Here is a 144,179-nt window from a genome sequence, read left to right as displayed (position 1 = left end):
GTGCAAAGTTTACTTTTTTGAGCTTCGCATTATAGTATAATGTCATTCCCTTATCAAAAGTCAAAAGTTTAAGTTGTTGATATATACAAATATATACAACATTTTCATTATGTGGTATGAATAACGTAACTAAACACATCAAATATTAACCAACATTTTTGATGTGTACTGATGATTCCTAATGATGGCACTTGACACATTTTAATGTCTGTTATTGATTTTCACAACTACAAGATGTGTTTATGATGTTTATTTTACGTTTTCACAATGTAAAGCACTTTGAGCTTCCATGTTGCTGAAATGTGATACACAAATAAACTTCACTGATTGATAAAATGACCCCACATGCCTGGACAACACATAATACCGTCCCTTTAACAACACATTGATGGGGTTAAACTGAGTCTTTAGTTGTAGAGTGTTAAAGAAATAAATCAGAAAATTTTGCTTATGTTTCTGTATTTCCTGGGTTACTCTTCTTACGCCACAACTTTCAGTCCTCTGTGGGGAGTTCACTAACTTGTCATGTGCTAATTTATTATGATTGCTTTTGCAGTGGTATGTCTGTTTGTGGCCATCGCCAGCAATAAATGTAATTGGTGTCCTCAAACAAAGGCGCAGGGCCAGTGGGGCCTGTCTGACCCGTTTGTCCCCTGGGCCTTTGCCCAGTAGGCCCGGGCACCGATCCCTAAATGCTTCACCCCACAGCCACTCTGAATGTTTAATCCCAGTGAATCCAACATACTACTGTGCTCTTCCATTACACCTTTCTTGTACAAAACATTTTGAGAATTAAATGGGACCGAGACACAAAAGAGTCAACAGGCTTTATGCTACAATACATTTTAATTATGATAAAAGTAGGATATTGTATCAACAGTGCCTTGCAAAAGTATGCAAACCTTTTGAAACCCTAAAATGAGCATTTCACCGTTAATTCACCCAAAGGGGCTCAGGTTAGCAAATCGGAGGTACAGTTTTCAAACTTTCTCTTCGCTTTTTGCTAATATCTTTCTTTTTTTATGAATAAATTTTTTTTGTTTTCTGAGTGCAGTTAAATTGACTTCATTTCTTGTCAATGACAATATGTAACCAAGAGGGTGAGAACGTGTTGTCCTGTGAAGGTGGGTGATGAAAAACTAAAGTCCTTCCTCTAGTCTCAGCATTTGGTATTATGTTCACGTCTTGGTAGAAAAGGCTGGATCGAGCTGGATGACAGTTTCTCTTTGAAGCCCTTCACACCCGGAGGAGAGGGGGGATTCACTCATCTTCACACAGACAGAGCTCCAACCAAAGTCAACCGACTTTCCTTGCATTTTGTGAAAGAAAGGTCTTAGGATTAGGAATTATAATAATAAAAAGACATTGCGAAAACTTTACCAAATGAAAACATCTGGAGTCCTACCAGCTTTCTTATCGTATTAAGATCCAGGGACAACAGATGTGCTCTGTAACATGATGCAATAGGAGCGAACTGGTTTCATAGCAACATCTCCTGATAGCATCTCAGCTCTGAGATATATAAGACATCTGTTTTATGGAAACACATACTGTGTTAGAGAAAGCGGATGAGTAGGACTGACTGTCGGTCCTCATCATAACGAAAAGAAACCAAATGATCACAACTTTCCCGTCAAAAGTTGATTAGTTCCTCTCATCGTCACAACATTCATTGCTCCTCTATTAATCTTTTTACACTCATAGTAAAAAATAAAAATTAAAGCTCCGTTTTGTTGCATTGGGAGACCCTGCAGGCGGCTGGAGTTCTGTCTCTCACAGTAACATGTCGAGCTTCCCTCCACAGATGTATATAATGTATTCACCCACACTATGTGCTGCATGCTGACTGGGGTTACATAACACAGAAGACAGGAGTGGATGACGGCTGAACTTTCCAGTTTCTTTTAGCATATCAGGAAACTAGAGTTTGAAGTTTACAACAGGAGCCTTCTGTCGCTTGAGACCAATGTCACATATTTTGGATACATGTTAATTAATTCATTATTTGTTAGACACTAATAATGCACATTTGAGCATTTAAAGCAGATTTTAATTGTCCGAAGTACACAGGTAGGCACTGGGAGGTGCTAGAGAGCCTGCCTTATTTCCTCTGGACAGAAAAAGTGCTCTTAGAAAATCTTTTTTTTTTTTTTTTTTTTTTTTTTAGCAAAAAAAAAAAAAAAAAAAAAAAGAGTCCAAGGTAGAGTCCAAGATGCCACCTTGGACTTTTGTGGTCCAAAGTGGCAACATAGTTTTGTTATCGGTTCGCAGAACTTGCACTATTTAATCTAAATGTAAAAAAAATAATTCCTGTCAGCCATGTGCCGCACAAGGTGCCATTTTTTTTTCTCCCACTTGAGCAAAATGTTTTTGCGTGCCTCTGCTTACACCAGTCCATATCTCCATAGTCAAATATTCAGAGAGAGAGAACTTGGGAGAACACATCAATATTTAAGAATCTTAACAAATAAACTTTTAATTTTGATGTAGTCTTCAAATTATGTTTGCTGACAAGGAGAGTTACCTTATGAAGTGAGAGAATTAGCTCTTTTTTTTTTTTTACCATGCTGCATCACTAAAAACATCTGAGTATAAACCCAAACCCTGGGCCAAACATGGATCAATCCAGCCTAATGTCCCATTACAAGTTGGTTTATAGGTTTGATGTAATATACTGCATTAGAAAAAGAGGAGTGATTCAGGGTTGGGGAGCGCTGTTCTCCTGTGGTCACAGAGAGACACAGGAAAGCATTAAGGAGCTCTGTTTATACAATGTATGTCAATTTTAGGTTTCAACTACATAAACTCTAACAGTGGCATAAAGCTTCAACGTTTATTTCACAATTTTTGCAAACATGAGTGCTATTTTCTTTACCATTCAGTGCACAAACTATAAATATTTTTGTTTCAGGAGAAAAAAAAAAAGCTGTTCTAGGCACTGAAACAACACAGTCTGGAGGTACCTGCGGGAGTCGGGGCCCGCTGAGCCCTGCACATGCGCTTGCTGGGTGGGAGGCGTTTCTGTGGAGAGCTGGCAGACTCACGGGTGCAGCGATCTGGCAGAGAAAACCATAGTGGGTTTAGTCACCTGCGGCTGGTGGGATTATGCTCTGATGTATGTCTGGCAGTCAAGTTGATTAACTAGAGTCACAAGGTTAAAAAGCTCCGGTTAATCCGACTGACTTCGATGGGATTAGCTAGGATCTAGTCACTTCAGGAAGGGGGAAAATGATGGATGGTTTTCCTATCACTTCCAGATGTGTATGAGAACCTTTGGGTTGCTCTGGAGAAAGTTATTCAGCGAGAATGTCTTTTAGGCAAATCTTTTCCATCTGAGACGAAGTTATAGAGGGGAAGTATTATGTGTCTTTCAAGCACTTACTGCCATTTCATAGCAAAAATGATATATATATATATATATATATATATATATATATATATATATATATATATATATATATATATATATATATATAACATATATAACATATATAACAATCAAACATGACTTAAATTAAATTTGACTTCATAATTTAACGCCTTGAATTTGGGTCTCTGTCTCTTTAAAAACTCCTGCTCCTTCTGAAACTCCACCTTCCTTCGACATCACTGCTTTATGAACCCTTTAATAAAGTTTTAACCAGCGTTTCACTTACAAGTAGCTCGTATAATGAGCACAGCAGAGGTTTGTTAATTGCTGCCACTAGTCTGAAGGAGCAGAGTGGGGCAATGGCAGCTACTGAGCTACTGTAAGGGTCAGCAGCTTAGAAGCTGCAGCTGTGGGGAGGAGCTTTGTCCTCAAAGGCGGGGCTATGTCCAACCAGTCGTTTTACAAAGCTGAATGTTTGCTATGGGAGATTAAAGGATTTCTCAAATATGCATAAAAGAATCAAGTCAACTCTCCAGGCATGTTTTTGATGAGGGTATATCATTATAATGTGATGTAAAGCTAAAAAGCAAGTCCCATTTTCACAATACTGCCCCTTTAATTACTCATTTTGAGGTGAACAACTGTGACAAAAGTCAGACTTTGAAGACCCAACATTCACACTTTTAAGTCTAAGAAATGTAAACTGTTGTTTTGGTTGGAAACAGATCATTACACACTTTATGCCACATTGTTTCTAATGAGTGATGCGAAATCATGTAAGCAACACTGTTAAAAAAAACATTAAGTGGTAAAACAAACCTACATGGTGAATTTGTATTACTGATGGGAATGCATTGAAGCTCTTTAGAGAAGAAAGAAAATGCGTGAGAATATTTTGACTGAGAAATTGTTTTCTAAGTCAGAGACTAAGATCAATAATGGAGCTCAAATGTTGCTGTAGCTAATTGACTGTCTTCTGGCTTGAGGGGGGAAAAAAATAAAAGTAAAGCTTTAGAAAAGCTCTGAGGTTTTCAGAACTTGGCAAGGATTCTGTATGGCAGCCTGCAGGGCCCAAAACCTTTGATATGGTGATTAACATTTGCCCATGAAAGACCAAGGCAGCTGCTTAATTCAGAACTGAACTACAGTTCTTTCACAAATCAAGACCAAATATTAAACAAGTGTTATGGTGCCAGTACCTCTACAAATATCTTGCAATGCCAGAAAAGTGTTGATATCATATTTTGGGTATGGTAGACTCCCAGCCATGCTAGCTAGATTTTAGTTAGCTAGCTAACAACATGCCAAAGATTTACACCCAAGTGCATCATTAGTTTAAAAATTGTTCAAAAATATTTTGGTTGTAAAGGGGAAAAAAACTTTTTGAGTCAGACAACATAGGAACAGAGGAAAATGTATTAGTGTGGCAGAAATAATTGAACATTTTCAGAAGATTTCTACCATGATTCGTCTTCAAAGCAAGAAGAAACTACATTGCCCAGTTGGTTAAAGGTTCAATGCTAACACACCTACCTGTTATCAGCTTATTTACAAAACAAAATTAGCCAGGTCAATGTTCATGTTGGCTATCTTTCACTAATGACTATCTGCTTATGGAAATCTATAACTCGTAGCAAAATTTATATGTTACTTCTCACTCTCAACGTTAATTTTTAACTCCTAAAATAGTCGGTATGAACACAGTTTGGGAGTCGGAGCTCCTGTGCTGGTTTGATTCCAGAGAACGGTAAAATAAGTGACTGGGATTTATGGTGAATAACATACTGCTGGCATTTATCTGCAGTTTTAAGCTCATAATTATATATTTATGTCCAGCATCATAGAGTTACTCTGTGACAAAGGGAGAAGATATTAAAGACATCAGTCTCTTTTCTGTGCAGAGCCTGGCCACCTGGGAGTCAGAGAACAAGATTTACTGTCAGCAGACTCTGGTGGATGGAGACGGCCCAAAGACCTACTGGACCCGAGAGCTGAACGGGAACGAACTCACGCTGGTGAGTACGCATCCATGAGTCGTGGCTGTAGGGAGAGCCTCGTGATGATTAGGCTTATAATGGTACGATATCTTAATGATAACTGGGCCCTAAGGCAAAATACCTCACCTGAACAAGGTTGATGAGAGCTTGCTCCTCCAACTACCCCTAGCAGGGAGTAAGCTTGTAGACTGACTGGTGGTCAAGTCTTCCCCCAAGAGGTGAAGTTCAGTCACCAAAAGCCAGAGCATTGTCTCAGGAGGACAAACATTTCCTCCTGGTGATCAAACTCTGCCTTCTGGAGCATTTGGTCAGAACCTAAGGTACTGGAAAGTCTTCTTCATGTGGATCTCTACCCAACAGATGGTAGACCTGCTATAAAGACATCATTGATATGATGCATCTGGCTTTCTCTATGGGTCTTTTCTGGTATCTTAACAAAAGGACTTTAAATTCTAGGAAGGGTATGACTAAAGACTCAAGCACCTTTAAAACTTTTGTTTTTTCTTTATTTACCTGTACCTTGATACGGGTAAGCTACTCATTATAAATAGATTAACAGTGGTTTTGGTTTTACAAAGCCAAACAACAAATCTTTCTCCAGTATTATCAAATGTACAAGGAAAGTGTGCTCTAGTGTGACTCTGGCGTTTGCTCCTTGACGACCACTAAGCCATCAGATGCCTCGAGATGAGATTTTCATCCGGCCTAGTCCGCTCCTGTTTGACAAACGATTAATGAAGTCAGGCAGGTGGTGTCTGAAGTCACCCTGGAGATTCAACTGCGGAGGAAATGGGGCCCGTTTCCCAAGAATGTGAGCCTTCATCTTCCCCATAGAGACGTGAAAGGAGAACAAGAGGAGCTGCTATGCTGACGTACCAGCAGCCCCCTGCCTGTATTCACCCAGATTTACATCTGCAGAAGTCAGCGGGTCTAAAACCCCTCGAAGCGTCTCTGGGGGGATTCCACAGATACAGTTCTCAGGGTCTCAACGGCTACAACCGGCTCTACATTTAGTGCTCCCACAGTCTGCTCTGTTGTTGCAGGATTTTTCTAAGAGAGAGAAAAAACCTAAACCAACAACGTGTAAGGTTCAGATGCTGAAAACTCTTATAACCGGATGTTTGATCAGCTTTCTGTTATAGCCCAGGGGCAAGTAAGGATATGAGGAGGGGGGTGAATCTTAATTAATGTTGGGAGTTCGAGGTTCCTCATTGTTCACGCTGACAAGCTGTGAGGGCAGAGCGTATGAACTCCTCTGTGATGAGTGGGTGATAAAAGCAGAATGTGGTTAAAGCCCCTCTGCCCCGCCGGTGACACTGGCCAGCCGCCCTGCAGGAGCCGAAGCATTCACGCACTGATGGAGGTTGATGTGGCCGAGCCATGACATTAGCAGAGGCTCTTTGTTTCTCGGCCCGTCTCTCCTTGGACCCAACGGCTCAAAGTTCTCGATAGCAGTTGCAACAAAACCTCCATAAACCTCGTATTTATCCTCATTACTGACGAATTTAAAGATTGGTTTCTTTTTAATGGAGCTTTAGTTTAGCTGCCATGGCAACACTAACAGGTAAACCATGTCATTATTCACTTGGGACTGTTGTTCTGCCGTTGATGCTACAGCAGCTTGACATTGTCCATGTGAGCATGAAGGACAACAGAAATAACCCTGCAAAGCAGAGAAATTATTTAATTTTTAAGCAGATAATATTACTTCATGCAATAAGTAATATTTCTTTTCACTTCTATTCCTTATCAGTCACGACTTTGCAAAACTATTCATATCATATCATCATTTTGACATGAACTTCTGTTGTTTTTTTTAAGTGGGATTTTATGTCACCAACATGGTGGAGCAGTTTGTGCCTGTCAGAAGAGAAACAAATGAGGGGCAAATTTTTCAAAGCCATATTCTCACCATGTTCATTCGTTCATTAATAAATGTCACGATTTCAAGTTAAATATTAAATTAGCAAGCTAAATATTTAGATTGAAGCTAAAGTTTGTAAGCTCTTTAGTTTACAAACTAAATATTTTCTAATTAAATATTTAGTTAGCAATATTGAGCTAGAAAATAAGTATTTGCTAACTAAATATTTAGTTAGCAAGTTAACTCATATTAGCTTTCTAACTAACAAGCTAACTAATTGGTTGTTATTAGCTAACTAATAGCTTGTTATTGCTAAATATTGCTAACTAAATATTTAGTTTGAAGCTAAATATTTGATTTACAAACTACATCTTTAGCTTGAAACTAAATATTTTGCTTGATAACTAAATATTTCATTTCAAGCTAAGTAGTTTAACTAAATATTTAACTCAGAGGTGAATGCTTAAATTGCAAACTAAATGTGTAGTTTGTAAACCAAATATTCAACTTACTAATAAAATATTTAGTTTGGACATAAAAATGCAGGTTTAGGCTAAATATTTATATTCAAACTATATATTTATCCTGCTAGTTAAATATTTAGTTCATTCAAACGGTACTACACGCACAGACCAATGCAAAGTAAACCACAATTAAGAGTAAGGAAAATTACTATAAGTTTTTGGAATGAAGCCTAAAGAATGACAGACATCAGTGAATACTTTGTAACACTGTAGCATAAAGTGCAGTGTGAGAAAAGTAAGGGTTGCTTCAAGATGTAAGTCCAAATCGAAACCAAATCAAATCAAATCATAATGTTCAGAAAAAAGACGTGAGAAAGTGTCGCACATTCACATGTATTCAAGATGTTTAGAACCATCAACAAGCATCGTTTAACGGTTTCCGAAGACAACCTCAACAAGTGGGAATGAACGGTCTCTTCGGGCAAGGGACCAGTCAGTTCAATTATTCTTCACTTAACAGCATGTGACAGCCTGCTGGGAATCAGCTCCTGAATGTCCTTCAAACGTCTGGGAATGTCTGACCGTCAGAGAGTCTGCATGTTTTTCAAACCACAAGAAGGAAAATTGTCGGATCGTACCACATTCCCACCGTTAGTGGGTTTCCAATCTGAACGATGGGCGCTCTAAACAATGCCAGCATCACTTGTTTTTCTGAAAAGGAAGACAAAAACAATATACATCCACTAACCGGAGATTGACCTAGAATCTGCTAGTGGTTCAATATGGATTTATGATCATTAAAATCTTGGAAAGTGTTTGAATTTTTCTGGAAAACAAACAAACAAACAACAAAAAAAAGAAAATCAGTCGCAGACGCAGAGAAAGCCGGATGGTTCAGCCTGAGACCTGCATTCAGAACAGCGATAACAACGCGACGGTCTCATTGTGTGTGCCAGTTCATGCTGTAAGTGGGGCACATTTCCATAGGATCTGCATAATGTGTGTAATTGGTTTAGTCTGGAAGCAGTTTAAGAGGAAAGAGGGGCAGGATTTCTATTGAGCAGCATCAGCCTGAAATGAAACTGATTTTCATGCAGGCGAGAAGCAGGCTGCAGCTTAGACAATACTTGAAAGTTTCACTCCAGCAGGTACCTAAAAATCTCATCCATTCTGAATCAAAGTGATATACAAAGTTTTCTTTTACACTTAGAGGTATTTGGCCAAAGTTCTTCCTCCCCGTATGGAGGATAGAGTGACAAATCTATCGTCTATACCCAGTTGTCCTCCTAGCATTTTGGGAGGGCTGGTTCCTACAAATTATGCAACATTATGTAAGATTGTATACATTTTTATCTATCTGCCTGTCAATCTTAAAATGAGCGTCGACAGAAAATGTCAAAGTTTAAGCTAATATTAGCGTCATTATTGACTAAAGCTTTGCTAGCTTATGTATTCTCGCGTTCTTCTGACCTTCTTCTTCTTCTTTTGTACTCTTTTCAGTACAACTCAAGAACAACTTCACAATAGGAGTATAAAACGTAAATAGAACAAAGGGTAGAGCTTCAACGCTAACACAACTACATTAGCTTACCCTTACTTCACCGTGTGAAAACAGAAGAACAGAACCTACCGTCTGAAAGTTTCAACATGTTGCCACTGAACCTAATTGAAGGGTTTTATTTCATCTAAAATATTTTAGAAAAAAATAAAAAGATTTTTCGAAATTCACGTGCTTCCATTTAGAAAATGTAACTTCAATTTGTGAAGTTTTACGGCTAATGGAAACGTAGCTACGTTTGTGCTAATCTGTTTTTTGAGACAATAGCAGACGAACACTGAGGTACAAAGGTAGTCATAATGGAAAACAGCAAGGGCTAATCAATATAAATGATTGAAAAGCAACCCCTAACCCACTTTTTCTGTTTTCCTGCAGACGTTTGGTGCAGACGATGTGGTGTGTACGAGGATCTACGTACGGGAGTGAGGCCGCGCGACCTTCACCTGGACAAAGCTCATGCCAACCTGCCCCGCTTGACTCAATAACAATTTTCGCCAAGTTTCCTGTGCAACCTAACCTCTCTGCATCAAGCATAACAGTCTCCACACATGCAACAGCAAAGTGTCGATATATTGTTTGTTTGTAGTTAACATTGTACAGTAGCTAGCCCTCTCTCTGTGTCCATGCCTACAACCCAGGTGATGATAACGTAGGATTTAGTCTTCGGCTGCGTCAATCAAGTGTTCATGTTTGATGAAAGGAAGCAATAAAACATACATGGAACAAATTACAGCTGAGAATCTCATTAATCGTCATGGGTTAGTGGAAGAAAAACTTACTATTTACTACTGTTTGTGTTTTTATTTTATTCATTTTATTTTATTTTTTCAAATTGATCATCTAAGAAGTAGTCAATAGTTTATGGTATACTGTTATAATGTTTTAGTCTAATCTATTATCCTTCTTCTGACCATTCCTTGTTCACATGGAGAAGGTTTGGAGTGTAATCTTAGTAGATTGCCGTTTTCTAAAATCTCCAAACCAACAACCAAGTCACTGAAATCCCATTGTTTCCCTCATTCTGATTTAGTTTTAACTTTCAGCAAATCATCTCCATGTGTAAATAGCTATTAAAATGCATTGAGATGGTGCCAAATGATTGGTTTATTTAAAATTGGTCACACGAAGCAGCTGAACAAATGTACCTAGTAACATGTCTGATGAGGGTGTATGGTGGAAAATGTAATAAAAAAAAGTTTGGACATACTCCAAAGGAGAACCGGTGACCATTCTTCTTCTTACAATCTGTTTGGTCATCTATAGTCCCAGGCTCTCCTTTATGTTCTTGATGTTTTCACACAAGTCTTAGATCTCCCGACTTTGGTGGCTTTGCAAGATGGCTGACTTTGTGTCTGGTCATTTCATTTCAGTTTCCCTGAAATTTGAATCAGTGATGATCCTGGAGTATAAAACGAAGGTATTACATTTAGCAAATGACTTTTCTTTGAGTCTTTATACTTAAATTAGTGATTAATCGATTACTGAATTAGTTGGCGATTATTTCAATAAATGATTAATCGATTACTGAATTAATTGGCGATTATTTCAATAAATGATTCATCACGATTAATTGCGCAGACGGGTTCGACCGCAGTTTAAACCCGGAACCTTCTTGCTGCAAGGCAGCAGTGCTAACTCCACCTTCCAACAAAACTTTAGAAACATAAACCTTGAAAGAAAATCTTTCCAAAAGGTTAAACTCTTAACTTTCCTCTATATTCTCGACTTTACCTTTCTGCTCTCACTGTTCATAAAAAAACAGACCAAAAAATGCTGCGTCTGAAAAATGATGACTTGATGTTGCATCAGCACCGAAAGATAAAAGTCTTTGTGTTTCCTTCAGGAACGTCACAGTGAAGCCCCTTTTCGCTTTATCAGCTCCAACTCCGCCCGAACTGAGCGGAGAGCATCCGCTGCGCCTCAGGCTGAGGCAACAGCGTGCAAGACGCGATCAGACCATTAAAACCAGTCAGCCCAGTCCAACTGCGCCCCATTCACTCACATTGGACTCATACGGAAGATTAGATGTTAACGCAATCAATAAAGTTTCATTTACACAGCAGATCTGAGCAACAGCTATGTTTTGAAAATGTGTTTTGGGACATGAAGAAAGGTAGAAAAGTGGAAAGCGCTGGTCACGTGACCCGCCCTCTGCCTCTGGCCTTATCATGTGAGGATGGAGATATTAGGAATAACAGACGCGGAAGCGCTGCGGCTTCTTGATCTGTCTGACCTCTTTTGCTTCACCAGGCTTTCTCTATCCGTGACGCTTTTTGTTTTAACAACAAGGCGACCGGATGAAGTCAGAGAGGAGCATATTTTATCTGAATGCCAAAAAAAGGCAAGGAAATATAATTTGAAAATAATGAGGAGTTTCAGAGCTTATTCCAAATGTTAGCTTATGCAGCTAGCATGTAAAAATGAATGTAAAGGAACTTGTTTTCTGAGTGTTATGTTACACTTGCCATTGAATTATCTTTAAGCCAATTTATGTATTAGAAACAACAGATAAAATAAGGACATCACCTGATCGAGGTCACAAGGTTTGTAGATGGAGACAACAAATACAAAAAAATTAGGACATTCCATTTGATACTTACCCGTAGTTCTTTGTTGAGAAATGCTCACAAATTGATGTCTATTTTTTTAGTATTATTATTATTTATATGCGGAAAGAAGTGATTAAGTTACACCTGAGACCAAAATAATTGACCTAGTTTTACACGTTTAACAAAGACCTGATCTGAAGACGTGAACCTTGACTTGGTCTAGGACAGGAGTCTCCAAAGCCGTTCAAATTATTTTGTTTGGCCCCTGACCACAAGTCAAGAATCATAAAAACTCGACTAACTAAATAGAAAAGAACTGATGACTCGAAAAATGTGGAAATTCTCAGCTTTTCTTTTAATACACAGCAATAGTCTGAAGCTCTTTTTATGTTTTTGGTCTTTATTACTACAAGTTTTATTTAATTAAATAATTTTTGCATTTTTGAAGCTTGAGGCAAAGAGAATTGTCTCTCTGGTGAAAATGAAGCAATTCAACACTGGAAATAATTTGACTTGAATGATTTGTAATCTCCAAGTTGAGCCCCAGGCAAGGCAATTCAAGTGTATCTTTATAGCTACATTCACACACAAGACCAAGTATTTCAGATGACATTAAAGGAAAGACGTGAAGCAAATAACACAGCATAAGCATAAAAACATCACATAAAAGAAAAAGATGGTGTAATACAAATACTAAGTACCTAAAGGAAACAAATGTTTCAAGCCGTTTATTAGTCTGATTGTTTGATCAAAAGCTGCAATAAAGCAAAAATGTTCTCAGACCTGATTTAAAGAAGCCAAACATTTTGCTGGTTTTGGTTAGAGCCCTGGTAACTACCTGATTGAAACTTTTTACAGAAACTTGTAAAGACTGTTGCAGATGCACCTATTGAAGGTAAAAGCATGCAGCAGATTTTCTATGTCCTGTTTTGACGTGGAGATACTTTAGTCTGGCCATGTTTTTGGGATGAAGTAAGCTGATTCGATAACAAAACTTTTTGCAGATATCAAAATTTAGAGCAGAGTCCAAAACCAAACACGGCTTCCTCGCATGCTCTGTGGTTCTTAAGCCTCATTGAGTCCAGTTGAGCCCTGAGAGCAATCGTCACATTCCTGTGGGATCAAAAATGCTTGTTTTCGTCTTATCTGCAATAAGCTGGAGGAAATTCTGACCCATCCGCTCAATGATATTATGGAAACACTGACTAAGAGAGTCTAGGGTCCCATTGTGATATGGAGAATTAAAGCTATATTGTAGATAATGCTATAGTGCTCTATAATCTGAGCCAGTGGAGTAAAATAGATGTTAGCTAAAAGTGGTCCGAGAATGGAGGCTTGAGGAACTCCACAACTCGTTTTGGTCCACCTGGATTTATAATGGCCAAAAGATCTAGACCAGTTTACCAGAAAACTCTGCCCATTTTTCAACAGCAACACTAAAATGAATGAAAAGTGGTTCTTGGTGTAGCGCCACCACCATAACCTTTGAGAACGCCACCACCATGTTCCAAAGGTTCTCAAAGGGTTTGGTTTATTTGACTCATTGCAGAGTAAAAGTGAAATGGAGCAGCTGAAAATGAAACCAGTGTTGCAACTTTGGTCCCCAACTGAACCGAGTCTCCCGGACTATCCGGTGTGAAAACGCCCTTAAATGTCTTTGGAGCTATTGCAACCTCACACCCATTTGCTACAGCCTTTCTCCGAGCCTCGCCTACGCACAGAAGCATTGGCACTGTCAGCCATTGGGATGAAAATGGCGAGAAAGTGGCACGACATCAGAAAACAAAAAGCAAATCTGTCTCTGTCCTCTATGGCTGCCAGGGATTAAAAGGTTTTCCTTTCAACGCCCCGCTTCACGAGGACTACCGCAGCAGCACGGCAAGCGTTCCCATTCCTCGACGCCAAGACCTCGGGACGAGGCCGCGCCAGCTCTGCTTTTTGACCTGGTATCCCATGAAAGAATGAGTTTCCTCCTGAGTGCACTACAATGCTCCAAGAAGCAATGGCCAGGGCGCGCGCCTGCTGTGATGTTAATTTAATGACGAGCTGCTGTTCAGATGGCAGATCCGAATGGCTGAATAAAGGGGTTGTTGTCTTTTTGGGGTTTTTTTTGCTGCGTTTGAGCAGAGAAGAGGGCCCCATTGCCCACCCTGGTGCTCCACTCTGGGTCGCCAAACAGTAAAGCCTCTGTGAGTACAGTGGAGTACGGCTTAGATTTCTAATTAAATAAACAATAATTTAGCTCCTCTCAGGACTTGAGTAGGTCCAAGCTGGGTGAAAACGATTTGTCAAACGTTCTAAACAAAAAGACATCAGACTAATTACTGCACACTTGAAGGTAGGTCCCATTTTCCAGCAGCCAATGGCCGATTGGCCCCGTTCCAGTCAATAACACAAGACTACAGTGAAACTAGTAACAAACAGCAATGATTATGTTAAGTCTGGTGAGGCAACAAAACTCTTCTATGAGCAAATATCATCCAGTTACATTTGCTGCAGATCGGGTTCCTGGTGCAATGGCTATATGAGCTGTAGACTTGTCAAAGTTACGTAACGCTGTAGATCATTAGTTCTTATGACACTGACTTAGAGATGTAGGGTGAGCTGGTCTTCATAATAAGGTCTTCAAAGCTTCTAGTCATTATCATTGTCTTAAATGCAGTGGTCTTCACCTCCTGTTATCCCAGCATCAAAAAAGGTGTGCCACAAGGGTTTGTACGAGAGCCCATGATTGTTTTACCATCATTGGTACTTTGGTATGCAGATAGTACAATCTACTTATTAAACCCTAAATATGGTGCACTGATGAACTCTGACCTGAAGCTTCAGAGCCACATAAAATGAGTTACAAAGTCGGCCTTCAATCACCTGAAGAACATTTCCAGGATAAGAGGACTAATGTCTCAGCGAAATCTAGAGAAACTCGTACATGTGTTTATCTTTAGTCTCACTGATAACTGCTCTGCATCCCAAGAACCAGAACCAGACAGGAAAAAGCAGCAACAAGTAGGTATGGTCTATTGGAACAAACTTCCAGAAAACTGCACAAATGCTGAAACACTGAGTCCCTTTAAATCAAGCCTAAAAACACATTTGTTTAGAGTCGACTTATATTCAGAATAACTGAAAAATAGATCAATTCATTACTGCCCTTCATTACTGCCACTGTAATGTAAAGCTTCTTTTGTTTAACTTCAGCATGCTTTTTTCATTGAAAGCGCTTTGAACTGTCATGTTGCTGAAATATGCCACTCAATAAAACTTAACTTGACTCACCTGAGCAGCTGACCTGACCATCGAACACTGCAACTTCACAAATGGTGTATGGGACTATCAAAGTGTGTGACGGTGGTCTGGTCAGGAGTTTATTAGTTGTATTTCAATTTCAAGATGACAAGAACCTGCCGATCAGAGCTCCTGTATTTAACCCAGGCAGCTGACACCGACTGACCTTCCACTCAGACGCTGACCCTGCTCCACGTTAACCTTCATGTTTTGCTCTGGAGCACCATGGGAGATTGGAAAAGGTCAGGTTCTGCCAAGCATGTGTGTGTGTGTATGTGTGTGTGCATGGTTGGTTGGGTGAATGTTGTCACATTAAATTACCAAGAGTGCTTTGTGCCTGTGACATCTCCCGAGAGTTTCATCCTGTGATATATTTAGTCACGCTTAAGTCTCAATAAATGGCCTCCTCAGCAGGAGAGACACATTTTTCAGACTGCTCTGTCGGGCTACAAACACGGGTAAATATTTGCTCAGAGCAAGGAAGAATTTTAACTGGGTGTCAAAAGAGATTGCGGATAAACCATGACGTTTCTGGCAACTAAAAAGACATATTCATCCAAAGAACAGTATGTCCCCACGGAGGATGGAATGCTCTTACTGACCAAGAAACATTCATAAAACTTTTTGCCGGAATTTTTTTAATTTCTCTCCAGGCATCTGCTGGTTTTGGTTGGTTTTGGAAACGCAATCCCAACCAACACATACAATCTCAATTCTAACGACTTACATCCGTTCACGTGAACTTTGTGTTTGAGTTGAAACCAAACCGCACTATCCCTTTACGACTGAAGTGAGTTTGTTAAGAGGTTACGCAGAGCTATTAGTTACGTTTCTTGCCGCCAATCATGCTACTCACACCCTGTGAATGCAAACAAGTAGATAAATGCTATTAGCTACTGCAGGACAACAAAAACAGAATAATTTCACCTTCTTAAAACAACTTTAGACCCCAAAAAGTCAACCTGTGAACGCTGTTCCAAAAACCTTTAAACCACCATCATATTTAAACATGATTTGTAAAATATCACTTAGTCATATCTGATCAGCAAGAACGTCTGACAGGAAGGTAATGTTGTTGTACAAACCAAATATATATGTTTGTGTTTCAAACACAAGTTTCTCTGGTTGGACCTGCTTGTTCCTTTATGCAACCCAACTTTTAAATGGAGAACCATTCTTATGTATGGTCACTCTGTGCAAACATACTGTTGGTTTAAACATGCAGAAAATAGAGAAAATGGTTTTTGAATAAACTGGTGACATTGTTTTATATTGCAGTTGTTTTAAGATGTTGCAAATTGGCATTAATGCCACAACATTGGCACTAAAACTATTTTTTAGACACAAGAACAGAACTGAAGTTTGGTTTAAAATAAAACCTAATGCGTTACTTTGAAAAGTGATTGTACTGTGACCTAAAGTGCATTGACTAAATTGTGAAGATATTAATTTAATCACATTTCAAAATCTTGACTCGTCCAGACGGAAATTAATTTGAAGAAAAGTGAGTGGATGGATGGATGGATGAGATTAAACGAGGAAGAAAACAAGCTGGATGAATCAACAGACGGACAGATGGATGGATGATTGATTGATCGATGGATCAAATCGAAGGATGGATGAACAAATGAATGGATGGAAGGATGATCAGACCTATGGATGGACAGACGGATCAAATGATCAATACATGAACATATGGATGATGATTGATTGAAGGATGGATGGATGAACAAAAAGATGGATGGATGGATGAATGGATGGATTACATTTTTTCAGGGTTCCTCGTGTGAAATCGTCAACCCAACCAACAAGCTGCTGAGCTCACCGGCTTTCAGAGGTTATGTAAGAGTGCCAGACTTTGCTAATCGTGTTATGGGGGGGGATGGTATCCAGCAGCACGTTCCCATTATGAAGACAGATCAGCTTATAAAGCAGCATGAAGCAGTGCTGCTTCCTCTGTCTCAAAAAAAAAAAAATAATAATCCTCCCGGAAATAGAAAAAGATGTGGCAGGAAGAAAACGCATTGACAATTCAAGAGACAATGGGAAGCATTGAGTCTCTGTGTTATTAAAAGCAACTGTCAGTCTTGGTTTAAACCCAAAAACCTGAAAGTCCCACACCATGACAAACACTTTACCTCCGATTGCTCTGGTAAAGCACAATGACGCACCATCTTTTATCTTTTATAAGCTCTGTGGCTCTCTTGAGCGACCGAATTCTGAAAAATGCAACAAACAAGATTAACAGGAAATCTGCAGGGTCACTCTTAGGGTTAATTGCCTGGCGTTGCGAGTGCCAAGGCTTTTTGAGCCGGACAGACAAAAAGCAAACTGTGTAGTTTTGACAATAGATTCACTCTCTGACTCAGAAGCTGCGGAAGTCCCGACATGGGGCAGCTGAAAGTTGTTAAAAGTCCAGAAGTGTGCACTCCAAGGAAGTAATCACGCAGAAGAGCTTTTTTGGGGGGTGAAGGGAGGGTAAAACCTCAATTCCTGCTTGCTGCCTTTGAGGAAGTCACGGTTAGCGCTGCCAGTGGGAGGCCTGGGAGGTTCTGCTGTCAAGTGTCAGCCTTGCTCCTCATTAGGGTTTAGGCACCACACTGGGTCAACATGGCATGTTTGTGTGAATTTATCCAAACAAGCTTTTTGTCATCAGTGTTAGATAGTAAATAGCCAATAAGCAATCTCTTCAAACCGCAGTGTAGTTTAACTCCTATAAGGTTTAGAGTGCATGGTCTAGGAAAGGCTTTTTGTTGTTGGGGTTTCTGAGGACAATCGCAATCGTCCTCAATGTTGACAACGATCTCTCTCATTGGTGAATCAAAGGGAACAGTTTGGGAATGCCAACATATTCTCCAAGATCGACTGGCAGAAAGAGATCCAGAAAAATAAGGTGAGCAAGTCCAAGATGCAACGAGCCTGGTGTCTGCGTGGACAGTGTTAGAGCGCCCTCTGCAGGATTTAAATAGAATGACAGTCTTGGTAAGGATAGAAGACAGCTCATCAGTGAAACCACTGAATTTTAGCACATTTTCTAAAATTATTTTTAAGACATCTCACCTGTATCACTTCATTAGACTATAAAGGCACTTACTAAAAAAAGCATCAATTCCAGCTTGGACTATCACTTTAGAAGTGATCTGCTTTTTATTTTAGACTTTGCAGACGTTTGTCAAACTTTATACAGTAATATTTCCCACCTTAGTCAAAATGAAAGTCAGTGAGAAACTTCAGTTTAAATTGCTGCCGATTTTGGAAGACCTTCCATCTGTCCGTCCATCCATTTTCAGGAGGGGTGTTGGTGCCTGTCTCCAGCGAACGTTTCAGGCGAGAGAGGCAGGGTCACCCTGGACAGGTCGCCAGTCTGTCGCAGGGCATTTGGAAGACCACACAACTTTATGATACAAAATCAATAGGTAGGGATTGATGAATTTGGGGGCATCTCAGCTTAAATTCAAGTAAAAATTGATTGATTAGTCACAGTTTCAGGTTTTCCTGTATGCCTCGGTGTGTTGAATATATTGACTTTGACCTAAGACTCGTTGAGTCTGCACTTTATATCCAGTCAACATCCGAATAACTTTTAATCCTTAAGCATAGATTCGACTTTTCATGTTGTAGACTGGTCGACCTGTCGTCCATCTGGAGAGGCATGGCGTTCCACTCTTCTTGAAGGTTTGCCCTTTGGTCATTGAGGTTCGACTGCAGCAGTTCACTGGGGTTATACACACAGACATTTCTGTTTCAGTAATAATAGCCAGACTGTAGATTCTTACCTTAACTGGGCGACATCAGGAATCCTGTCAAATCTAGTAGATTCCATAAAAGAAATAAACACAGCTGCATTGGGGTACTATGTTCAACCTTCCTGTTATCTGCCGAAAATCTCCCTCTCTCATAGTCTTAATGAACCGGACGTGTTTTAACATGTCATAGAAAGTTTCTTCTTCATTTTTAACTTCACATATTCAAAATGTCACCATGAATTTTTGGTCCAGTGAAAACATTTTAGTACACTTGAAATAAGACTAAACTAAACTAAACTAATTCTCAAGTAACTTTTCAGCAAGAAGTAGGAACTTCTCTTAAGTCTGCACTGGCAGACATTTTTACAAAAATATTTTCATAATCAAAACTAAGGACTTTGGTAACACTTTATTTGAAGGGGGGTGAATAAGACTGTCATGAACATGAATAAGCCTTCATGAATATTTATGACTGTTGTCATAAAGTGTAATTCGGTAAATTATGACACTTTTAATACAAAGTTGAGATTATTCAAAATGTCTTTGTTATGACAACTTGACATTAACCAGGAAATCATTACTGTTTAAACTTTACCTTTAATAACATAAAGTTACCTAATTTTTAAAGTGCAATCAGTAATACTTTTATAACAAATTTATATCAGTAATGATTTCTTGGTTAATGTCAAGTTGTCATAACAACGACATTTTGAATAATGTCAACTTTGTATTAAAAGTGTCATAATTTACCGAATGACGTTTTATGACAACAGTCATAAATATTAATTAAGGCTTATTCATGTTCATGACAGGTGTTATGTCATGTTTATGACAGTGTCATGTCAGTCTTACTCACCCCTTTCAAATAAAGTGTTACCAGGACTTTTTAAATTAAAACAAGCTCCTATATCTTACTGAAAAGTTATCTGTTGTGTTTTTTTTTGGGTTTTTTCCAAGCGTACCAAGACATTTGCACTAGAAAGTGGGCCAAAACTCCCAGGTAAAACTGTGTGTTCCTACAGTGTTTGCCTTAAGAAACATCTCGTTATATTTTATTTGGATTCAACCTGATGGCACAAAAAAGTGCTTTCATTTTCAACTGTGAATCACCAACAAGAGTTGGAAGATAAGAGATTTAAAAATATCAGTAACTCAAAATTGGCCAAAGAAAACCAAAACCATTGCTTGTAATGAAGTAGGGAACGACACGAAAACAATTAAAAAAATCTCCACAAGGGTTTTTCATAGGCTACAAATGTCATTTTTTATTATTACTTTAAATAAGGTCTAAATAAAGGGACTAAAGACATGCTCATGTCACTTCTTACATTATCAAAAATACGGTGCGGGTTGCAGAAAACGACCCAGGGAGAAGGAAGCGTGCCGAGGGGTTCGCTCTTTGAGATACGGCTCACCAGTAACCTTGGACGGCGTTGTCAAACGGAGGCAGTGATTTTTGACCAAAGAGCTGTCACGGTCAAGAGAACAAAACAAACAAGAAACAAAACAAAAACTGAAAGACCTGGATTCATATGAACTTCCCTCTCCCCTCCAGATGTCCTTACGACAGAAATTAAAAAGCAAAGACGGAAAATAAAAACACACAAAGGCGGGGGGGCAGAAAAGAAGAACAAAAAAAAAATCATAAGTGTTTCATTAACAACTCCCTTTGGTAAAAATGGTAATAAATGGGCTCGCATTTGTCTGTCTCATGTACATCCTAACTTTAGCCGTTAATCACTAAAGTCCACAGTAAGATTGGAAAGACTAGCACAACAACACGGATCCGTCATAAAAAGTCTGAGATTATTTACAGAGTATTTACAACATGAGCGGGATGAGGACAGTCCTCCAGAATGAGTCGAGTGAGTGTGTGTGTGTGTGTGTGTGTGCGTGCGTGCGTTCGGTGAGCGAGCTGGTGTATTGGCAGAGGGCGTCTTTAAAAGGTCGACTTCCAGGGCGGCGAGGATCTTGTGTGTTAATAGAACTATATATAATATATATACACAACACATACACTGGAATACATGTCAGGATCTGACATTCACAAGCTATACAATTTTACAGTTGGAGGAACAAACAGTGTTGTGATTTTTTTTTTTTTTTTTTTTTTTACTTTTTGTCGCTTTTATTAGATGAAACGAAACAGTGCTTTCCTGCGGTAACCAGACAGCACCGCGTAGGGCTCAGGCACAGTCTGTAATAATGCTGCCGTGTGTTTCGGAAAAAGAAACGTGAACCCAGACCCCCCCAACCCCCCCGAACCTCCCGCTTTCCACCCGGTGACGACGCGTGATCTGGATTCTGTCGTGAACGCGGGAATGTCGTGTCGGAACCAGACCCTCCAAACCCCTTCCTCCTTCTGGATAAGTGCACTTTGCTTCATCTCATTGTTTTTCCCATAAATAACGCCTCAGGTAGGAAGATGGGAGCTCCGATGGCTTCTGACTGGAGGAGCGGCTGGCGGCGAGCCGAAGCGAAGCTCGGTTCGGAGGAAAGTCCAGAAAGCACCACTCGCCGTTTCGCTGCCACCTGTCGGAAACCGGCTCAAGGAAGAAAATGTTTGTGCCGTGGCTCTGAGTGCTGGTTGGAGCTCAGGAACGTGAGCACTCCTAAGTTTTGGCACCAAAAGGCCCTGTGGGAAAAAAGAAAAAAAAAAAAAAAAAAAAAAAGAGCTTTGTCCAGCTAAAAACGCTGGTAAAACAACGAAACGAACAGAAAACCTGTCATCCTGCCGCCCTGGATGTAACACATGAGGGAGCGAATATCAGCGTTGCTCCCATGTTGGCCTTTAAAAATAATAATAATAATAAAAAAAAAATCACAATATTAATCCCTACCTCTACATTGTGGCCTCAGACCACACCTCCCCCCAGGAGTCCACTATGTCTCCTCCCTTCCCCCCCCCGCCGCCGTCAGCTACGGCGCCTTGCTCGGCGTGCTGTATTTCACGCGGTACTTGTTGATGTTCATGAAGTGGAGGACCTCCGGGTGGCGCGTGGTGGAGCAGGGCAGCAGGCCGTCGCGCCCTTCGCCCATCAGCCACTTGGTGGTGTCGGCGCTCATGTCGCGGGTGACGTGCTCTTTGACCCAGGCATCCACCCAGGCCTGGAAGCGCTTGTGCAGCCGCGTGCTCACCCTCTCGTGTGACTGAGGGGGGACAAACAGGAAGGGATGTAATATTTGTATGTCTTTTAAACAGCACAGAGCAGCAAAGTCAGAGTCAGACTTTAACTTGGTGGAAAAAGTTTTGGTGAGTACCTGGTGAGCCCTCATCAGGGCGGTGCGTCGATACATGTAGTCCTCAGACTTAAAGACGTAGACCATTTTGTAGGAGTTTAGTTTGAACATGCACTCCATCTTCTCCTTCTCCAAGGATTTCTTCCCTCCTTCGCAGGCCTCCTTGTCCATCTGCTCCCTGCCCTTCTGGTACTTCCGGATCCGTCTTAGGTTCCTGGTAGGGAGAACGGGACATAATATCCTGAGGTTAAACGTGTCGGAACAAATTCGTCAGCCTTAAATTAATCAAACAAGAACTCATATCTGAGTATCACATCTATCATATGATAGATGTGATACTGAAAGCATTTAAGCAAGCATTAGCTTTTTAGCTAATTTTGACTTGAACCAAAATTAGCTTACTTAAATTTAATTAAGTAAATTTGGCTAATATTAGTTTACTTTAGCTAAAATTGCTAAGTATAGCTCTTGTAAGTCATAAATCATTAAGCTAACATTTCCTTTTTAGCTAATTTTGACCTAACTTACGTAATGTATTAAGCTAATGTTACCCAATGTGCTAGCAAAAGCCAACATTTAAGCAAACATACCTTTGTTAATAATTTTGACTTGGACAAAGATTAGCGTACCGAATTGATTAAGTTAAAGTTGCTAAGCATGTTAGCGTGAGCCAACATGATAATGACAGCATTTGAGCTAACGTTAGCTTTTTAACTTCTAATTTTGACTTGCGTCCAGAGGTTAATCGTGTCGGGACTTAAATGATTCTAACAAGGACTCACATTTGAACCATCACATCTGTCACTAAGTGTCAGAAATTTGACACATGAGGAAGAAGAACAAAAGAGAGTACCTGGGAAGAAACACGGGCTTCTGGGCGAGGTGCTCCCTCAGCTCCGGAGTGGTGGAGTCCGGGTTTAGGTAACGTCCAATGTAGTCGGACCAACGCTGCAAACACAAAACAGGGTTCGTTCACTTTTCCCACAGTAAAATTCAAGAATCTTTCAAGCATTTCCAAGGTAAGTTTTCCAAACTTTTCCAACACCACACTTTGGAAATTAAAGCAATACAAATTAACAATAAAAAAAGACTATTTCAATTCACTGTAACTTGAGATAATTTATTATCGTTATTAAAAATGTCTTGTGATAGTATTCTATGTACAACAGCAGGGACGAGGTAAACTAAAATGTAATGTTTTGAAATGTCTCACTCACAAACAGCCTGTACACCTGACTGATCCAAGAACAAAACAGAAATTTAACAAAAAATCCCACAAATTCAATTACGTGGTTTAACGTATAAAATATAAGCTGCGCTTTTTTCAGTTAACTTATTGAGCCATTAGGAATAATAGATATCCATAAAATTGAAACAATCTCAAGAAATCTTGTGAAGGTAAATTGCCTTCCTGCTTAAAATAAACATTTAAAGACAATAATATACAAAAAGTTACAAAAAAATATTCTCAATAAATTTTCTGCAGCTTAGCAAATGGAAATAATTTTGGAAATTGGAAACTGACCTAAAACAAGGAAAAATTTGTCTGATTTCACTTCAGAAATAATGTTTATGTGTTTTTATTAGGCGTATGAAAGTACCTTTTTCAGCTGTAAATAACATTTTCCAAATTTAGTCTTTTAATAAAACGTTGGATTACACTTTATTCCAAAACTGCAGTGTGAAAATCAAGCACTTTACACAGAAATCGAGAATTCGCCAAGCCTTGGAACCACCTGGGTGAAATTCAAACATTTTCAAGGATCTGAAGCAGACAGCTGAATGTTCAGAGCCAACACGCGTCAGGTGAGCGACCTCTGACCTCAGTCTCCAAAGGCTCGTCAGAGTTCTCCTCCTCCGTGTCGAGCAGCTCCACTGTCAGCTGCACTTGCCTTCTGCTTTTCAAAAACATCACCTGAGGGAGCGAGAAGAGGGAGAAGAAGTCAAACCACTGAAAATAACCAAAAGTTGGAATCATAATCACAGAAAAAGAGTCGGTGAAGACTGGATGTTCCTCCCAGCAGTAACGCTCATCTAAACTCCATTTTAATGGAGAAAAACAAAAATCACTTTAGAAAAACAAAACCTAAAAATTTTGGATCGCTTTAGTAAATAAATCAAACACCAATCCTAAGAAACCTTGCAACCAGCTGCAACAGTGACTTTTTCTTTCTCAGTGTCTGAGCCAAATGAATAGTAGAAATGAAAAGAATAATTATAAACAACAGGAAATTAAAAGAATAAGACGACTAATGCCCTTTAATTTGGTAAAGCTGAATGCTCACCTTGAAGCAGTTCTCGTCAGACATGAGCTGCTCGGCTTTACGCTGGTAGGCCGCCTCGGCCGGGCTCCTCGACGGCTGCGCGGACGTGGTGCCCCCGGTGGCACCATTCCCACTCTCGGCCAGGTACAGGTCAGTCACCTGGACGCAGATCTCGTCGCTCACTATGTGCTGCAGCTACAGAGGGAGGAGAGGAGAAAGTGAGGGGGGTTGCAGGAGGTCAGACTTGCGGCGCCAACAGAGAACGCGGCTCTGAGCGAGCGGGGCCCGTTACCTGCCGGACGATGCTCTGGATGAGCTTGTCCATGGTGAAGGCGATGTAAGCGTGGATGGTGAACATTTCCCTCAGGGAGTCCTCGTACTGAGACGCCTCCATGTTCCCGTCAAGCAAATTCCGAACCATCTCCAGGAAGGCCGAGTAGTAATCCTCCACTTCGATGTCCACTGGAGAGCAGAGGCGCTATGAACGTTATGCTTTTCACAATTCTTACAGTACTGCATTCTATCAATTAAAACAAAATGATAAAAGAGTTAAAATCAAATTTTTGATTTGTATTTTAGCGATTAGCTTAGCCAACATGTATTCCCCATATCTTTAATAGTTTTATCAGAAATTTGAGGTTATTTTCACTTTTCTAAAATGAAGTATGTTCAATAACAAAAATCTAAAAAAAAAAAAATAAAAAAAAAAACTCTCAGCGTGTTTATCTGTGAAGTTCACTCACTGGGCTCTTTGAGTCGCAGCTGGACGGCGGGGTTGTCGTTCTTCTCCTTCTTCAGCCCCAGCACCTCCCTCTCCCAGTCCCGCTCGCGGACGTCGTCGTCGATCTGCCGCTCCGCCTGCTCGTACAGCCTCAGCAGCCGCGAGCACAGCGTCTGGTGCAGCCGCAGGAAGATGTACCAGTTGTTGTTGACGAAGAAGAGGTTGTAGGCGTCGTCCTCGCACGAGTGCTGCCTCTGCGCCGCCGTGTTGCCGAACAGCAGCTTGGACTTGGTGGGGCTCCCGCTGTCTGGGACGCCGTTGTGCTTCTTGGACGCGCCCGCCTCGTCCGGCTCGCCGTCCTCTTCCTCCTCCTCCTCCTCCAGGTCCGACAGCTCGCCGCGCTGCGCGAACAGCATGTCGGGGATGAAGTGGTAGATGATCTGCTTGATCTTGTACTTGTCCTCCTTCTGAATGCTAGTCTGCCGCTTCACGTGGTGAATGATGAGCGCCGCCGCGTCCTCCAGGATCTGGCTGTCCTCGTACCCCAGCGTCAGATGGGGGCCCGTGGGGGTCGCGGCGTTCTCCTCCGACACCTGCTCCTGCCGCTGGAAGTCAAGACGTAGCTTTACAGACATCAGATTCTCCCTACAGCGCAGCAGATAACTGAGTATTTCAGCAAAATCTCTCACGTGCGGATGAACCTAGATTGGCCATTGACTTCCTGCGCTTTCTCCCATTCACTTTGATTACTCCGTTAAAATTTCAACCGGGCCAATCAGCAAACAGAAGGAGAAGTTGTGGCGTTGATTTTCTGCGCTGCTATGTAATTCTAATCTACCTTCAGATTTAGAAATGGCAGTGGAGGAAGTGAACAAAGCCGTTCACTTTGTCTGCGTTAGCCACATTTCCAAATATTGACTTAGCATTACATAAGTCACAGGCAAACGTGCTGACATTTAAGACCTCAACAGAGCCCACGACTCCAGGAAGCCCAGTCCTTCTGAACAAAGCAGCGCATAGCAAAAGGGGCTAGCAAGGCTAACAAGAACCTAACACAGATGTTTCTAGGGGTAGTTTTCTAAAAAATTTTTTAGCCACTTAAAAATTAGAGCCACAGGCCATTTTTCAAAATGGCCACCGTACTCGTCAAGGAAAAAATTCTTTGCACTAAATTTGGCAATATTTATCACAACTTAATATTTTTGGTGTCAAATCCTACATAACTGGATCCACAGAAATTATACTTCCTGATAGCTTTCTTTTTTATTTTTCAAGATGGTCGCCATGGTCGTTAGAAAATATTTGCATTAAATTGGCCAATTAGATTAAAGTGTTGGGCAGAGCTACCCGAAAGGTTAAGTTCACTAACCACTAATTTGTTCAAAAAGAAGCCTCGCGCCGCTAACGCCAAGTCATTAAAAGCATAGAAAAATGAGTGGAAGCTAACGCTAAAAATTAAGACGCTCAATCTGTGTCACCAGTTGACGACTGGTGGGAGACGTGCAAACAGTAACATGCTCGGTTTTTGATTTTGCTGGATATTATTGAAAGTTGTATGAATAGGAAGATCATAGCTGTTGATGCGACACAAAGTTAATCAAAGTCATGAAAATCTGTAATGTCTTAGGACAATATCTGGCTTAAACAGCTCAGAAACAGCAGCCATATTGGAAATGGCTCTCATCTTGAAATTAAAGTGGAAAATATGAAAAACATACAACACAAGGGGTGAACATGCAATTTTTCATGCTTGTATCCACACTTGAAAGCTTTTCACAGTAATATTCTGCACTATCATAAACACTGGAGATGAACAAGAAAGACGAAACGCGGAAATTCGTTACCTCATCATAGATGCTTTCGATTTCATTCAGCAAAGACTTGGATCGAAGCACTTTGGTGTCGTTCTGTTTGAAGTTGATGCCTTGGTGGTCCAGAGACTTGAGGTAATACTTCTCATTCTGCTCCCTCCAGATCTTGTTGAAGCCTCGCTGGGCTTCCCGCCACTCCTCTTCCTTTGTCTTTAACCTGGCCGCAACAGAAGACAAAGTCAAGTGAAGTCAAGCGAAAACTCCGCATCCCCAAGAGGCGTCTTTTAAGGTTGAAACCCTGAACTTTTACACGCTTTGGTATCGAATCTGACAAAACAGGAAGTCTTTGGTTCAGCAGATACCTTTTCAGCACGATGGGAACAGAAACGGCCGGGTTCTTCTTCAGGCCATCGAGGATGTCGGGAGCTTTGTCTCCGTATATCCTCTGGATGGCCTTGCGGTGAATGACCTCCGAGGAGCCGCCCAGCGTGTTGTCCAGCCGAAACTTGGCCTGCTCCTCGGCGGACATGCGGGACAGCTTCCGCTGCACCGTCTCCAGCACTCTGATGGTGGTCAGGTTGGTCTCGAGGACCACGTCCAGCTGTGTCGAGACAAGAACTGTTAAAAAAGTGTCCGCTCATGACGGATGGGGGGCAACCAAACCAAAAATGCTCGCTACGGGAATAAAAACCATGTAGAAGAGAAAGCTGAGAATGTTCCTGCTCACCTCGAAGCGTTCGTCCTCACACCTGTAGATGTGCTCCTCGTACTGAGTTTTCTTGGAGCTGACAAACGTGGAGTCCTCGGACCACGAGGGAAAGGAGACCCAGGTGTCATTCAGGACCTGGACGCGGGGCAGGAAAGACTCAAACAATGTCCACAGACGGGATGGAAACGAAGCATTTCGCTCCAACTGCATATTTTAAACTTGAGACCAAAAGTGACGTTTGAACCGCATTGCATTCTAAACAATAAAATGTTTTTTTTTTCATTAAAAATAGAAACTGAATTGTTTTTACTAGCATTTTCTCTTCCATAAATTATTTTACTAGCTTAAGCGGCTATGACAAAATGGAACAATTTTTTTATTTGATTACTTGATCACTAAAATACGGAGCCCCCCAGGGGACATGGGGAATTTTTTTTCTTTTGCGTTCCCTCGCAAAACTTTTGCGTTCCCTCGCAAAACTTTTGCGTTCCCTCGCAAAAGGTTTTGCGTTCCCTCGCAATACTTTTGCGTTCCCTCGCAAAACTTTTGCGTTCCCTCGCAATACTTTTGCGTTCCCTCGCAAAACTTTTGCGTTCCCTCGCAAAAGGTTTTGCGTTCCCTCGCAATACTTTTGCGTTCCCTCGCAAAACTTTTGCGTTCCCTCGCAATACTTTTGCGTTCCCTCGCAAAACTTTTGCGTTCCCTCGCAAAAGGTTTTGCGTTCCCTCGCAATACTTTTGCGTTCCCTCGCAAAACTTTTGCGTTCCCTCGCAAAAGGTTTTGCGTTCCCTCGCAAAACTTTTGCGTTCCCTCGCAATAATCTACTGATCAGTTCATGCGGCATAATTGATATTATAAGCCTTTTTTACGGTGGAAGCCGTACTTTCTGCTTTAATACAAGCTTATAAGGTTTTTCCATGGACTATTGAGTTATTATCGCGGGGTAATAAGTCATCTGATTGTGTCTCCATTGTGTTCGTGTCTGAATGGTTTAAAGGGCTGCTTTCTGTGCCGTTCCATCTGAGCCTTAACAGACATAAACATGCAGTAAATAAATCGATTTTCAATCAGTTTTTTGCACCAAAGCGTTAATAATAATAAACACGTTTTCACTGAGGCTCTATAAGAGCAATATGAATGAAATAAGTAATTATTGATATGACAGGAGCAGCGGCTTTGACACCTGGTGGTGGGCGTGTCGATGTGGGAGTGACTGTCATGAAGTATGAATGGGAAGGTGACGCTGCTGGCTCTGTGTGTGAGGCAGTGGGTGAGCTGGGGGGTCAGTCCTCGCAAAGTTTGGAGCATAATAAAAATTAAATAAATCGATAATTGTGACAGAACAAAGAAGAGGTTAGGAGTTGATTGATACACGGCCAGATGAGATTCCCCGAGTTAATGCAGTGAGGCCGTCTACCACCATTAGTTTGCTGTGTTTTATAATAATAAAACGTGTTTATTATTATTAACGCTTTGGTGCAAAAAACTGATTGAAAATCGATTTATTTACTGCATGTTTATGTCTGTTAAGGCTCAGATGGAACGGCACAGAAAGCAGCCCTTTAAACCATTCAGACACGAACACAACAGAGACACAATCAGATGACTTATTACCCCGCGATAATAACTCAATAGTCCATGGAAAAACCTTATAAGCTTGTATTAAAGCAGAAAGTACGGCTTCCACCGTAAGAAAGGCTTATAGTATCAATTATGCCGCATGAACTGATCAGTAGATTATTGCGAGGGAACGCAAAAGTTTTGCAAGGGAACGCAAAAGTATTGCGAGGGAACGCAAAACCTTTTGCGAGGGAACGCAAAAGTTTTGCGAGGGAACGCAAAAGTATTGCGAGGGAACGCAAAACCTTTTGCGAGGGAACGCAAAAGTTTTGCGAGGGAACGCAAAAGTTTTGCGAGGGAACGCAAAAGTATTGCGAGGGAACGCAAAAGTTTTGCGAGGGAACGCAAAAGTATTGCGAGGGAACGCAAAACCTTTTGCGAGGGAACGCAAAAGTTTTGCGAGGGAACGCAAAAGTATTGCGAGGGAACGCAAAACCTTTTGCGAGGGAACGCAAAAGTTTTGCGAGGGAACGCAAAAGTTTTGCGAGGGAACGCAAAAGTATTGCGAGGGAACGCAAAAGTTTTGCGAGGGAACGCAAAAGAAAAAAAATTCCCCATGTCCCCTGGGGGGCTCCGTACTAAAATATTTACAACAATCTTAGGTGCCACTTCAAAAAGTGGATCCTTAATAACCAGGGACAATAATTATGTAAAAAAAAACAACAAAAAAAAAACATTATATGACACCACTCAACTCTCTAATTTTCAAGTTTTTTTTTCAAATATATATATAAGGGTAAAACATAAAGTTCTATAACAAGAAAAATACCTGTTTTTCCATATAAAAGTTTAAACTTTTTCTTTATTTCTCAGTCAAATAAAGAAATACTTGATATTTTGACTTTACAATAACCAAGTTTTATGTTTTATATTAGCAAACTTAGATCAAATTTGCAAAGGTTAAAAAGCTTTTGTGGGTCTAGAAAAACGTATTTTGTTGCCGCAAGAGCAATTGTTTCACAAGTAGCGCAAGTCCTACTTATTAGCATATATTATTAATTGCTAGTACAAAATGCTAAAAAAGATGTCTAAAATGTCTCCATCAACAATCAGTAACTGACTTCTAGTTCTGTTTGGTGACTCTCTAAACATTCTTAGGAACCCAATGTCATTGATCTTATAACCCAACCGTAACAGAAATGAAACGTACGACTCTTAACGTGCCTCACCTCCTTACAAAGCGGAGTTCTGCCGGTGCACTTGGGTTGCTGGTAGCTTTTGGGCAAAGCTCTGTAGCTGGAACCCAGCCTCTTACAGGAAGCGTAATCGATCTCCATAGCGATGCCCTCGGTGGCGCGTTCCTTGGGGTACGTCTCAATGTGGGACATTTCGCGATAGCCCAGGAAGTTCTTGAACCAGTTGAACAGCTCTGGAAATTTCCTGTGAATCAGAATTAGGCAAAAAAAAAAAAAGCACAAAAACACTAAGAGACAAGGGCTGTTTAAATAGTTTTTAGATCACATGACGGGTTTACGTACCCCAAAAAGGGCAGCACCAGCTGCACCAGTTCAGCCCTGGAGATCACCTCCTGGTTAAAGATGATCAGGCAGCGTAAGAAGCTGTCGTAAGCCTCGGCACTCCGCAAGGCTTTGCGGACCTACGTAGGACAATGTCAGGGGTTATAATGTGCAAACACGCAAATGTGACTGTCCAAAAACAGAAAACTCCCAGTTTTCAACCAGTTCACCCTTAATGATACCTTTAACTTCACTGGAGAGTAGAAAAATTAGGGATGCACCAATTCTGATTTTGACCGATACTGAATTTTTTGCCTGAAAAGTCACTAAATAAAGCAACAAAGTCGCTAAGACGTTAACAGTTGGGTGACTATTGTTAACCATGCAGTCATCCGTGTCTAGTGGCTGAGCAAAACGGGACAGTGTTTGATTTTTAGGCCTATACAGAGGTAGATGATATCACTGGATAAGTAAATATAGTCTGTCGAGCTTCCAAAACTAAGAAATTTAGGGACAATTTGTCAGGGCATTCCATTGTTTCATTTTCAAACAACAATAAGCCAAACTTACCTTTTCAAAGAACAGAGACTCTGTGCCGACTCCGTGTTTGCTGGGATCGGCCACCGGAGAGTCCTTCAGATTCAGTAACTTGGGCTTTTTCTGCAGAGAGAACAAGTACACATATAGGAAGGCCCATTAACAATAAACCAGAGATGAAGGCGAAAACAAAAACAGAGAAGGGATAAAGCTTCAGCGGAATGTGTGTGCAAACCTTGACGGGTGGCGTGGGCCCCGGAGTCGGGTGGCGTCGGATCTGACAGCCGTTCTGATTGGGCCTCTGTTTGTTGTTGAGCACCACCTTTTTGGTGGTGAGGCCGTGGTCGTTCTTTACAGACTCAGCCTTCTCTGCGTTGGTCTTACTTAGCATCTGGTGGGAAAGACACAACAGTGACTGAGATACGTCTCACGCCATTTTTTAGATAAAGTTGTGGAGAAGATGGGGTTAGGTTGCTCTGTTCAATCTATCATCTAAAATTGGAAAGAGGATAGCTAAACTCCAAACCTACCAAGATGTACCATGACAGGCTGGACAAGAAGAACCTTCACCAGAAGAACTTCAGAGTAACTTTTTGGAGGAGCTCCAAAGAGTCACAGCTCTAACTGGAGAAGCTGCTGGTGAGTGATGAAGTGGATCACATTTCTAAGCGTCCCTGGTAATTCCTCTGTTCCAGAGAAATGTGGCTGCAGGATATTTGAGAATTAGACTGAAGAGGATCAGTGTGGTTTGCCTCCTGGTTGTAGAACAGTGGACCAGCCCTACGCCCTCAGCAGTTTCCTGGAGAATGGACAGGAGTTCGTCCAACCAGTCTGCAGGTCTTTTGTAGACTTGGACAAGGCGTTCAGTTGCGTCGCTCTAAGAGTCCCGTTGGGGGTACTTCAGGAATATGGAGCACCATACCCTTGATATGGGCTGTCAGGTCCCAGAATGACCAATTTAACAGCTTGGTTCACATTGCTGGGGGTAAGTCAGGCTTGTTTCTGATGAAAGACGTTCTCTATCAAAGTTGCCCTTTGTCACAGATTCTGCTCCTTCTAGGCACAGCCAAGGTATTGAGGGGATCTGTTTTGTTGGCCTAAGAATCGGGTCTCTGCTTTTTGCAGACAATGCGGACCTGTTGGTTTCAGGAAAGTGATCTCCAGCTTTTACTGGAGAAGTTCTGGGCCAAGACCAAAGTCTTGAGTTGGAACAGCTAGAGTACCCTTGCCGGGCTTCAGACAAATTCATGCCTCAAGTCGAGGAGTCTAAGTAATCCCACCAATCAAGGACAACTTGATAGGTATATTGATACTGCGTCTGCAGTGATGCAAGCGCTGTAGTGGTCTGTTGTTGTGAAGACAGAGCTAAGCCAAATGGCGATGCTTTTCATTTACCGGTCGATCTACGTTCTTCTCTCATCATCATGAGTTTGGGTAATGACTGAAAGAATGAGATTGTGGATACAAGCGCTCCCAATGAGTTTCCTCCGCAGGGTGTCTCGGCTCAGAGTTAGAGACATGGTGAGAAACTTAGTCAGAGGGACTCCACATCAAGAGGAGCCAGCTGAAGTGGCTCAGGTATCTGGCTATGAAGCCTCCCAGGTGAGGTATTCTGATTCCTAAGGGTAATTTAGAGAGACCATTGAACCTAATAAACATCTAATAGTCATGTTCTTGGATGGGTCTCCAGAAAGAACTCACTGTATGGAGAACAAGCAGACTCTGTACAACAACATCCCAAGCTGGGCTATGAGCAGGATGTGGACTATGAGTCCAGCGTGGACCAACTTGCTCCAAGGCCACAACAACTCAACAACAACAGGTCCACTGTGCATTCACTGGAAGACTAAACGAGAGAGTCACAGTTCGAAGAAAGATATAGGAATTCAAATCAAAGGTTCCCTCAAGTCAAATAGTGCACACGGCAAACATGTGGAAGAAGGTGGTCTTGTCAGATGGGACTGACCAGCTGACCAATTCACATTACCATGAACTTTGTTGACTTTTCTTCACCAAAACACAAACAAAGGAGGGGGCTCACCTCAAACACACACCATACTTTCAAATAAAACACACTGAAGTTTGAGATTATGAAGCAGAAACAATGTGGAAAAAGTCTTACTGCTGAACTATTGGCATCAGGGAGAAACTGTCCAAACTCCGATAGCAGATCCTCCTGGTTCTTGAAGAGTCTGGCCACCTGAGCATAGACCTCCTGCTCTGTCAGAGCCGGCGTATAGTTATCTCCAGCCTCTTTAGCATTACGCTGCTCCTTCTACGGTGCAGAAACAAAGAAAAAGTTACATTTTGTAACAACTCAGATTAATTAGAGCACACTCCAAGCTTTCTGCTTTCATCCAGACAGACCTGGTACGTGTGGAGAATCTCCAGAAAGGCTTTATAGATGTCTGGCTGGCCCTGGAAGCGGTTCTTGATCTTGTTGACGTAGTTGATGGCGTGGTTGAACTCCACGGGCTGGTTGTTCTGCATAGGCGGGCCAGCGGGGGTCCCACTAAGGGCCGGGTGGAGCTGCACGGGTGGAGAGCGGGGGGAGGTGTATGCGGGGATGGACGGATTGGTCTGGCCGGTTGGTGTCAGCGGCTGTGGCTGAGGAGGCTTAAACAGAAAAAGTGCTATGTTAAAATGCGATGCATGCGCACAACAACGCTGTAGAGTTCCCTCCAGCTCACCTTGCCCATCTTGGCTGGGGATGGCTGCGTCAGAAGAGGCGGAGCGGCTGTGGCGGCAGTGGTTGTCGCAGCAGCTGGGAGCTGGGGCGGGTGCTGGGTGGCTGCTCCCGTTATGGGGATGTTCTGGACCGAGATGCCGTGCGGCGTTATGTGGTGGATCTGACCTGGCGTCGTTACGTTGACCAGGTCGTTGGTCTGGACCTCGATCTTGTAGCCCGGGGGGAGGAAAGTGTTGAACCCCATGATGAGGTCGGGGTGACCTTTGAAGAGCTGCGACACCCTGCTGATGACCCCGGGAGTATCGATGCTGATGAACACACACACACACACAATGCAGCGGTGATGAGCTTAGGAGCTGGAATAAGCTACTGTTACCTGATTTGTGAGACCTACATCTGGCTGTCTCACCTTTGCGACTTGAACTCTTTCATTATATCTAAAAAGTCATTGTAGACCTGAGGCTGGTTCCCAAACTGGAGCTTCACTTGATCCAAATACGACAAAGCGTCTTCCACCTAACAGACATGGAGGGCAAGGCAGACATGATCATATTCACGTTCTACAGATGCAACACTCTTGATTGACGACTAAGGGAATCAGAGGCAGACGCTTGGACTGACTTACCTTAAGCCTCTGGAACTGCTGGTGACCTTGTGCCGAGGATGGAGGGGCCGCTGTGTGCCCGTGCCCTGACATCACCGAGGGCCCGTGGGACTGAACGGCGGGACTGTGATGGTGGGGCCCAGTGTGGACCGCTGGACTCGGGGCGTGACTGTGACCGCCGCTGTTCTGGGCCACGGTAGGGACCTGAGGAAGGAGAGACACTTTTAATAAGAAGGATTTCGCTGAACAGAGTGAGGACACAGTATTTCACTGACTTACTACTTATTATTTACACCCCATGAAATTATCCATATATTCATGTTACAACCACAATGTTCTAATTCATGGCACAGCCCCAATTTTCCATGAACATTACTATAATTATAACTATGGGACAGAGCAACACAAAGTAGTGTGTAACTGAAAAGTCGTCCACCTAATTGCCAAGTTCACCCGACAAGATTTCTATGTTGATTTTTGTTCCGATTTCCCCATCATTCAATCTTAGGATAACCTGATAAGAGAGATTGGTCTTAAGGCAGTGGTTCCCAAACTTTTTCTTCTGCGCCCCCCCAGTGGTTTCCAAACATTTTCTGCGCCCCCCCTATGGATTACAAATGGCTGTCTGGTTGAAACGATGCGTGTGACGGTGGTGGGAGGGCATCGACTTTTTTGGGGGCAAAATGAATGTACGTAGCTGAAAATAGACACCAACATCGGTAGCCTACAAGGTACTTGTTAAGCTTAAGGTTCTGTACTGATATTAGCTAGTCATCTTTTAGCTAATATTACCTGCATCCAACAGCTTTACTCAACTCAGTCGGTTAGTTTGGAGGGAAAAACTGTGAAAAGTTCTTTGCGTTTTGCTGCCGTGATTCTAACACAAACCTACGTAGCTCTGCACAGCAGCAGCAGATCTCATTCACAGGTGTAAACCCAGTGCAAGCATTGTAGCGCTCATGTTGCGTTTAAAGGCGGCTCGGAAAAACAGGTTACAACATGTTAACAACGGATTAAACAGTTTTAATTGCTGATAACAGTGACAGAGGACACAAATATGGGAAGTGTGGAAGCCTCTACTGTATCAAATTGACATAGGAATAACAGAGAGTTGGCCATTCTAAGGTAAAAAACCCAGCGCATACAGTGTTCATGTTTTGTTTTTTTTTTTCATCCAGACGGCGCCCCCCCTGCAATGACACGGCGCCCCCACAAGGAGGCGCGCTCCACAGTTTGGGAACCTCTGTCTTAAGGTAATATTGAATGACATTCCTGCCATGTGTGAAAGCGATCTAAAATTGGGGATATTCACTTGTCTTAGCCCAATATCAGATGTGGTGTGACAAACGAGAACGTAGTTTCTCGACTGTGATGTTTAGCCAATCAGAAAGCGAGGTGATAGGAGCATGGAGGGGTTTCCAAAATGCATAGAAGACAAAACAACTACCATGGTGTAACAGCAAGCAGAAGTTGTAAATGTCCTTGGATTGTTTTTCTCTGCTAAACATAGCTCACAAACTATCGCCATTGCTTTTTCCCAGTCGGCCATGTTTGTTTCTCTGAAATTACGTTTGGTCTCGAGAGGTTTTACAAGAATTGGTGAGTAAAACCGTTTCGTGTGTGGTGTGTTGCTCCACAAATGAAAAGTTGGTGGAGACACAACTGCAAATGACATGCAGTTATAATTGCAGTGAAATGTGGTTCTGCAAAGTACTGACTCAAGAAGGCTGGATAAAAGTGCACCCCACACTTTTCAGATTTTTTTAAGTAACAATTTTGCAAACCATAGATATGCATATGTCTGTGTTTAGTCCATCACATGAAATCCCAGTGAAATACACTGCTGTTTGTTGCTCCAATATGACTAAACATATTAAAATTAAAGATAGAATAACTTTGCAAAGTACCATAGATGACAATTGTTTTTAGAGCCTTATGAGCTAAATTTTTGTTACCTGGTATCCCTGGGGGACGGAGTACTGGACGCCAGCTGTGGGTTGCATGTTGTCGGTCACGGCTTCATACACGGCTGGAGCAGCGGGGGCGGGGGCCAGGATGCGATGCTGGAAAGGCTCCGGGTTGCCAGTGAGCCTCCGCTGCTGCGACGCAAAAACCGTGTCCTGATCCTCCAGACGGCGCTTCATTATGAACTCATGCTTGTGAGAGCTGCGAGACCTGGGAATGCAGGGACAGCAGGTCAGCTTTCTCAATCGAGCCGTCAAACCCCTGCGTTGAATTGATCTACTCTCTTCTAATTACCTTATGTCTTTGGTTTTATCTCTACTGTAAATTTACGAAGAAGACGCACGGAGTGGCAACAATTCGGCAGATTTGCCGAAGTGGAAAATGACTAAAAATCACTTCAGACCGAAGACATTCATAGCTTTTAGCAACAAGATCAAGCTGGGAGTCAATACCGAGGACCGTATTGATTTATTACCAAGTGATCATGCATGCCTGACTTTGTTATTGCACAAACTTACACAGAACAAGTATGTGGCCTGTGTTATGAAATAGTTTTAGACAGCTCAGACTTTTTGATGTGAGGTTCAAGTAAAACGTCATAAGCAGTCATGTTCAGTAAAGTGAATCACTAAATAGCACCTTACTAGTCATAGCGACTCCTTGCACCAGAGCCACATTCATACACTGATACGCAGGTCAGTGTTAAGTGTCCTGCCCCTGAACACAACATGTGGCAGAACATATGGAATCAAACCACAACCTTAGGACTGCAAGACAGCTACACTTCCCACTGCTGCACAGTTGGGTTAACTCCATATTAGTTGGTTCAGCAGGCTAAAGCTAACAAATAGCCTCTGGAGCCAACTAATTTGGATTTTTACTAAATAAAAACATAGAAAGATTTATCTACTGCCAGTAATTTATTAACTCAGTATAGTTAGGCATATAAGGTGGGATGAGATTCTTACGGTATTCAAACAAAAATGAAAAACAAACGTGTATAATGGGACCTCACTGCTTTTATTCAGAACAAAGCAAATATTTTTTTGTGCTGCCGCTAAAATGAGGGTTATAATTAGAGGGAAACATATAGCAAAAAAATAAAAATAAAAAAAATATTAGGAATACATTTGAAACAGCAACTTTTTACAACCTTGGTAACCTTTGGTACAGGTAATAATGTTATGGCTACTGTTAACCTTTTAACAGAAAGTCACCTAAAAAGTTCTGAATTAAGTGTCTGGTCACATTTTATTTAAACTTTCTGATGTTTTTGTGAGTTTGTATGAATTGGTCACCTTCAACCCACTGTAGCTGCTTGTGTATAAATACATAGCAGTACTAACTGTGTCTAATTTAGCAAGAAAAATTGGTTAATGTGGAAAAATGTAAACAGTTGTACAATTTAGACTAGATAAGTGTATCTAGCTACATTTAGATAACTTTGTTTAGTTTTAGCTTATATCTGTTCGAGAGTTTAATGTTAAAGCTGTAATTTCCTTTTAATTATAGTCTAATTCAACCTGTAACAGAAAAGCAACAGCGTGTGTATCTACTTTCGTTCAAATAGCATGTACTGAATGTGCAGCTCGCGCTCTCCGTAGCCAATGAAAACACGAGAAGCCTACGTCAGCGATGCAACAAACAGGTGCTGTGGAAACGTGGGAGTCCGTCTGCCATTCACAACTTCCTCTAGGCACCAGCCGCTTCTGTCCACTTGAATGTACGGCTTTTTATAATGTCGAAGCTTCGCGAATTATAATAAAGTGTTTCAAAACGCCCAAGTCAAAGTGACACAGAGACAACACTGAAGCGAAGCTCCGGAGCTAGCCGCTTTCTGTCCAGCGGTTGAGCTCCGCTGAGCCGTTCACGGTCGCACTGAAAGCAGCCGCGGAATGCTAAGCTAATGCATTTGGGAGCGTCAACGACTCCACTCGTAATGGCATTTTCGTCGCCCTTGAATGCTGCTGTCACTATTACATCGCAACGCTAGACAAAACCAATTCAGCGTCACGTTTACATGGCCTAGCAAACACAAGCACCGACCTCAAGTTACCAGCTCGATGCTCTCCACACGCCCGCCATTTAGCGTGGCGAAGAAGTTCGGGAAATTACACACTATTTCTATCAGGTAAGCAAAAAACTGACCAAGCCCATCAACAGTCTCATAGAATACTCATGTTAAAGCATATTATACATTTTATTTTTATGACTTTCCAGGAAATGTGTCTTCTTGCCTGCGGTACCGAGCCGCCAGCTAGCTGCTAGCTAATGTAAACAACATGGGTAGCCCGAACAGAAGACCGTCCTGGGCTCGGAGGGAAACGCATGCAGATAACCGTTAGCGATCAGTCTGGTTTACACGGTAAATGTTTACAAAACGTCAGTAATTAACAACCGGATTTATATACGGCACGTTTTAGGTTTATCTCTGATAGAGTGACATGCATGGAGATGCGGATGATCCCGTTTGGTGTACTTAAACCGTAGGCTAACTAGCTGGCTCCATTAGCTTACTGAATGAATACTGTTGAACTCACCACTCTCCCAAACAGCGCGCAGAAGTTTGCAGGCGATTATATGACGATCCGTTATATTTGGACCCACCACCGCACCTCTGGTTTAAAAACAGAAGAGTGTGAAAAGCAACTTGTCGGCGGCGTGTGACTTAAAATAAACAATTCGGGCAGTGAGCAGCAAAGTGAAAATCTCCCCGAGAGGAAAACAATCTCCGTTCGGTTAGCTAGAGAGGTGGGCGGAGCTGGCAGACGAAACCCCGCGCCAGAATACACGCGATTGGTCGGTTCATTCAGAGGAGACACAGGAGGGGCGGGGCCTCTGTTAATGTTTTGAATTTGGGCTGTCAATCAGAAATTTATGGCACAGTTACCAAACACACCCCTCTGGACTTGACGTGCAGAGGCTAAGTTGAGTAAATCAGACAGGTTCGCAGTGTTTATCTTTGAAATTTTTTCTTCAGACACAACTGCAAAAGACATTTTGTGGTGTAAATGTACTTTTTTTAATACATAATTTTATCATTTAAAAATGCAATTATGCTATAGCATCAGTCTTTTTAATACATTTTCCTAAGACGTGATGTTGATATAGGTTCATTTTGTTGGTTTTGGCATTTTTGTATGAATAACTGAGTATGCTAACCTTTTTCAGCAATTTAATAAGAAAAGGTAAACACCTCTTACATTGATTCATTACCTATAGAGTTACTTATTGCATGTGTCTGTTCATTTTTATGATTGTAGCTTACCCTAAATAAATAAATACACACCCATACAGCTTTTCAGAAATAGACGCTTCTTAAAAGTATGGTCATGTTGGGTGCTGTGGTGGCGCAAGGGTAAAGCGTGACCCATTTGTGGAGGCCCCAGTCCTTGATGACTTTGAGTCCCAACCCAGTGACCTTTACTGCATGTCTTCTCCCTCCCTTAAAATCCACCTTCCTGTCTGACCACTCTCAAGTAAAGGTTGCTCGTGGTGATAAAACCTTTTTTAAAGTAAAAAAAAAAAAAGTACGGTCACTCATTTGTCTTGAGAAGATCACAGTGTTTTGGTAAAGTTGGGTCTTTGGCCAATCTTACGCCGTGTGTTCCCCATGGTCTCTGAAGCAGGTATTGACCGTTTTGGTAGTGTGGGCAGTTGCTAGGTCATCTTACAAAGTGATGACTAATCTGGCAACTTCATACTGAATCTCTAGCTAGCTTATTTCTCACTCAAGGGAAGTTGATTTCCCACTGCAAATCCAAAAATATACTTTTATTTAAACCACTACCAGGTAAGACACTTTTGATGTCTCTGGGTCAGCCATTGTTTTCACATGGGGAATAATACAGTTGTAGTGCATGTCCTGGATATGTATGCAAGTGGTGGCTCATAAAGCATTGATTCCACACCTTGTGGTTCACTCCCAAACTCCTGAATGGAGTGCGTTTCATAATCCTCTCAAGGCTGCAGTCACCCGGCATGTTTCCACTAAGCTTTTTGCACAGCACCCTGATCAGTCAGTGATGAAAGGTGTCCATGGCTGACTGTTGGATTATGTTAAATGCTAAACACAGAGGCCCAAATTTAGGTCTGTGCAGAGGTCTACTTGTTTGTAGGCAGAAACGACGCATGTTTGCAGATAAGAGATGAAAAATGACAACTTCAGACACATTTTACTTTCATGTGTCTTTCAATCCATTCGATACCCGGTTGGGTCTTTTGTGTTTCAGCAGCCTTTATTTTGACATTCCAGTCGCAACCCTACAATTTCCCATTCGGATCCATCAGGTGATCTTTCCGTCCATCTACATTACGGACTACTTCCTGGACTCAAATGACACGTGACTTTGTAAAGAACGGGGGTCTATTCCTTCTGCACGATCAGGCTCCGCCCATTTCATATTCTAGAGCCAATCGCTGCGTGGTAAACGTCACATCAAGTACCCTCCTACAAAAGGTGGAACTTCCAAAATAAACCATCGCCCACGACAGGCGGAGCTCCAGTAGTACTAGCCCGGGATTCCTTCTACCCGTCCAGGGTGGGGGAGTCAGAAGCAGCCGTCCGATGGCTGCACCAGACGCTCACCAACTCTCATCCACACCGAAAACAGCACAAAACACCTGGGGCAAACTCTTCAGGTGCAAAGAATAAACGAATATATGTCGACTGCTGTGCATTGTTTGTCTTTACAAGTTTGTGCAGAAAGGCATGTAACAAAAACGCACTGCGGGCTGCGGAAACACCCCCCCACCAACACGGAGCAAGCGGCAGCCCCGCGCCGTGTGCGTCGGCCGACTTTTCTGCACACTCCAAACAAAAGGATCCACAACGCTAAAGCCGCCCGTTCTGCCTCTAGAATCCGTCCCCCCGCCCTCCTTCCACATCCACCTTTCCACAGTGGACGCAGAGAACAGGGGCGGGGGGGCGGCTCGGCGGCGAGCACCGAATGTTTTCTGGGCGACATGAGCCGATCAATTTGCCCTTACTGAACAATGCCAAAGTCAAACGGAACGGGAACTGCTGCGCCGTCGCCGCCGCCGCACAGACACAACGGCGCGCGACGAAGACCCGCCATTCCCCCCGTCGCGCGACATGAGCAAAACCCGTTCCTCTGTCCCGCAGGGGGAGGACCGACGCGTTATATTCTTTGTTTACCGCGATTCGCCGGGGTTAAAATGTCTAAGCTGCCACAACAACTCCCTCCCTTCTCCTCCTCCGTCTCCCCCACCCCTCCCCACCTACACCGATCCATTCGGAAACGAGCCGTCCGCTCACAAACGCTGCAGACAGGGGGACGCCTCGGACGGTCACCGTACACCCCGCCACCCCAATCCCACCTCTGGAGATTGTTTACCAGCCGACATAATGCTGCAGATTTACCCCCGCTCTGTTATGTTTTCCGAGCCTTCTAGAACAGATAAAAGCCGCGCGATACAATTCATTTACGAGCAACAAAAGAGGCGCCTCGCGACAAATAACAGCTTTCGGATCCTCGTTCGTCGTCGCTCAGCAGTTCGAGCATTGCTAGTTTTAATAGCGTTAAGTTTAAACAGCTGTTACATACCCAGGAAAAAGGCTCCTTTACTCCGGAATTGTGTTTGTAACAGAATAGTTGGAGACGCCCCCCTCTGCTGGCATTGGCGCGTAGCGCGAGACGCGTCACTTTGTTTTGAATATCGCCCGCTAAAAGCGAGGCACCGACACCGTCCACTGTAATCTGAGACACAGTGGATGATGTCGGCTCTTTGTTTTCACCTCACCTTCACCAGGCCATCTGTTAAGAGATGAATTACAGCTTAAAATATGTGACGGACAAACATTTAGTCTGGTATTATACATGAATAACAACAGACCGCAGTTCAGTTTGTTTAAATAGCGACATTTCAATCCAAATGCCATTACAAGACCAATCTCCGAAAATGTACAACTGAAAACCCAGAGGCGAGGGCGGCTAAGTACTTTCTGAGGTGTATGCAGACACATTATAGGTTCACCCCTCCATGCATCAACAGCTGTTTAATTCAGGAAATGCAGACTTGGAATAATTTTTCCGCCATAGTTTTGGCGCCCCCTGAGGCATGGCACTCCTATGCAAAGCAAATGGTGGATACCAACTTTTGGGGACTGGTTGAAACCAGATATTTATGCACAAAAGCCTTTTTTCCTTAATGACATTAAATCAGACAAAACATTCCCTTATCACGACATTAGCAGAACTAAAACTGAAATTGCTGTTTCTTTACGTATATTTTTGTGACTCTCTTTAATTTTCTCTATTCCCTTATATGCCGTTTTGTTTGTCAAATATTGTGGGTACCTTTTATAACTAGAATGATTTTCTGGATGTTTCTTGTGGCAGGTAGGTAGGCCACCCTTGCGCATCCATAAACCTTTAGCTCTGGCCACAATTTTCTTTTTGGTGCTTGGATAAAGGTTTCAGGATTGCTTTGTTATCTTATGTTTGACTTAGCTGTCTTTAAGATGCTTCCCAACTAATATGGTTCTATGCTTAGGGTCATTGCCCATTTAGAAAACCTCTTTACACCCAGAGTTTCTTTCTGGTTGACATCTTTAGATTTTGCATCAATATATCCATGTGAAGTCCCTTTCTCATCATGCAGCAAAAACACCCCAAACTGTGATGCTGTCACCCTCATATTTTACTGTAAGCATGGTGTTCTCAGGTTTCCTACAACTGTGATGTTTTTTTTTTGTTTTTTTTGCCAGCCACTTCAGTTTTATCACCAGACCGTCCTTCAGCTCCTCTGCATTTTTGGTTCTGGTGTCTCTCATCTTCCTCTTGACCATACTCCATAGATAAAGTACCAGCAGAGGTAGCAGAGGACCACAGCCTCTACCACAAAATCACAGCATAGAAAGAATGCATCTCACCTCAGTGCCGCGGTGTTTTACCAGGACTGTCCTTCAGCTAGTTTCCGCAGCGTTCGTCTTCGTTTTTGTGGTTTGCCACACCTTTCTAAACTCAACAGCCGAGGGGTGCATGCAGCACTTTTCAGGAAACCCGAGAGTATTTTTAGGAGCAAAGTAGGGCTTTTAGAGACTGAGCCATCAACCGAAGGGATAAGTAAAGAACTGTGGTTAGATTCAGAGGATTATATGACACAAATGATTTTGTTTTTATGATAATGAGCTTTTCTTGAGTTGGTTTATGCTCATTCATAATCTGGTTGGTTCCATGGCCCCCCTCAAAATTAGTGGGAAGACTATTTTTAGCTGCACACATGCAGACGTAACCTGGTCAATCAGCTCTCTCTCCCGGCAGAGCAAAAGGAGACAGCGGCCATTTTTCAGACCTTTGTTTAGGTAGACAAGATTGGTGGATAAGATTGGTTTCTCATGTAATTATTGTCCAATCATCAATTTCCCAATATTAAGGAAATCGGGGATGATTTATTGGTGGATTCCTACAAAAAAAAAAAAATCAAATGTACCTTAAGTGTACCTTAAAAGGAATAACATGAAATCAGTTAAACCAAAAGACATAGCGCACCACTGACAACCACGCTGACATAGTTTGTGTTTATTACAGTATAGCATGAATCAATGCACAATGAAATACAATACAAAGTGAAAACATAATGTTATAACAGAACAAATACAAAATTAATGGTAATTGCATATTTGTATGAAAACAGTAGCTGAATATAATAGAAAAATAAAGCGGCACATCTCGTGTCCGTCATTGCAAGAAGAACTAATTCTAAAGATCAGAGTAGGTGGAAATTCCAGGCTTTTAAAAAAAATGCTTCACTACCAGCAAATTCAATATGAACTCTGGAGTAAAGAACGTAAGACAAACAACACACACACACACACACACACACACAAAAAAAACACAACTTTTGTACATGTACTATAATAATAATAATAATAATAATAATAACAACAATGGCAATATACTGGGACACGACGAAAGCACTAGACTATTCTTGATTCTCGAGTGTCCGAGGAGGACTTGTAGGCTGCAGTCGGCACGCTTTTGTGCTTACTTACGTCGTCGTTGCTGTCCGGTCCGTCTCATTAGTCCCAATAAAGCTCTACGCAGATGATAACAGTAAATATCTCTGTGTTTTACAGCTACAGCATCACTAAATATATAACAATCAACGAATCCCAGCATCACACTTAGACTTATACAGTCATCTAACGTTAAATTTGTCCTCTCAATGCCACGCTGAAACGCCAGAACACATTGGGATTTTTATTTTTTATTTATTTATTTTTTAAAATTTTGTAAAAAGTGCTAAGACACGATTTATGCATAAAAAAAGTATTGCACTACTTGTGAGGTCTTACACCGATTTACCCTTCTGTGACAGGCACCGCCTTAAAACAGATGTCTGTGCAGTACAACGCTAACACAGCTAAGGCAGCTAAAAGCTCTTAATATATTAGGTGAGGTGGAAGCTTGTGGGGTTTTTTTTTTTACCACTTTAATATTGTAGAAAAGAAAACTAAAAAGAGGTCCGAGTGGATTGAAACTTCAGGAGCATTCATTCAAAATATGTAGCAGCCATTTGGGGAGTCGTCAGCTTTTCAAACGATGGATGTGCTTTTGCTCTGTTCACTTCGAACGACGGTGTGCACTTTACGATAAACGTGGCGCTTGGCAGCAAATTTGTGGCCTGACCTCCACTGGAACATCCACAACTCCGTGTGACATTCACTGTGGGTTGAAGACGCATTGTGCTGAATGTTTTCCTTAATGAGACACCGAGAGGGGCGACAAAAAAACAAAAAAAAGTTCAAATCGGACTGGTTTAAAGGAATATTTCACCCCGAAAATGCCTGTACATTTCAGCAATACGAAACTACCTTGGACTAAAGGAATTTTAATTGGATGTTGAACTACACGATCGATAGTTAAGCAGCGCTAAGAGGAAAGGCTCGAGCAGGATTGTAATGTCGTGTCATGATGCTTAACAGTTTAAGGGAGCAGCAGACACTTTTTCTGAGGTGAATTAACCCTTCAAAGTCCTTAACAGTGAAGTGAACATTATTTTTTTATTAGTAATTAGATGAAGTGAGGCCTCACAGTGTGTTGCAAAAATAATTAATACCCTTGGAAGATTTTATTATTTCTGACAACGGATGTTATTTGGATTTTGTAAAACGGACCAACAAAAAGTAGCAATTGCAAAATGGAAATGAAATCTAAATTTAAATTTTCTTTGTAAATATGTTTAGTAAAAAAAAAACAAAACAAAACATGGGTGCATATATCTGGAGGTTTTTTTTGTGTTGACTTGGTTTTGCTCTTAGTTTTATTTAAATGTTTTTTCCCCTATTGCTGAAGAAAATACAAACTTGTGCATTGTATGGCTTTTTGATGCACTATTTTGTCATTATTATATTAGTGTGTCAATAAGTGCGTATGTTCAATAAGAATTATGTATTAATTGTAATCTGGTTGACTGGCTCTAATAAAAGTCATTGATTAACCCCCTTTACTCTGATACCTGTAAATAAAATTGTCTTCAGAGATCACAGCTCTGAACTGAGTCCAATTGTGGGTAATTGAATCTCAGGTGTTTTGTGAAGATCTCAGACGTTTTTTGGAGATCATTGGGCGTAGCCATACAGACTTGCGTCTCTAAATGCGATGGGAACTGGTCCTACAAAGCACTGACTCTTCTTTTTAGAACAAAGTTGAAAATCATGTACAAGTTTCCTTTCACTAGTTTGTGTTGGTCTATCAACTGAAATGCCAAACGCACTGAAGATGGGACAAGTGACAAAACGAGAAACGATCGAAGAGTACGGAAACCTTTCCAAGACGTTGTATTACCTCCTAAGCTTATCGGTCCGCTCACTCTGCTGCATCATTCTGCATGTTTTCAACAAACCTTTTAAAACATCACATTGTTGACAGCCACAGTATCATCACACATCATCAGCAATCAAGGCTTTGAATCTTTAATGCGTTTACTTGGTTTGCCAACGGCTTATGGCGACGTGTCAGAAAGCTTGTCTTCGGTCGGGAGTTGACTTTACTTCCTCCGGTCGGCCGATCACCCAGCCTGGCTGCGGGGTCAGCAGGCTGACAGCAGAAAAGTCGTGGCTCGTCCTTGTCGTCGTTCGGGGGCCTTACTGATTAGACGGGAGCAGGCCCTGTCTCTGGGCGTGTTCCAATATAGCGTTGTAGCAGAAGTAGTACTGCTCCGGTGTCTGAATGCTGAAGGCCCGCTGCGTTCTCATGCGACGCACCGTCTGAAACACGTTGAGGGAGCCCACGTCCTGGAGCTGGGACAGACAGATGTCCAGGGCGCAGAAGGTACCTGCCGAGAACAGGGACAAGTCAGACTCGTGCCTATATCAAACGTCTTGAAATTGTTCCAGCTTTTACATTTGTATCGCTCCGACCACTTAAAAGTCCTGTCCCACTAGATTTGTGTTGTGTTTCAGTGCTGCGGAAAGACGCAGCTTTAGGGAAACACCACTTCAGCATTGCCTTCCCATGCAATTAACACTACGTCGTACAAAATTTGACTGACCATAAGGTTGCGCAAATTGAAATGGAAGCGCAGCACTTTTGAAGAAAAACCTCTCATTTTCCGATATGTGTGTGTGTTTTATTTTATTTATTTATTTTTTGCGCTAGCATGTGCTGTTTTTGGTGTACTTTGCAAAACTGCAACAGAAATGCCTTTTTTTGCATTTCCACAAGTCACATGAGCAACAGGTAGATGTTAATACTGGCGGAAAAGACGAAGAAGACAACAGGAAGTGGTAGGAGGATGATGGCACGGCATGTGATTAAGTGACTTATCGCATAAACAAACACCACAAATGTAAAATTGTGGTTTTTCTTTCTTTTTTTTTTTTTACATTAGCAAAATATTGACAAAGATTTGCAAACATTTGTTATGGAAGTGCAGACGCAATAAATTTGGGTAATGGTGACAATCTCTTTTTAAAGAGATTGACCTAAACTTCATTTTTGTTGGTAAGAACAGACCAAAACTTAGGCTAGAAAGATGAAAAACACCACCAAAATATTTCCACAGTAGAAACTTCTCTAATAAAGGAAACATGCAAAACTATATTCAAATATTTGATCTCGTCATACAAAATACGGACTCCTTTATTATTTTATCACATCATTAGTTTACTATATTGCATGATATGTTGTATTTGAAAAAACAAAAAAGATTCCATCTGTAGGTACTTTTGATTGGAAGATTTTGCAACACTTCAAAATGTGAAAGGATGTAATGTTGCAAAATTTACTACATCTTCCTCACGTTTAAACCATGCAGGATGTGTTTTTGATCTGTCACTACACATGGCGTGATAAAATAAAGGGTGACTGCAGCTAAAATAATTTCGGATCACAACCTTATCAATATGTCTGAAAGCACAATAATGTGATATTGTGAGAAAACCCCCCATCCCCGCAGTCTTCTGGTCTTACCTGTTCTCCCAATCCCTGCACTGCAGTGGACCACCATCGGCGGTCCCAGTGAGTGGCCGGTCCAATGAGGCCCCAAAGCCTTCACCATTTTCCTTTGTTGCCTCTTCACAGCTCCCAGGAAGTCGATGAGAGTCACCGCTGACGTAGGCACGCCGTAGTCTGGCCAGCTGAGGTACTGGAAGTGACTCACGTGTCTCTGCTCACACGTCTGGACAGGTGAACAAAAACACATTGAAATGCTTTGGTTACACACTGGGCTTGTAGAATTCAAGGTACTGTGTGACGTGTGCTTGAATCATCGGTTTTTATGCTCAATTTGAAGTATTGCATTAGAAAAGGTTGAAGGAAATGGAAAAATTCTAAAAAAACATCCATAATTTTGCAATTGTGCGTAACCTAGTCGAAACCAGTGGATGGAAACTCACCTGATTTACATTTTATTTTATTTTTTGTCATTTTAAAAGTTTGCTAAAAATTTGCATGACAATTGGATTGAAACCTAGCTATTGTTGGTATTTTTTTATGGATTTAAGTAAATACACTATAACAATGCAGCATGTTGCCAGTAGCAAAGTGCATAAAGATCCAACTTAAAACTGGAACTTTGCAAAGTCATCTATAAAGTGTCTACAGGTCAGAGTTAAGTTGTCCAATCAAAATAAAACTACATCAGAAAATTTCATAGTACTGGACGTAAATTGGCGTAAACAGCAGCCAAACCTTGACAGACATCCAAAAAGCCCAAGGACTGTTTTTTTCCCCCTGACAAAGATTTCAATAATTGGAGAAACACCTGGCTCAAGAAAGGCCAAGATCCTGGTGCAAAGTAATTGTTTTAAAAAGCTTACATATCACACACTCTTTAAAATCTTCTATTTTTAATTCTAAATCAGAAAAGCTCTCTTTATCTGTGAAAACGAGAGCAAGCTATGCATCGTACGACATTTTCCCACCTGAAAGCTCAGTACGTAACACCTTTCAAGTTATAAGAAGTGTTGAGAATTTTTCAGGGATGTATTTGTGCTTCATTTAGTTAAATCCTAAACCCAGAGAAGAAGTGTATACCTCTGTGTTGTGCAGCTCCAGAGTGGTGTGGTTGTAGTGGGTGTGGTGGTCCACCCTCTGGTTCACCACTGCTATGTGGCCGTAGACCTCCTGCCCGCCTTCCTCCAGGGGCCAGTACTGTCCACACTTCCTCCGACTGCCCTCGTCCGTCCTGCAGCACCGAGACGTGTCAAGAAAACCAAACCTGACCAAGATTATGAAAACAGGAGTGCCCGGGAGGGTTACCTTGTTGTCATGACAATCAGAAGCACGTTTTGATCCCAGACCATTCTCCAGAAATCCCCGTAGGTCCTGTCCAGTGGTCCTGTGACATACAGGGGAGCTTACAGCATGTCTCGTGGAGACAAGTCCACTTGCATGAAGTAGACTTCAATAAGAAGAAGAACTTTAATTCAAAGTGTCTAGCAGTCCTACCTTGAGTACCAATGTACGCATTCTTCTGTTTGTAGCCATCCATGAAGCTTGCGTTGATGTAATCCGATCTCTGAAAGAACAGCAAAGCTCAAAGTTTGGGGTATTGATTGCACAATGTGACCATACCGGCCGATGTAGGGCTTTTATTTTTACATATCAGTCAGATTTGTTAAAAAAACTGGGCTGATATTTATTTCCATGTTGTTATTTTTGAGGTGTGTGCCATTTATTGACAAGATTGTGTGATGTTTAACTGAAGTAAAGACGTAATGAGCATTGGGGACACAAGATGTTTAGCATTGAGATGCTATTTTAGGCATGGATAGATTTGGCTAACTCCACTTAGGACAACTTGAACAACAGTCTGGTCCACCGTCCCATCAGATTAACCCCCAGTGGGCCGAGTGAGGCAGTTTTGTCATACATTGTTATTTTTTGCGGAGACAGCGAGTGCGTCAGATTTTTGGGTGCAGCAGAAACCTGCAAATGCAAACTTAAAATGTCATTAATTAATCAAAATTAACATGTTAAAATCCCAACCCTGATATGTACGACGTAATGGTAAATCTTGGTTATCTTCCTTGTAATAATATTGGTTATTGATATCGGCCCAGATTTTCACATTGGTGCATTCCTAGACTGAATCAATTCCTACAGAGCTGAACATACACATCAGTTCAGAAGACATCCGGTCAGCTGAGCGAGAGCAGCAGTCTGCTTTCTGTTTGTTTGTTTTTAAGTCCGACCTTACCTCGTTTCTGCGGGGCTTTAGACGAACTCTAGTTTGGTCAAGGCACAGCACATCGCCATAGCGATTCTTCTCCTGATTGTAGGCCGACCTGTGGAACCAAAACAACACCAAAGCTCACTACTGACACCTGCTGCTCCTCACTGGTATAGATAAATACCATTGAACTATTATGAAGTTACACTGAGCAGGTCTCCATTTTCTTCAACAAATAAAACTCTAAAAAGTGCTTTTACTTAAAAAAAAACAAACAAAAAAAACAAACAACCTGATTAAATACATTTACGTTTGTGAATGTAATGAGAAAAAAATAAAAATAAAAATAAAAATAAGAGGGGAAAAAAAAACAGAAAAAAGGGTCCAAACAGCAGAAGTGTTTTTACCTGATGTCATCTAACCTCTGCATCACTGAATTCATCTCATTCATAGCTGCATATGAATTATTCACACTGAGCCAGATATCATTACACCAATTAAATAAGTTGTAATGTGATCTATTTGCAGCTAAATGCTTAATATGTCCCTATCAGGAGCAGAGGACTGTATTACTGTATCATAAGGTCTTTTTAATGTCCACATTCATCTAAATGATAGAATATCTTTAAATAACCAATCCCATAGTAATATCTGTATCAGTGCCGATATTGTGGGAAAAAAAACTAGATAGAGTATTGTAACAATGTGCCCGATCCGTAAAGGCAGATCTAGTCGGTCTAATTCTACGCTTTGTACTCTGAGCAACATCATTCTTTATTACTTATTTTACTTTATATTTAGAATTTCTGAAAGGTTTGTTGCAGTACATTTTTGTCAGTTTCAGTTTCTCTACTATTAATTTTACACTGGCTGTTATAATCCCAGTTTCACTGACCGAACCATTCAAAGTTGTTTTTTTTCATGTTTGACCAAACTTGTGAAGCTGTTGGTGAATTAAAGAGTGTTGTGATGGTGCAGCGTTGTCAGATACATTTGTAATTATACCTAGCTGTCTTTTTAAAATGGATGAATTGGAGAACAGTTTGTGCTGAAACTGTAAGAGTCATGAAGACACTGTCACTCATGCAGCACGGGCCTGTCCATTAGAGCTGCCTTTTCAGCAAAACAATGGAAAAACGGCAAAACAATGGAAAACCCAAAATTCCCAGGGTTATTATTTGTTAGTGGAAAAGTCATAGGGAGTATAGAGAATGGATAAAAACCATCACAGATTGAACCTTTTCAATTGTTGACAGCCAAATTACATGATCGACAGGAATCCTATAGGATTGTTTGGAATAAGTTTTTTTTTATTTTTGTGGAGTTTATAATTACCTTAATTTTGTTGTGAATATTTAATATGTATAAGCTCTTCGGCCTAGTCTGAGCTCTTATGAGTAGTTTATGTTTGTTCTGTTCTGTTTTATTTTTTACTTTTAAATCTACATATTCAAATATCAACAAAATATTGAAATTCAGTACATTTATGTCGGCGTTTAAAAAAACAAAACAAAATAATCTTTTAAGCACTTCCTGAATCAAATCTGTATCAGCTAATACGAAACCTCAGATATCGGTATCGGTGCGTTCCTATTCTGCACGTGTAGTTGCTATACTTTTCAACTTTTCAGACAAAAAACACAAAAAGTAAGTTAAAAAAAGAAATGGAGTCGGCAGGTCAGGCTTGATAAAGACCGTCGATCAGCTGGAAAACTGTTTCCCATGAAGCGGAGTGAAAGCAGACGTAGCTTCAGGTCGACTCACTGTGAGCAGTGGAAGGTTCCGGGAGGCGCCTCCCTGCGCAGCTCCTCGTATTCCTGGTAGACGCCTGAGCGCTGCAGCCGGCCCAGGTGCGCCAGCAGCTCCTGCGGCCGCATGGCCTCGGACCCCGGCACATGGATGGACGAGTCCTCCAGGGGGATTCCCACCAGCTCGTCCACGGGGTCCACCCGGCCGTTCTGACCCGCCAGCAGCTGCTGGTTCCAGCCCGAAGCGTCCAGTGGAAGCAGGCCGCCCAGGTGCTGGGGCAGGCAGTCTCTGGGGAGGTGCTGACGCAGCTCGGCCATTTTCACCATCTGAACCTGGAGTCGGAGGGGGACACCGGGGATTCGATGATCCAGAAGCTAAAAATCCTTCATGCTTTTAGTATGAAGGATGATTTACCCTCTCCCTCAGTTTCTCCTTCAGCAGCAGGCTGAGCAGATTGTAGGGGACTCGAAACCACACAGGGGCCCCCACGATCAACACCTTTTTTAGCCTGGCAGGGAACGCCCCCTGGTGGACAGAGACAGAACACTTCATATTAAAACTATAGATTTTCTAAACACAGATTTTCATCTTCAGAAGCTAATTTTTGTGGACAAACCCGAATAAAATCTAGTGAATTATTGCTCTAATGTTATTATTATTGTTACTTTAGTGCAAAAAAAATCTATACTTTTTATTTCAAATACTACAGTTGCCATCAGTATTGTCAATAATGTCTTCTAATAACATAATCACCCAAAGATAATTTATAATGTCCTGCCAACTTGTAACATTTTTCAATATGCCCCACTGGGCTTAGCAAGTTTTCTGAGACAAACAATAAAATGTATTGAAATATGGCAAATAAATAACATTCACATCCCTGAGTTTATAGATTAAATTAGTTTGTTGTGTAGTTTGTTTTCATTTGCCATTTGGAAAAGCTTTTATTACCTGGAACCAACTAATGGACGACCCTTGTAGTACTTTATTTTAAGCTTTAGTTTGTCTAATTGGGAGGCATTTGTAACACTTCCTAATTAACTAGTGACCTTCCAGTCACAAAATCAAAAATCGGATATTTTTTCCAATCAGTAAATTCAACCGTATCGGGTGGGGATTAATTTTCAGATAGGGCGCTGTAACTAGGGAAACAACACAAAAAACCCAATGAACACTATATCAGAGGAAACACAAATATGAAAGAAGCTGCTAAACATTTTGAGAAATTGTTCAGGCTGCAGGAGAGCGAGAGAGAGCAAGACTTTCAGGAGGTAGAAAAATACATCTGAAGACCATTTAGATGGTAATATCTTTTCATAAGAAAAATCAGAAACAACTGGAATCTCTGTCATCCGCAAGAACTGGACATCAAAAATTGGTTGCCAAATTCTGACTGTTGCCTCCCGAACAAAACAGATTTGACCTAATTTTTTGCACTGTAGCTGTTCGATTTAAACCAGTGAATCAGCGATTCCAACCTTGAGCAGGTTAAGGATCTTCTTGCTCAGGTCCAGCTCGAAGTTGGTGTAGTTGGAGCCCGCCATGTCATAGATGAACACCAAGCCATTCCTCTGGGTCTCAAAGCTGAAGACAGTAAAAAGAAATCTGCATGTTTTCACACGGTACACCGAAAAGGTTCAGCCATCCGTGTTTGAAAAATGTAAATGTGCACCTTTTTTTTTTTGTCAAAACACAATTTTAGAAGTGAAGGGAAAAATCAGAAATCTGTCTCTTTGATCAAAAAAGATTCTGCAATCTATAATCAGAATTCCTGGTGGTCACCTTTCTACGGCCCGGTCCAAAAGGTAGAAGAGAGCCTGGAGCACAACGTGGTTGCCTGTCTTGTTGGGATGATGAAGCTTAGCTGTGTACAAAGCGATGGAGGCTCCTGTCGGGTCCCGGACACTCTGAAAACGGAGAATATCAACAAATAAGAAGCTTTTCATCTAATCTGGATCACAGATTTTGGATTTGTATTTATTCAGCCGCTCCGTGTCGATACTTTGTAGAACCAACTTTCGCTTCAATTACAGCCAGCAGCTGTTTTTGTGGGGAATCTCTACCAGCTTTGCTCATCTAGAGACTGACATTTATCCTCATTCTTCTTTGCAAAAATAAATTACAAGAATTAAGTCATAATATTATGACAATAAATTCATATTAGCAGGATAAAGACACACTTTTACCAGAGGGAAGTTGTAAAATTGATAGAAAAAGTTGCAAAGCTTTGATAATATAATCAAGATGAGACGTGAGCAGCTTGTCTTGTCTGTGGTTCGTTCATCGAAACAGACGCAGCCGTTTGCAAAGATCGTTTCAAAGTCCTGCTTCTGATAATAATTTGGTGCTGATGTGTTAAAGAGATTATGTTTATTTGTAAAACCGATACCAAAATATAACTTGACAAGATGCTTCACTTTCTTCATTTTAAGTTCTTATTTTTTGTGTGGAAGTTATCATAAAATTACTACTTCATTTTACTAATATTACAACTTCATTCTGGTAAGATGAGTTTCTCTTCACGATATCACTGCTGTTTCATCTTTAATGTCATACAAATGATTTCTCGTGTCCTTATGACTTTATTCTCGTAACATTACAGCTTTTTTTTCTCGCATTATTGCGACTTTATTCTTCTATTATGATTTTCAACTTACTGTCTTTTGACTTTCAGTAATATTGTGACTGTTCCCGTGTCATTTATGTCTTGTATTATCTCGACTTACAATTGTACAACTTTTATCGTAATATGACTATTCTTGTATTATTACAACTTTTCTCTTGTATTAGTACTACTTTATTCTCATAATATGAGTTTATTCTCGTATTATTTCTACTTACTGACATACGACTTTATCATCATAATATGATGGCTTTATTCTCATATTACTACAACTATTTCTCTTATTACAACTTTCTCATTATTTTCAACTTACTATCATACAGCACATAGAACTATTAACATAAAGGTTTATCATTATGCCTCTTTTGTGTTATTATGACTTTTTAAAGTATTATTACTACTTTATTTTCGTATCATTTCGACTTATTGTTGCACTGCTTTGTTCTTATCCTGTGATGGTGCCTCTGTGGTCAGTTCCTCTCCGTGCTCAGCCGTCTTTTAGACGATGGACTGAACATTACTCAGAGATGTAGCTGTCACAGAAAATGCAGGTGTAAAAACGTTTGCAAGGCTCATCAGCAGCTGAACCACGATTTGGATTTTCTGCCAAAAGCTTGTGCTTTGTATTTCTCGTCAACAACACGAAACGTGGCGACAGGTGTTGCTTTGTTTTGTTTCAACCAGACCAACACCCTAGATCAAAGTGACCACTGGGGGGCAGTATGGTTCACAGAGTGTGTGTGTGGGGGAAGGTGGGGAGAAAGGGCGGTCAACAACAATCACCATCAATATATAAAGATCCTTTAGGTAGCACACCTCCATCTTAGTTTTTTTCCACTTCGCGCCCCTAACGGCGCAGACCAGAGCGCTCCTTTCTGTAGGTGAATTATCTTAACTTAGCCCATGTTCTCTCTTTGGCACAGGGGCTAAAAATACATCAGACAGGATATGAATCCTGCTGCTGAGGCTGGAGGACTCAGACGTCAGACCAGAGGATGTGCAACATCAACCCCGCTGTGGAGCGTCAGAGAGGGGAAGGAAGAAAAGGAAGGCAGGAAAAGTAGTGGGAGGGAAGGCTTTTCTTTCTCTTTCTTTGTTGTTTTTTTGTTTGGTTTGTGTCTGCGGGCCACATGACGACTGACAGGATAAACTTATCTGGCAGTTTAAAGCTGGTTAAGACCTGTGGAAGCATTATGTGCATCATAAATTCAGCAGCTGAGATGCTCCATAAAGAACATTGTGTGATAAGGTTCCATCCTCCATATTGCATATCACACAGGGATTCATAAACCCTGCAATAAACATGCTGCTGGGTTTCACCTGGCAGCTGTCGGTGGTGGTTAGAGCTCTCTGGGATGTGCGCTGTGAAATATTCACACCCTTCTGATTTCAGGTCACAACTGTGAACTCCACCACATTTTTTAGAGGTGAATATTTTCTGATCTACCTAAAAACTATTTGAACTTAATAGTAAGCAGGTATCTGATGTTTGTTAGGGAACATTAGTCGCTCCAGTTTTTTCGCAGATTGTGGAAATTTACGCAAAATTTGTATTTTGCACTATAAATTTTCCCCCAAAAAAATGCTCAAAAACATTTGTGTTTAAGTTACAGCGACCTCCCACCTGCAGGTGGCAGTATTTTCTATTCGTACAACGCTGCTGCCTCAGCCTCACTTGATGTCATCTTGCAGCTACGCAACATATCGATCTTGGATACGGTGTGTAACAAAAAGTCACGTTTAAAGTCATAAGTAAGCACAAATATTGCTAAATTCTTTCCATATATCTCTGAATATTTCTCAAGTGAGACCAAGGTGTAACTTTTTAGCCTGAATGGAAAACCCTATTTACGACGGCTCTTGATAATTTAGCTTAAAAAAAGTGTTGAAACAACAATTGAAAAATATTTAGCTGTTTACTTAATTGTTTGTTGTTGTTTTTTTAATGGAATAAATATATTCCACACAAAAATCTGAGGTTGCATTTCCCTTGACCACATAATTGCACAATTTGAGATTTTGAAAATTAATTTGCTTGGTGGAGACACTGCAATTTATTATTTTCACTGAAAAGTTTTGACGTCAGGATGAGGTGGGTGTTTTTTTGGCTGCATCAAAATCAGCTTGTTTCACAAAATTGCAATGGAAAAACTTTTTTCACATCACGTGGGTTACAGGGCCAACAACGGGATGTTGCCACTGGCGCAAACCATGAAGAAGAAGACAGGAAGTAGTTTGGAGGAGGATTTTTAATGGTTTGCTGCGTGGACAGACGTATTCACGTGTGACATTAATTGCATTTCTTATCTAATCAACACAATTCCGAAATTGTATTTTTTCAACTTTAGTGGAATATGGACAAAGTTTGGCGCACATTTGTAACGTTCCTAGTCATATTTATTGTTGTCTCGTCATCATGTTGGAAACTAAGTGCTTTTTTTGTTCACATTATTTTAAGACAAAACATTTTTTTAGCAACCCTCTTTTTGTAAATGTTTTATATTTTCCTTTGCTTTTAAAACCTAAAACCAGACATAAAATGGCGGTTCTTTAAAAATGACCACAAATTTCCTAATGGACATTTTTATTCCAATTTTTCTTTTTGCCTTTTCACAAAACTTCATGCAACATTTATGGCTCTAAGTGAGTACAAAAACATCTCTTTGGTTTGTGAAAGTTGTCTGAGCAATATTATAAAGAGAAATCTGACTTATGTCAGCTAATAAAGGAAAACAAAAACATTCTTACCAACACTGTGAATTTTCCACTGAGCAGCTCGGAGCGCAGCGGCTCTTCCTGAGGCTGCAGTCTGACGATCCCTTCTTTAAGACGCGTTTCCTGAAGACAAACGGATCAAAAGGGAGCAATGTGAAGTCAGCCTGCTGGGAGGCCAGAGGAGCTGAATTCCTCTGAGTGAACAATAGAGCCGCCCCAGGAAGACCCGTGTTATTTCGAGCTGGATTCTAGGAAACCCTGGAGTGATCACAAGGAGGTTCCTTCAACCTGATCTGTAGGTGCATGGACTAGGTCGTTGAAATCTACCTCGGGTTTTACGTTTAAATAGATGAAAACAAAGATTAGGGACTCTCATCTTGGTTTCTGCAGACTAAAATGACACAATGATGACGATATTATTAACAACTTTTATTCTCTTTATGCACTCCTCAATCTGACAAGACACAAACTTAGACAATAACATGGACTGAAATAAATACGATCAAAGGTTGAATTAGTTTTTTTATAGAGTGGGACACAAAGCATTATCAAATATGAAACGTAAAATCATGACGTATAGAAAGTTTGATTTTATTCTGCTTACCAAAAGGAGAAAAAAACATGTCGGTCTCAACACTAACCTAACTCTCATCCATTCTCTATAAATTCACACAAACTGATCTTCAGCTGGTTCCCAAATTATTTTAATCGAACCTTTAAGTGTCCAGAAATCACAAAGATGAACCACCGAGACATTTTCATAAAACAGATAAAATCCTAGATTTAAAAAGAAGCATAAAATACATTAAAAAACTATCGTTCAAATTCAAAAATACTTCATCTCAAAGGGAAATTTTGATGTCGTCATGCATAATTTCATCATCAGCGGACAGCAAGCTCTTCTCACGCGCATCAATGCTTTTGTCGCTTCATTAAATTTCTGTCTGGAATTTTTTTTTCTTTTCAATTTCTCTGGGAAATTGAGGTATGAGGTTCAGGTATTATTTGATGTTTTGAGATTCTAATCAGCTGCTCCAAGTTGTAGGAGGGGGAGAAAATCCTCTGTTGCTATGGTTACACATCATAACAACAATGCTTAGACCTGATCCACATCCAAAACCAGAGGGAATGACTCAACAAAATATTTATGAACAAAAGTCTACAAAAAGTACCAAATCAGAACCGATGTAACAGAACATTTAGGTCTCATGGTTTCAGGCTGGCTAATCCTGAGACATATTTGGTAACAATTGGTGTTCAATGCTCTGCAAAAAAAAGAAGAAAGAAGTAAAGTCATTAAGAAACTACAACATTAGTGTAGTTTCTTAATTGTGCTTCATTGTGCCAATGAAGCACAATGAAGTTGTGCTTCATTGGCACAACTTCATTGTGCCAATGAAGTTGCTTCATTGGTACAAACTTCACAGTTTTAAATAAAACCTCCTAGCTGAGATGTTAACACTGAAATCCATTTTTTTTCTAGTTGGATAGACTGATGTTCGCTTGTTCAGACTGATTTGTCGGCCCATGACTTGGTACAAGTGCTGCGTTAAAGGAACTGCGGTGTTGAGGTGACAGATTAATCCTTCCTAAAAGGTCAAAGTTTTTATGATTGCGCCTGTCAGGTCTGGAAACTGTCTGAGCTGCAGAGCCTCTCTGCATTTTGTCACATCATAGCCACAAACTTTCAGGGGGGGTGTTTCTTAGAGGTTTATGTGATAGACCAAAAGCAAATTAGCACTTCAACACGAGGTGGAAAGAACTAATAACAAATAAGAATCTTTGAAATCTTTAAAATTCTTATTTGTGAATTTGTGTTCAGGCCTCACTGAGTGAATACTATTTAGAACAGTTACAGCTACAGGCCTGTAGGGGGTGTGTTAACCAGCTTATTGGGTGTAAATGCTGATTTTTTTACCCTCCATTCTGTTTTTCAAAATAGCTCAAGTTGAGTTAGATTGGATGGAGACTGTGACCAAGTCCATCTAATTGGAGTTCAGTATGGACTTTGACTGGGTCATTTCAATGCTTGAATAAGGTTGAAGCTAAATGTTTACTTTTTTGTATATGTGCACCATTTTGGTTGTAAAAAAAAAAAAAAAAAAGATTCATATGGGAAGAGGATATTTTTTTACAAGTCTGCTATCTAATGTAATCGTTTGTGACAAACTGTCAATGGGGCAATTTCTCTTCTTCTTGCCTGTCTACAGTAACGGAGCTGAAACATGCTCTCACCAGAACCAAATATAGACGAGCACTGTTTATTTTCTACTCTCTACTAATCTGGAACAAACTTCCACAAAAGTAAAAAACTGTCGAAACGCTGAGTTTCAAAGCTAAAAACCCACCTGTATAGAGTTCTCTTTGATTAATAATGACTTGAACATTGATTATTATATTTGATGTATATTTCCTTGATTTTGATTATGCATTTGACAAAATATGTTTGTTTTATAATTCGTTACCATAGTACATGCTTTTCACATGTAATATGCTAAGCAAGTCAAATTCAAGACTTTATTAGACCTTTTTCAGACCATTGTGAATGAAATTTAAGACCTGTACCACTGCAGAATATGCAAAAGAAAATTGCATATTTTATGTAGTAGTAGTACAGTTTTTTGCACAGAAGTGAGCCAGTGGCAAAGAAAAATGACCAATGATAGACACAAAAAAACTAGCTAGCTAGCAAGCGTTAGGCTACCACTAGCCTAACGCTAGTGGTAGCATTAGGCTACCACTAACGTTAGCGGTAGCCTCGTTAGTGGTAGTCTGCATGTGACTCAAACTTTTGCCTAACAGAAATGTTCCCCAGAAAAAGTAAATTAGAATATTAAATAGTCCTGCCATGACAACATTTAAGACCTGTAGTTAATGTATTCAAGGCCAACTTAGGCTACATACCTTGTAATACATTTAAGACATTTTAAGGCCACAATTTTAGGTACATGAATTTAAGACTTTTCAAGGACTCCCTGGTATGCTGTTTTATGGTCTAAAGCCCTTTGAACTGCCTTGTTGATGAAATGTGCCATACAAATAAAACTGCCTCGACTTCTGTTGGGCATTCAAAACTTCTCCACAACTTTTTCTCCCTGACATGTCTGCTATTCACTTGACTTATTTTTGGGGACTGAACACAAATGCCACACTTTTAATATCTTTATTGGTGTACTTATATTTTTCACTTTTCCGTTCGGACCCTATTAACCTTCCACCAATATTATGCATCTCAAGCAGTGTTTCTCAACCCTGGTCCTCAGCGCCCCCCTGTCCTGCATGTTTTAGGTATTTCCCTTTGAAACACACCTGAATTGTATCTCTAAGTGATTAATAGCCTTCTGCAGCACTTGATGGTCATGCAATAATTTAAATAAGCTGTTCTGGACTAGAGGCACATCTAAAATATGCAGAGCAGGGGGGCGCTGAGGACCAGGGTTGAGAAACACTGATCTAAAGCCTAAAAAGAGAGTTAATGCTGACTGAAGACGATGACTCACTCACTGAGATCATCAAATAAATAGGGAACTCGGAGTTTGATCACCACGTTCCACTTTGATGGTGGGAAGATCACCGGATATCTTAACCCATTCTGCTTGTCACTTTTGATTTCACAAATTCAACTCATCTCACCCTCTTGCGCGCGCACACACACGTATGTATCCACGGTTGCACTACTTTACAGTGTCCCTACAGCAGAAACGTACACGCCTGGCTCCGACAGACGTGCTAAGATGTGTGAAGTTGTACGTTTCTTAATGCTCCTCTCTCCCAGGGAGGTGGCTGAGAACGCGGCAAGCAAACAAACAGGAAGCTGAAAAAAGGAGAAGATCAGCAATGCTCGGTTCAGATGCACAGCTGCTGTTCATCTGTTATGCCTCAAAAAAAAAAAGTCCAGAAAAAACAAACAAAAAAATCCCACATTCCATTTCCATATGTCTCTTTTATCTGGACACGGCTCCTTTATGTTGATATCGTTTGACTGCATGCTCGGCTCCTCCATGCTACCCCTCCGTGTTTCTTTTGATAAAACAAGTAGGATTTGTTCATGAGTGCTTCGGTTCTCCGTAAAGTTAAAAACGCCTCTTGGAATATCCCTCTGATGACGAGTTGGCGTGAGACCGTGTTCCTGGGAATGTTGCGCTGGTCTTCGTTTTCAATGAAAACGGCTCTTGTGTTGCCATTTGCTGTGAACGATGCAGGTGCTACGCACCAACTTTCCTCAATCAATAAAGCAGGCCAGCTTTATGCTTTCAGCTCTACTGCACTGAAAGCTGCATGACAGAAAGAAGCAGCATGAACTTGATCACCTTTATTAATAGAGAATAAATATGTCAACATTATTCCAGAAGCTTGTTGATGCCTGTAGCTCAGTTGTTGTACTTTAGTTAATTTTAAATTAAAAAATATTGTCTTCACCCCAAAGGGAGATCAATTGTTGTAATAACTCCTATCAAAGTATCTTAAAAGGGTTGTAGTGGATGGGCTCTGACTAGGGCTGGACAATAGATCAATAACATTATAGATCGCTATAGACAGGTGATCAATATGAATAGATAATACATCTGATAGAATATTCAGTCATTTCAATCCAGAACCATGCAGCTAAGCTAAGCTAGGCTAGTGGCATCAACTGACTCACTCACGATTTGGTTACCTAGCAACAACCTGTTACACAGCAGAAGCTTGAGGTTTCTCAGTAAAAAACTTTGTTAAAAGGTTAATGGAGGAGCCATGTTGTGATGAGTTCCTGAAGGCGGAGTTTCAGAAAGAGCTGGAGTTTCTTAAAGAGACAGCGTCCCAATTTCAGACCCAAGTCAAATTTCTATAATATGTGTAGCATTTATATAACAAATAGTTAACATAGGTACTTGACAGTGCCATTTTATAACATAATGTGCCAGGTAAAATAACTTTTACCTTTATTTAATGAGGTAAGTTATTAAGAACCTGTTCTTATTCACAATAATGACCTGAAGGAGGGAAAAACACAAAGGCAATCCTTATTGTGTTTTGGATCCACAATGTACTGATTAGTGTTCAACAAAAATTAGACAACTATGTTTTGTTTCATTAAAAATTTTATGTATATTACTGAGATCAAACTGAGAAAACAAACATTTATTTAGATATGTTTGTGACCCGCGGATGATTTCAAATTGACCCCATGGCAAAAATATTTGGACACAACTGTACTAGATCAAGAATAAAATATTACAAATATTTCCATCTACCCACTAAACCTTCGTCTCTGAAAAAAACAGGTGATGTAAATATTTTTCAGTACAAAACAGGTTAAAAACATCCAGGAATGAATTTGAGTTTCAGATATTTAAGGATGAATCTACCTGCCATTTTTTGTTTTTGTTTTATTTTAACAGATACATATGGGTTTTACAGGACCACATCCACAGTTTTGGATGTGGAAACTGCAGAAACATTTGAATCTAGGGATCGTCGTCTGGCCTTAAACCACAAAAGGAAACTGAACTAAAGTAAATGTTATTCACAGCAAAGAGTTTTGATGCTCGTCCAACTAATCATTGCTCCTTATCGACAAAATCCGGGGCTGGCAAGTCCAGCTGGAAGCAGATGCTTTAAGGACATGATGACACATCAGGTTAGTAGCGTCCCTCTCCCTTACCCGGTAACTGTGGAAGAGCTCGATGGCGCGGAGGACGTCAAACTTGCGAGCCATGAGAAACTTGACGGCCAGTTCCCTGGACAACGGAGACACTCCATGCTGACTGGTCCACTTGTTGATTTCCTCTAGAAACTGCCTGGTGGCCTGGAAAGGACACGGAGAGGACGTCAGTGAGTTTGAGCTCTCCCAGTCGGAGGGTCAAGCAGGGCAGGAAGTGAAACTGTACACACACACACACACACACACACACACACACACACACACACACACACACACGCACACACACAGACACACGCACGCACACACCCGCACACACACACAGACAGACACACACAGTTTGAGAAAAAAGATAGAACGGATGGACGGCTTTAAGTTTGCGACTGAAACAAGGCCAGAGACACAACTTGTTTTCATAAGCAAATATAAAAAGGCAATACGAAAAGCACATATTTGCATAAAAAGACTTTAATACAAGCATTCAGCTTGTCTCCATGAACAACATTAGATGTTTCTGCTTGTCTTTTATCATATTCTGAACACAACAAGATGTGTTTTATGAGGCACCATATCCTTTTAATTCACCAAATTGCACTGGGATTTATTTTTTACAATACTATGACATGGAGACACTTGATTGACCAATGACTATCACTCACTGATGACTTCACATTTGACAGACATTTCAAAATAAATTAACTAAAAATGAAAGGACGCATTTTATTAAAATGTACGAGTTTTGAGCTTTTCTGCCACACAGTGACAACTATTTTGATATAATTGTCCTAAGAAGACTTTCTTAAAACCTTTTCTAAAAGCAACCCAAATTTTAATCAACCCCACCCAAAACTGTTTTTTCCAGCCCGACGTATTCAAAAGAAACCTGGCCAATCTGACAGCATTACCTTCTGCCTTTTGGATTGTTTGCATGAGTGCAAGAATGCCCTTGTGTGTAGAGCAGAGTAGGTTTGTGTGCACACAAGGTGTGTGTGTTTTAGCATTTCTCATGCCCATTTTCCCATCAAATACCACATTGCCAGGACCCACTGCACCATAGGAATTAGTGCTATGTTAAAGTTTCGGGCCAGATTTAGTGTAAATTGAGTATAAGTTAGGTACTGGGTTGGGGGTAGGCTGCAGAATATAATAAAAAATGAATGGATGTCAATGCAAAGTCCTTGTGAAGACAAAAAGACGTGATATTTGTGTGCGTGCTAATCCATAACCCACTTTTAGCCACAGATTACTTCAGCAGTGAACAATAAATCCCAAGAAACTCCATAAATGGAAGTGGGTCAGAATATTCCTTTACAATGTAAAGTTTACATTTGGCATGTTTTCACACCAGATAGACTCGGTTTTATTGGTGCGGTTCACTTTCACACTGCACTGCTTCAGATAAGCCAAACACCTTTGAAACACCTGTTCACCTCCTCACCTGTGGTGGCGCTGCACTAAGAACATCTGAAGGAAAAGACGCAAAAACCTCTGAAGAAGACACTGAGCACACAAAAATGTTGAGTAGCGTCAGATTTTAGTGGTTTTAGAATTTCTTTTTTGTCGCTGGTAAAAGACCACGAGCCATGTGTCCCTCTAGTGCTTGACTTGTGTGTTTGTTTTGGTCATATTCTCCCAGAATGCTCTGCGCTATAGTACAATTCCTGCTCTTGGAGTCACATGTGCATTTATTTGAACCAAACCAAGGCCTAGCTTTTCCAGCGGACCAAAGTTCACTTTTCTAGTTCACATCAGAGTTCGATTGCGTGTTCACACCTCCCAAAACAAAACGGACTTTCCAGTCGAACAAACTACAGTTTGATTAAAGTGGACTATACAGGGCTGACAGTAGACATTTAGGGGCTTTTAAATTAAATGCGCATTCAGGTCCTAACTATATTACATCCCATCCCAGCAACTCAAAGAGTAAGCCTGTCAGCACACAGTGAATCCTCAACAGGGTGCAACGGGAGGCTCTGAAAGGTCGGGCTTTGAACACAGGGTTTCACTTCTCCACTTAGGCGCAGCAGTGGCGAGGCTCGCACTGAAGAGAGGAAGTCAGGTTCTGGGAATCGGCGGCTCGTTAGGAAGACAAAACGATCACTGACGGGAGCTGAGGCTGAAGACAAGATGCCAGTGTCTCTCCTCGGAAAAGCCAGTGCTTTCAGAGGCGGCGGGGCCGGCAGCTTCCTGCTCTGTTCAGATGCCTTGGCATGCGAGGGATGAAGGCTGATTGCACCTGACAGGGCAGAGGTACCCCTTAATATCCGACTCTCACAGAGAAAATGAGAGTGAGAGGAGAGAGGGATGTGCTCTGAACTTTGGACTTAGGAGAAGGAAATTGCACAATAACAGGATAATAAAGCGACTAATGTTCCTGTAACGAAAATAAGAAACTTTAGAAGGAAAAAGGGGTAGAGAACAGATCACTGAATGACATATTTATGGGAAAAGCTTGAACACTGCGGTCGCAGAGGAAATGACACGTCGGCCCATCTGTTTATCTGTAACGCTTCATTTGATTTTACTGAATGAGACCTGTATTCAGATAAAATCCTCACTGTACAAAATTACCTTCAGATTGGATTATTTTCTTAACATTAATCCAGTCTGTCAACAGATTGGACTAATGTTAGTCAACATTAATACATTAATGCTGACTAAATTTGAAGTTTAAAAACAAATTATGAGATTATATATCTGTTTATTGTTAGAAATCCTTAGTTGTATAAACCTACAGATTTAGGTAAATATTTTGACGATGATTGGCGAATTTTCGGTTCAATCGGTATCCTGAAGACCTGAAACCCCAAATCTGACTTTTTCACCGTGGATGCTACTAAGGGAAGAACACTTAAAGTTATCCATTTTGAGTGACAGTAAGTAGTTTAACAATGAGGTTCGCAAAAGGACATAAGAGGAAAAAGGAAAGTATACATTCAAACAGTCAGACTGCAAGACAGTGAGAGAGAGCAAGACTTTCAGCAGACACCAGGAAGGCAAGATTAGATTAGATTTTCCATGTGGAAAATGCCATTTTAGTAAAGCTAGCTAAATCAATATGCCAACCACTTGGTCTTTGTCTTAATCAAGTAAAATCAGGTTTTCCAGAGACTCCTTGCTAATATCACCTCTCTTAATGTGGATAACTTAAGGCTGACCACTGCTGGAAGTCTTTGGCTCTGTCTTCTTATAATGTAGTCATTTTTGAGAATATGGATTTAGCAAAAACTGGCAGCTAAACATTGTAAAAATTAAAAAATTGTAAATAAGATATAAAATTCTGATGTGTGCATCCTTCACTATGGACATATCTAGAAGTGCATTTTGTTACCAGAGCAACATGTCTGATTCAAGAGAAGGTTTTCACAAGTCAGCCATTCGTTTGATGCAGGTGGTTTTCTTTTTGTTGAAGTGTCAATACTACCCTGTTAAATTTTTACAGGACAGCCTTCCAGCTCCAAGTTGTGATCAACCTTTTTTTTTTTTTCCTTTTGCATAATCCACTTTTGTTTGGTATTTAAACACCAGGCCATATCCGCTGGAGCGGCATTTGAGGATGAACCAGTTTGTTTTTACTGTAGTTTTTGCCGGACTGCAGTGGAGGACTCACTGCGGAGGAGTGACTTATCCAACTCCTGGAGGACGCCATAAATATTTCCCTGACTTGCTCTAGTTCTCAAATGGCTGGAAAAGCTTCTTCCTCTCTCCCCTCCTTGAACTTTTTCAGAAATCACTTTAAAGCACCAAGTTCCAGCTAACTGTGTTTGCTGCAGCCTGAGAGGTTTTGTGTGTGGTCACAAGCCATTATGAATGCCAACTGAGGCATTTTAAGATCGAAGTTTGCGGCCTTCCAGCGCGGAGATGACATTACCCAGTTTGTTGAGAGAGTTGTTCATTGGAGCCACTTTTTTAGCCAACTATGGTTCACATTATTCACAGTCCAGTATGAGAACCTGATGGTATGTTTTCTCTTGCGAAAACATGAAGCTGAACAAACTGCCGTTACATCGCCACCATCTGGGTGTAAATTTGTAGCAGTTATAGACATAATGAGGGAGAAAGACCATAAATACTTTCTCAAAACTTGTCAGCTACATAATGTACTTAATGAAAATAACATACTATAAAGAAACATCAATATATTTTCAAACCTGTCACCAGAAACACCAGAGAGTTATAAATGAGTAATTCGTGTTAGCTGCCCTGGTTGCTAGCCGGCAGTAGGCTGGTTAATTCACCTTCGGACATGCCACCTATTGTAACCTGTTAGAAACTTTAGTTTCAAAACAATTCTGCCTGCTCATCTGGTGTTATTTTATTTCAAAGGGACACTGTACATTAATCAATAAATAGTAAAGGTATCAGGGTTAGCCAAAAGGCTAGTTTACATGTGGCTCTTTTTTGCTAGCAGAAGAAAAAATCCAAACGGCCAACTGAGCTAAAGTTTAGCCATATCTAGCTATTGCTTCTTTAGAGCGACTTGACAGCTCGAAACAACAGTTTAGAGGAAGAACAATGCCACTGTACTGGTTACAAAAGAGTGCATAAAACTCTTTAAGCAGCATCTCCGGCATTTCATTAAAACTAGCTTCAGGGCACAACCACACAGGTAAAACAAGTTGTCAAGTTCAAAAACACCCACGCCCGCATGGGAATGTTTCCGGAAATGATTTCATCTACATGGAAACAGAGAATGGCACAGAAAGCTATTCTTACGCCCCCTAGACCAGGAAGTTTTGCTACTCATGTAGTATGATTAGCATATAGCCTCCAAAAGAAGTTAGCAGTAAAAACAACAAGAAAACAAGAATGACAAGAAACAAAGCACAGTTGAAGTCTTTTGTAAACTTTTTTTTAACGCAGAATTGTAAATGCACAATCAGGAGTATGCAAACAGCCGTTGTTGTTATGTGTGACGGTTTGACGCGTACGATGTGTTTGGAGTTGTAGGTCAGGATAAAAGTTGGACCATATGTTACCGTTTTCACAATGGAGGCATTTTTGCTGCCCACATTAATATTCAATAGTGAAATTTCAACCCTGAACTCTATTTAAAAAAAAAAAAAGCTTTGGGACCCCTAAAATGTGGTTTCCATGTGAACACAAGGTACAAAGTTTAACACTTGTTCCTTTTTTTTTATTTCCTATGCTGCTTTTGCATTCTTTTTAAAAAAATCATTACCATACAAAATACAAACATTGCCACAAATATACAAAAAAACCCAAAACATTCATACAGAGCCATTATCAAAGCTTCAAGAATAACAACTATCAGACAAGAACATGTGTGACAGTTTCATCCATGTTCTTAAAATACCATCCTGAACATCGTGCACATTTTATCCCGCCTACAGCCACGATGATGAGCTCCAGCTCATCATCTTCCACTCACGCGCCCACTGCAGGCGTAAATTGACTGTTTGCGTTAGACCACATTTACCTTGCTGCTTCAAATGTAAAACTGGCTTTTGTGTTGCAGTAGCTTTTCCCCTGGAGTTCTCCAACAGAGGCCATTTTTGTCAGTTTCTTTCTTACTGTTGAATTGTAAACAGTGACCTAGCTGAGACAAGTGATGCCTGCAGTGCTTTAGACTGCTTTGTTGTTTTTTTTCAGGTTGTTTTGTGACCTCCTGGATGAGTCACTGATACGCTCTTGGGAATACTTTTAGTGGTTTCTCTATTTGTGGATTAAATCTTGCATTGTGAATTCCCAAAGCTTTGGAAACAGCTTTGTGAACCTTTACAGACTAATGGATGACACTGACCCTGTTTCTCATCCATTCTTGGATTTCCTTAGATCACAGGATGATGATGTTTTTGTTTTTAGCTACTTCAGCCTACTTCTTGTTGACAGACAGGTGCTATTTAGAGATTTCTTGACTCTGCAGGTCTGGCAGCAATCAGGCCTGGGCGTGGCTCTTGAAATTTAACCAAAATGAATATCGCTAATCACAATTGATTCACAATTCAACATGTAGGACCTGGTTGTTGTTTTTTTAGGCTCTTTAAGCAAGAGGAAATATACTTTTGCTTTGCCCTGTAGGACAACCATCAGCTACTAAAACAAACGAGTTGTCTTTGAATGGTCTTAAGTTTAAAAAACAAAAAGGTGATTCGCTAACAAGGTAATATGTAAGTTGAGAGAACTTCTAATGAAGAAATCAGGGGAAGGAGGTGAAGAGCCAAAGCTGTGCTATCATTACACCTTGATCCTCGAGACAAGGCTAATGCGTTTATTCCGTTCCGTTTCCTAAAAAGGTTTAATGGCCGCCCCTCGCATCGTTTCTCCTGAATCTATTTGATTACAGATACCACACTAATCCATTTACGAACGTAGGACTTCTGTTGAGCGGCTTCACTTCGCCGAGTCCAATTTAGCACGAGTCAATGCCAAAACAGGAAGTCAATAACGTCACTATCTGCCTCTTCCCCACTTTCTCTCACTTCGCCGCTTCCTGGGAGCAGCAGTCTCAACACACACTTTCTCTGAAGCACTTGATGGACACACACGCCACTCAGTTACTCATAAACTCACCCCCGCTCCCTTCCCTTCCCCTGTGTCTAGTGGAAATACTTTTAACAGCTGCATGTAGAATGAAGTTCCACTACAGCAGTGTACAGTCCCAAGAGGGCCACGCTACAAAATGCACACAGAATCAGCTCTCACACGCACACACACACACCCCGTTTAGGCTTTGGATGCAATGAGGCTGCCCGGCACCCTAGCGGGGGCCCTGCCTCACACAGGAAATGGACGAAACAGATAAGGAGCATTCTGCTGGGTCGATGATGGGGAGTCGGCAGAAAACCGAGGCAAGAGACAGAGAACAAGACTCCGAATGTCTTGTAGAGGCAAACTCATTTTTATTCCATCTCCATGGCTGTTTTTTTGTTGTTTTTCTTTTGCTCCACCATGGGTTTCGTTAGATCCACTTCCTTTTCCTTTTTTTTTTTTTTAAAAAAAGGTATTAACTAGCAGTGTAACAAGAACTCATCACAGAAGATCTCGCAATATGAAAGCATTATATTTCACGTTGAGGTAAATCCTATCTCGAGTTTCTTTGCCTGAAGAAGTGGGAGTGGAAGACGCCCCAACTACACTTAAATAATTTGTTTTGCCAAATTTTTGTTTTCCAGTTGGATCTAGAAATGCTACAGGAAGACACGGAAATTGTGCAAGTACTCCAAGTTGTTTAGATGCAAAAGAGGCAGAAAGCATTGCCAAAACAACCGCAGGATGGATGTCTAGGGGTAGGTTAGACATCCATCACAGCCCACCCTATCGATAGCACCACAGACCATGCTTAGGTCTGAAGAGAGGAAAACAAATCTGAAAATAAAAGTTCAGCTTCAGGCAAAATGTATGGAAATTTAGCATAAAGGTCTATTTGTACCATAAATTTGATCTTTGAAGTTTTCTTGAAAGTAATATTAAAATCTCATTCTCGTGAAATCATCATCGTGTCTCATCTTGTGAGTTTTAGGTATCATTACACGCCCTAGTATTAACAACAGCCCAGCAGTCTAATTTTGTTGCACAATTTTGCAAAACGTACATTTCCATGACACAAAATGGAGAAATTCACCGGACAAGATTGATTGCTTGTTGACATAAAAAGCCAACAACCAGGCATCTGGCTGTTGGCTTACATCTAGATGTGCTGAAGTTAAACCAAATACTAAATGGGAAACAAAGGTGGGGTTTTTTCACACACAACCATGTCTTGAGTGTATACAGAATGGCCCAGAAAAAAATCCAGAGTGGAGGCTGAGCGGATAAAAATGCTGTATTGGTGTTAGAAAAGACACTAAGCAACTAAACTTGCCATCACAACACATTAAACATAGAAGCAGGTGGGCTCCAGCAGCAGCAGACCGCACTGGGTGATGCTGTTGGTATCGTGATATGGGGGATTTCCTTAGCCACACTTTAGGTCCCTTCGTAGCAACAGCCTACCTGCTGTTCTGTTACTCACCCTGTCTTTTCCTTCATGACCACAGTTTAGCCATCTTAAACTGGTTTGATGAACATGACAATGAGTTCTCTGTGCTCAACTGGCCTCTGCAGTCACCAGATATTCATCCAACAGATCGCCTTTTGGGTGTGTCCAAACAGGACATTTGCATTACGGCTGTGCAGCCAACAAACCTGCAGCAACGGCATGATGCAATCACGTCATTATGGACCAAAGTCTGCTGAGGGATGTTTCTGGTGCCTTGCTAAGTCTTTGCCACAAAGATTAAAAAAAAAAAAAAAAACATTTCTGATGACAAAAGGTGCTAGCAAGATGTATCTCATAAAGATACTAATTGCTAGCACAGGTACAGATTTTAAGGCTTCATTTTCCATTTTCATGGGTTCATATTCTGACTGGGGTCCTTCTGCATGGTGCCTGCTTGTTGAGATGGGCAAAGACAGGCAGGTATAGATAGGCCTGTCACAATAATCAAAACATCAATTAATCACATGATAAATTAAAACAAACTCAATAATTTCCATTGGTCTGATTTATTGTTTTTCTCTTTTTTTTCCTCCAGTTTTCAAAAACTGGATGATAAAAGTCTTCAGTTGTTTACAAAAACTTCACAATTCATTTTATTTGTTTTATTTATTTATTTATTTATTTGGACATTTAAAATGCCTTCCAGTTCCAGTGTTAAATGTTCATTACAATTTAAAGTTTATTGATCTTTGAGAATGTGTTCTTATATTATTATTTTGTCATTACTATTATATTACTTAAAAATGGTCACAAAACAACAATATTATAATTTATCGTGATAACTTCTGGAACAATTTATCGTGATAGAAAGGTATAGATGATGGACAGGTGGATGGATGAAATCTGATTAATTTCACAAAAAAACCTGAAGTTTCTTTATAAGCAAAGTTAGACTTTCATTCCAGTCCAAATTGCTTCAGCTAATACAGTCTTGTTCAATATTTTTGCTTCAATAAGCGCTACGGTTTGTTTCAATTCATTTATGATCCATTGCTTCTCTACAAACTTAGCCAAAATAAATCAAATCCAGTTTTAACAGAAGAGTTCACGTTTTAAGTGTTAGAATAACATATAAATCCATTTAATTTCAATGGAAAATAGTCTAATTCAATATGATTTAACACAGGACAGTCCAGCTGAATCCAACTGAATTCAATAAAATTCAAATTGAATTACACAAAGTGAATTACTGCTTATGTCATTGTAATTAATGTCTAAATCAATTCAAAGTTTGTGGTTCGGTTTGGAATGTAGTTCATGTCAGTATAATTCAGTCTGATTTTAAGTTTGTGATTGAGCATAGTACCACTGAAATGAACAATAATGGAAAACAGTGCAGTCCAGTTCAATCCTACTAAGTAAAAAAAAATGTAAGCAATGCATTTATTTTAATGTATTTTGACCCAGTTCGACTCAAACTTACTTGAACAATTAAATCAACATGCAGTCCAGTTCAATTGAGCCAGATTCAGTTTTGTAATCTATTTCAGTATAACATTGTTTATTTTAACAAACTGAAATACAGTTTAATAAAGTTAATTTTAAACCAAAAGTACATCCTATTTTGGTTCAGTCCATCTGAACCCAACCTTAATCCATTTTAGTCCAGCTATTAGACTCTGTAGAGCCACATTATAGTTCCAGTATCAATTCTTTTACTTAACAGAGCCATACCTAGTCCGGTTGAATTCAATTTACTCAGTTTTTGTGTCAACTGTTATACAATACAACTACATTAGTCACAAAAAACTAATTTAAATTAATCAAACGCAATACAATTTTATCCAATCTTAATCTGGTTCACTCCAGTTCAACCCAGCTGTATATCCAGTTATATCCTGATTCAAACCAAATAAAATCCGATTAAATATAACTCTCCCTTTCATTTCTACTCAGAATCAGTAACATTAGGCTACTGTAAAAGACTCAACAGGCTCAGAGAAGTTTCTACTATAAACATCAGTGACTGACCCCAAACGAGGAAGCAGGGACCGTGTCCAGGCGCTTCCTCTCCCCCCCTCACCCTACCCGGTCTCTGGTTAAACCTTTCCCCGGCAATAATGTCAGAACTCGGGGCACAGCACTTCGCATCGGCAGCGCGGCCCGGGTTTCAACACATCATCTGAGCCGCTGGACAGGAACTGACGGTGATGCAATCAGGGCAATAATGCGCCAGAAATCGATACAATGTTTCCGCTTTGCGCTCGGGACTATTTCGCAACAAAGCCACTATTGCGCACCACCGCCGCCACTTCGCTGCGGCGCGCGCGCACGCACGTACACGCGCGCGCGCACACAGCGAGCGACCAAAAAAACCCCTCCAGGTAGAAACGAGAGCGAAATTCGTCGTTCGTCGCTGTAAAAGTAAGAAGTGGACGCCTAAACACCCCCCTTCCCTCCCTCTGCCTTCCCTGGGCCTACCTGTTCCTCCTCCGCCGATAAAGTAGCTGCCATGGTTCCCCCGTTCAGCCCTTCCACAGACGTGTCCTTCTCATAAAGTGGGAGCTGACGGAGATGTCTGGCTGCCTGCTCCTCCTGTTGAAATCTGGGGCTCTCAGGGGTTGTCCCTCGCCCTCAAAGTTGAAGGCATCTGAAACGGCGCAGTGCGCGAGCGGAAGGTTTTTTATTTTTCTCTTGATGCTGCGATCCACGCGGGCCAATTAGCACGAATCTGCCATCCAAACTAGAAAGAGAGGTGGGGGAAAGAGCCGCTGTTGTTGAGTCAGATTTCACCGAGGAGGAGGAAAAATAAGGCAGGAAAGCGAAAGAGAGAGAGAAGAAGAAGGAGGAAAACATCAGCCGAGTAGCTTTACGGAGGTTTGATTCAACTCGACGTTAGAAAGCGGATTCAGGGCATGATGTGCCGTTCATCCACCTAACCTGACAAAGGGTGGAGGGCTGCAGCTGCCCGCTGACTCCTCCATGCCATGAATTGCAAGTTTTTCGCACTGAACGTCGTCTTTATGCTACCCGAGAGAGTTACGCACACACACTTATACACACATACACACGCACACACACAACCATGAACAATGAAAGAGACTGTTGGCTGTCTTTCTGTGTGTTGCTGAACCCCCTGGTGGTTAAGACCAGAAAATGTCAACAGATCACTGACCTCCGCCTTCATTCATAAATAGTAAAGGAAAACAAACTGGAGGGCAAAATAATATAATTAACTCAACAATGGCATTATTATATCTTATACATGTTGTCCCCACTTGTTTTTTCTAACAGGCAGGCTTCAGTTCATTTGAGAATTTAAAGAGCTGTTGACTTTACTCTGACCACAAAGATTTCCTGTTTGAAGTATTGCAAAAATGTATGTCAGTTATGTTTATTTGGGCTCTTGGGGTGGAAATAGAAAGCCCCAGAGTTGACCAATAGCGTCATATTGTCCCACATTGGGGAAATTTAGGTGTACCACCAGCAAGTTAAAGGTAGAAGCATCCACATTCAAAATAAGGATAAGAAACTGTGCAGTAATGGCAGATTTACAAGAAGAAAAAAATAACACTGTGCATTTAAAGGGGCAGTGTCATGTGTTTTCCAGTCACATGGTGCCATTTTATACCATAATCAAGTAACTATTTTTACTAATATTGTTATTAAAATGTTGTATATATCAAATATGACCCAAAAGAAATTTTACTTCCTAGTGTATAACCCCTTGAAATTGGACTTCTGTCTCTTTAAAAACCTCTTGCTCTTTCTGAGACTCCACATTCAGGGTAAGGCTGCTCTGTGAGGCAGAAACTCAGAAACTAGGACTCTGTAGCTCAGAGGAGGGGCTTTGTCCTCGAAGGCGGGGCTAGATCCACCCAGGCGTTTTGCACAGCTGAATGGTTGCAAAGGAGATTAAAAGATTTCTCAAACATGCACAAAAGAATAAAGGCAACAGTCCAGGTATGTTTTTGATGAGGGAATAACATTATAACACGATGTGAAGCACAAAAAAGTCAATTTTACATAATACTGTCACTTTAATAAAAATAGCGCACTCATCAAAAGAAATGTGAAATTGAGTATGGTAATTTGAAAAATAACTTAGTTTAAGATTTGTATATTTGTGTATAGAAAACAGCAGCAGCACTTTGAAATCTTTTTTTTTAATTCACAACAAAACCATTGAAACCATCATGTACTACGATAGTTAATGTATGCTAGAACAGCACAAAGTGCTTCCAGTAATAATAAGTTGTTTACTGCACATTCACATCCAAATGGCACAACAGAAAACACAAATAGAAAATAGCTTTAGAGCGACGGTCTCAATATAACAAACAAGGTGTGGTTCTGGTTCTGATCCATTTTTGGTTAAACATGCTTGTTCTTCATTCAGTAAAGTAGAGTTCTGAGCAAAGGAGCCAGAAATTGTATCCAAGTAAAAGTTGGATAAAAGTTTTACTTTACTACAGTTGCACTGTGGCTCAAAATAAAGCTACAGTGCAGTAAAACTTCTCCCAGAAGTACTTTTCCACCCAAAGTTACTTAAGTAAATGTTACTAGTAGCTACCCACCTCAGGTGATGAAAGATGGCTGCCACTTACCAGAAGAATTTGAAGATCCCAGCCACCAAAAAAATCTAATTTTGGGGTAAAACGAACACCCAGGTTAAGAAATGGGTTCAATATTTTATTACCCTTCGACGTTAATTCAAGCATTTTGAAGTCTGCCAACTCAGGGGTCAAGATAAGGGGACGTTTCCCAGACATGAATCAGCTTGAGTTCTTGAACGGGTCACGTTGACCCCAAACACACCAGGAAGCGAGCAACATCTTGGTTCCAGATGAATAGGATTACCGTTAATCCGAGAGAAAGAGTGACGTCACAAAAACACTGTTGGCAAAGCAAACTCAAGGGAATGCAGAGGAATTGTGCAATGGAGACAAACGATCCTGGGCTGGGTTATAAAGTAAAAAGAAAAATTCAGAAAGTACTATTTTTTTATTTGGATAATCTAATGTTACTTTTTATTGTTGATCTTGTTTTTCAGGGAAAGAATAACATGTACATTTTTCCAACTGAATTTTTAAAATAAAAAATAAACCATCACTATATATATTTAAAGGGTTTACTCACTTTTTTAAACACAATGCTATTATTTAGGACACAACTTTATACTTATAGTTTTACAGCACGGTAGTAAAGCTATAAGTCTGCAACGCAACAGCGCTCTCTGTGCTATAATGCAACATTACTAATGCATGAAACCTGGTGATAAGAAGCAGCCAGTTTTATGAGTGTGCCTTTCCATAACAGGATATTACAGTAATAGGGGTTTAATTAAGGAAATTCTCCACTCACGCATCCCAAAGGCTATTATAATTTACAGGAATTGTATGATGTAGGGATGAAAGAAAAAAAAAACCCAAACGGTATGATGGAAGTTGATGAAACACTGAGCCTAAGACGAGTCTCTGTAGGACGATTACAGACTGCTGATGAACTGGATTTCATCACGAGGTTAGTTCAAGTGCAAGCCAGGACATTACATTTCCTGAAAGGCTGTAATTGATTGGCCCCAGATCGTATTTAGACGCGTTTTAATAAGACCGTAAAAGTAGTGCGCCGTAAAAAGAGGTTTCTCCCTGCCGTGCTCTGCTCCGGCAGCTTGTTGGCTTTTGTGCTTTTTTCTTTTCTTTTCTTTTTGTTGTTTTTTTGATTTTTTTTGTCCCCTTCCTTGATAGAAAGGTGAACAATGTCAGGTACACCCGATATGTTTATTTTCCTTTTCCACAAAATGCAAGATCCAACAATACACAAAGTGTAAATAAGAGGAGGCGTGGGAAAGTCTGGCTTGAAAACAAAAGGGAAGAGGGAGTGGACAACAATGGACTTCCTGTCCACATCACATCCTTGCGGGGAGAAAACGTGATTGGTAAATCCTTAGCCCGTCCCTCACAGGGAAAAAAGAGGCCTACTTTTATTTTAGTGCTAGTCAGAGACCAAGAAAAATTTAGGATTTCCATAAAAGTCATTGCTAGTATATCTGGGTTGTCATCAATTTTCCAGGGTGATATGGTAATTTTTAAAACCAACATAGAGTATTCATATTTGGCTTTATTGGTTTAAATTAAGCACACAGGCTGTAATACATGCAGCTGAAATCAGAAGTCGCGTGGGCTGAAAGGCCGCTCAGCGAGGAAGAAGCCGTCACTACAGATCAAACGTAAAAATGTCAGATTACAGATGCACACAGAGACGTGGATCTTACATTTTAGAGACGTAACTTGTCATCTGATGATGCTAAAGAAAAACCGTTTGGCCATAATGAACATCAACACGTTTGGAGGAAAAACTGGGACTCTTGTAAAACACCATCCCAACTGTGAAGTACGGTGGTGGAAATTTTGACACAACGCCCCTTCTGATTTTGTGGACATTAATAAATATTTGACATGTTCTTTCTCTCATTATTGTGACATTTAGCAAATAGAAATATTTTGGCCAATGATAAGTTTGGTCTGTTTTAACTTTGAATAGTGAGAGGAAAAAAGGTGCTTTTTTATTTTGGTTTATTTAAACTTCTTGTTTAAACGCTACTTAGCCCCCACTAATATCTGGTTCAACTTTCTTTAGTGTCTGATATATTGTACAATGATGTACAATATATTGCTAAAAGTAACTTCTTTGCGCATTCAAATAATTGAATTCTTGTCTTCCAATCACTACCATGGCCAGATATTTTTTAAAATCAAGCACCTAGACATTCAGACTGTTTCTGCAAACATTTGTGGAAGAATGGGCAGTTCTTAAGTGGCTGGCTTTGCCAAAACAATTTTGACAATTTGATGATCCAGACTTTGTTGGAACAGTAGAAATATGGCCCCCAACCTGACCTCAACCTGAAAGAACACCTTTGGTGTGAATTCAAAGAGGAAACTGCGAGTCAGGAGCCAACATCAGTGTCTAACTCTTACAAATGCAGATCTGGAATTAAATACACTCCTAAGCCTTCCTAGAAGATGCAAAGCTGTGACTTCTTATAGTGGAATGAAATCATACCTTAAGGATTAAGAGCAGGATGTCACTAAGTATGAAGGCGGATTATTAGTAACTGGTTTCGGCCAAATCTTGGACTTGTATTCAGATATATTAGTGGGAAATGTCATCGTAGAATCCTAATAAATGTTCTATCAATACCAAAACAAGTTTTTATGGGTTTGAGTTGACTTGAGCTTAAGATGAAACATCTGACATCGTTTCATCCACCAAACATCCCCCACAGCATGATGCCGCCACCACCACCACGCTTTCCAGCAAACTGTGTAATAAAGTAAAAACACACGTGGACTCTGGAAAAAAGAAAACCTAAAAATACAGTATTTCTGTTTCATTTAAATACCTGTTAAATACAGTAGTCCAAAAACACGACTACTAAAATTTTCTGCATGACAATATCCTGTTTTTGACAAGTGTCGAAGAATTACGAGGTGTCGCGTAACAGTTTCTACACAGAGAACAGAGAGACCTCGAATACATGTGAGCGTGTGTGTGTGTGTGTGTGTGTGTGTGTGTGTGTGGGAGACGGTGAGTGAAGCAGCTGTGAATCAACAGGTGCTCAGTTCCTGGAAAGTGATGGCTGCTGCTGAGTCATATCTGAATTCCTGCAAAAACCACGCAGCTCAATTTCCTCTCCTCCACGGCTCTTTCGATTTAAAGAGGCGACATCCGACTTGCACTCTATGAATCGTTTTCTCTGAACTGCAGTGCATTTAAAACTTTTGGTAGAAACTTAATTTCTTCGATAGAGCTAAAACAAAAACAAAAAAAAAACTGCAATTAAAAGTTCTCACACCTCACTTTGTTTTTCTTAGCATTACAAAAAAAGAAAAGAAACAAAAACACACCACCAGAAGGCAACATGTGTGAACATGTTTGCCTTTTTCCCCTCCACTTCCTCTTACATTTCCACAGTGACTTCTATCCCCACAGAAAGCTGTTGAACATATTTTCATAGGTTAATGTTCCGCGTAGGCGGCCAGAGCACTTTTGATACCATCACAGCAGCAAAGCAAGGAGAAAAATAGTCAACTTTTTCTTTTTTTTTCCATTATAGAAAAAATGAGCAGAAACGCAAGATGTGTCATATTCTGGCTGTACATCACGCTAGTTTATTGAGGTTGCGAATGTTTGTGACCTGATTTCTAGAGCTAAATGCTGTTGTGTGCCTGGACGTCTCGGCAGGTAGCTTAACGAATGGAAATGTGTCAGAAAATACATATCACTCTTTTAGTAAGGCTACATTTTAGAACAGACTCTAAAATGTAGCCTTTAGAGACTCAATAGGGTCCTAGAAATTCTGCTGCAGTGAAAACACAGTGGAGTGAACAGTTTTAGGTAGCTAGCTCAACAGCTAGCTAGTGGTCAGAAATTAGCATGGAAGAGCTAGCAAACCCAACAAACCAGATGTGGACTGAAGACGTTTGATCCTGCGTCCGGCTATTCTTCTGTTACAAATTATAGGCCTGTAATTTTCCGTTTTAAATCAGTTGGATTGAAAATTTTTAATTTGAAATTAAACTGTGGTTATATTTTATACACCAATGAGTTTAATTTGACCAAATTTGGTAATAGTACCACAAATTAAATGACAATTGCATCACAACTTTACCTTACACTTTCAGGTCTATTCATTGTGACCTTTTTTTTTTTTGCAGGGCTTTGAAAATGACAGCAAGTTTCTGCTGATGAGCCAAGGTGTCGGTACTGAGTCATGGCTTACCGTCCACAGGAACATCAGAAACCACGCAGCTCTACCGACACTGCTCAAGCAATCAGGTACGAGATGGGAGGGTGGCGGGATGAGCCTTCAGATTTAAACCACAACCTTCTAAATGCCACTTCATCTCTAGTTTACAAGAAAAAGCCCTGAGATTTTTTTTTTTTCCTGACTAAAATATTAACACCCTTTCGATTTTTTTTCACATTTTGTCATGTTAGGACCACTAATTTAAGTTTTATATGATCTGACAAAAAAAAATAAAAGTAACTGTTAGACAAAGACTTTATGAATCTGCCGTTTGTGGATAAGTGGTGAAGAAAGTTGATGAAAAAGCCATAAAATGTCCTGTTTGTACAAAATGGCATTGAAAAGAAAACCGTAAAATGGATGTTTTTGGTCTACATGAAAGATGCTGTGCATAGATAAAAAAACAACCTACCATCTCCACTGTGCAGAAATGTGATTCAGTAAACTATTGCACTCCATCTACCTGCACAGTGTTATAAAATATGATTAGATAAAAAAAAATAAATAAAAACTCCTCCGGTTGTTAAATCTGAATGAGCCACAGCAATAATAAAACATTTATTAATGATGAATTAGCTTCCAGTATTTAAATCTTTAAATATCTGAATGGTCTGAATATCAATAAAATACTGCCGCATTTACAAAATACAAAAAGAAACTTTAAAAGCAAAATAAAACTTCAGAGCAATGTGTGGAAACATGATAAAAACGGTCAATAAAAAGGCATTTATTTTGAAATGTACACTTTAAAACATTTTAACCTTACCATTATACTATAAAAATCCATCACAGATGCTAATCAGCGACTGACAGGATATCGTTGGTGATGCTTCACCCTCCACTGACAGCTCAGCATGCTCTACTGGCGCTGAACTACTGACCTGCTGAAGCTGCTGTATTCTGCTGAGTAGGCATGAACAGCAGCTGCAGAAAACCTGCAAACCCACAAACGGTTATGATGAGATGTTTCATGCAGGCTGTATCCACAATGAGAACGCACAGAGCAGTGAGAAATTACTTGGCCAAACAGATGTTGCCGTTTTTGTGTCTCCATCGTCTGTTCCTAGTTGTGTTTTGACGGTTTGAAGGTCAGCGTGTAGCATGGCACCACTAATCTGCACTCCGAGGGCGTCCAGAGATGTGCCGGATTAAAATTAGCCACGCGCTGCGATTGGTCCTTGAGCAGAGTTTTCTAAAGAGCTTCCCGACACATAGAAAACCTAGGCGTCGGTTTTCCACTCCCTCACATTTCCATGTTCGCCTCCTTTATTGGCTTCTGATTCAGGAAGTTCAAGGCGTCCTTGCTGTCCGTGCTCGGAGTGGACAGGTACTCCAACTCATAGCCGCCGCTTCTGTTGGCGGGGCGGACCTCGACGGACGCTTGCTTGTGTTCCAGGATCTGTTGCAGCTGCTGGCCGGCATACTCCGGCTTGGCAGTGAGGGGTCCTACAGGAACCTCCATACCCAGGATGTCTGTCACCATGTAGGGGCGAAGCCAGCCAACCAGAGGGGTACTGCCGGGGGTGTAGTGGGTCTGCCGGTGGTAGAAGAGAAGTCCGTCCACCTGCAGAGGCAAAAACAAAACAATAATACCAGTGAAATTGACTTTTTCTGACACATTACACCCCACACGAAGACCGATGTTGGAGATGAATGACTTACACCGAAGCTGTACTCGGCTGCCAGTGCTTTCTGAATGGACTCGGCTCTGCAGTCGGTGCTTTGGAGACTCACGAACCGGAACTGTTGGAGCAGAGAAAACAAAACCTGAGCATCGTCGTTTTCACTCCCAATGAGGTTTTTTGTTAAACTCCCAAGATTATTTAGCTCCTATTGGGCTTGACCACTAAAAAAAATATTCAATTGATTTTAATGGCATGCCTTAGTTTCCCTGGTCTCTAGAATTGAAGGCATCACAGTAAATTAATGTCACTTGTGATTAACACTTGTGTTTAGAAATGGGGTCCAACTGACCCCCCACACGTAAAACGTCTATGTTTGCCTCAGTCCTCTACGTTTGCCTCAGTCCTCTATGTTTGCCTCAGTCCTCACACGTACAAGGGTTAAATTTACCCTACTGAAAGACGTTTCTGTCTTCAACACAGAAGAATGACGACACATCAACCAAGGTGTCCTTAAAACGTCTTCAACTTATGCATCTGAAACCAAGACCTTAAACTATGATCGTTTATTTTAATCTTGAAATCTGTCAGACTATGCAGCTGTGGCTACAGTTCAGTAGCTCGCCATCATCAGCGTATGAATGGAAATGACTGACTTCTTGTAAAGCGTCTTTGAGAAGCCATGGAGGGACTGTTTTTTCCTCGCTGGTCTTTTCTGTCAGGCAGAAGTTTGAGTCACACTCAGACACCTTCATTACACTCTGTGACTCGAGACGGATGATAATGATAATAATTTTGAGTATGGCCTCATAGACATAACAGACATTATGTCGATGACATATTGTGGGTTTGCAGGCTCAAAATGAATGAAACTGTAGCGTCATGCTTTAAATTTTGATTAAATTTAGCCCAAATATGCGAGTGAAGATCTTGGTAGCTGACCTGTTCAAACAGAATAATGATTTTAGCTGATCAGAACGCTTTCAGAAATGAATAAATGAAGAGATAAAGAGATACCGGGCAACTTTTTTTCTGCAGTTTTCCTGATAATTTAGCTTTCTGACAACTAAACCAGAAGCATGTGTGAATGAGAGCAGCTACTTTGAGAGCTGAACTCCAGTGTATGAGCCTTAACAGCAGATGCAAATAAAATCTGGCATGTTCCTGGTTCCAATGGCTACATAATGACTTAACCAACATACTAACACTCACATTATGAGAGATTTCACAATTAAATGGATAAATTTGGGAGAACTAACTTCTTTCTATTGGTACTTAGTTCAGACAGTTTGCTTAATGAGCTACGAACATGAAATAATCCAGTTTAATAGTGTGAACTGAACCTAAAACAAGTCTGATCGTCTTCAGTCTGGAGCTTGTTAAACTTGAAATAAACAATTTGAAAAGAGGAGAGAGTTCGTCTGGGTGCAGATACCCACAGGGTTGCGTTTGGCGATCTCCGACAGGCCGTCCGTCTCCTGGACCTTAGACTGGAGCCAGTAGAAGCGAAACTCAGTCTGTCGGTGAGAAAACAGGAACAAAAGAAACTTAGAAGTTTTCTTTCACATTCCAAGTCAATAAAATGAGCAACGTGGCCACATTAGAAGAGCTGGACGAGCCGTCCTGGACTGCTTACTGGGCAGTCGTAGACCGGGTGTCCTCTCCAACACATGACATCCAGGATGTAGTACGTTCTGTCCACCTCGCTGTAAATGCAGTCCAAGATGGTGTAGTCTATATGGAAAAGAGACCAGCGAACATTCAATGAAAAACATACTGCCAATCCTAAAACTCCTAGAAGAGGAAAAATACATTTCTTAGGTCCCCCAGGGAGGAAATTGACATTTCAGTGCAGCCAAAAGAACAAAAAACAAACAAACATCATAAGACATGTGTACACAGGTGCCTGAGGCTGCAGCCATGGGAGGCTCTGCCCTTTAGCATTGGATACAATATAATTATAATTTTCTGCTTCAGCAGCTGAAGGACTTTTTGTAATGATATAGAATTAGATTTTCTACTCAGTTTAGAAAAAACCACGTACAAAAAGAAAAAAGCAAATAAAACTAAAACACCACTCCCTTCTGATTGGAGAAGTTAATTTTCTGCTTAAATTGACCTCGAACATTATTTTTCACTTTTGTTTGACCAAGTTCTATATTGAAACAGTCTTAATTATTTAAAACCAAGCCTTTGGTTTTATTTTGTAACATAAATAACAGTAGACACCTTTCTGTAATTCCTTCGCTCGGTTAAAAGCAAAATAACTTTTTTTGATGGACTGATACCAATGTCATTACAGATAAGGTGCATCCTTACCATAAAAACTATTTATTTGCTTTTCATTTTAGCTCCACATTAAGTAAACATGCAGAGTTGGGCCATCTCATTCATTAAGGCAAACTTAGTGACTTTGGACACAATTGGTGTAAATTAATACAAAGTAGAGGTGAACTCTTCCTCTGTGACTGTCACGATAAAACTTGAGGTAGAGAGTTATATATATATATATATATATATATATATATATATATATATATATATATATATATATATATATATAAAAAATGTGAGTGGCCAATCAGAGTAGCCCCTCTTTCTACAGTAAACAACAGACCCGCTCACCTTTTCCCATGGCAGAGTTGTGTCTGTTCCCACCGGGGAGCAGGGAAGGGAAGCGGCTCACACAATAGCCGCTTTTAGTGTACGCAGCGGTGGAACCCTTTAAGACACACACACCACCCAGACAAGAAGAGAGAAATGTTACCGTTCCTACGCTGGTCTCGACACTTTTGCCAATGCAAGAGTCAAAGAGTTTACAGAGTTACAGGATATTGAACCTTGGTACCTTGGTTTGCACATGTTCACTTTTACACATTGCTCTTTAACTTATGTCCACCTGTGTGTAAACAAAGGAAGGCAGGAAACTATCTGCTGCTGATGGGACTGTCTGATTACCCTCTGTGTATATTTACAGACAAACTAAATTGACATTTGAACAAGCGTCAAGAGGAAATTGGTATCAGTGTTGCCAATACTGCCTCAAACTTAGGAAAAAACCAAGTATGGGCAATGGAAAGCTACACCGTGGCATTGTAGCCCTGGCTAAAGGTTTAGGAAGGCGAACCTCCACCCACAACCTCAAGACCGTTTACACTTCATACAAGTTTTCATCCAACGTCACCCTGAGCTTCTATCATTTTGTCCACAGAGAAGCGAGACACCAGGACCGAGTCAAACCATTTTGTATAGAACTGTAGCAAAGCGTTGTGTGATTGGTTTGTTGCCGTGTCTTATTCAGCAGTGCTGATATTTCTCATTAACTAATCCACTTCCACCATCAGGTTTTTGAATCGAGAGGCGACATAAATACTTTTGAGGATTGTTTATCGTTTACCTTTGTGTTTGTCCTCCTTGCTGGGTTCTTTGCTCCTCATGCTGTTCACAAACATTCTTTAGCAAACTTCTAAAGCCTTCACAAACCAGCTGAGTTCATACTGAGATTTATTTATTAGGCTCCAACTGAAGGCAACCAGTTATTTAAGGGGTAAAAGGAACTAAATATAAATGCATACTACAGTGTTCAGACTTTACTTTCTTAGAAAAACATGAATGCAAACATTGTATGCTACATTGTGTCACAGAAAGTCCTCTGTTGTTTGTGTTTAAAACATCCTAAAATGTGAAAATGCCTGATACTTGTCCAGTTGAAGAGAGGAACGGATGAAAAGCAAGGGGCTCTTTGGGAAACGCATCACGACAAAAATGTTGTGGTAATTAAAACACCACTTAATGACACCGACCTGCTTACTAAGCTTTAAAACTTTCACACAGCAACAAGTACCCTGCACACTCCTGATGCATCAAACCCTTTCACATCCTCTATGTGGTCAAACTTTTCTGCTTCGTCTACCAACTTACCGTCAGCTGAGAGAAAAAAAAAAAAGAAGTGTGCTTTTTTTTTTGATCAAAACTGACAGAAGATCAGTAAATAATTTGTCATTCTTGACGAGAGTGATGCGATTGTTCCAAAAGCATTAGGGAAGCCTGCAAGCATCTCGCTGTGAACTGAAAACTCTTAAGAAAGCGCAGAGACTCCTCACCGCTGGATGGGTCAGGGTTAGTCAGATTCCTGTGGCTCCATCGGTTCTGCCCGACACGGCGAACGATCGGGACTTTTTGATGCGGAGCCGTTTTTACAGATTAGACATCACCGAGGTTAGGCTTTGAGATAACGAATGAGGAACCAGCCTGCTGTGATAACATCACAGGGCGAGACGCAACGAGAACGTTTCTGTGTGAAAGTAGGAAAAAAAATAAAAAAGCCTTCCACTCTTAAACCATTCGCTTTTACAGTGAAGTCAAGATTCTTTCAAGAATCTGAATGCTTATTTACATTTTTGCATTCATTAGGAATAATCTACTAAATTACAAGCATTATATGTGGAATAATAATAATTACTCACTGAGGCATTTGCAACTTTCTCTCTGCTTAGAGAGAAAAGTGGATTCTGTATTTGCTTCTAAGTACCTCGAAAAAAAATGTTTAACAACAAGATCTTAGCTATTTTTCAGTTCTCGGAATAATTGGGAGTAATTTAATGTCTAGAACAGAATAACACTGAAAGTCGCAGTCAATTTTATTTAGATCTATTCTAATTATTATTAGGTTGGCAACTGCACAAATATCAACATTTCATAAGAATAAGTAACCATCATCTTTTTGAAAATGTATCTTTTTCTTTAATAAAAAGAAATCATAAAAATAACTATATAATACAAACTCAAAAATACTTTAATGACACTTTCCCAATAGGGAAACTCATTCATTCAAAATTCTTCAAAAATGTATTGTAAATATTAATAAATAATTAATTGTAAACAGTTGCTCTTTAAAAATAACAGATTTCCTGCTGTAGATATTGATAAAAAAATTATAAGATTTTTTTTCCCCCCAAAAGGTCAGGTAATATTTGTGACTCTAAACTTGTCCAAAATGGCTCTTTGGATTGTAAAGGTTGCAGGCTTCTGATCTATAGTGTCCTACTGGCATGCTTCCATAGTGATATGAATATGAATAATAATATATAAATAAAAAAGAAAATCATTCAAAAGTTCAACATTCCTCCCAGTACCAGGAAGTTTCAATTACAGCAAAAGGAAAATCCAGTAAGAAACGTCTTACTGGATTTTCAGCAAACTCGACTTCTTTATTTGAATTGATGGATTTATTTCAGACATTCCACCAAGAGAAAAAAAATAACTAAACCAAAGGTAGTATTAACATATTCCTCAGTGTAAATAACAAAGACAAAGATAACAGCTTCCTAACATTCTGCAATGTAAGGGTGGCTTACCTTGGAGGCAACAATTAAAGATCTTTTCCCCACAGGACAGACCACCATCAGCCAGTCGGTGTCCAGATCTGGTGGGATGTCCACCAGCCACTCTGACAGCATGAGCTAAACGGGAATCAGACACCTGGTTATCTTCGCGCGGCATTGATGGGAATTCACTTTTAGAAACAGACTTGATATGAAAACACTGAGATAAAAGAGCAGAACAGCAGCGGTGGAACTCCGCTGCCCTCTGCTGGACATTGGTGTTGCACGTTTTGGTTGCAAAAAGGTTTTGCCGCTGACCTGGTTTGCATAATGCTTGGGCAGCTTCCTCCTCTCTACCTCCATCCCCTCCTCTTCCTCTTCCTGTTGCTGTTTCCCGTCCTCCTGTTTGTCCATGTCGTCCTCCCCGTCGCTGTCTGGCGCCGTCCAGTCCCCATCTGCCAGGCGTCGTGCGTGATTGACATAGTTTAATCTTTTCCTGAGATTTCAAAAAAGAAGAAGAAAAAAGGATTTACAAGTAATGTGGGGCCCCTGGGCAGGAGCCATTTTTGGTGCCCTAACCACCACATAAAAATGATTTTACCAATGCAAATAATGGTACAGTAATATATCGCTCGGTTTGAACTGATGCCTGCCAACAGCTCCATGTTATCCCCAAAGAAATTGGCTATAATTTCATAATTTTCAAATAGTTTATGTGCATTCCACCAAGAATGCATATAATAAACTTCTGCCCGAAACTGAATACGGTTTAAATGTGTCATCAAGCATGAAAATAGGCAACATGTGGTCTGTTTTACGTTTTCTGCAGGTCAAGAAAACGCCGTCGCCGCTCGCTCTGCTCCAGAACGCTGTACTTGCTCTTGTACTGAGCCAGTCGAGGGTGAGGGGCTGCTGTGCTGTTTGGCTCCTTGGACACAGCGAAGCTGGATGAGAGGGCTGCGGTCAGGTCGTCCATGGCAACGCTGCAAATACACAAGAAGTTAGATGTAAAAACAATGGCATTATTATACATGGGAGTCAATCGAGGAGTCGAAATAAACTATCTGAAAACTGTTAGTGGATGCTTGAAAACAAAATCATCAAGTGATGAATTAAGATAATCTACTTTTGAACTGAAGAATGTTATATATATATATATATATATATATATATATATAATTTTCAACTAAACCTATATTAATTTTGTTTTTAACTTGTGAATGGACTTATGAATTGTGAGGTCTAAAGTTTTGATTTTCCCTCTCATAATGCTGAATTAGAACAATCAATAACATAATTTATGACTGGACATTTTAATAGATATACATCAGACTCATAACACCAATCCACAACTGCATTCCAAACACGTTCTCGTCTAAAAGAGAATTAAATGAGAGGTTAAACGCCGGGATACTTAATTTTCAGATTGTCACTTGTAGCTAGCGGCTAGCTTCGAGCTAACCCCCCCTACCATGATAAGGTTGTTAGCAGCTGTTTCTCTGAAGTTTACGGTGCTATGCCGATTTTCTATAAAGTGCACATAATGCTAATTAAATATTAACAGGTAAATTGGTTATAGTACTCGTAGTTCAAGCTAAAATAAACATATACCTTGGCATTCAGGGAGGCTGCTACTGCTGGCGGTGCTAACACGTCACGCTGCCGTCATGTTTACTGCCGGGTCAGAGGGTTCAGATGGCCGACATATAGCACAACTATTCCGGAGTTGCACAACTTTGGCTGAGTACTGATAATTTTACTGTGAAACAAGTATGTGCGTCATTTACTTTTAAAATTCCTCTTGGAGGAATATTACTACTTTAAACAAATTTTCGGCATTGAAAATTATGCAGTATATGCAGGCTACATAGCTGCAACTTTGAAAATGCACGAAAAACCAAACCACGAGACGAAACACAGCAATATACTGAAACATGAGAAATTAGACTGAGTCACACAGGCAGAACAATCCTGTGTAACTAATATAGGTGAATCACAGAGGAAACGAGTTGCTATAATGTTACTCCGGCAAGAGTTCGTTTGTTCTGACGCACATTTTCAAATAAATAAATAAACAAAATACAGTTACAATGTATTTCAAATTCTGGAGTCTTTGCAAAGAAATAGAATAAAATAAAATGCACAAATAAAATAACATGTTAACCACACATTTTCAATTAATGAAAAGGGGAAAAAACACAATTATAATACAATTCAAATTCAGTCAACAATATCTGGAGTCCTTACAAAGAAAGAAAATAAACATGCACAAATAAAATAACATAATTTAAAAAAAGAAAAAAAGAAAATCTGGTCATGTTAAGTCAACATAACCAAACTGAGAAAAACTTTCCATCTACAAACAGTAAATACCAACGTCTGGCAGTTAGAACCGTCATAGCGGTTATAAAGGAGATTAAGCTGATCGCAAAATAAATAAATAAATTATGAGGAAAAAATACTACAACAAACATTACCCAACTACCAATATGGCAATAGTCCCCAAATACAACAGTGTTTAAGCAATTTAAATAAATCCAAAATCACAACACAAATCAAGCTATCTACCGACACAGATCAAAGCTTAGTATAAAATTATCCAAATTACACATATAAGTTACACAAAATATTATAAAACTACTCTTAATATATTTACAGATCATTTTAAACCAGTTTTTTATGGGCTTATAAGAGTTGCCTTTTATTCGCTTTACTCACTGTGGATCACAGAGGAAATGAGTTTTATAACGTTACTCCAGCAAAAGCGCGTTTATTCTGAGCCGCGCATGCCCAGAACCAGAAAACCCGTTCTTCCTGTTAGACCCACAGTGGCACGAGAGCGCCCTCACTGGCAAGACGTTCTATGTACACAACATATATATCCATACATATGAGGAAAAAAGAAGAAAAAAAGAAAGCATAAGTTAAGACAAATTCAAATATAGGAGGTGTATTATTATTATTATTATTATTATTATTATTATTATTATTATTATTATTATTTACTCAAACATTTGTTTTTCAGAGGTAATCATTTTTAAACCAATAAAAAACAGAACTCTGAACCCATCTATACATCAAACGTTTATAAAAAGAATTTTTTCTGAATTTTCACTATCATTTTATAAGGAATTGATTACATGAAGTTTCTCCCAGATGTGAAAATCTGTGCCCTGTGTTGTATTCCGTTTCTCCTGCGGGGGGCGGTATCGATCCTCCTCCCCCTCCCTACCTACCCAGACCATAAAGGAGCTGCTGAAAACAGGCAAACTTGCCTCCAATTGTCCGAGCTTCACGTCACGGAAAGAGTTTCAGCGCTTTGAGGAACACACTCAAAGGATAACCTTAAACAAGCGGACCTTGATGAATGTTGATAATCTCTAAAAGCGGATTGTTTTCTTCCTTCTTCACAACTTTGCGGGGCTTCACTGGAGATGCGCAGGAACCTGTTTACAAGGAAAACGCAGCAAGTTTGAGTCTTAGGGAATGCGGTGCGGGCTGAAAATGCACAAGGATACCATTACTCATCCGTCTGTTTTTGTCGCGCCGGACCACTTTGTCCTGGAAATATGTTTGTCTCTGAAGGCTTTTAGGATCCTGGGTGAAGCTCAAGAGTGATAAATGAACATCACGTTAAGAAAGCGCAGCTTAGAGAGGATTCTATTGATCGACAGAGCTGTTGGAGGAGGACTTGGATGAAAACAGTTTTGGTTTTAATCATATTGTTTTTATGTCGACGCAGACACATATTGCTTGCATATTGTGGAGTCATAGCTTAAAAGTTGGCTACAACGCAGTAACAGCAGTGTCCTAAATGGGCTGATGATGTTTAATGTGATATAGACTTAAAAACAAAATAGATGTTGTTTGAAACTAGGCTTTAGAATATTATTTTAACTTAAGTCATACTCTGCAGTATTACAGTAGGCTGTAGTTATATGTTTCCATGCAGTATAAAGTAAACAGTGCCAATCAAGGCATTATGTGCATGTAGAGGTTAAAGGTTTGGAAGCCACTTGTGTTTCAACATGTCAGTAAAAGGTGTTGCCATTTACACTTTTTTAAGTGAAAACAAAGAGGAGATTAGTATCCAGGAGAATGAGGAAGTGGTTATCTTTGACGAGAACTCAGTGGATGGTTGGGTCTTGGGGGAAAACAGCCGAGGGGAGCGGGGTCTCTTCCCTAAATCTTATGTGAACATTATTCGCACTCGCTCCGACTCCAACGTGACTGACTGCTCCATAAGCCCGGCAGGCTCTTTAGGAAATGACTCCCCCCATCTACCATCTACACCAAAAACATCCATTAATTCGGGACAGATTTATGACGAAGACTACTACGACGACTGGGATGACTGGGACGACAGATCCACAGTGGTGGATGATGCTGATCACAGTAACACTAGCACTACTGGAGCTAATGGACATATCTTTCAGGCCCCACCGTCGAATAATCCCAACGTGCATTACCGGAGCAAATCAGTCTCTGGACAAGACAGTATGGCCAGCGCCAGGAAGGGAAGCATGGTGGGCAGAAACTTGAACAGATTTTCCAGCTTTGTCCGCTCAGGGGTGGAGGCTTTTGTGCTTGGTGATGTCCCCATGATGGCAAAGATTGCAGAGTCGTATACCATTGAGATGGGCTCACTGGGACCTCAATGGAAGGCAAATCCAACGCCATTCATCTGCTCCATTGAAGACCCAACCAAACAGACAAAGTTCAAGGGTATCAAGACCTACATATCGTACCGAGTGACGCCGAGCCACATAGGCCGGCCGGTTTACAGACGATACAAACACTTTGACTGGTTGTACAATCGTTTGTTGCACAAGTTCACTGTGATCTCTGTGCCTCACCTCCCTGAGAAGCAGGCCACTGGTCGGTTTGAGGAAGACTTCATCGAGAAGCGTAAGAGGCGACTGATATTGTGGATGAACCACATGACCAGCCACCCGGTCCTCTCGCAGTATGAAGGCTTTGAGCACTTTCTGATGTGTGCTGATGATAAGCAGTGGAAACTGGGTAAGCGGCGGGCAGAGAAGGACGAGATGGTGGGAGCCCATTTCATGCTGACCCTTCAGATCCCCAATGAGCACCAGGACCTTCAGGATGTCGAGGAGAGGGTCGACAACTTCAAGACCTTCGCCAAGAAAATGGATGACAGTGTGATGCAGCTCACGCACGTTGCCTCAGAGCTCGTGCGTAAGCACCTGGGCGGGTTCAGGAAGGAGTTCCAGCGACTTGGGAATGCCTTCCAGTCTATTAGCCAGGCTTTCACACTGGACCCACCCTACAAGTCAGATGCCCTCAACAACGCCATCTCCCACACTGGCCGCACCTATGAAAACATCGGAGAGATGTTTGCAGAGCAACCTAAGTATGACCTCTTCCAGATGTTGGATAAGCTCTCGCTCTATCAAGGCCTGCTCGCCAACTTCCCGGACATCATTCATCTACAGAAAGGTAAAGAGTAGTTTCAACGTTCTGGAGAGTTCTCCAGTGTTCTGGAGAAGTGATTACAGCAAGTAATGTGATTACAGTTAACCGACTCTTTCTTCAGCAACCCAAATGTTTTCTGTCCCCAAAGGTTTTCTGAACGTTATTTTAGGAATTATGTAGTTGGCTTGGTTTTTCCGGACGTTATACTAATATATCAAACTTTCTGCCCACAATGCTATTATGATACAGTAGGACTTAAGGCCTCTAGCCTTCTAAAACCATTCATTTCATACCCGATTCCCCCAAAAGCAATTATGTTTGTGAAAACCTAATTAAAAATTATGAATAATTCTCATAATATATAAAGTAGCTGCCATTAGAAAGTTCTGAGTCAAATCATTGTCTCAACCTGTTTGATGTGTTCTGTAGAAACCATAATGCTTCAATTAGTTAATTTTAGTGATCAATAGAAAATAAATACATCCATCTGCTAATGGCACGTGGAGTTGTATCGGGTCCAGCTATTTTGGCTTCCCAAGCTGCATTTTCTTTAAAATGTTTTAGATATGTTCTACGAAATAATCTGAGAATAGGCAAGTTTTCCATGAATAATTTGTTGGAGTTGTGTTCCAAAATAGAAATCTGCAAAAAGGTGAATCTGCAAATACTGAACCTCTGATAGCCATGGGGGTGACTGTAATGGTAAAATCAAACATATCTACAGTCATCAGGTAAAAACTGCACATGAAGTAATGTCTAAAACCAGAGTGCCCATCCAGCAGTGGTTCTGAATGGACGGGAGACTCCCCCTCATCTCCTATGCCAGTCCAGATAACGCCCCTTGATGTGACTGGTGTTCTGCAGAACCAGACACAGCTGTGGCAACACTCACAACACACAAAACGGAGTTCGGCAGTTTCCGGTGTGCTCCGTATTACTTTCTTCCCTTGCCCAACTTCACTGAGGTCCACAGGAGCTGCTTTTGTTGCTGTTATCTTTTCGAGAACGAAAGCTACACGGGTGGCTTTAGGATGTTGTGCTGGGCAGCGGCAATAAATGTGAGTCCAAACAGAAGACGGTTTAGGGCAGTACCAGAAAAAATATCAGAGTGCGGTCTGTATGTCTCTTTGTCCTGTTTTCTCAGCCTCTCTCTAGTCTCTGCTTGGTCTCTTCACATCTGGGTTACTCGTTTCATCTTCTCTCCTGCTGTCTCCTGCACAGACGTTCATCTCAGAACTGTCTGACTGGGCACTTGCTCTGGTTTCAGTAACAGAGCACGTAAATTTCCAGTAGACAGAGTCTTGAACTCCTCCAACAGTGAACTGCAGTACTTTGAACCTCTGCCAGGCCTAATCCCATTGTTAGAGGCAGCTCTCCTTTGAGTACAACCGAAGGTCCTGATCCGAAGGGTTAAGAACAATGCATTGTCATAGAATAAAGACCCGTTACGGGGTTTTTGTGTGAGAGGCATTTGTGGGAATGACAGGCTGCAGCCATACAGCCTGTCGTACTTCTCCTGTGTAGAATGATATAGTTCAGGTTCAATCAGTCTTAATATGTCGGATTTTCAGATAAAGATGATACAAAAACAATTAAGTTAAACAAAAACAACGGAATTGTAGAATAGCAAAAGCTCCGGAGCAGATATACCATCCACCCACCTTCTTACCCTTGTGGGGGAGATTAGCACCAGAACCAAGGGGTTCTGGTGCTAATCTCCAGCAGTCATCGGTCAAGAGGCGGGGTACTTCATGGGCGGATTGTCTGTCAAACACAGGGAAACACAAGCTCTGTTTCCATTACGAATGTGCGCAAGTCTTTGTGTATATTCTGCTAATGTTGACAAAACACAATTTTGCAATTGCAATTCCATCAAATAAGAAATTAAATTAAAATCACTTGTTCAAGTGATGAGATTAAAAAACATGGCAGCAACGGCGGTAAACAGCTACATGAGATGTATTCATAATTCAGCCACGGTGTTAGCGCTCATCATCTGTGAGCCTTCAGAGGAGACGTTCAGGCGCTGGAATAAAACAAACTAATTTACAAGCAACTTTTTCATGAAGATACGGGAGCTTGTTTTAAGTAAATAATTTCTGAATATTGATGAAAAAGTTCTTGTTTCACTAGCAAATTATTTAGCTCATAGGATATTTTTCCCCATGTTGTAAGTAAAATAATCTGCCAGTGGAACCAGGACTTTTTCATCAATATTAAAGGAATTATTGACTTAAAACAAGCTCCTGTATCTTGCTGAAAAGTTACTCGTAGGTTAGTTAGAGTGTATATTTAAATGTAAGATATTTGCACTTGAAACTGGACAGAAATACCTGGTAAAATGTTAGGTTCTGTAGTGCTGCTAAGTAAACACAATGCTGCCACACAAACAATATAAAAGTGGTGCAGAGTTCCTCCATGGTAGTGTAACGAAATCAACCTGAAGGGAAGTTCTTCAAATGCTTTTATTATTCAACTCATGATGGCAAATGAAGCACTTATTCCTTTTCTACTTAAAACCTTAAGCACTCCTAATAGAATAAAATCAATAGCTTCAACTCATTGCAACAGGTGAAGTCTGATGTTGGCAACAACTCAACAGCCTGTTGCATGATAGCTATTGTTGTTGGGATCTTGTGTCTTGAGATTTCATTACGTTTGCACTCTACGGTTCACCGGTTATCACCATTGTCTTTATTCCTTCTCTGTCATCAACGCGGGCATCGTATATATGTAGTTCAGCTGCTGCTCGGACGGCTGTAAAGCAACAACTGCAACCCTGAAAGCAGCTTCTTTTTTTTTTTCCAGTTTGAGAAGGAACTCACTCTCATGGCATGTGTTTCAACAAGTTAGCCAGACTTTTTTTTTAAAATACGGTCAAGAGAACTGCCTGGTTACAAAAATAATGAGCAGGCTGAATCTTATTCTGAAGGAAAGGATCTGCTGCTTCCCAGCTGTGTGTTGGATGCACAGCTCTACAGAATCACACCAGCAGAACAAACCGTGCTTCTATGATCTATGATCCATGACCGTGTGAGAACGCCAGAGACAGTACAGCGTTGATCTTTTGTGCGGTTGTGCTAGATGTAATCGGAGCAGTCAGGATAGAGTTTCAGGAACGTTTTGGTGGTTCTATTATGGCACGTCTGGATCCTGCACGTCATGTGTCAGGTTGAGTGAAAGATGACAGTGTGCTCCCTCTTTTCTGACTGCTCACTCGTAAATCCTGACAACGCTAGGGTCCTCGTCTGAATGCACAATGCCTTGCCCACATGTTTCTGCATTCCTGTCAGAGTCGGCCTGGTCCGGGGAATGTTTCCCTCTGACGGTGATTACTGCTGTTTTCACCACAGTTGCCTGTGACGAATTGAAAAAGGAGGTTAAATCAGAGAGTGTTTGTTTTGCAAGGACGAAAAAAAAAACCCAGGAATGCACTTATTTGTCTGAAAGCGAACCAAACATTTGCAACATGTTGGTTACCGATATCAGAGCTCGGAAAACACTGAGCCCATAACCTTAGCTTATTTCCTGTAACTTGACTATCAACTTGATGTGTAGCAGCTAACAAAACGAGACAGTACGTGGTGTTCCCTGGGCAAGACGGGACGTGATTTTAACTTTATTTGGGAAAAAACAACAAATTCTAGTTTAATTTCTGCTTTGTTTTCACACAAAGGGAAAAATGTCTCTCAAAGAGGCTGTGATCAGCTTGTAGTAATCCGACTCAGGTTTCTATCAGTCTTAGTATTTTAGATCTTAAACAAGAGATCACCTGATGAGCCAGATGATCGTCCAACCGGTTTGGTCTCTAAAATCTGTGAAATTCAGGTGGAAGCAGGTCTAGACGACATAGACTTAGAATTTTATTTTAATATTTTGTGGAGATAAAGATAAAAATAATTCGGATAATTTATTACTTTTTTTTTAAGGATTTTTAGCATTCATATTACCACAAACACAAACATTGTTCTAGCAGAAAATTTCCATTTTAGATTGGCTTCTTCAGAACGCCACATCGAAGAAGTGTGATTTATGTCAATGAACATATTTTTAAATTTACTGATATTTGTCGAATAAAAAGTGGAGAAAATTGTAAAAATAACATTTCCAATAATGTCTGTTTTGCTTTTTGAACATTAAAGCAGATTTATCAAGATAAATAAAAATTATTCTCACGATAAGAAATTTTCACGATAAACAATAAACGATAAACGGTATGATAAATGCCCACCACTTACGGTGGAGTATATCAGTGGTTGTTAAATGGGGTCTAAAATGGCCAAACAAGCACCAAAACTGCTATAACTGCTATATATATATATATATATATATATATATATATATATATATATATATATATATATATATATATATATATATATATATATATATATATATATGCTCGCTCTCTCTCTCTCTCTCTCTCTCTCTAGATCACATGTGTCAAACTCAAGGCCCGCGGGCCACATGTGGCCCGCCACGTCATTTTATGTGGCCCCCGCAGCGTTTTATAGGCCCATGATTGATTTAAAATAGGTTTTGAACACAAATTGACTACAAACTACATCTCCCATAATGCATTCCGATTGTTACCAGCGAACATTGCGGCTTCTCGCCACTAGAGAGCAGCAGAGTCACCTCAAGCTGCTTATTGATTTTCCCAACGAATAAAACTGAGACGTCGACAAGCTAACATCAAAACGTCCAAGAAAAGAAACATCGATTTACAAGTAAGACTGTGAAAGAAGGTGTGTGCGAGTTGGTGTCAGGGCGGGCTACTTTTTTGTTATCCGTTATCTTGACCGACAACAACAACAACAAAATCGGTCATGTACTATTTTTATCCGTGAAATTACAATCATATTAACATCAGCTATTTACTCGCATTTTATGCATTTTGTATAAAAGTGTAGATAAATGTATCTACATTTTTCTCCGTAGTGACAAAAACCACTGACTGAGGCCCCAATAACTTTTAATAAATTAAATTAAACGACTTCACTTAAATTAGCATCACTTCACCCGCTGGGGTCTGAACGCACTTCCTCCTGGTTCCCATCTGCAGAAAAATCTGCGCTAATTCATCACAGTCAGTTGGATCTGTCTGATCCAAACAGATCAACTGATCGATTGAACTCTTTGAGTGTTTTACCCTGCGCGCGGTCCGGTGTGCGCTTTTACCAGGATTTATTTTTTGCGTGGTTTTGCTTCTCCGAAACGGACAGATGTTTCGTCTGCAGCTCCTCCAGAACTCCGCTCTCCTGGGTAACGTGCAACAAGGCTCCATTTGTTAAATCCGCTGGATGAGTTACTTCCGCAGTGGTTGAGCAGCGGACTGCGCATGTTACAGCCCAGATAGCACATGATGTTAAATCAATGTTGAAAAATAGTTAGAATCGTTGATTTTTGGTTGAAGTCGACAAATGACGGTGGATCAACCATCAAACAACCATCCAATCAAACCGTTGAAACTGTGACATTGAATCAACGTTGTTTTGTGGTTGAAATCTGGTCACTGAAATGCCGAAGTCTGATTAATGGTTGATTTTTGGTTGAAGACGACAAATGACGGTGGATCAACCATCAAACAACCATCCACCTCTAGCCAAGTAACCAATGTTGAAACTGTGTCATTGAATCAATGTTGTTTTGTGGTTGAAATCGAATGACTGAAATGCTGATGTCTGATCAACGACTGATCAATATTGAATCAATGTCAGATGTATTGCCGCACCCCTTCCCCTCCTCTCCTCCTCATCAGCGCTCTGGGTCAGAGCATTTTATTACTGAGCGGGGGTTATCACATTTAAATTAACCACTGCAGAGGATAGTCGGTGGTGATTCCTTTCTGTACATTTTCTTACTTGTTCATAACAATTCTCACTGACTGTGTGTGTGATATATTGACACAAAAACATCTACAACTTACTACAAGGAGTGGAGGGGTCCACCCCCACCGTTTACATGAGTGGGATGTCCCAAACACACAGCTGCTTCACTGTTGGCTTGTTGGAAAATATGTTAATTCAATGTTGAATTATCATCACAAAGGTTGCATGTTTGGTTGAGGTCGACAACTGATGGTGGATCAACTATAAAACAACCATTCAATTCTAGCCAATTAACTAACGTTGAAACTGTGTCATTGAATCAATGTTGTTTTGTGGTTGACATCAAATAAATGAAATGCCAACGTCGAATCCAGTGTGTTTCAGCACCGGTCCTCCAGGCCCTACAAGTTTTAGGCATTTCCCTAATTCAACACACATGATATTAATTGATGTCTGATTAACGGGGTTTTGCTGAACTGAAAAAACGCAGGTCAGTTTGATTGACGTCAAGGTTTGGGGAAGAACTACCCAGATAGCACACGATGTTAATTTAATGTTGAATTATGATCACAAAGGTTGCATGTATGGTTCAGGTCAACGACAGAAGCTGGATCAACCATCAAACAACCATTCAATTCTAGCCAATTAACATTCATTGATTGAAATGCCACATCGAATCCAGTGTTTTTCAGCACCGGTCCACCAGGCACACTGCCCTGCAAGTTTTAGCCATTTCCCTAATTCAGCACACATGATTTTAATTAACATTTGATTAACAAGGTTTTGCTGAACTGAAAGCATGCAGGTCAGTTTGCCTTGAGGATAAGGTTTGGGGAAAAACTAGTAATCAAAGTGTTCAGGTGTTTTTTGCACCCCTCACCACCGCCTGCCATTCAAACGCCCAACCCCCTTCCCTCCACCCACCAAAAACACACACACACCTCTTTCCCCCCACCTGGGCCCATCTACCCCTCAATTGGGTGAAACTTTAATTTTAAGTGAGGGTTTTTCGTTTTTCACACTTTATTTTTTAAAAGATTGTTTTGGCTAGTGGCCTTTATTTGATAGTTAATTGACAGGAAGGTGGGTAATGAGAGAAGGGGGGTAATGCAGCAAAGGTTGCCAAGGTCAGGAATTGAACCTGTGACAGCTGTGTTGAGGACTGAGTCCTTGATTGTGGTTTGTGCTTAACCCCTGTGCCACCACAGCACAACCCCTTTTAGGTGAGGGTTAATCACGTTTTAACTTAAGCACTATGTGTTGACAACACTGAGTTGTGATTCTGTTCTGTACCCAGATTCACTAGCGGAACAAGTCAGCGTTGGGCCGGGGGGCGGGGCTAATTACCGGACCCCTAACGAATCACCAGGCCCCTGACGTTTATCGCCTGCGCTACCAGAAACTGTTGAGCGAGGGGCGGGGAGGTTGGTCTGCGTTTTTTGGTTGATCTTTACCCAGGAAACACATCGGCTAAACCGTGAGTGAAACGGTCACTGGGACTGACTAGTATATATTCCATTGAGGGAAAGTAACTTTAACATTAAATAGACCTTTCTCAACAGGCGGTAGACTTTCTCAGTCTATAATCAGATATTTAAGCCCCCCCCCATAGCTCTGCGCCTGCCCAGATTGCACATGATGGCAATTCAACATTGAATTAACATCTTTTGCCAACAAGCCAACAGCGAAGTGGCTGTGTGTTTGGGACATCCCACTCATGTAAATGGTGGGGGTGGACCGCTCCACTCCTTGTAGTAAGTTGTAGATGTTTTTGTGTCAATATATCACACACAAATGGTCAGTAGGACTTTGTTATGAAAAAGAAAGAAAATGTACAGAAATGAATCTTCACCCACTATCCTTTACAGAGGTTAATTTAGAACGTAATACCCCCCACTCAGTAATAAAATGCTCTGACCCAGAGCTCTGATGAGGAGGAGAGGAGGGGAAGGGGTGTGGCAAAAGAGCTGACATTGATTCAACATTGATTCAACATTGATCAGTCGTTGATCAGACATTAGCATTTCATTCATTAGATTTCAACCACAAAACAACATTGATTCAATGACACAGTTTCAACATTGGTTACTTGGCTGGAGGTGGATGGTTGTTTGATGGTTGATCAACCATCAGTTGTTGACCTCAACCAAAAATCAACCATTCTAACTATAATTCAATGTTGATTTACCGTTGTGTGCAATCTGGGCAGTTTGTTGCAGCCCTCATCACCTCCTCATCTCCCCCTACTCCCTCCCAAACCTCCCCCACCCAGCCGCTCCTCCCAACCTTCTCCTCTTTACCCCCTCTCATCCCTTCTTCCCTCCCCCTCCTTGAGCTCTGGGTCAGAACATTTTATTACTAGGTGGGGGTTAATCATGTTTCAAATTAAGCACTACATGTTGAGAACAGTGGGTTGTGATTCCTTTCTGTACATTTTCTTACTTGTCTGTAAATATTATTACTGACTGTGCATAATGTGTTGACACAAAAACATCTACAAGTCTGTACTAGGAGTTGTACAGTCCACCTCCCCAATTTTACACTTGTGGTTTGTCCCAACCAAAAAGCCACTTTGCTGCTGGCTTGTTTGCTACCGGCTTCTGAATTGAATTCTCCGCTGAGCACTTTTATGGTAAGTTTTTCAATATTACTTTGATCTTAAATGTGTTTATTGAAAAATAAGGGCATTGTTTTGTGCCCATAGTAATCCTGGTTATTTTGGGGCAAAACGGATATTTTTAATAATTGAGGTCATGTCTCCTTTTGTATTATTTTCATCCTACCCACCACTCCAGGCCTAAGTATGAAATCCTGCGAGATTTTGTGGGATTTGAGTTTTTAAAATAGGGCGGGGCCTATTGTTTGGTCTGGGAGAACATGTGGTGGACAAGGAAGTGTAAGGCTGGCTGGTCCAGGTGGGCTTTAAATGGTTGTGATAGTAATCACTTGTTTTTAACTTTTTATTATGATATGCTTAGGGTCGTGCTTAAATGAGCCTCTGTACCAGAACAGCTGAGTTGGATGATTACATGACCGTCTGCAGCCATCAAGAAGTGCAGTAGGTTGTTAATCATCCACAGATTCAATCCAGGTGAGGCAGAAGGGAAACACTTAACATGTAAGGCAGGTGAAACACTGAACTAAACCTGCTAATGACTGATTCAGTCTGTTGATCCTTGGATTGGTAACTGGTTAAATTGAACTGGACTATTGTTACTTGTGTGGGATCTTTATTAGCATATAGACACTTTTTAAGGAATTTAATCAACTTATTTGGAAATATTTGTAGTTGATGGAAGATTAAACCAGCTATTTGATGGAAGTTTATTGTGTATTAATTATAATTTTCCAACTACACTATAAATCACCTTTTGTTCTATTTATTTGTCTCTGGTGTGTTAAATAAACCTGATCCTCCCTGAGTTTTATCCTTAGGTTTTCTGATAAACTGCCCTTTATTTTAAATATTGATTTCATATCAATATCATAAATCCTACACTATACTGCAGCTTAATGGGTAAATGTAGTTGTATATGTAAACATTAAGATAAATATTAATGAAAGATTAAGATAAATACATGGGGAACTATATGGTTTGTATTTGTTCTCAGACATGTAACCAGTACACTGTTTAATCTTTCATTGTGTTTCAGAACTTTTCAAATGTTTATCATCTTTCTAACTGGCACCTTCCTCACTTTTATTTTTTTCAGCTGTTGCTCTGCAGTTTGACCGAAAGCTGACTCTTGAGGACTGCAGCAAAATTGTCAAGAAGTGGCTTCATTACGCGCCAAAATGAGAGGAAGACATCACAAGGAATCAAAGTGACGCCAACCAGAGTCAAACTGGGGTTACCACAACTTGTACTGTTTCCCTACTTCATACAGTACAAAGCTTAACTTCATGGACTCTGTTCTTCTGTGGACAACATACTGTTGTTTTGACAGTCAAAAAGGAATCAAATATGTTTAAAGATCTGTCCCTCTTTTCTTAAATAAAATGTTAAATCAAACCCATGTTGTCATTTTTAAACTTTTGTACACAGTTTACGCATCATCTGCCAATAATACAGTGTTTAACACCAGTGAAGAAACTTTTAGTGGCATGTTATGATGTAGACCTATCAGACGTAAAATGTACATAAATCCTGAGCTTTCATTCAATATAAAAACAACCCAAATCTGCATGTACATCCACAGTCAAATGAGTGTTGAATCAACATTGATTCAATGTAGAATCAACACAAATATGCATACAGATCCACGTTCAGATGATGGTTGAATCACCATTGATTCCTAACTTATTCAATGTAGAATCAACACAAATATGCATGCAGATCCATAGTCAAATGAGTGTTGAATCAACATTGATTCACTGTAGAATCAACACAAATATGCATGCAGATCCACGTTCAGGTGAAGGTTGAATCACCATTGATTCCTAACTTATTCAATGTAGAATCAACACAAATATGCATGCAGATCCACAGTCAAATGAGTGTTGAATCAACATTGATTCAATGTAGAATCAACACAAATCTGCATGCAGATCCACAGTCAAATGAGTGTTGAATCAACATTGATTCAATGTAGAATCAACACAAATATGTATGCAGATCCACGTTCAGATGATGGTTGAATCAACATTGATTCCTAACTGATTCAATGTAGAATCAACACAAATCTGCATGCAGATCCACAGTCAAATGAGTGTTGAATCAACATTGATTCAATGTAGAATCAACCGAAATCCGGATGCAGATCCACGTTCAGATGATGGTTGACTCAACATTGATATAATGTAGAATCAACATTGATTCATAACTGATTCAATGTACTATCAACACAAATATGCATACAAGTTGATATACAGATGATGGTTGAATCAACATTGATATAATGTCAGTTATGGTTGAAACCCTAACGTTGATTCAACATACAAGTCACCGACCACTTTCAATGTTGTTTCAATGTCAGCGTTCAACGTTGATTCAATGTTTCTGGCTGACATTGATTCAATGTTGTTTCAATCATTCTGTGCTATCTGGGAGTCTAATTAACTAATGCATCGTCATTTATTTCCTCAAGATAAACTGCCGGCTCCTCAAATGGATTAACACAACGTTGCATTCTCTTTAGTTTTCTCTGGTCTGTAATGGAGACTTGAATTTAACGCGCCATTTCAACCAAATATTTTGAATGGGCTTCCTAACCAGACGCTCCAAAGCGTTATTAACAATATGAGGTGTTGTTTAATTTATTTTAAACATCGTATTTTCATACATTTATGCTAGCGCTGCCCAGGTCTAGTTTTCCAGAGCTACCATCTGAAATTTTAGATGCGTTTCTTCTCTAACACACCTGGATCATTGACTCATTATAAGCCTCTACAGAACTGAATGAGGGAAGTCAACCTTTTGTCTGGGATGTGTTTTAGCAGGGATGTATCTAAAAGTTGCAGTCTGGAGGACTGGACCTTGGGAACTCCTGATTTGTACCGTCAATGTGGCCCGTTGAGGGGGGTCAATATGCTGAAGTGGCCCTTGGTGAAATTGAGTTTGACATCCCTGCTCTAGATAGATAGATAGATAGATAGAGAGATAGAGAGATAGAGAGATAGAGAGAGAGAGAGAGAGAGAGAGAGAGATTTTTTTTTTTAAATCTTACAAACAATATAAAAGTGACAAGTTCACAAACTGCTTTGAATAATCTATTGCCATCTACTTGATTTAGGATACTCCAAAATCAAGAGATTATGCTTAAAACTAATGTATGTTTAAAAATGTTGCTGGAAAAAAGAAATCTAGAAAGGTAAATCTGAAAAGTGTCTGGAAAAAGACACATTTTCTGATACTGCAACAAAAAAATAAGTTTATGTACAAAGATTTGATCATCCTGAAACAAAACGGGGGATCAACGAAGGAACGAAATTGAAATATGTAGATGGGAAATGTAGGTACAAATTGGAGTGTGTCAGGTTCTAATCCTGAATAATGTAATTCCCATTTCATTCCATACAGCTATCTAAAAAACAGACATTGCCCTGTGGTTTAAAAAGAAAAGCAGTTGGGGTGCTGTGGTAGCACAGGGGCTAAGCACAACCCCCACGAGGAGGCCTTAGTCCTCGATGTCGCAGGTTCAATTCCCAGCCAGCTGACCTTTGCTGCATGTTTTCCCTCTCTCTCTCTTTTACTACTTTCCTGTCCTGTCTTAGCATATCCAACTAAAGGCCTCAACAGCCAAAAAACCTTTAAATAATAAGAACAAAAGCAGCTTATAAGTCCCACGATAGAAACGGAGAGACCTTATCTCCCTTGCCTTGGTTCCTGCAGGCAAGGAGTCATTGTTTGCCTCCAAGTGACCCGTGTGCAGCCTTTGAAGCGGCGACTCTTGCGAGTTATCGAGTGCAATCATTGGGGTCAGACTGGCTGTCTGTTTGCACACTGGACATGTGACCTGCTATCCGGGGCAGTGAAAGCAGAAGCTCTTTATCAGACATCTGAACTCTTCCTGCTGCGACGAGCAGAAAAACGGACAAATTTAGCAACTCTGTTGGGAAACAGTTATATTTAACGAGGTTGGCGCAGTTTGGCTGCTGTGGATGCAAAAAGATTAAAAGAAAACGATAAATTTCGTTTGGTTCTGTTTTTATTTGCAGCTCTGCAGGGAAAGTCTGGCAAGGCGTTAAGCCGATGCATAATTAAAGACAGCAGCTTTGAGTGCCAGGTTACAGATGCTGTTACCACGGCGATGTGCCTCGTGATGGCCTGTTAATGTACATGTCGCCTCTGCAACTGCACATGCAGAATGTACAGACACTGCTATAAATCGTCATCAGTTTGATACCAGCAAAGAGATTGAAGCCACAGTTTGCCACTTTTATAACAAATATTTCTTTACATATTTTTTGAAACTGTCACTATGTTGTGACAGTTTAGCATGAGATGGATAATCTGTGAAAAAAAATTAACCTCAGTTCTCCCAGTGCTAACCAGAAACAATCAATCACATCCAGGAGGCGGGTCTTAGCGCTGTCAATCATGTTTGTGTACTCTGCTATGCTAGAGCTTCTCCATCATCAGCATTTGTAGATGCTAAGGCTAGTTAGCATAGCCACCAATAATGGTTTTAGTGGAACTGTGTCTTGTTTGTCCATTAGCACGTCTAACAGTGCGTACAGGAGCATGATTGACAGCACTAAGATCCTCCTTCTGACTCTCATTGGTTGTTTTCTGCTTTTTTGAAGACCGCTATAGTAAATGCTGGAGGAGCTTGATTTGTTTTTCACAGATTATGTCTCATGTTAGACTGTCACGAAATGGTGACAGTTTTAACAAATATGTAAAAAAAAAAAAAAAAAAAAATTTTTAGTGAAGGTTACATACTGCAGCTTTAATGACAGTGGAGTGATGCTGTCAGCCCAGTGCTTTGCTGCATGTTACATTTTGCTAAACAGTCTGACGCCGCTGCTGGGTGGACTAACCCGAACACTTCCTGCATGGAGCGGGCCTTCTCCCTACTTGTAAAGTAAAAGCTGACTGAAATGCACACCGTCAAACAGGTTTGTCAACAGAACAGAGCGCTGTTGGCTTGATTTGTTGTTCATGCTCTGATCAGAGTGTGGCTGCATCGTATGTTTGTGCGGTGTGTTCAGAGTGTGGCCTTAGAGCCACTGGCAACCTCCCCACTGTTTTGTGTGGCTCCCCCGACTGATTTTCTAACAGTGGAAAATGTTAGATGTAACACAAAGTGTCTGTTTAATAACCGTGCTTTTTGCATCCTCTTTAAATCCATAGTGAATTGCGACTTTTACTCGAAAGCAGACTTTGGTGAACCCAAATCTGCTTTTGGTTAGTTTATGAAACATGGAAAATGCTTTCGAGTACAAAGTAAGCATTTTCAAAAAAAAAAAAAAGAGTGACCCAAATTCTTTTTCTGAGAATGCTCTTATTCTTCCTATCTTTTATTATTATTATTGGGGGGGAGGGTTCCCCATCAAATCCAAAAGATTTTTTTAATCTGGATGTTTTTCTTATAAACAATATAAAACAATATAAAAAGCACTTTATATATTTTGTTTTTAAAATATGTATTTATTTTTTCACCCTTGAGTATTTTAAAAATATCCAATTTCAACCAACATAAAAAAAAAGTCTTGAAATCACTACTGGACACTGCAAAAATACTAAATCTTACCAAGTATTTATGTCTAGTTTCTAGTCCAAAGCTATTAGTACACTTGAAATGACATAAAATTAACTTTTCATCAAGACGTAGGAGCCTGTTTTTAGTCAATAATTCCCTAACATTGATGAAAAAGTATCAATTCCACTGGCAACTTTGTGTCACTTAGGAACTTTAGCTGTGTTTCGATTACAAATGTGTGCAAAACTTTGTCGATATTCCACTAATATAAAAAAAAAAAACTGTCAACTTTTCAGACCAAAGTAGCTGAATATTTGTCTGATTTTGGTGTCAGGTCTTGTTAAAGATCGGTGATCTGCTGCAGTCGGTTCAGCCCCAGTCAGTAACAGCCCTATGCAGACGCACTAATCAGTCTCTTACTGGCCAATAGCCATTTCTGCTTTACTATCACAAACTCAAAGTCATTTGTGGAAATTAAATGGTAGCATAACATATTCTGCCGGTTTCTTGATAAGATGGAGATTTGAATGCCTTAGAAAATGAGGGAATTACTTGATTCATAGAACATATCCTTCATAGACACTGATCAGGATTTTGATCACTAGCTTGTTCAAAGATTTTTTTGTCCACTTATTGTCACCATGTGGTAGCCTGAAGAAGTATTTCTGTGATCAATCAAAATCATTTTTGCAAGAGGTAACGTCACGCCACGTGTGTAAGACAAGAGTGGGCAGTCACACAGGGCGAGGTTTGAGACAAACCGAATGCAGACATGTCACCATAAACAGCCTTCAGCGTCCTTTATAAGTGATGAACATCATTACCAGGGTTAGCATGGTGAGAATTGCGTGCAGCTGTTCCTGGACAGCAAATAGACCATCACTTTAAATGGGAGATTTCCAACCGACTGCCAACATTTTCAAAGCTAATACTGGGCAACTTTGCTGTAACATATATCAGCTTCCTGAAGCTTCTCTTGTGCTTCTTCACCTTTTATCTCCTGTAATTGATGCCAGTAGCTAAATGAGTCGTCATCACTCAGTACTAACTTCCTCAGCGAAGAGGGTTGTTTTAAAGATATTTAGCTTCCGATCAGATCAGATGACCGTCAATCAAACGCGAAGTTGGCGGATTACTGGTCACCGGCTGAGAGTTTTATGAAACACACAACAAAGTGCGCCAAAGAGCTTGAGGTTGATTAAGGTCGTATTAAGTTTTGATGCATTTAAAGCCTTGAGGAGGAAACAAATCTGTCATTTAAATCATCCTTTACAATAATTATGAAATCTTCCAACAGAGTTTAGACTTCAGGTTTAACAAAACCCCAGAAACAAACAAAAATCAAACCCCTGATTACTTGCTAGCTAAAGCAGTCGTCATAGAAACGCCATCATATTGGTTGCGGTCGCCATTGAAACAGGATATTGAGTAATTTTTCTTCTGTTAAGAGGGATAGACGGAAAGATATTACTCCGATTGACCAAAGATCAGTTATCACAGGAACATTTGCAACTCCTTTAATTATATCTCTGGCGGCCGTTGCAACACTACATAACTTTAGAGACAGGAACATCTGCTCTGTAACAAAAGAGTTGATGTAATGGCTGACAACGTTTCCCTCAGAGGCGATTTGAGGACATCTGAGCTCACAGATCTCTACGAAACAGTGTAGGAATGAGTTTGAGTATTGATAGCTCTTTTGTTTGATGTGAGATGGCATCAAACAATTGATTTTTTTGGGATATATTTGAATCTGGACCAAGTTTGAAAATCAGACTGAAAAAAAATAAAACAAACAAACAAAAAAAATCCCCAGGAGCAACTTGGAAATCCAAAATGTGCTTGAGCAACTTTTGATCTCCCTGCGAAACGAATCCCTTTGGCAGTCAAGAAACTGCCCGGGATAAACACCAGGGTTGTTAGCGATAATGAATTACAATGGATTTGTGATGTGAAGCATATCTGAGCAAATCCCTTCTGGTAAATATCACGACAGCTCTGATGTTTGGCACGTGGAGACGGATTGATCCTGTAGCGTGTGTGTAAATGCAAAGTATACGAAGAAAAAAAACAACCCTGTAACATCTGTTGAACATCTCTGCTCATGACTTTAATTTGGAAGTTAGAGATATGAGCTCCGCAGCTTTTTTGGGTGCTTGTCATATATCTCTGAAGCTCCGGCCATGGTCGACAACGTTGAGGAGGTAAAGTCACTCAAAGTCCACAGGAATGTGGCACGTCAGACTCAATACTTCTGGTCACGTGAAAGCGGCTCTGCTTTCCGTCACAACCGGAAGGCGTTTGTTTTTGTCCGTACTGTTTCACTGTTTGTAGCAGAAATAGCTCTGAAACTGCATCTGTGCTTTATATGTTTATGTCCTCAGCAGCTAAATGATACAACTTTTAGCTTAGTCAGCAGATTTTTGTGTTTCCTCCCTCACCCCCACCCCCAAAGGCTTTTAAGGCCTGCTTCATACTCTGGCAGAGATTGCCGAGTCCTTTTGACCCCAAAGCGCATTCTTGAAGCCTCTTTTTTTTTTCCTCTTTTCTTTTCCCCTTAAGCTTTCCTCTTTCGCTTAATCTCTTTCGCATATGATGATCCATGTACTTCTTGGCTTTTTTTCTCTTCTCTATTACCTGCTGATCTCCTTTCCTCTCACAAAATGTTTCAAAGTTCAAGTTACTGACTAAGGCAATATCTTGTAACAACCTACGTTTATTTATGATGTACTGTTAAGACACAGTACGTCTGTATCTTAACAGAGGTTATTATTTTTTCTCATAAGAGGGAAAAAAAGCAGATCAGTCAAAAGCTGCTGAATAAACTTTGCTTGCTTAGGCACGTTTTGTACTGGCATCTTTTCATACTGAATAAGTTCAGTGAACTTTATTCAGGCGTACTCTGGGTGCATTCACACCAGTTCTATATGGTGCGATTTAATCAAACTCCAATTCCTTTGCCTAGAACGTTTGGTTTGTTTGGGGAGGTGTGACTGTGTAATCAAACTCTTGAAAACGCTGGTCCACCTACAAACCGGATTCCAAAAAAGTTGGGACACTAAACAAATTGTGAATAAAAACTGAATGCAGTGATGTGGAGGTGCCAACATCTAATATTTTATTCACAATAGAACATAAATCACAGATCAAAAGTTTAAACTGAGAGAATGTTTCATTTTAAGGGAAAAATATGTTGTTTCAAAATTTCATGACGTCAACAAATCCCAAAAAAGTTGGGACAAGGCCATTTTTACCACTGTGAGGCATCTCCCCTTCTTCTCACAACACTCAATAGACGTCTGAAGAAAGAGGAGACCAGTTTCTCAAGTTTAGAAATAGGAATGCTCTCCATTCATGTCTAATACAGGCCTCTAACTGTTCAATTGTCTTGGGCCTTCTTTGTCACACCTTCCTCTTTATGATGTGCCAAATGTTCTCTATAGGTGAGAAATCTGGACTGCAGGCTGGCCATTTCAGTACCTGGATCCTTCTACGTAGCCATGATGTTGTGATTGCTGCAGAATGTGGTCTGGCATTATCTTGTTGAAAAATGCAGGGTCTTCCCTGAAAGATGACGACTAGATGGGAGCATATGTTGTTCTAGAGCCTGAACATAGTTCTCTGCATTAATGGTGCCTTTCCAGACATGCAAGCTGCCCAGGCCACAAACTCTCATGCAACCCCATACCATCAGTGATGCAGCTTCTGAACGGAGCATTGATAACAACTTGGGTTATCCTTGTCCTCTCTGGTCCGGATGACATGGCGTCCCAGTGTTCCATAAAGAACTTCAAATTGTGACTCATTTGACCACAGAACAGTTGTCCATTTTGCCTCACTCCATTTTAAATGACTCCTGGCCCAGTGCAAACGGCTGAGCTTGTGGAGCTTGCATAGAAATGGCTTCCTCTTTGCACTGTAGAGTTTCAGCTGGCGGCGGCGGATGGCACGGTGGATTGTGTTCACTGACGATGCTTTCTGCAAGTATTCCTGAGCCCATTCTGTTATTTCCTTGACAGTGGCATTCCTGTTTGAGGTGCAGTGACGTTTAAGGGCCCGGAGATCATCAGCCTCCAATAGAGTTTTACGGCCTTGACCCTTACGCACAGCGATTGTTCCAGATTCTCTGAATCTTTTGATGATGTTATGAATGGTTGATGATGACTTAAAAGTCTTTGCTATTTTACGCTGGGTAACACCATTCTGGTATTGCTGCACTATCTTTCTGCGCAACAATGGTGGAATTGGTGATCCTCTCATCATCTTGGCTTCAGAGAGACACCGACACTCTAAGAAGCTCTTTTTATACCCAATCATGTTGTCAATTGACGTAATTAGTGTTAATTGGTCTTCCAGCTGTTTGTTATATGTTCAATTTCCTTTTTCCAGCCACTTATTGCTACTTGTCCCAACTTTTTTGGGATTTGTAGACACTGTGAAATTTTTAATCAACATATTTTTCCTTTAAAATGTTACATTTACTCAGATTAAACTTTTGATCTGCCATCTATGTTCTATTACGAATAAAATATTGACATTTGCCATCTCCACATCATTGCATTCAGTTTTTATTCACAAGTTGTTTATAAAAACAAATTCTCCCAACAAACAAAGTGTCCCAACTTTTTTGGAATCCAGTTTGTACATGCCTCGGTCTCGGTCTGCTTTTAGCCCGGAAACTGCTCCAAAAGCAGGAAGCAGATCACAGCGCAAGGCATTTTGGGTAAATGCAACCAAAACAAATGTGCGAGTCTAGCGCTTAAGAAATGGTTTGGGGTCTTGGTAAAAGACCCCAAACCGAGGCATGAAAAAGAGAAATCCTATATTTGCTCAAATCTGACGACACTCCATTCATGTTCTTTGTGTCTTCTTTGGAGGTTTTCGTGTCATTTCCTTCGGTGGTTCTTGGTGCAGCATCATCACAGTCGAACAGGTTTTTCAATTAATTTGGACCGTTTGACAAGGTGCAATGACAAGCAAACCGTAGCAGATGAAAGTGTAACAAATGCTTCAATTTTGGTCCCCAATCGAACCGAGTCAGATGTGAAAACACCTCCAGTCATCACTGGGTACATTTTAACCAACCACAATTTGAACTTTTACTTGTCATGTCCTGCTTATACTGGTTTGGATATTGGTTTTCCTGATGGCTGTAGGCAAGAGGAATCTCCAGTAGTAGCAATCTGCATTACAGTGAATCTGAAGAAGTCTCTGATTGAAGATGTTGTATAATCTCCAGAGATGGCTAAGCCTGTGTGAAATGCAGCCTACGTTTCCCAATTGGCCCCTGGTTTGGGTTTAATCTGCTGTGGTCTATCCGCTTCAAGGTTTGACGATGCGTTGTGTTTTCTGAGACTGATGTTGTTGCTTGTGAAAATCTCACAGGTTCCACAGTCGCTGAAATGACTAGACCAGTCCATTGGGCACTAACCACCTTCCCACCTCCAAAGTTAGCTAAACCAAATCTCCTTCCCATTCTGGTGCTCGGTTTGAGCTTCAGAATGTTGTCTTCAACAAATGCGTGGAGTTGCTGCCGTGCAAATTGCCTGACTTGCCATTTTTCTTTTTGCTGCCAATTGAGCCAGTGTACCCAATAAAGTTGCCTGCTAAATTTATCCTCCTGGGTTACAAGTGGAACACCTACCTGCTAATTAAAGACATAGATGGTACCATTACACAAAGCTGTGGCCTGACACGGTTCTTTGTGTGCCCCGGGACTTAGACATACACGTAATGTTGCAAACTGTGAAAGCGTTTAACAAATGGTTTATTTTGAAGCAACTTATTGGAGTTCGTGTGAACGCTGGGAATGTTTGGAGTGTGGCTGACACAAACCTCAGACTAACAGCCGAGAGGAAAACACATTCTTATGAGCGAAAATGCTGGAGGATGCAAAACAAAGCTAACTAACGTTTTAAACAAACACCCTTTTTGAAAATATTAAACTGCAGCTTGATATGTCTTATGGCTGGGAATCTGCTGATGTGTTGCTCAATATTCAGTTAGTGCTTGAGGCTTTTATTTGGCTCCTTTTATTCCAGTTTAAGATCACCCCATGGTCGCCAGGACCTCCATTTGAATGGAGCTGGATTTCAGAAAATCTTGAAGACTTGCATCTGCATCTCCTCCATTAGTTTCATCGTTCCTTTGGACAAGCAAACACAATCAGGACTTTTATCTGTCGATCTCCAGCACGGTTTCCAAGATCTTGCTGGGACATTAGTCCTTTAATCCTGGAATTGTTTTTCAGGTGATAGAAGGCTGATTTTGTAATCATTTTTATGTGACTCTGAAGGTTCAGTTCTGATTTTGCGCCTGATCACTAGCTTCCAGCTGTAAAAGCTGAAGCTGTGTGCTAACTCTTGATCGTTCTTCTTTAGGTCCAAAGAAGTTGCTACATTTTTATGAATATAATTTCTCAACTGCAGTTTAAAAAAAAATCTTCTCGTCAAGTTATTTCACTCATAAACCATTATTAAAAACTGTGTTTAAACTCTTTAAGGAATACATCCAAGATGCCCAGACCAGAGTTAGCGTAAGCTACTTTGAAGCCTGTTCGAATAGTTACCTTGTCAACATGTTTGCTCATAATTAGCTGTTATTTAAACATGTATGATAACATTTCCTCTTTCTTTATAGAACAATTTTGCATTTCAAATATTTCCTCTTATACATAGCTAATAGCAGGGGATTACAGAGAATACATTTTGCGTATTTTTTTTCACAATTTCATGCTAATTTGAACAAAAAGGAAAATGGAAGGGAAAGGGAAATTCTTTATCATATTCAACATGCAGCAAAACTTTGATTTTATTTTGTTTTAGCACATATGTTAACACATTGTTGATCACTTCTGAACAATAACACATTTGAGTTGCATTATGGGCAGGTGAACGCTCCAAGGCCTCAGTTTATTATAAAACTAGCACTTTAGTATCAGGAAATAGAGTTATGATTTCTAAAACCTATTAAGAACAGTCTTATGTGTATTTTTCAGAGCCATATAATGTTAATAATACTGAATTAACTATTGTCTGTGATTATTATTATTAAGTTATGTGTCATGACGTTAAGTCCCCAGGCAGCGGTGACGTACAGGTCAGTCACCGCTGACTACCACGCACGTTTCAGATGTTTCCCAGAATGAACACAACACCTGGTTCAGTTTGATGGGTAAATAACAGGCTTCTTTCTGCAAGCTGCTGAGGGAATCCATTGTTTTGAATCGGGAGCCGGGGAAACGCATCCAGAGCCTGCGGATTGGCATGCGATACCGGCCGGAGAAAACCCCACGTTCTCTAAAAGCAGACCATTTCGTTCTGAAATAAATATGCGCCTCTGTTTTGTCTCGCTTTATTTGCCTTACTTGCGAAGCAACAAAGAACAACATGTTATCAGTTCCCAGCAGTGCTCGACACGGACATCAGCCTTCGCTCTCACAGACACGGACGCACTCAGAGCTCTTTACTTTTACTGGTCAGGAGTGTTTTTTGTGGCAGCAAGCCTCATTTGTACTCCCTTTCAAATCTTTACTTGTGTCCAATGAGAATAACAGTCACTAATCTTACTCAGTCACGTTAGGCCTTTCGATGTTTGAAGTGTACGAGGCCTATTCCCAGATTGGTTTATTTTATATACGCTTATGAGTCACTCTGGTTGCGCAAAATCCAAATGGCTTTTTTCCCCCTCACCCCCTCAAATGGTCTACGCTTTTGTTGTTGTTTTTCTTTTTTGTAACTTATATATTAACACTGTAGAAAATATTCCGTATTAAAAGTCTGTTTCAGTCAACTGGTTCATGCACCACTAAATATTATCTTAAGAGCTGAACATGCCATGTCGTCATTCTTCGGGTATTTCGCCCCCTCGGCTTCTGGGAACTAAAATTGTTGAGCAATTTCAAAATGTAATTTGAAAATGGTAACAGCATGGCGATTATCCACCGGAGCTGTAGCTTCGTTTTTCGCCGACTTTAATTTCTCAAAGTCTTTATTGAGCTCAATGTAATCCACTGAGAACATTTGATTTTTATTATTTTTTTTAAAGAAAACCTAAAGGCTTCTACTTTATGTGCTGTTTGTGTTGGTCTGCCACATAAAAGCTTCATAAAACACACTGATGTCGTCATGTGACAGAGTGTGAAAAAGGCATGTTTGTTTAAGGCATATAAATACTTTTGCAAGGTGCTGTATATACAGCTTACTCTTGGCTAGGAGGAGCTATTTGAAATTTAAAAAAAAAAAATTTTTATGCCCGTTAAGAAATACACATAAGGAAAGAGTGATTTTTATAAACTGGGACAGGAAATCAAATGAAACAGAGCTAAAATCGACACAATTGACCTGAAAGTGGATGTCAGCTACTTTGACTAGTTTGTAGATCTGTAAGGAATCTGATGTCTGAGGAGAAAAATAACGACTCCATTGGAAATCACCCACTGGGGGAATCGGTGGGGGAAAAGCTGTCTGCACCAATGCTAAAGTAAAAGTAAAACCCATCTCAGTATGGGTTGTAGACAAATAACAGGAATTTAAAGGGAACGTTTCATTGCCAGATTTTGTTTTGTTACAAAAGGACAAGCTGCTCTGCTGTGACCTCTGGCCCAGAGAGGACTGTGGGAATCTTGGAAGTCGGTCAGCCATGGGAATGTGATCCTATGCAATCCCAACTATTTTCCTCCCCTCCAACATACTGGAACATCTTTCTTAGTTACCTAAGATTTTTCAGTTTGGTTCTGCTTAGGTTGCATCATTAGCTGCAAGATAAAGCTCCTAAATATGGAGGCTTGTCAGTATTGTCAGGTACGCAACACACGTTTTTACTGCTAGATTCAATAGCAAGACCCCTGATGACATCTCAAAGCGTTCAATCATTGATCATTAGCAGCAGTATTACACACAGATTTGCTTTGAGATGATCTTAGAACATGAAGGGTTAGTGCTTGTTGATGATCTGCCAAGGGACACAGACTGTAGAATCAGTTACTCGGCCCGATCCGCCCAGAGCCAGGACACAATTCATACCGACAATCGGGTCGACTGACTTTGTTTTCCGTGACTTGGATAATAGATCACACAATTTCAAGAAGAAGTTTTCTTCTTTAAATACTTATGTCTGCAATCCATGTGGATTACAATTAATCATATCCACTCCTGCAGTCACCCAATGTCACCTTTAATTGTTGTATTAAATTGGATTACCTTGTTGTATTAAATAATGCTGTAAAACTATGCACATTTTATCAGTGTGTACTGATAAAACCTGCCAAAGCCCTTTTGCTTCAGTTCTGTGCTTTTTGCCTCATCTTGTCTCTCCATCCCGTCTTCCACTGATGGATTTCTAACATCTTGGCAGCACACACCCATAAATCTTTCACACGTTGAACTGTGCAGCAGCTTGTCTGGCTGGGCAAGATAAACAAATCTAGCTACTTTTCACTCCCCTTGATTGTGGATCAGTTATTAATTGGACAATAAGAAGCTGATAACCTTTTCCAGGAAAAAAAAAAGTTTGTTTTGCTTGTTGAAGTCAAAGATTGTGAGATTTTAACTCAAGATTTGCTGAAAGGACACCGACGTTTTACCATCAAGCAGAAACTATCTTCCTCAGACGACATTTAGCTTCAGGGGGAGACGACATCAGGTCATCTTTCTCGCATCATTCTATCTCTATTTTTTTTTCTTTCCAGTCAGGAGTGCTTTTCCTTTATGTTCCCCAGACGTGCTCTCTGCTAAAACTCATTCTCATCTCCTGTGAAAGGCAGAACACACAAATGTAGGTCAACACCACAGACTGCAGTCCACACACACACACACACACACACGCACGCACGCACACACACACACACACACACATCTCCTCCTCCTCTACTGGAACGGTCTGCGAGTGCTGTTCATGCTTTCCCACACTTGTGCCAGGCATTCCACACAAAATGTAGCGTTGCATGACTTCACAGATTCGACTTACGGATGCGAGAGCGACTGGATCGTTTTAAGACGGGGACCTCCACCCCTTCCTCCCCCCGCTCCCGAGTTTATCCAGACCAGACCGCCTCTGCTACCTCTGTAGAGCCCGATTGAGCGAATCTAAATTCAAATGTGTGTTTCCAAATCAGATTATGTGCAACTAGGACAGACTCGCTAATCTGTAAAGCATCGTGGCGACGTGCCACTGGGCTGCCATGTTCTGCTCAAGGAAAGTGACTTCATGGCAGCGTGGGTGGATGTGGTTTGAACTTGTCCTTCCACTGAAACAAGATGTTTGGTATGCAGTTAAACGGGACGAGACGGTGTGCTTGCTGTTCTACCTACAGAAGCGTGGAGGGTTACAGTGTTCGTCTGCATCCGTACAGCTGCAGCACTTGCTCTACCACTGAGCCGTGTTGCTCCACGTAGGCGTTTCTTATTGATTCATAAATGTTCAGCTGCAGCACAAAGTCAGCCTGGTAAAAGCCAGCCCATTGTTCTACGCTTCGCTTCGTCCAGAGCAGGGGCGTCAAACTCGTTTTCATCTTGGCCCAAATGAAATATCAATAAGAAGCTGTTTGTTTCAGCATTCAAAAAGTGTTTCTCAAAATGAAATGATGTTGAACATCTTTTTACACCGATCAGTCCAGACAGGATTTCACGATTGTTTTTGTGTTTTTTTGCAATCAAAATCACAGATTTTGTGGTGCTGACTTAGAAATGTTTGTGAGGAATTTTTACGATATTTGGGCTAATGTGTGATGTTAAATGTGACTTTTTATCAACATCAAGTAAGGCTGAGGCAGCAGTCAAAACAATTGGCCAATTGACCAATTTTTGAGAAATTTGGCCATTTTCTGTTGGCCAATTTTGAGAAAAATTTGCAGTAAAGTCGGAAAAAAAATTTAATTTTGCATGAATTTTCCAGATTTGTGAAAAACTGGAGGGACTTATTGACATAATTTAGAGGTTAGAGGGCCACATTAAAAGCTAAGGAAGGCCAGATTTGGCCCCCGGGCCTTGAGTTTGACACATGTGGTCCAGAGGGTCTGGACTCCAAAACTGATATTCTACACTGGTAAACTTTAGGGGCGACTTGTCTTGCTTCCAAACTTGTCTTGATACCAAGACAAGTTGAACATCGTGGCAACTTGACGGGTTGAACATCATCAGGGGACTTCCACAACCTTGAGTTGTTCAACCTGTTTACATGACAACAGCAGGACGATAGAAAATAGCAAATGCTTTGCTGCGTTTTGTTAGCCTTTGTAGCTGAAACCACAGTTCACACCTGTTTAAATGGACATTTTAAAAAAAAGGATATCATCATAATAATAATGATGTGAAGTAAAATCATCTCAATTCTACTGAACTGACTTGAAAAAGCTCCGCTTGCCAACGTGAAAATGTAATGTTGTGTTTCCTGTGTCTCGATGCAGGCGCCTTCGCCAAGGTGAAGGAGAGCCAGCGGATGAGCGACGAGGGGAAGATGGACCAGGACGAAGCGGACGGGATCAGGAAACGCTGCCGGACTGTGGGCTTCGCCCTCCAAGCAGAAATGAGCCACTTCCATCAGCAGCGAGAGGTGGACTTCAAAGACATGATGCAAGCCTACCTCAGGGAGCAGATAGCCTTTTACCAGCGTGTTGTCCAGCAACTGGAGCGCACCCTGCGCATGTACGACGGCCTTTGAACACTCCAGACTCACTCCACAAGCAAAAACTTCAAGAAGCAAAAAATGAATTTTGACTCTTTTTAAAAAAAATATATATCAGGGTTCTTGGTGTAGATGGAAAAGAAGATCCAGTAGTTACTGAAGCGATGCACAAAGCCAGTCATTAATTCACAAAGAAACGTTTTCAAAAAGACCTACTGTATCTTTTATATCTAAAGTACACTTCAAATAGGCAAAGTCAGTATATTTTATATAATTTAAGTTGTTTATGACAATGAAAATTAAAAGTACAGGTTAGACATCATACACATTCAAAGTAGGGATACACATAAATGAAGCCATAAAGCGGGTCCTGTGCTTTCTTCTTCTTCTTCTTCTTCTTCTCTTAAAGGGATCCATGAATAGTTGTATCAACAGGCTTTTATTTCACAGGGAAAAACAATACAGTAAAAATTTGTATCGTATAGTTTTTTACATCTGCTTAGTTCTTACAAATTTAAATAAAATATTGCCACACGGACGTCGCCATATTGTTTACACCACAATGCGTTCTGGGTAGATGATGTATGCTTGGTCCTACACCGCCAGCTCCCAACGGTAATTTTTGTGCTACAAATAAAGTTGGGTTCTGTTTCAGCTTGAACTGAAGCGCGATTAAATAGAAGGCAACGGAGAAATGATGAGGAAATGAAGATGAGGAGGAAGAGGAGAGAGTTGGCCAAAAAGTTGTTGTTGGCTCTGATTTTGCGTTAGCTCCAGCTAATAGCGTTAGCTCCTGCTCCTCTGCCAGGGATACCGCATGTTAAAAATGGCGACCTCCATATGTGGAAAATATAATAAAGATGTAAAAAAAAAATTGAAGTAATCATAAGTTTTTATATGTTACAAATAACAACTTTTAGGTTAATTAAAAAAATTACAACATATTTTTTTAGCTAACATGCTCCAAGCTAGTCGTGGATCCCTTTAAACAAATCATGGTGACTTCTTCTGGGATCCTTTAAGGCTGTAGCTTAAATAAAATGATTCTAAGCCAAAAAGATGAAAAAAAATCAAACTTAACAGCATTATTTTTTTTACATCGACCGTTAAATGATCTAGATTTTTATTTTATTTTCTGCTCAGTAATGAGGAATGTTACTCTAACTTTGCTGAGAGCACATCCTGCTCAGGTCTTGGCTGCTTTAACTTTCATGTCAGCTGTTGCAAAATCACAAACGCCTCGGCGCGTGTTGGGACTACTACAGTCGATTTTTTCTTTCAGTTTGTGCCTTTAGGGAAACTTTGCTTTTTTAAACATTTTTTATATATTTTGTAAGTTTACCATTTTCTTCTTGTGTACCGCAGGGGGGAATTGTTGGTATGAGCTTAGTGTGTTGGGACAAGTTTGCACATGTCTTTTTCATGGTCGTAGTCGTGGGTTTGTGTTACGTCGTGTGGCTGAAGTCTTAAAATGAGTCAAAAGCTGTGCTTAACTCCCTGCTACATAGCGGAGAAAAACAAATGTATAACTTTATATGTAGCAGCAATTTGAAATTATGTCATGGAAACAGTGTAGAGAGCGAACGGGACACACACTGTCGTATGTGCTGGATGAAAGGAATGGTAGCGCTCTCATGTCTGTACAATAAAGAGATATTACTATAGTTTGTGTGTTTTTTATCTTAAGCTTCTATAATATCATGTTCTTACACATCTGGAAGACCTGCAAAGCTTTTTCTCTATTACAAATAATTATTCTCTGATCTTCTTCAAGCGCCTCATTTACTGACATATTTATTCAGCTGGAATATTTGGTGCCATACATGTGTGGTTCCACGGTTCAAGCTGCGATATAAGTGTTTTATGGCTTATTTAACACATTTAAATGAACTAGTTCATGTTTGCAGTTAATTGTGTGAAATCCAAAAACACTACGACGAAAGTAGAAACAATATCATTTCTGTTTTCTCTTGATTCACTGGGCTTAGCAGCTCAGTTCTGGGAAACGTTTTCCCACATTTTCCTACATAAACGTGGGAAAACTTCCCACGTTTATGTAGGAATGTGTATTTTACGAATGTTTCAACAGTCTTACTTGGGAGCATTTCTGAGGTCAGACAATGATGTTGGACATCATTCAGTCACTTCTGTGAGCGTGCCAGTAAAGTTCTTCCACACCTCCAATTCATGATCGGCCTTCCTTTGTTCATTGATGCGCTGTCATCTTGGAACGGGAACGGGGTCAAAGTTGGGGGTATGAAATGATCCAAAATGTCTTGGTACGCCGAAGCAATGAGAGTTCCTTTCACTGGAACTAACTCCTGAAAGACAACATCACGCTGCCCCCCACAGCAATCTTTACGGTTGACACAATGCCATCAGGTAAGTGCTGGTGCTGGCCCAAACTCACCTATTAGATTGCCAGAGCACATGAATCGTAAATATAGAGGACACTGGTCTAGACTCAAATTGTACTGGATTTTATACACCTGTGGCCATGAATCTGATCTGAACATCTGATAGGTGACCCAGTACTTTTAGAAGTGTATATAATCATCTCAAACCAGTAGGATGCAGCCACATAGGCAGATTCATATTAAAGACGTTCCAATTTGATGATCCTAGTTAGAATACAACACACTTAAACTGATTTTAAAATAGCTAAACTCGTTTTTTGCCTAACATTCTTATATGACAAGAGGAATCTCCTGTCTTCTGTGTCCTTATTTAATTTTAGATGAGACATTGTCTTTCAGCCCAAACAGCTGCAGGGATGGTTGGTTTCAAATTTAAAGAAAGAGTTATAGCATATTTACATGTAGCATCTGCTCCAAATGAGTTCAGTTTCCAACTTCCAACCGCATAACTTGTCAGCTTTAGATGGAGGGTGTTTGTCATAACTGTAATATCACCAAGTGATATTATTAACTTTTGGTTTTTAGAGGTGCAGTTGAAGCAAACGCTTAAATATAGCAATACGCTGCCTCCTGGTTTAATTATGGTTGGGTATTTTGACCTCTGTTCTTGGCACAGATGGCAAAACACATTTTAATTGCTTGGTTTCCTGGTACCAACCAAACATTTGTGCATAGTCTATAAATTTTAATAGAGATTGAGGCCTGGGGCCATTCCAGAGGTTTTGTTGCTAGAACTCCCTAGTTATGTTCAACCTTCAATTGTCCGAGTCAAACTTTAGATGAAAGAAAATGTGCTAGAAAATGTTCGAAAACCACCAATGGTTCAACCGATTGTAAACTGGAACAGGCTAGGAAATCAGTATCACTGTCCACAGTCAGTTACCCAGTTAGCATCAACATGGACTTACAGCGTATTGACCATCGGCTCCAACATTCACACCTTTGAACTGAACTTTGAGCATGGAGAAACATGGAATAAAGTTTTGGTCAAATAAGACAAGGGGTTGAGCTACTGAGGTGATTGAGGACCAAAATTGTAAAATTGGTTAAATATTTCAGTTTCTCTCTCACACAGCACAACCCAAACCCTCTGAATATGTCTTGAGCACAACTTCCTTCTTCACAAAATGTAAAAAAAAGAGAAAAAAGCAAGGATAGCTTCAGGTTTTAGAGGTCTCTTTTGTCTTTGGACGACAGTGTACAAGGGCCACAGTACATAGAAGAAAGTTGTCAATTTCTGCCAAAAAGAAGCTCAGACATTTTCTAGAAAAAAAAAAACAAAAAAACTAATAAACTTAGGAATCTCAATGTTTTTTTCTATAACATTTCAGTGATTCTCAAAAATTCTGATTTTTTTCTGGCAATTTTTTGACATTCCAAACTCAGAAATTTTCTTTCTTCTTCTTCTTTTTGTTTTATATTAATCTAGAATATATATATTTTTAAGGAAATGTATTTGTTTTGTATCTACAATGGCCCTAATACGCCGCAATGATGTATTATTGTTCCCTCTAATGCTACGTAGCGTGTTTGTTTTGAGTGTATTTACCCATAATGCCCTGCGCTGTAGGCCGTTTCCTACTTTTGGAGCACCGCCGCAGGGCGGAGTTCTGCTTCAGCCAAGTCAAGAGCTAGCTTAGCATCAGAGTTTGTTTGCTCGTTCCCACCACCTCAAGCGAAACCGGACTTTCCAGGTAAACTCACTAGAGATGGATAAAGCCTTCGTTAGTCCAGAAATGTTTGTTACATTCCTCTGAAAACACAAAGTTAAATTGAAGTACTGTAAGTACTACGGCGGTGTTTAATGAAGACTTAATTAGTCTTCATTAAGATAAAACAGGGTTTGCTTTCTCAATGGCGTGCTCATGTGTCAAAAAAAATGACAAATTAATTTCACAAGAACATTTAGAAGGGGAAATTAATGTGTTGGTTCCTTCAAAAATGCTAACTATATTCTGTCATTTTATTTTTAAGACATTTGCTTTTCCTGTAAAAAGGAGACAGGGAACAAAGGGGTTGACGTCGCTGCAGTTCGTCCATGTGAGCAAAGAGATTTTCCACCAGACCACTGGCTTTGGTGGTGCAGTTCAATTTTGCTCTCTGGTTTTGTAATTGTATCTGCTCCTCTCTGAGGAAAATGTGAAGAGAGCATTGAGAGAGAGAGAGAGAGAGAAAAAAAAACATTCCACAAAGAAGCTATCATGGACACCAAACACCATGTCTGAATATGTGCAAACTAAAAAGCCAGAATCCATTTGAAGGCTGTACTAACGCTGCATGAGACGCAAAGAGGTGTGACTTTGGGAGCCACATGCCTCTCAGGCGGTTTTGAAGTAATGGATGGTGGTTTTAATATAGTCAGAAATGTCAGCCGTATTCTTACTATGCTTCTTTTTACTTTTACTTAAGTTATTTTATTATGAAGTACTGCTACTGTTACTTGAGTAAAGTGTATGTCTCCTCTACTCACTGTGAGTGACTTCAAACAAACTTTGTTTCACCAAAAGTTCACCTGCAGTTTTTGTTAAAAGTTTAATAAGATTTAAATTAGAAGGGCAGTTTTACATAAAATGACTTGTTTGAGCTTTACATTATGCTACAATGTTATTCTCGTCAAAAACATACCTGGAGTAGAGTCTTGATTCTTTTATGCATGTTTGCAAAATTCTTTAATCTCCCTTGGCAACCATTCAGCTGTGCAAAACTCCTTGATGGACCTAGCCCCACCTTCAAGGCAAAGCTCCTCCTCTTTCTGAGGCACAGCTCCTCCTTAAAGCTGTACCGTCCAAGCTTCTGCCTCACAGAGCAGCCCTCACTCCCGACTCCCCCAGTCAGCTCCTTCAGACTAGCCAGCAGCAATTGGCAAACACTTGGTAGAACTGCACATCAACGTAGCTCATTATGTGAGATACGTTGATGTGTTCCCTCTGAAACGTAGCTCATTATATGAATATAATATTTCTTCGGATATTATATATCCGAAGAAATATAATATTTTTACCTTTACTTGAGTAAAAATATATTGAAGTAGAGCTATTCTTACTTGAGTCCAATCTTTGGCTACTCTAGCCACCTCTGGTGTCAATTTTAGGTCTTTCGTGATTTGTCCAGTTGACAAATTTCTTTTCATCTCGTCACACCACAGCCACAAACTTCAGCGTATTTTATTGGGATTTAATGCAATTGACCAACCAGAACCGCTTTCTAAAGGGATTGAAAAAGCGACTCCACATGTTAAATCTAGTGGGCCTTTTTGTTGCTGTTTGCTTTTGTTTCTACACTGTAAATCAGATTTGTGACAACAGGACGCTGTTTGGCGGACAAGAGCTGTTATGTTTGTGGGAGTTAACATGCTGAGTCGCAGATGTGGTAACAAAACACAAAGCTTGAAGAAGTATGTAACCGTCCTGCCAGAGGGCCGGTGGGGAGAGGTGTGTTAGGTTTGGCATGGCGAGGCCGATCTCTCGCTCTTTTTTTTCCTGTTTGTTTTGACACATTGATTTACAAGACATTGTGGCTCTAGGCTTAGACAAATCAATAGATTATTAGATCACAACAACTATAAACATCCCAGAGAGGACTTTATTCACGTGAGCTCTGACAAAACAAGCACAGTGACTTGTGCTTGTTTTGTCACTTTCCATACTACAAATTCAATGTATTCTGTTAGGTTTTCTGCATGATAAACCAAAAGGTACAATTTTAAACTACCCCGCTTCATTTTTCTGCTCGTCAGTGAAAAAACGTGTCCGACTGCCTTCAGAAGTCACCTAATTTACTGAATAGAGTCCAGCTGTGTGCAGTTTGGATAAAAACAATTGGCCCAGTAAAAGTCCAGAGCCAAGTTCAACTGAAAGGTTGTTAATGTTAACTGGATGGCAAACGTTGCAGTCTCTAGATGTGCAAAGTTGGTACGAACACAACCTAAACAATGTTTTATTTAATTACAGCCAAAGGTTGTTAGAAAGAAAACTATTGAATTCTTGTCATTATTTATAGTTAATGTTGGCCTATCATAAAATCTCAATAAAATACCCAAGATTGTGGTTGTAATGGACGGAAATATGAAAAACTACAAAGAGTGGTAATGAGTGTTGAAAAGATCACTTGCAGGATAAATTATAGACTCAAAATATACTTCTGAATAGTCCTTCAAGCAAACAACTTTAGCATAATGACACACTTTTCACTTTTTGCATCTGGAATACTTAGAAAAGGGGAAAATTCTATCTGAGCACATATATGAAGCTATGCGCGGCTTCAACTTTCAGTGTTTTAATTTTATTTTTTCAACCACTGGTATAGACTGAAATCCTTCAGTCCAGGAACATTTTATTAAAAATTTCCTTGAATGAGTCAAGCTCTCCTGCTGAGCCGATTCTTGGAGGCACTTTACAGAAATGCCAAGCTGCAGCTTGCAGATCTGGTACAGTACATTCAGGTGGAGACTAATTTCCCCCCCCCCACCTTTAATGTGTTCCAGATGCTCCGAGGGCATACAGAAAAGGTTAAAAGAACGAGGTGGACTGCGCTGATGACGCCGAGCTTGTTCTGTTTCCGAGCTATCAGCTTCTCGTTGAGCCACTTAAAAAATAAAATAAAATCTGCAGCCAGTCAACGAAGGTGACTCGACGTTATGGAGAAGGTAAGGAAATCCAGATGTTTCTGTCCAAACTCAAGGCCTGGGTGGGAAGGTAATGTTTCTGGTAATGGGATGCGACTGGAGGTGATGTCACCTTTTACGGCATGCGCCAAAAGAAGCCGTCATCAAGTTCCCCCTGAAACGCCGGGGCTAGCGGAGGAACGAACAAAATCTAAATCTGATGCATAAATCACCGCGGGGATTAAGAGTGTTGATAGCCGAGTTAGAAAGAGCTTTCAGACCAATTAAGTTTATTCTTTACACACTCCTCCGACGCTCCGAGAGTGTTAGGGGAAAAGCTAAAAAGGGCTTTAATGGTAGGGAAATTACAGCTTGGAGAAACTTCCAGACACCCTTGAGGTGATGCCAGTTAACCGTGCACTTCTCCGCAGCACCCGGATTCGTGAGAGGAAGAGGGGTGGGTGGGTGGGGGTGAGGTATGTAGAAACCGGTCACGAATGCCCTCTCAGACGCTTTTTCCATCAGGCGCAGCTGAATCCCCGGGACCAGTTGACAACTTCTTTCCCAAGGTGGCTGAAACGGATCCATCGCACTGCGTTCCGAAGACAAAAAAAAGGAAAGCTGAAGAAGTCTGGAAGCAGAGTTTAGTTTATTCGAACTTCATGGGGAAATGTCCAGCTCCTTTCAAATCTAGTCATAGTTGACACATGCTTTCGAAAAACTGGAAACTTTAATGAATCAACCACAACTTTTATTGGCCTTTTATGTGACAAGCCACCATAACATAGTGGACAAATGTGAAACGAAAAAGAAAACAACAAAACAGTTTTCTGAAAATTCTCCAAGTAAGAATCTGAAAAGTGTGGCCTAGAGGCAGTGGTGCCCACAGAAGGGGGGAGAAGGGGCCATGTTTCACTACGGGATTGGTGTGCTTAGAAAAAACACAGAGTGCTAATTTCCTTGCCTCACATTCACTAGTATTGTCCAAAGAATCTCTCAAGTCCATTCTTTCTTTATTTCCATAAATATCCGAGTGTCCCTAGCAACTTTGAGTCTTCTTAAAGCAATAGCCTGGACCTCAGAGTATGTAGTCTGTCTTGCAGCCTTAAGAGACACATGGTAAAAGCATCATGCATTAAAGTGGCAGCAGATGTCTATAAAAGAAAAAAAAGGACATAGTGTTAGGATTCAGAGTCTGTATGCAGAGAAGCGCTACTCTGCTCTTCCCTCCAGGAGCAAACCTCAGTCCGCCTTAATGAAAAATCTGTCTGTGCTCCTCCAGAAACATGTTGTTGGGACCCAAGAGCACCACTACTGTCTGCATCAGCTGTCTGATTGCAAACGTGCATCACCCAACTCAGATTTCCCTCACATTCCTGAGTGATCCTGCCTGATGTACGGCTATATGATGTGTATATAGTATATGATCTGTTCCATACGGCTGCTACTTTGGTTCAACCGGACTATCTCTCCCTCCAGGCTGACACCGCTGATGTTGTCTTGACCCTTGGGACAGAGGGCTTCCATTTTTAGTGTCTGAAGGAAGTGAAAGGCAGCAGACGGTCGAATCCGCACCACGGTTGAGTGTGGTAATCTCCTCTCCCGCTTATCACCAATGTCACAAGGCCAAAATCTCATGCTGAAATTTTTCTGTGGATCCATCTTATCTAGACTGGAAGGGATGTCCAGCGCTACACGTTTAGAATATTTCACTGGATGTTTTGTCCTCGTTCGATTGTTTGCAGAAATTCCTAAGATAACTTTGTTTGTGAGCTCCTTCTCCTTCTTTGTTTTTTTTTTTTAGAAATTCATTTAACTGCTGGAGGAGCTAACCAAATTTCACAATTTTTGATAGGCGTTTGGGAGAGTATATAAAGTGACACTTAACAAACCAATGCTGCCGGGACATGAAGGTTCTAAAAACAGGGGTAGAAATCAGTTGCACTTCTCGTCTTGTCTTGAAGACATTTCACTGCTCAGCCACAGACCTTCTTCTCTTCTGAACTTGGCTGGAAGTAACAGGCTTACTTTAAGTTGTAGTCAGAACAATCACACTAATAGGACTGTTAAAGTCACTAAAGCTCCTTCTCTGCCGTTACTTCTCACTGTAGCCGGCCAATGTATGGTTTGGTGTAGGGCTGTTGTAAACGAATATTTTAGTAATCGAGTAATCTATCGATTATTCTTACGATTAATCGAGTACTCGGATAAAAAAAAATTATAAAATGAAATATTGGTAAATCTGGCATAATACCGGTGTTACTATCAGATATCAATATCAGTCCAATTTTTCATATTTGAGCATCCCTAACAGTTGCTTTTTTGTAGTTTAGAAAACTAACCTGTAACAATAATAGCTCACTTTCTAAGTTAACCAGAAGAAAAGTTATAGAAAAATCTGAAATTATATTGAATTTAATAACAAAGAGGCAGGTTCACAAATATGCTTATAAAAAATGTCTACAATCCAGCTTTTAGTTTATGTATTCATCTTCAGTGAGTTTAATAGATTAATTAAACTCACCTTGCCACCTAACCTGTCACGCTTTGGGTTTGAAAATACGGGAAATGCCGCCTGGAGTGGGAGGAGAGGGCGAATGAACGAACTAAGATGGGGAGGAAATAGACCAGCGGACTGACGAACCGTTAGACCGGGGGACGAACACGGGGGGAAGCAATACGGGATATTTACGACACCTTCACTGGTCACACTCAGAAACTCATCTACCAGCCATGTACAATGCGCTCCGCCACCCGTTTCTTCAGACCGGGATATGAAATTTATTGTGCGGTTCGTCGGTAAAGCTACATTTACACGGTAAGCATCAGCTACTCAGCCGCCCGCCCTGTTCAGTCTATCCGCTCATCTCAGCCGTTCGCTTTCAACCAGCAGCCCCGGAGGAGAAATGCTGCCGTACTCCAGGCATTCCCCCAGTCATTTTAAGGATGCTTATTGGTTCCCCAAAAACGATAAAAAGTCGGGCATTATCATCAATCAATAAAATCCCCACGGGCCAATCTTGAAGATTGGACTTTATGCCGCTGAGACTTAGCTTTTGTCAACAACTCAGAGGCGGAAGTGAGAGCTCCGCGCAACGCAAATGAAGTCCCGGCCGGAACACGGTGCGCTAACTAATAAAACATAAATTAACGAAGCTTCGAGGCAGGTAAATTTTCCTCGAGGAATTTTAGTAATCGAGGTACTCGAATCATTCGAGGAATCGTTTCAGCCCTAGTTTGGTGTAGGCCAAAGTTGAGTGCGTCTCTGTTAGCAGTAATTGGGAGGTTACAAGGTTCAAACAAAGTCATGCAAAAGTATTTGTATCACTTGAATCTTTTCCACTTGTAGGGATTTTATGTGAATGAAATCCAAAGTATTGGTGTGTCTGTTGGTATGTCAGAATCCACCTCTGCATAATCTAATCTCAGCATAAATACAATTGTTCTGCCAACTCCTTAAAAACTTTTCAGAGTATTAAAGGACAGTTGGCATCATGAAGACTGAGGGGCACACCAGACATGTCAGGGATAAAACTACGAAAACGTCTGAAGCAGAGTTGGGTAATAAAACCACAACTAAGACTTTTGGTAGATGTTGTAGTTCAATAAAACCAAAGTTAAACCTTGAGAACCCATGCATAGTGACATTTGTGGGGGGAATCTCTCACCATGATGGAACATGGCATTTGCTTAGACGACAACATTTTCAGGTTATGCAGTGGCTCAATCAAAGTCCAAACCTAAATCCAACAGAGAATCTACGCCAAGACTTGAGAACTAATGTCCACAGACTCTTTCCATCCTTTGACTGAGCTTTAGCTAATTTGAAGAGATGTATGGACAGCATTCTGATCTCTGGCTGTACGAAACTGGTAGAGGCATCATCTAAAAGACTTTCATTGGTATCTGTAGCAAAAGTTAGTTTTTACAAATTATTGACTCTGAATATAAATGCATACTACACAATTTTAGAAAACCAAAACCTTCTACTACCCCATAGTAGAAGAGGTACATATAGACCTGTCACGAAAACAAATTTTGCTGGACGATTAATTGTCTAAAAAATTATTGCGATAAACGATAATATTGTTTCAAGACCTTTTGACACGGATTTAATGGAAATGACTAATAATGCATGTGATTTTCTGCCATAGATAGATATATACACTTTATTTTCAAAAGAACACATAACTCTGGAACTGATAAACTAAATTAACAAAACAACCAAAAATAAAATGGATTCTCAGTCTCCATTAACAAAAAACGTACTTGAATAAAAACTAAACAACATGAAGCCAAAGTGGAAATAAATACTTCATTCAACCAAAAGAGTGCAGATTATGAACTCTGTATGTGCCCTTCAGTAATCACTAGATTTAAATAAAGAAGATGGGCACATCCGACTACCTAATGCAGTAGTTCATGCTACACGATTTTTTGCCCCTATTTTCTCCTTATGACAATCTTAGATTGTTGGCTGATCTAAGATCGTCTCTGGAGATTTCGTAAACGATCATCCTGCAGTGTGTGATGTGTTACAGTAGATTGTCTGGCCGATCTAAATCAGGGAGCTTAACGCTGAATGTGACAGGTAGCCAGTCAGAAAGCGCAGATTCTCCTCCACGCTTTCTGAGGGGAAATTACGGAGGGGAATCCCAAACAGCTGACACGGTGCAACCCGAAGTCCAGCGGACATTGGAGATGATATGTGCAAACAACATTAATATTTATTCAACATTTCGTGCAAAGAATAGAAATGATAAGGAGAAGAGTTGGAGCCAAATTGCTACCGCAGATGATAAACCCGGTAACTTTTCAGCTGTTCTTCGTTAACGTGACAAAAATAGGTTATAATGATTTTCATTCAGTCAGAACTTTACGCTGACTCTAGCCACATGCATAACAGGTAGATTCTAGTAAAGCATTGATTACCTGATATTAAAATTAGTTAACTGGACTTGTAGCCATTATTTTGTGCCCATGTGGCTGGACACCATACGGCACAATCGAACCCGATCGAACCATTATACCTAGGATTTTTGTTGGCTAATGTGTGGTTTCTCAGGTTTTGAAAATGGGCCGACAACTCGTGTCATGTGAGCTGGACATTACACTAAGGAAATGAGGAAGGGAGGGTCAGTGGAGAGCACCGGTGCTGAGCCTTTTTTCATTCAGTGTCATCAAGAGAAAGAAAAAAAGCAGGAAGAGACGATAAAGCCGATAATTAAAATGAGGTCGATAGGTTTAATTTATCGTGCGATTAATTGATTTATCGTTTATCGCGACAGGCCTAGGTACATACCGTAACCATTGCACGGTATGTTTCTATTACTTTTCCATAATGCTCTCATACTGTTTACCATCTTTGTGGCAGCCAGATTGTTTTTGTGGCTTCTTTTTTTCCACATTTGTTTCCTTGTCCACCCTCGGCATTCCTTCTGCATCTCACCTCCTCTTTACTCCCAATCACTCAATAAAACCAAGGGAAAGCTGACCTAGAATTCAGCCAGATTAGTTAGTCGCTTCGGTTTCCTTAAAGAAACGTCTCTCACAGGGTCAGAGCTCTATTATGCCTGGCAGAGGCTCCAGGTTAAAAGAGCTGTTCTGCAACACATACAAGGCATGTTTTCCGTTCAGCATGGAACAAAAGAAAATACTGTGGGTCATGGTGATGTCAGCTCCACATGGTTCATCTTATTGGTTCTGTGTAATGGAAACTTTACACAAGACATACATCAGCTAGTTCAATTTCGGGTGCTCTTGAGGGTAAAGGTCACATATCCACTGGTTACCTCCCCTTCTAATTTAATGTTTGCTTTGACGTTGGTTCACTCAAGATAAAAAAAAGTATCTTTCTCATCAGCAGCCACTAAATCAACCCAAACTTGTACTATCTACAAAAGTAGGACTTTGCAAATGTATTGAGCCTTTTCTTTGACGTGACATCACGGTTTTCAGAATGCAACCCACTCCGCCATGATGGACGTCTTAACAACTGATGAGCTCCTGTACAGCTCGTCACAAAACTGACAGTTGATATTCAGTCAGCACGTTGACCATAGCATGTTGCCTGGTCGGCTGCACAAACAGACAAGGATGTAAACCAACCTTGTAAATTTATTGTGAACCTTTTGATAAGGAAAGACGACGGCAATGAATAGCAGCCATCAATTGTAAGGACTGACAACATTTGGTAAAAAGATTAACATTCGTACGCTTAATAAGTAAGCAAGACTAGAAAGATGCAATCAATTATTGCCTTATGGAAAAGGTGCGCGCCTGCTCAGTTGTAATCCTGGAGAAAATGACTCACCATCATGTAGCCTAGCATGTATCAAAGGAAAACAAAAACAAATCTGGTTAGCATGTACACTTCTGTATGCTTTTAAGTCTACTCCGGTGTAAGAGGATGTGGTGGTATAAACCATGTGGCGTGAATTCAAGTGAAGTTGGTGATCAAATCGACAGAAGTTGTGGTTCGGCTTATAAGCTTGCTACTTTCAACTTTTGTAAATAGTGCCGTGTATGAGCCCCAACCAGGTGTGTTTATGTTCACAGACAAATTAGCTCGACTTGAACGAGTAGAAACCGTGGCTGAACTGGCAAAAACAACTCAGGAAAACAATCTCTGTCACTCTGTCCAATAATCCTGTCCCTCATGTGTGACGTCTGTCAGGGCGCCTCAACATGATGATGTAGTAAGCACTGAAACTTTTCCCATTCTGTTGTGTTGTTAGCACAAACTTAAATGTATTTTATTGGATTTTTATGTGATAGACCAACAGAAAGTAGTACATAATGGTGAAGTATGCCTTGTCTTTACAGAAGTAGGGACTGAAATTTAGACCCGTTCCTCTTTTGCACAATAAAATTTTAATAAGGTTTAATTCAGTTTAGGCTTCATATTCTGAGTGGATTGAGGTTTGGATTTCGACTGAAATCCTGATGAAATAAAGTTTATGCTTGAAACATGAAACACAAAAGCATAAAGAGTACGGATACTCCTGCAAGGTAGTGTTGGCTCCAGTCTCATGAAATCCTTAAACCGATAACTGATAATGAGTTTTCATAAGAGCAAACTATATAATTTCTTAGCATTTATTTCACTCAGCCTGGCTGAGGAAGCAGATTCCAGTGGGCTGGACCCAACATGCTTCCACATTCTTCTAAAAAAGTCATTATGTGGTGTGGGAGAGGGAGAGCACCCGTGTGCAGAATTTATTGGAGGCAGCTGGACAGAAAACTGAAGTCTGACCCAAAACAAAAGTTTTTCAGAAAGAGGACAACCAAGGACAGCAAAATCCACAGAATGAAACAGGAACGTAAATAAGAGGAAGACCGAACACAATGATATGGAAGTGATTTAATGAACATCGGCTGAAGTTGGACACAGAAGTAGTGTGCACATAGTGTACTACATTGAGAAGTGCTGCTAATGTTTTTGTAATACTTTAACATGGCTGGGTTTTTACCGGAGGAACTAGAAGTGACATCAGCTCATTGTGGCAATATTGTTTAACATTATAGGTGGGAGTCGATGGTGGATTTGTTGAGGTTATGTTTTATTCTCTGATGGAAACGGTCACACACCAGTTACAGTATTATTCTGCTGCACATTGTCTATAAAAACCAAACTATCAGCCTCCTCTCACTTCCTGTCATCTTATTCATGGTTTTCGGCTGTAGTGACAGTCAGTTGTTGATCATGTGAGTTGTGTCATGCAAAAGTCTTTTCATTGCAGTTTGGCAAAATGCATCTATCTCGATATGGCTGAAAAATCGCCTCGTCCTTGTTCAAAAGCTTATCAGCTTTTTTCAAATTTGGCATGTTTTCATTAAGCAAATTTATTTTCATACCATAAAAATTTGTGCAATTTTTAGCTATAGATAGTAATTTGAGAGGGGTAGGGGAAATATGACCCATTTATTTGTTCCAGATTTAATAGATTCTCTCTTTCTGGATTCTTAAAGAGTCTCTTAGCTTTTCCATCCAGAACAACTTGGAACCATTTGTGGATGGGTTTGGCTCAACCACATCCTTCCAATCGCTTTCTTGCTAGCCTCTAAGAGAGTCCAAAGCAGTTTAATATTGTCTCTTTTTTGCCAGTCTTTTTACCTGGCTGAAGTATAAATTTTGAAAATCGCATTTGATTGGGTTTGCTGCTGGTACCAGTCTGATACAATCCCAGAAAATGTGATCGTGGTTTGCCTTTGTCGAGCCACATTCCCTCCAGCGCTCTCCGATTGCATCACTACATTTACCTTTAGAGGGAATCCTGAAATATTTTCTGGAAATCAGAACTTTCTGATGGTCACTTTAAATACATATTGTTGTCCTTAAGTCACCTTATAACTAACCTATTTGGAAGACCAATTGGCTTATGTCTTGAGACATAATCTTTTGTCATGACACCATCTACTTGGTGAAATTGTCCACGCCCTCGTGCAGCAAAACACCCTCATAAAGGTTCCAAAATTAAGGCCTTTGTCTTTGAGTGTTGTTGCAAACTGTGATCTTGTTTTGGTGCTGCTTTTAGACTAATGGCTTCTTCATCACTGAACAGCCTCTCAGGTCACAGCAGTACAGTTTTGGTTTCACTGTGGATAATGAAATTCTCTTCTTCTGGTTTCTGTCGGCATCTTCACAACTTCCTTTGCTTTTGTTTCACTCCCAAATATGAAGGGATTTGTTATTGCGTATGCAGATTATGTTATCTGTTTTCGACAGTGTGAAGTCCCAACATGATTTTCTTTCTTTGTTTCTTCTGTTACTGCGAGAAAAGAGGGTGTTCCACATTGCCTGACCAGTTTATGGTTTTTAAAAATTGTATGTGGTGAGAATGATTTACGCAAAGTTTGTCTGTTTGCTTTAATTAACTATGAAAACAATCCGGATCTCTGTGGTATTGCTTCGCTTTAAAATCAATAAAGCCCGCCTACGGGTGTCGCAAGGATTATCTGTGAGGTTTCACCATTTTACATTTCAAGTTTGCCACGTAGAGAAGGCCTGTTCCTGCTGTAAAACTCAAGAGGTTTTAGTTTGCAAGTGACTCACACTAAAATTGCTGAAGGCTTTGGGAAAATAAAAAGAGCAGCTTATGTTTAAATGAGGCAAACTACAAGACCTATTAACAAATTCTTCAGGGTCACTATGTCTCTGTGTCATCACGTGGAAACTGCAGAGGCTGTTGTTGTAATCTGGGCACTTCTGTATATTTAGAAATCTGTCGGCATTCGCACCACTGAGCTGCTTTAAATCTTATTCTGACTTTGGCGCATTTTCAGACTTGTGCAAGGAATTAACTGGGACTAGAGTGACGCAAGACACCAAGCCGTACTGAATGAAAGGAAAGACCAAATCTGAGTTTTTATATATACATTTATATGTACATGTTCAATGTGTACTTAAACAACATTATTGATATCGGTTTTCTCCAAATTCATTACTACAAACTAGAAGCTACATGGAGTTAATATTGCACAAAATGGAAAAAAGAACAAAAAAAAAAGTTTTCTTTGGTTAAAATTGTAAAACTGTGTTCTTGTAGTTTTTCTCAGGCACAGCATGAGGAATGGATCCAGTCTGACATGAGTTTGAACTAATGTTAATGCAATGAAGAATGGGGGGAAAAGTTTCAGTTTTATATGTGCAGAGCTGGTGCAGACATACTCAAAAAGACTTGCTTGGGGCAATGCAGCAAAACGTGGTTTTGAAGTATTAACTCATTTGAACACAAATTCAGATTTTTCAGGTTATTTGAAAAAAAAGAAGAAAAAAGTGTACTTAAGTTATGTGCTGCATCCTAGGTGCACAAACCTGCGGCGTCACAGATCCAGCTGTTAGATTTTAACCATCACTGCTCCGAACAAACTTAAACTGACTGAAGTATTTATATCCTTTACTGATATGTGCACAGTTTATCCATATTCTTGTAAACTTTGCATTTTATTCACATTGGCTGCTTTTTTCTTTGAATGGATGATGTAAATTTGCTCTCTCTGTGCAGTCTGTTGTAGGTTTGTCCGACTCGTTGCAAGTAGTCGCAACATGTTTGAGTAGCTCCAGCTTGACTCTGATTTGTCCTTTTTGTAGACATTTGTTTATAATTTTTTGGGTTGAGGCATTGCATGTCTGAATAATTATTCCCTCCTGAATTTGGACGCAGTGCAGATGAAAGGAATTGGCTCTTCCTTTGTTACATTTGGACAGTTTTAATGGGTAAATGTGGAAACTATTAATCTTAATTCTAGATCATTGGGACACAGTTATTGGCATAAACTATAAATGCTCTACATTCTTAGGATTTTTCTCAATTTCCTTTGAAGTGTGCCGTTTACATCGTTTATAATGGTTAGAATTAGATCTAGAGCCGTGAATATTTGTTGTAATGTTAAGTCTAAATAATCATTTAAAGCCCATATTGTTATGACATTTAGCATTCAGTACTTTGCAAAAACTAGAGTGAAAATGACATCGTAGAAACATACCAAACAATAAGAAATGGCTTCTTGGATACTCAATAAAGAAACAAGAGAGCAAAAAAAAAAAAAAAAACACACGCAAGCTTTAAATCTGGAAGAAACTAACCCAATATCAGTGACATCATTAGAAGGTATGAGACCATATGGTTTGGCTTTTTAGGTTTCCATTTGCATTTCCATTGATCATATCACTGCGCAGTTTGACATTTCGAGAATAGATTTGCTTCAAAGGAAATTCGGCAATTTCGAAGAAAATAGTTTTTGATAAACAAGTTTTTTTTAATCAAAAACATTGGACTTTAAGAATTTAATGAGAACATTGCGATTGGAAAATTGTGTTTTTTGACATTAGCCAAATATCGACAAAGTTTTGCGCACATTTGTAGTGCCGATGCAGCGTGTGTGGCTAATTAACAACCCGTTCTTTTTAAAGAATGACATCTTGGATTTAACAAGTCTTCCATCTCCTTATCCAACCATTTGCTCCTGAGTCAGGATGATATTAAGGTCTGCTGCAGTCAGGGGAACAGAGTTTGTTTCCACTCCAGCAGAAGATGAGCCCAGCCAGCTCACGTTTCAGACTGGTGAAAAACGACAGGCGGATAAATCATCAAACGTTGAGTCCTATTCTTTTGGACAGACTTTTCATCAACTTCAACAAGCTGGATTGGTAACATTTAATCTTGCATTTTGGTTCTCTCACTGGACGATCATATTAGGGGAAATGCAGCTTTGTTCTGGTTTCGTAACAGAGCCGAAACTTTAGGCTGCAAAGTTGCCCTCAGGAGGAATTACAACATCCTCTAAAAAGGCAATGAAAACAAAAAACTGTATTCCAACTGTATGACGTTACGCGCATGTCGCTATTTCATCACGTTTTTTTCTGAGGCGGCTTTAAAAGCGTGCTACTCGTTTTGTTTCCGGATCCCCAGCCAGGCAGCAGAAGTTCCCTCCGGAGACAACATCCATTTCCTCACACAGAGCGCATTCCTGAGACGCTGTGCGATCCATGTAAACGACATTCCTGCTTTGGGGAAACAAAACAAATGCTTTCTTTTTTTAAAAATCACACATTTGGAGCTGACTGCTTCTTTTTTTCCACTTTTTTCCTTAGGTTTTATTCCTGCATTAATAACTGACTCTTATTTTTGATCTCCACTGTGGTGACGGTGTATTCAGGGTAATAATACGGTGTTCTATATACCGAACCTGGATGGACCTAGCTCCGCCTTTGAGGACGAAGCTCTTCCTCAGAGCTGGAGTTTCTGAGCTTCCCTCAGCTCCTTCAGACTACCCAGCATCAATTAGCAAACAACTGGTGGAACTGTGCATCTTCTGAGCTCATCATACAAGCTACATCTCAGTGAAACTCTGGAAAAAAACGTTGTTAAAGGGTTAATAGAGGAGCCATGTTGTGATGACTTCCTAAAGGCGGAGATTCAGAAAGAGCTGAAGTTTCTTAAAGATCCAGAAGCCCTATTTTAAAGAGCTAAATATCAAAGTCAAATTTCTTTTAAGTTACATTTGATATATATGCATTTTTATAACAACTACATGTAACATAGGTACTAGATCGTGCTGTAAAATGGCACTATGTGGCTGAAAAACACACAATACTGCCCCTTTAGCAATGGCTCCCTTCTTTTATTCTCCTGTCAACATATTTCCCCACCTGAGCAGTGGACCTCTGCAGCTCCTCCAGAGTTACCATGGGGCTCTTAGCTTGTTATCTCACTAATGCTCTCCTTGTCATCCCTGTTAGTTATTGGTGGAAATCCACAGCTTGGTTGATTTTTGCAGCTGTTTTAAGAATGTTTCTGTTTTTCAGATGATGGATTGAACACTGTTCTGGGAGATTTCCAAACCTTGACATGTTTTTTTTAAACAAACTATTTTTTTTAAAACATCTCCACACTCTCATTCCTGCTCTGTCCACTCTGTTCCTATGTTCTGGTGTTGTTTTGCTTCTCTAATGTCCTCCAACAAACCGCTTAGGCCTTCTCAGAACAGTTGTGTTTATTCAAAGTTGACTTTGACCAATTATGGGAAGTTTCTGGAGGTCGCTTGCACCAGATTTCATTAAGGAGTACCGGGTCAACTCGGACCGGAAGTCTTTTGGCCTTTTTTTCTTTCACTTCAAAACAACACACAACTGTTTTTATTACTATTTTGGGTTTGTTGAATCCTAAAATATTTAAATAAAATACAATGTGCGATTCAATTAATTTAAAAAAATGCTCGTTACTGTCGTCATCACGTGATGTCCTCCCGGTGCGCTTTAATCTGTATATACTGTAGCTTTGTTTTAGTATCTGAACCGGGGAAAATGTTTGACACTGAAAATTAGAAGCTAGGATGGATATGACGACTACGACAGGAACAGCGTGTGTCCAACCAGTTTGCGCTGAAACCAAAAAGCTGTCAGCCTCAAGAGGCGAATGTAAAAGCTCAATACCCAGACAGTAGAGACGATATTTCATAGTAACACGTCCTGGATGACGGCGTCATTTTCAGCAAGCACTGCTAATCCACCTCATTAGCTTTTGCTGCTCCTCTTTAACCTGTCATTCACAGGTTGTCATTCACAGGTTGTCATTCACAGGTTGTCATTCACAATGACAGGGGTGTCAAACTCCAGTCCTCAAGGGCCGCTGTCCTGCAGTGTTTAGATGTGCCACAGGTAAAAAACTGGAATGAAATGGCTTAATTACCTCCTCCCTGTGTAGATCGGTTCTCCTGAGCCTTGCTAATGACCTAATTATTCTTTTCAGGTGTGGTGCAGCAGAGGCACATCTAAAAGTTGCAGGACAGCGGCCCTTGAGGACTGGAGTTTGACACCTCTGTCACGAGAGGACCCAAATTTGGGTCCTCTCGTGAATGACAGGTTAAATCTCTGACCGTATTTTTAGAAAGCTGAGCAAGAGAAATGTTGGGAGTAGGTTATAAGATCGTTTCATATTTTTATGAAGAGATGTGCTTAGCAGCCAATGTTGGGGTAGCCTTTGAGATGCTGGTTAGCAACTGACGGTTGTAAAACAATACCTTGTTGCCACGATTACAGATCATAACAACAGTCCAAAAGTAAAAAGGCAAGAGCGAAAACATTTGTGAGCTGCAAAACTAGAGAGAATAATTGCGCATAAGAGTAATACCTCTGCAAAAACAACAAGAAAAACAAGAGAAACCAAATCAGACCTAACATTAGGGAGCTGCAGTTCTGGAAGAAAATGTGTTGTATAGAGGTGTGCCGATCGATCGGTCACCGGTCATAATCGGCCGATTTTCGTGAAAAAGTGCGTGATCGGTGATCGGCGATCATTGGCTCTTGTTGCCGATACCGATCACCTGCATCTCATTTCCAACCTGCCTGTGCAGCTGGTCTCCTCTTTCCTTCACAATGCGCAAACGCGCAGCAACAGATCCTAAGCGATGTGGAACTATAACGCACTGAGTGAATGGGGAAGTTTGCGTGTTGCGGCTGAAAATTGAAGCAGTCAAAATGCATCAACACAACGAAGCTAATACGACATAAAAACAACGCCATACTTGACGGAGATTGGCTACATCGAGGCTCACTGCAGTAAAAAAGACATACGGAGGATCAGATAGCAGGTAAAGCAGCGCACAGCTACAAACACTCACCCGGATTAGCATGACGGTCAGAAAACTAAACAAATAACCCGCAAAATTATTTAAGTCTTCGAGCTGCGATGTCAGACGCTGGTTCTGCTCTCCTGTTGAACCGCTGCTACGCTACAGGTAGTAATATTTGACAGACGGAGCGCCGCTTCTGCTCCACCTGGTAGTGACTCTCACACCGAACCTCTGTTTAAAGCTGCAGCATCTAACTTAAAAAATAAATTCTACATACGTATTAAAACTTTAGTTGTCCTAACATGAGACAGATAATCTCTAAAAATAATAATCGATCTCCTCCCTGATCTGCATAATTACTCCGCTCAGTCAGAAACAGCCAATCAGAGCTAGCAGTAATCAGCTAGCCGCCATGCTATCAGGAAGTTTTCATTCAGTAACTCTGGATTGTTTATTGTAATGGAACCTGTTTTTGCCTTTGAATGTTAAGTTTTATACTTGAATTTTTTGGCAATGTTGAGAGGTTTTATTTTGGCTCTTTGCGTTATTTAGCCTCTTCAGAGCCTTCATATGTTATCAGTCTGTTAAAGATAGTATTATCAATAGCAGTACAATTTGCACAATGCCTGTTTTGTTTAGTTTTCTTCTTGGAAAAAGTTATTAAAAACAAGTTTTTGTCTAAATTAAGGTGAATTCATGGTTCCTTTTTCCACATAATGTAACCGGTAGTGTTTATGATAAAAAAAAAAAAAATAATTATGTGATTGGCATTGGTGATCGGTATCGGTGATCGGCCCTCATGGGTGATCGGTATTGGTATCGGCAGGAAAAAAACCTGATCGGCACATCTCTAGTGTTGTAACATCTAAAAATGAAAAATAAAAGTTAAGTTGCTATGAATGATGTTATGATTCCACAGATTATTAAAACGCACTGTTCCATTAAACAGCGCCACAGCCAACTATGTCAGCTGTGCATGCGTTCTTTGGTCACATTGTCTCATTCAAAGTTCCCACTTGACCAAAGACGAACGAGCATCAGAGTGCAGAGATTAAACAGCCAAAGCATGACTCAGGCTTTGTTTTTCCACCAGCACACACATCTGCGGTCAGTGATTCACAGCAATATCACAGTTTGTGCTGCTTAATGTTTCCAGAGAAGCTTACTTTTATCGCCCAACCCATAGCGATAATCCTGCGGCTCAGATATCTTCACCAGAAATAAGTTCCTCTCTGAGCAAAAAAAGAAAAAGCCATTCCTAAACACATGTGGGAGAAAAAAACAAACAAAAAAATCTGTTGGCCCCGGTGTGCAGTTAAACTGATCAGGCTGGTCGAAAATGTCATTTTCATGAGGATTGCGTCAGATATTTTCCCATTTCCACTGCAGCTCATTTAAAGGAGGTTTGTGTAGAATTCACACCAATTTTCTTTTCTTATTTTTAGGTCAACTAAGGAGAAAATAGATCAACATCAAATAAGTAAAGCAGATGCATATAAATAAAACCCATAAACCATCATTACAAAGCTTCTCTTATCAATAAGATAAGATATTTAGCTCTATTTTTTATTTGCAACTGTGAGATGATAAAAGATAAATGAACCCCAATCAGTCCATTCACACCTGATATCTGTGTGTGTTATAAGCTCCTCTTACTTCCCGCACTCTGCAGATCATTTTTCAAGGTCCTAAGGCGTTCACAGGCCTCTACGGATGAATTTATAGATAATAATGAATATTTAACTTACTAGGGCAAAAACAGTGGGAAGCAGACAGTTCAACACTCATTTCCCTCGTGATCCATTTGATGCCATCTGGGACACTGGGAGGGTTAAACATCTTAAACATCACATGGTTCATGACCAAACATGCTGGAGCTCAGTTGCTAGCTCGTTTTCTAGAGACCAAAAAATGGCTGAGTTTTTTTTCTTTTTTTTCCTTTTTTAAGCGCTTGTGCTGTTTTTAGAATCTGTAGAGACTCGAATGGAAGTACAAAAATGTAAATTTTGCATGAATAGATTTTTAATTACAAGAAGTGGAACTTCTGTTTAGAAGTCATGAGGAAGTGTTTGCCTTGTGTTTGAAACAACGAGCAAAGGGAAACGGATAAGGAAGGGTTTTGCTCCGGTAGAGAGGCAGCGGACTCCTGCCAACAATATTTCCTACCCAGGTAGTTGCTTGGGATTTCTTTGTGTCTCCAATGTCCCTGCTTTCACTCTGGAGCTTGGCACTCTTTTTACGGTTTGAGACAAAACTCTGAACAGCTATTATCAGCAAAAGAGGAAACCCAGCGAAACAAACAATTAAAATATACACCCACTTTGTCAACAAACCTCCAAGCCACATTCCTGGTGTCTCATGAGTCAGGAGGTCTTTCAGGAGGAGTCAAAGAGTCAAATAAATTCTCATGAAAAGTGAACGATTCAAAATGTAACTGAAACTTTGGTGCATGAAAACCTCATTTCTGAAGTTCTATTCAGAAATGAATATTTTTTTTGACTATTTTATTCTCAATTGATCTCTATTATTAGCTTGCTTTATTTTTTGAGTCCTCTCCACAATGTAACATATTTCAATGCATATTAGCGTACTTAAGCACTTCTGTTATCTTAATAGGATTTAAATCTGGCGTTTTCATTTTGATTTCATGTCACTAAATACATTTTTGGTCGTTGTTGTGGTGGAGAGTGAAGCTCCGCCCCAATCCCTTTGAAAAATCTGTTCCCTCACTCGCCTGTGGGGGCACTGCACCAAGAACCACTGAAGGAAATGACACAAAAACCTCCAAAGAAGACACTGAACACAACTTCCAAGTACACCTCACTGCAGCAAACAGAAAGGGGCGGGGACGGACCACTGTCAGTCTCATACCTAATTTGGAAACGGGACCATTGCAATCCGGAAGTGAAGGGGGCGCTATTTCCTATACTTCCGTTTTTATTTTCCTTTGAAATCTGTGATACATTTTCACCTTTAGGAAGGAGTTTCACCCTCAGAGTGTATTTGAACTTCTTTTTTTTATTCTATTTACTTCAGCACAGCTCACAATTTTTAGCAAATTCTGTAGCTTTTGGTGTACTTCTAAATCGGCTCCTTAGTTGCATTGTATTCGGGCTTGCTACTGCCTCTAGTGGCGTGGAGGTAGTAACACAACTAAACCAGAATACCACAATGTATTTATTATTTTCTATTAATTTTGGCATTACTTGAACAGTTAGATAAATTATCTTATAAAACTTTTTTTTTTCATTTTCCTAAGGATGTAGAGCTAATTAAATGACAAACAATACTTTTATGCATTATAAATAATATCTATATATCTCCATCAATTATAGGAGGAACAAAAGGCAAGGAGACATGAGAAAAACATGATCAACTATAATAAAAATACCATTCGCAATGTATACGTGAGAAATTTAATTGAGCAAAAGTCAATAACAAACGAATTAGGTACAGAAGAATAACAACACAGATTTTTACAACCGGGGCTATTAATCAGATATAAGCAAAAATTCATTTTTTTAGTTTTTTACAGTGCCATGTATATTATTGAGAATTTTTGTTGATAGTCTTATATACATCGGAAAAAATAAGATGAAACTATTTGATCAATCAGCGAGAAAATTTTCCTTCGACTCTAAATCGATAAATCATATTCATGAATCATATTATTTCACGGCCCATCTGTGGCGACGATACAAAAAAAGTAGCCTGCAGAAACTTTATGTGGCATACAATGATGGCACTACTCAAAGTGCCTAGATGGAGTAGTGCTAGCCATATGTTTGTACATAATGCTGTTTCCACATGTGCAGCTGTGCTCAGGAATCTTATGTATAAATGCATGTGTTGATTATCTGTGTCATGCAATAATATAATTGCAATTTTAGTAAATCTTGCTTTTAGTACTGTGAGATTCTCTTCAAGATTATGGAATCATTGGCGTCATCATTTATTTGTGACTCTGAGAATAATATCATGTCATGTTTATTTTTATTTTTTTCTTATTTTGCTTGTTTTTACCTGTTTTCTATAGACCTTTTTTGTGTCTGGAATAAAGATATGATTGATTGATTATCAACAATTTGTGAATAGCAAAATACTTAGCACGCTTTAGGTAAATATTATTTAGTTTGGTTAAGAATAATTATTGCAGTGTCAATAAATGACATCTAATAGATGTTTTCTTAGTTGCCAGAGGAACACAGTAACACCTTCATGAGCTCAGAGGTTCAAACTGATGAATAAAGAGGATGGATGCTCCCTGCTAAAGTATTCCTGCCATCTTCCATGTTCTTTCAGCAAACAGTTGAAACGGAGTTGTCTTTGGTTTCACCACTATTTACCTGTTGTTACACCTGCCAATCAAAGTATTCTTAAAAGATTGTCTGTTAGACTGCAGCTCATGTGACCAAACCAGCCGAGGAGATGAAAAGTTAAAATTTGATTTAAAATGTTGTTTTAACTTGAGTTGATTTAAAACTCAAGTTAAAATGTTAAGTTTTAACATTTTAACTCAACAACCTCTACCTAACTAGATGTTGTACACAACCTTAAGTTGGGTAACCCCAAGGTCTTCTTATAAGGTAGAGTCTCTGAGAACGGTTCTTAAAGATATAGTCAGTGTTTTCAGCAAGGTGAGCTGACTGTCCATGTATGACTCGAGGTATTTAAAATTTGCCACAGTTTCAACAGGTTGGCCATCAAGTGAAACTGGAATCACTTTCGGTTCTTGTTTATCACATTTAATTAGCTCTTTTGTGAGGGAATTTTTCTTTTCCATCTGTTCCAGTAATGCCAGAATTTATACCACAAAGACTTTGTGGTATTCTGATTTAGTGATGTAATTAGATTAGTTGTGTTACCACCCCCACGCCACTAGAGGCAGTTGCAAGCCCGAAAAGATGCGACTAAGGAGCAGATTTAGAAGTATACCGAAAGCTACAGAATTAGCTAAAAACTGTGAGTTGCCGTGAAGTAAATAAAAGAGAGAAGTTCAAATACATTCTGAGAGTGAAACTCCTTCCTAAAGGTGAAAATATATCACAGATTTCAAAATAAAATAAAAACAGAAGTACAGGAACTAGAGCCCCCTTCACTTCCGGATTGCAATGATCCCATTTCCAAATAAGGTATGAGACTGACAGTGGTCTGTCCCCGCCCCTTTCTGTTTGCTGCAGCGAGGTTCTTCTCACAACTTCCTTGCAGAATAGCACCAACTTATGGTGGTGGAGCCATTTCTCCTACTAGTGCTGGACGTGTGCGCTTGTTTTGGTTGTATCTACCCAGAATGCACCGTTAACTTGGCATGAGGTTTTAGTTTTGGCTTAAGACCTGCATATACTTTGCAAGAGCAGGCATTTTTCTGTTACTTGAGGTGGCAAGAACAAGAAGAAAATGTTCTTCTTTCTTGTTTTTAGACAGTAGAAAAATAGAATTTATTTGAATGAGGAAAATACTGTTTAATTGTGGTCACCAACCACAATTAAAATGGCAATTTTTAGACTGATGCTCCCTTTATTAAAGTA

At 40.3% G+C, this 144,179-nt stretch overlaps 5 protein-coding genes and 1 long non-coding RNA gene across 10 annotated transcripts in view; 3 read left to right on the top strand and 3 right to left on the bottom strand.

Annotated features, from left to right (window-relative positions):
* crabp1a (cellular retinoic acid binding protein 1a) overlaps window positions 1-9,983 on the top strand; it is a 15,874-nt gene extending 5,891 nt beyond the window's left edge. The window contains exons 3-4 of the mRNA XM_014995827.2: window positions 5,272-5,385; window positions 9,629-9,983. Coding sequence (XP_014851313.2) covers window positions 5,272-5,385; window positions 9,629-9,679 — 165 coding nt within the window. The 3' untranslated portion in view covers window positions 9,680-9,983. The remainder of the gene's footprint in view (window positions 1-5,271; window positions 5,386-9,628) is intronic.
* Window positions 9,984-20,071: 10,088 nt separating this feature from the next.
* On the bottom strand, window positions 20,072-42,050 carry sin3aa (SIN3 transcription regulator family member Aa). Of its 2 annotated transcripts, none has more exons than XM_014977240.2 (21): window positions 42,018-42,050; window positions 36,441-36,660; window positions 34,507-34,689; window positions 34,291-34,397; window positions 33,883-34,189; window positions 33,560-33,808; window positions 33,315-33,467; window positions 31,428-31,583; window positions 31,226-31,315; window positions 30,677-30,795; window positions 30,368-30,578; window positions 27,597-27,713; window positions 27,232-27,470; window positions 26,903-27,086; window positions 25,081-25,663; window positions 24,630-24,799; window positions 24,359-24,532; window positions 23,896-23,988; window positions 22,927-23,021; window positions 22,095-22,287; window positions 20,072-21,983 (listed from the first exon to the last, which is right to left on the bottom strand). In XM_014977240.2, the coding sequence occupies exons 2-21, from the start codon at window positions 36,627-36,629 to the stop codon at window positions 21,753-21,755; spliced, it is 3,843 nt and encodes a 1,280-aa protein (XP_014832726.2). In that variant the 5' UTR covers window positions 36,630-36,660; window positions 42,018-42,050; the 3' UTR covers window positions 20,072-21,752. The 2 variants fall into 2 exon arrangements, with proteins under 2 accessions (XP_014832726.2, XP_014832725.2); XM_014977239.2 differs by lacking the exon at window positions 42,018-42,050 and adding an exon at window positions 38,991-41,980.
* On the top strand, window positions 38,439-55,710 carry LOC106910570 (uncharacterized). Its single transcript, XR_015763085.1, has 3 exons — window positions 38,439-38,581; window positions 48,000-48,104; window positions 55,387-55,710. It is a non-coding gene; the product is annotated as an uncharacterized LOC106910570 (long non-coding RNA).
* ptpn9a (protein tyrosine phosphatase non-receptor type 9a) lies at window positions 43,979-73,889 on the bottom strand. 3 transcript variants are annotated; one of them, XM_014970834.2, is made up of 14 exons: window positions 73,702-73,889; window positions 73,243-73,532; window positions 62,823-62,966; window positions 57,212-57,301; window positions 53,623-53,747; window positions 53,319-53,424; window positions 52,255-52,365; window positions 51,856-52,172; window positions 50,119-50,206; window positions 49,368-49,437; window positions 49,179-49,257; window positions 48,954-49,104; window positions 47,889-48,096; window positions 43,979-46,752 (listed from the first exon to the last, which is right to left on the bottom strand). In XM_014970834.2, exons 2-14 carry the CDS (start codon window positions 73,273-73,275, stop codon window positions 46,562-46,564), a joined length of 1,713 nt encoding a protein of 570 aa, XP_014826320.1. In that variant the 5' UTR covers window positions 73,276-73,532; window positions 73,702-73,889; the 3' UTR covers window positions 43,979-46,561. The 3 variants fall into 3 exon arrangements, with proteins under 3 accessions (XP_014826320.1, XP_014826322.1, XP_087862646.1); XM_014970836.2 differs by having other exon boundaries at window positions 73,243-73,504; XM_088006520.1 differs by having other exon boundaries at window positions 73,243-73,889.
* A 6,212-nt stretch (window positions 73,890-80,101) lies between these two features.
* Window positions 80,102-88,446, bottom strand: snupn (snurportin 1). Its single transcript, XM_014970838.2, has 9 exons — window positions 88,131-88,446; window positions 87,338-87,502; window positions 86,838-87,015; window positions 86,553-86,657; window positions 83,821-83,917; window positions 82,832-82,929; window positions 82,635-82,712; window positions 81,236-81,316; window positions 80,102-81,137 (listed from the first exon to the last, which is right to left on the bottom strand). Exons 1-9 carry the CDS (start codon window positions 88,136-88,138, stop codon window positions 80,817-80,819), a joined length of 1,131 nt encoding a protein of 376 aa, XP_014826324.1. The 5' UTR covers window positions 88,139-88,446; the 3' UTR covers window positions 80,102-80,816.
* Window positions 88,447-89,777: 1,331 nt separating this feature from the next.
* Window positions 89,778-119,219, top strand: snx33 (sorting nexin 33). Of its 2 annotated transcripts, none has more exons than XM_088006517.1 (2): window positions 89,778-91,982; window positions 101,503-101,801. In XM_088006517.1, exons 1-2 carry the CDS (start codon window positions 90,548-90,550, stop codon window positions 101,586-101,588), a joined length of 1,521 nt encoding a protein of 506 aa, XP_087862643.1. In that variant the 5' UTR covers window positions 89,778-90,547; the 3' UTR covers window positions 101,589-101,801. The 2 variants fall into 2 exon arrangements, with proteins under 2 accessions (XP_087862643.1, XP_014826326.1); XM_014970840.2 differs by lacking the exon at window positions 101,503-101,801 and adding an exon at window positions 117,338-119,219 and having other exon boundaries at window positions 89,784-91,982.
* Window positions 119,220-144,179: the final 24,960 nt, after the last annotated feature.

The sequence above is a fragment of the Poecilia mexicana genome, unplaced genomic scaffold (assembly GCF_051168715.1).
Source record: "Poecilia mexicana isolate PSO_F unplaced genomic scaffold, ASM5116871v1 scaffold_6, whole genome shotgun sequence".
NCBI classification, from domain to species: Eukaryota; Metazoa; Chordata; class Actinopteri; order Cyprinodontiformes; family Poeciliidae; genus Poecilia; species Poecilia mexicana.
Note: the sequence above shows the minus strand (reverse complement) of the source record. Positions and strands in the feature narration are given on the sequence as shown.

Excerpts from the sequence above, each read along its gene's own strand:
- sin3aa (XM_014977240.2), bottom strand. The coding sequence starts at position 36,629 with ATGAAGCGCCGTCTGGAGGATCAGGACACGGTTTTTGCGTCGCAGCAG. Across the intron at positions 30,796-31,225 it reads AGTCTCTGTTCTTTGAAAAG|GTCCGCAAAGCCTTGCGGAG; the intron begins GTAAGTTTGGCT and ends TGTCCTACGTAG. Across the intron at positions 23,989-24,358 it reads CTGACGAGAACTGCTTCAAG|GTGATGTTTTTGAAAAGCAG; the intron begins GTGAGCATTCAG and ends TCGCTCCCTCAG.
- ptpn9a (XM_088006520.1), bottom strand. The coding sequence starts at position 73,275 with ATGGCAGCTACTTTATCGGCGGAGGAGGAACAG. Across the intron at positions 53,425-53,622 it reads TTGGACCGGGCCGTAGAAAG|CTTTGAGACCCAGAGGAATG; the intron begins GTGACCACCAGG and ends TACTGTCTTCAG. Across the intron at positions 49,438-50,118 it reads TAAAGCCCCGCAGAAACGAG|AGATCGGATTACATCAACGC; the intron begins GTAAGGTCGGAC and ends CTGTTCTTTCAG.
- snupn (XM_014970838.2), bottom strand. Across the intron at positions 82,713-82,831 it reads ACCCGGTCTACGACTGCCCA|ACTGAGTTTCGCTTCTACTG; the intron begins GTAAGCAGTCCA and ends TCTCACCGACAG. Across the intron at positions 81,317-82,634 it reads AGATCGCCAAACGCAACCCT|TTCCGGTTCGTGAGTCTCCA; the intron begins GTGGGTATCTGC and ends CTGCTCCAACAG.
- snx33 (XM_014970840.2), top strand. The coding sequence starts at position 90,548 with ATGTCAGTAAAAGGTGTTGCCATTTACACTTTTTTAAGTGAAAACAAA. Across the intron at positions 91,983-117,337 it reads CATCATTCATCTACAGAAAG|GCGCCTTCGCCAAGGTGAAG; the intron begins GTAAAGAGTAGT and ends GTCTCGATGCAG.